Source organism: Magnolia sinica, chromosome 7 (genome assembly GCF_029962835.1).
Source record: "Magnolia sinica isolate HGM2019 chromosome 7, MsV1, whole genome shotgun sequence".
Taxonomy (NCBI): domain Eukaryota; kingdom Viridiplantae; phylum Streptophyta; class Magnoliopsida; order Magnoliales; family Magnoliaceae; genus Magnolia; species Magnolia sinica.
In genome coordinates, this window is record NC_080579.1 from 63,742,090 (window position 1) to 63,863,083 (window position 120,994).

Here is a 120,994-nt window from a genome sequence, read left to right on the forward strand (position 1 = left end):
CATGATTAATTGTCATGTATTCGTGCTAGTTGTATGTGTATCAACTCCTTGGCGAAAGGAATTGTCTAAATGTGTGTTATCACCAACATACGTCATGTATATTGGAATATGTAGTCTAAGTGTTTGTAGAAATGTCTGAATGATCTAGTGTGTAATATATTATCCTACTTACGGGCGTTGAGAAGAGATTCTCAACTATCTTATCGAAGTGTATGATTTCCTACATGCAATTTACATTCTTTGTTGTTTAACTTCAGACACTACTTATGTGTAAATCTATGTTAAGTTGATGTTCATCAAATGCTTACATGCTGTTTGATTAGAATTGTTGATCCATTACTGTTCTGAATTGCGGGTATGTATATCTGTTATACTTGAATGTGTTAGGACTATGAAATAGTCCAGGAAATCGGTAATAGACGTTGAATTCGTGGCTAAGGTTATTTTCACCACGTAGGACATGTTTGATGAACCCCAGTCATATTAGGGTTGACGGCAGTGGTTTGGCCACATGGAGTGTTTGCGCACTCTATGTCGTTCAACTCAACGTGCGCTCATGCTAGTCGAGCTCGTCAGGTAACCCGATTGTCCCGGTGGATGTGCACCACGTATGGACGCTATTGTTTGAATCTAAGGTACCAAACTTACCAATGCAATCCTGTTAACCATTGTACCTCGATCCACTAAGACTCATGAGCCAGGCATGGTGGTATGGGACATCGTGGTCGAGCTGTCGGCCTACACTGGGGTGACGAGCCTCCCCGGAGTAACCAGTGAGCATACCAGACTCGTGAGCTGATTATGGTGGTATGAGACACTATATTCGTGCTGTCGACCTACGTTGATTGTTGATGAGCCCTTTGTAATGACCTCGAGCATACCTTGATACTACATTGAGGCGACGAGTCTTAGGGTAGTAACTAAGGTATGATAGGCATGCATTGATAGGTGATGAGCCCTTTGCAGTGACTTAGAATCATATGATCATATAAGATTGTCTAGGACTGACGACCCTAAAATGGATCACCATTTGGAAATTGATATGAGGAAGGTACCTTAGCTTCCCAATCATATTGTATGAAAAGGACTAATAACAACTTGGTAATCATGTTCATGCACCGCATTGCATGTGCTTTGGCGTCGTGGGCACTACGGGAGGTTGTCATGCGTACCGTAAGATGAAGACGCTGAGGGAGTACAGGCGAGAGCATGCATCATTTCTACATACATCCTTGCATTAACAAGAGTAATTAGGACGTGTTTGATTGTATTGCCTTATCATTACTGCTTGATTGATTTGATAACATGTTAACTTTTACTATATAGTTCCACTGAGTTGATCACTCACTCCCACATTCTGGGACGGTGTTTCAACACCAACCAGACTCTGTCTTAGATGTAGATGATGATGCGGCCCTTGAGGCAGAGCAGGAGTATTAGGATGATGAGGACGTGTTTTCTTTTATGCAGTTCTCAGACAGGTTCATGTGAGTCATGTCCTGATCTATGGGGATTTTGGGTTTTCTTTTGTAATAGATGATTTCATTTTGATACTTATATTTTGAAAAAAAAACTTGTAATTATGACCTGGCAGAGCATACATATCTCAGGGACTTACACACATATACACATATATTTCTTTAAGTCTTCCGCTTGCGTCTTTCACTTATCCCTGGATTATGTTTACAGTTTGGCTTAATCTACTCCATGTTTTATGCACTCATACAGACAACAGACATCCATCATTACATATGTTGCATAAGTGATGTTTTGAAACTCGGGAGCTGAGTTATGCTGGACCCCCGAATTTTAGGGTGCTACAGGGAAGATCGGGGAAAGACAAGGGTGGACTAGGATATGACAAATTTAAAACCAGATCCAAAAATGTAGTAACAATATTTAAGAAATCAATTGCATCAGGGAGTAAAACAAAGACTACTCCGGTTTGTCATTTATGAGGAGATTCTGGCCATTATAAATTTAAATGCATGTCACCTAAGAGGACTCAACTCAATTCTGGTCAAAATCATACCGATAAATATAGACAAACCAGAAGAACAATTGAAAATGTTAGGAATCCACCTAGGAATATGGCTATAAATAATACACATCCATCACCACCCAGAATAGTAAGAAATCCTGTCATGAAATGGGTAATGAAAGAAAAGAAAATTTGCCTTGTTACTCACTCAAATCATATAACAGGCAATGATGCTAAGTGATACTTGGATAGCGGATGCTCAAGACATGTCACAGGTGACAAATCCCTTCTTTCAAATTATTCAGATCTTAATGATGGGATAATCACCTATGGAGACAGAAGTACCGCTAAGGTAATTGGACAGGGAATTATCAAAGGAATAAATTCACTCAAAAATGAGAATGCCTTTTGCATAGAAGGATTGACATATAATCTTCTGAGAATTTCTCAAATATGGGACAATGAGAATGTGGTTACATTCAATGAACAAGAATGCGAAATCCTAAACCTATCAGGTCAATCAATGATGAAGGGTTGTCACACAAATAACCACTGCTACGTCATTAAAAGGCAAAGGAAGGGCTGATCCATATGCCTAGAAATATTGAACATGGAAAAACAAGTCCAGGTTATGCATCTAGATCTGGATAGTTGCTGAAAAGATGTAATTATTGCTGAACTTTTAATGATACATCTGAGGACCCTCACCTTAATATTTTTTTTTATATAAACATCTTAATGTTTATAATTTTGGATTGAACAATATTTGTACAAATTTTTACTGTGTATACTGTTTGATTAAAGATATACTATATTATATATGAAAGTTTGTCGAAGTGCTGAAAAATGAAAAATATTCACCTTCGATATGTCTATCGATAAGTCATGAGGACTCTCGTAAGTCATGAGGACTCTCGATTAAATCGACCAAGAATCAATATCATCGTCGCCTCGTTGGAATGGGAAAAGTCACATTATCGAGAATTTTATCGAAGACATCCTCGATAACATCGAATGAGGTCCATCGATATCATCGAAACAGTACTCGGTGATATTAAAGTGTGCTGCCCGATAAAAGGCGCTTGAGCAGGAAAATGGCTTTTCACTTCTAAAAATCATTTTTCCTTTTTTCCTGCTCGTCCCTCTCAGCTGGTTTGCAAGAATCTTCATCTGGGAGTCCTAGGCATCATTCAATTCCGGTAATACCCCTTATATTTCCTCCTTACATCAAGATTCCATCTTGCTCTTTTTGGGTATTTCTTGATTTTCAAGAGAAATTTTATCTGTTTATATCTCTAGATTCGTCAAAACCTTCTATGTGAGTATCGGCAAATGGGCAAGGACAAAAGGAAATCGTTTGGTCATGGAGAATCTTCGAGATCCTCCAGGTAAAAGGTTCTTGCTCCAAGAGAAAAGGCAAGGGCTCTTAAATATGGGACTCCCACGCACCAGCGAACAAAGTAGACATTGCGTGGCAGGTCCCAATCTGAAGCACCGGGCCCTCCTCCTACCGGGGTGAATTTGGTGTTGGCCAAATACACTGGAAGGAAGTTAGTTCTTGAAAGGAGGGTAGATAGGGAATGTCTAAAACCCTATAATCTGGAACCCCTGTTAGCCAAAATTGGATGGCTACCTCTCCTTGATTTTTGCAGTCTATGTCACTATGAACAGACCTACAACTTCTTTGCTTCCAGGCATTCGCCGATGGCCGATCCTCCATCCATCACGGTTTCTATTGAAGGTGATGATGTAGAAATTACTCCTACAGCCATTACAAACATCCTTGTGCTTACTCTATCACCCGTCGGTTTCCTTGACATGGACCTTGAGAATGTTGAAACCCGGTCCATGGTTACAAAGTTTCTCTATCATGGTCGTGATAACACCTAGTAGCAAGGCAATGCGCTAAATCAAAATTCATGGAACCTTAGTATCATATTTTGCATGGCATGTTTGCCTCCAACATATATCCTAGAAGTACCAATCATTCGGATCTCACCAGGTTCATGGCCATGGTAGTCTACTCCGTAGATACAAGAATCAAAATCTGCCTTCCTACTCTAATTGTGCATCAACTAGTATATGCGATTCATACGTCTTGGGATGTTCATTTGCCCTCTCCTTGGATCATTCACACAATATGCAATGCGATCGGTCTTCCAACAACAAACGGTTCGGAACTTCCCCTTCAACACTTTAACAAGAACAACATTAAAAAGACGGATTTAAAGTTCCACAAATTTCCCGAAGACCTACCAGAGAAAGAAATTCACGAAGAAGGAGAAGGTAGTGAAGGCGAGGCTCTAGCCGAAGGCGCTGGAATGGCTGAGGGTGACCCTCTTGATCCCCAACAAGCTCCGTCCTCATTCGAACCTGGGCACGCAAAAAGGTTCAAGCTCCACCAGGATAGGATTGGAGAATTGATGTGGGAAGTCACCTAACTAAAGGAGACCGTGAATGTACGGTTCACTGTCTTAGAACGATTGGTGAATGGGGTGTAGCAGTTGGTGCAATAATTTGTGGATCTGATCACCTGCAGACGCGACGATATAGCACCGTCCTCCTCTGCACCTCTGCCATAGTATAAACAGTCTATGTGCCATCACATACACCCTACTCTCATCTTAACGTGCGGGCAGGGGTATCTTTTTGAATGCCCTACGATCGCATGAGTGTATGTGATGGCTTACTAACTCGCATGGTCAAACAAGTTTTTTATTTTTTATTTTTTATATTTTATGTACATGCCCATGGATGGGCTAGATACTTGTGTTTGTTTTTGGGTACCCATGGATGAGCTTGATTTATTTTTTTGTTTAGGATGGATAACAGTCGTAGAGGTCTTTAGACCAGTCGAAGACGTAATTTACTCACCTATAAATAGAGCACAAATCTCAGAATAAATTAGGAAATTGAAGCTAATTTAATTCGGCCTTCTGAGAGATAAGTCTGTGCTCCATTTTAAGCTAAGTGTGCATATTTAATATTCTCTTTCTTTAGCTTTTCTTATTTGATTTTGTTCTTGTATACCAATCTTATTTGAAAAGTTGAATTGCTGTATTCCATTTTCTTGGAATCAAATTCAAATAGAGCTACACCCAATTGGTTTAATTTAAAATCTCTTAGAACTTAGATCCATTACAAAGAGAGTATTGGACATTGAAGTTTAACATTCAAATCTCTACTCGGACTTGGTTCTTCTGGGCTCCTACAATGAAGGAGAAATTTAGGTATTTTATGTTTGTGTAATTTACTTTCATTTGGTTTTCTTTTAGGATTTTCCAGAAAAATCTCATTGTATTGATTATCTGAGGAGAGCCAGGAAACTCAGAAGAGGGGTTTTTTAATTGTGTAAGCCCACAGAGAAAAACACAATTGTGAAGGTTTTGGGCGAACCTGGAAAACCTATCTTTGATAGTGAACGCTGATATCCCCTATGTGAGGATATTAGGAGTGGAGTAGCGTTGTGTGGATGTTGTTGAATAATTGGTGTACATACAGGCGAATCACTATAACTCTTTGTCTTGTGATTTGAATGCTTACTTAAGTTTTATATCTCTTTTCATTCAAATTTGTGGAATGTATGTGTGGATGTGAATGTTGTAAAATTTACATTTCAAGCAAAGTGGGAATGTTGTAATAATTTAGTTTTAAATTCCTGCAATTTATTTTAATTCCTTGCTATTTATTTATTCCTCTCCGGTTTGAGTTTTTGATACAAAGGACGTTCTAGAAATAAGGTTGTCTTACCATAAACCTTTGGTTTTTATGGTGTAAGGTTGTCCTTAGAACTGAATTCGTATCAACCTCTCAATACTTATTTAGTGAGGTTTCTTTTTGAAAAGGCCAAGCTATATGTCCTAGAGGGGGTGAATAGGACAGTGCCAAATTAAAACTTATAATGGCGGAATAATAAAGAATATGATAGCCAAAGTAAATCACAATGCAGTAAATTAAAATAACCTCAAAATTCAGATCTTGAGAGGTTGATACAAACGTTGTTCTAAGGACAACCTTACACCAAAAACAGAGTTTATGGTAGGACAACCTTATTTCTAGAAAGATCTTTGTATCAAGTCTCAAATCGAAGAGGAATACAAAAATAAATATAAACTGAATTGAAATAACTTGTAATCAGAAATGTATTGTTCTAGGGACAGCCATACACCATAAAAATGGCAGGGCAACCTTGCTGGAACAACTTTCAAATGAAATTGAAATTCAAGCTGATAAAGGAATAGCTGAAAATAAATTCTACACTATTACAACATTCTCACAAAGCTTGAATTAAATAATTACAACATTCACCACCATACATACATCCCACAAAAGAATAATTAAAAAATAAGAAGTATAAAACAATCAACCACAATACAAGGGTTTATAGTGGTTCGCCTGTGTGTTCACCAACTGTTAAACAACAGCCACACAAAAAGCTACTCCACTCCTAATATCCTCACACAGGGGATATTAACGTTTACTAACAAATAGGTTTTCCCAGGTTCACCCAAAACCCTTACAATTGTGTCTTTATATGTGGGCTTACACAATTAAAAAACCCCACTTCTGAGTTTTCCTGGCTCTCCTCAGATAACCAATATAACAAGATTTTTCTGGCAAATCTTGAAAGAAACCAAAATAATAGAAAGGAATTTACAATATGTAAAATACCTGAATATCTCCTTCGTTGTAGCAGCCCGGTAGAACCAAATCAAAGTAGATGATTGAATGTCCAAGTTCAACGTCCAATACTTGATTACAATGGTTCTAATTCTAATAGATTTTAAATTAAACCAAATAGGGCTTGCCTTAATTGATTTTGATTCCAAAGAAAGGGAATAACAATTCCTCTTATCAAATCAGATTGGAATAGTAGAAACAAAATCAATTAAAATAAAGCTAAGGAAAGAAGAATATTAAATAAGCACACTTAGCTTAGATGGAGCACAGAATTATCTCTCAGAAGTTCGACGAAGATTGGCTTGAATACTTTAATTAATTCGATAATTTCTTCTGAGATTCGTGCACTATTTATAAGTGAGAAGATCGGGTCTTCGACTGGTCTAGAGTGCTCTTCGACTAGTCGAAGCACTAACAGATATTTGAAAAATCCGGTGGGATATGCTTTGACAGTTCTACGACTGGTCGTAGCTCTCCTACGACTGGTCGTAGGTCACCTACGACTGGTCGTAGGTTTCCTTCGACCGGTCGTAGGTCCTGAAAATCTTGGACTTCGAGTCGAAGATTGTGCGACTGGTCGAAGATACGATTGGTCGAACAGATTCCTAGACTAGTCGAAGGCTAACAGATTTTATCCAGAATTTGTAACAAACTCACGACTGGTCGAGGAATTTCTTAGACTGGTCGAAGCAAGTCTAGGACTAGTCGAAGAAGACCTAGGACTAGTCGAAGAACAGACCAATCACATGTAAAATAAACATTCGATTTATGTATCTGAAATGACCTACTTCTAAGGTCAACCTATGGTCAATCAAACCTCAACCATGAAGTAAAGGACATTGAAATATTCGGAACTTGTGACCTTGAAGTATGAGCCTTGAAGTCTTGATGTAGATCAAACCTTGATGTAGCTCAATCTTGAAAGTGTACAAACTGCCTTGAACTCTTCTTGAAGTCTTGCAGCTTGAGTCTTGTCATGTGAGCAGTTCTTTCATTCAAGATCTTGAGTCTTGTACTTGTGAGCTTTGCTTGTTGTGAGCTTAGCTTGTTCATGAATGTTGATCCTTGAGAGAGCTTCACTTAAGCAAGTTATATATAACATAACAGTGATTTTGTCACCACGAATTTGACAACAGACAGGGATATAAACTATAGCACTTACACTTTTATTTTAGCATTGTGATTTGATTTAGTTTATTTGGCTATCTATCTTACTTTATTCCGCTGTTAAAATTTTATTTTGGCATCGTCCTATTCACCCCCCCTCCTCTAGGACGTATAACTAGGCCATTTCAAGTGGTATCAGTGCTTAATAGCTCACTCTTATTGCTTTTTATTTGGATTTAATTCCTGAGCTAATGATCTAAGCTATATATAAGATGTCAAATTTTGATAGCCTATCAGTCACTAGGCCTCCACCCTTTGGTGGCTCCAACTATGCCTATTGGAAAACCAGGATGAGGATCTTCCTTAAATCAATGGATGAGAGTGTGAGGCATGCCACAGTGACTGAATGGAACCCACCTACCACTGAAGTGACTGCTATTGATGGTTCAAAATCAATGAGAGTAACACCATATTTCTCATGGACCACCCTTCAGAAAAATGAGAGTAGTGCTAATGCAAAAGCACTAAATGCAATCACTTGCGCACTATCACTAGATGAGTTCAAAAGAATCATATCCTGTGATACTGCAAAGCAAGCCTATGATATATTAGAAATGACACATGATGATACTACAATTGTCAAAAAATCTAAAGTCCAACTCCTCACAACCAAATTTGAAGAAATTCATATGAAGGAAAATGAAATGTTTATGGACTTTTACACTAGATTAAATGACATTGTAAACTCAATGTAGGGTCTTGGCAATAAAATCCTAGAAAGTAAAGTGTGTGCAAAGATACTACACTCACTTCCTGAACGATTCAACTCTAAGGTAACCGCGATCTAAGAACTTCGTGATACGGACAATATGAGGGTAGAAGAACTAGCCGGCTCTTTACAAACCTATGAGTTAAACTTTAAAGCTCCTAAAAGTAAATCTATCACTCTTAGATCTTCTAAAGAAAACTCTGATTCTGAAGATGATATGGCTCTTTTAGTGAAAAAGTTTTACAAGATTTTCAAGAGTAAAAAGAGGATTAATTTTAAAAAATCAAATGATAAGAAAAGATTAAAACCCAAATCTAAAACTTGGAAGTCTTTGAAAGATAGTCAATGTTACAACTGCCAAGAATATGGGCATTTAGCAAACAAGTGTCCTAAAAAGGACAAACCCAAAAAGAAGGGTATGTTGGCTACTTGGGATGAATCATCTGATTCTGAAGCTTCTTCTGAATCAGAAGACTCTGAAACTGAGTCGGGCAGTGAAGTTAAAGCCCTTATAACTCTAGCCAAATTCACTTTTTCAGATCATGATGATTTAACTAGCGAAGAAAATCTAAATAATGATTATGAAAATGAAGATGTTCTTCAAGATGCTTACAATGCCCTATACAAGGAAAGTTGTAAAATTGCTATCAAACTTAAACTTCAAAAAGAAAAGTTTTTTAAACTCAAAGAATGTTTTTCATCTCTTGTTTTAGAAAAATTCCAAATTTCAGATTGTTTTGAAAACTTAAAATGTGATTTAGAATTCAAAACCTCCCTGATTGAAAATCTGAAATCTGAAAATGAGAGACTTAAAAATGAAGCATCTTCTCTTCTGAGTTTAAAGGATACATGGAGGTATGCCCAAGGAGATCCAAAGTTAGAAAAACTTTTATCTGAATTTAGAAAATGTGGCGATAGATTCGGGTTGGGATATGATAAAAATGTTCCTCCTAAAGAAAAGTATACTTCTCTTAAGTTTGTGAAAGGAGAGTCCTCTAATTCAAAAGGGAAAAATACTAGTCAAGGTTTTTCTAAAAATACAAAAGCTTTTTAAAAATCAAGAGGCAGTTATATCAACTTCAAAAATCAGAACAGAAACCCACTAGCTGAAAAGATAGTGGATTTACTCATGGAGCTCTTAAAATCTAACTCAGTAGGTCATTCTTATAACAACAGTCAGAAGAAGACCAACTATACTCCTAAACCCAAAACAGTTCTGAAATAGGTTCCTAAAGTTGCCTACTTGGTTGCCCACACCACTTTCGAACCAACAAGCCATTCAAAGTGGTGCCTAGATAGTGGATGCTCTAGGCATATGACAGGCGTCAAGGCCTTATTCACCGTTCTTAAAGATATGACTGATGGGTCAGTTACTTTTAGTGATGGAAGCAATTGCAAGATTATGGGCCAAGGTACGGTTCAACTCTATAACCTTCATTTGTTTAAAAATGTTTTGTATGTTGAAAGACTGAAACATAATCTTCTAAGCATATCACAAATTTGTGATAATAACCATAGTGTTCGGTTTTCTAATCAAAGCTGTGAGATTCTAAACAACAAGGGTTCAGTATTACTAACTGGACGTAGAACGTTTGAAAACTGCTATATTATTAGTGAATTCAGCTCATCTGATCAATCGTGTTACATGGTCCATACAGATGAGACTAATTTGTGGCACAAACGTATTGGACATGTACACTACCGAAATCTATATAGATTGAGAAAACGAGAACTTATAAGAGGTCTAACCAAACTACAAAAGTTAGATAAAATATGTGGTGAATGCCAAATTGGAAAATAAATAAAGAACTCACCCAAAAAGGTGAATTCCAATACCACATCAAGACCACTCGAGCTTCTCCATATAGATCTTGTAGGACCTATCAGGACAGAAAGTTGAGGTGGCAAAAGATATATCTTGGTAATAGTAGATGACTTTACCGGATATACATGGGTTTTCTTCTTAAGGGACAAATCAAAAACCTTTGAAGAAGTGAAAAGGGTTCTTAAAAGGATTCAAACAGAAAAAGGTTCTTAAGTCAGTAAGATTCGTAGTGATCATGGATCTGAATTTGAGAATAACGGTTTTGAGAAGTTCTGTAGTGACCAGGGAATATTACATGAATTCTTGGCACCCAAAACTCCACAACAAAATGGAATAGTTGAAAGGAAAAATAGAGTGCTTCAAGAAGTGGCTAATGTCATGTTGAACAGTATAAAGCTCTCTAAGAATCTCTGGGTTGAAGCAGTCAATACAGCTTGCTATATCATTAACCAGGTTTACACTAGTAAAGGTAATAATAAAATGGCTTACGAATTGTGGTTCGATAAAAAGCTGACTATCAAATACCTTCAAGTTTTTGGCAGCAAGTGCTATATTTTGCGAGATTGTGACTATCTGGGAAAGTTTCATACGAAGAGTGATGAAGGAATTTTTTTAGGATACTCTTTAAATAGTCGAGCTTATATGGTTCTGAACAAAAAGACCGGTGTGATTCAAGAGTCTATCAATGTAGTCATTGATGATCACTCAAACACACCAGTCTCAAGTTCAGATAATGATGAAGTCGTAGTAATTGATAAATCTGATACTTCAACTAATAAAACTGATTCTGAACTAAAGATTGTTAAAGATTATCCAACCACATAGATTCTTGGAAACCCTCTCACTAGTGTTCGTACCCATAAACAACTTCAGGATATATGTAATTACATATGTTTTACATCCCAGATAGAACCATCTAACATAAAAGAAGCTCTTGCTGATGAAAACTGGATTGTTGCGATGCAAGAAGAATTTAACCAATTTGTGAGAAATGATGTTTGGTATCTTGTACCTAGACCTAAAGATAAACACATCATTGGAACCAAATGGATTTTCAAGAATCAGTTTGATGAGCTTGGCAATATAATTAGAAATAAGGCTAGATTAGTGGTTCAAGGTTACACTCAAATTGAAGGCATTGATTTTGATGAAACCTTCGCACCAGTAGCACGTCTTGAATCAATTAGACTCTTTATATCCATTGTGTGTGTTAGAAAGTTTAAGATTTACCAAATGGATGTGAAAAGTACTTTTTTAAATGGTGATCTGCATGAGGAAGTCTATGTTAAACAACCGATGGGTTTTGAAGATCCCAAAAATACTGATCATGTGTATCGCCTTAAAAAGGCACTTTACAGTTTAAAACAAGCTCCTATGACATGGTATGAGAATTTAACAAAGTTTTTATTAAGCCATAAATTTCAAATGGGATGTGTTGATAAGACTCTGTTTATCAAAAAACATGATGATCACATTTTAATTGTACAAATTTATGTTGATGATATCATTTATGGATCTACCTACACTGACATGACTATTGAGTTTGCAGATTTGATGAAATCTCAGTTTGAAATGAGCATGGTTAGGGAATTGAATTATTTCCTTGGGTTGTAAGTAAAGAAAAAACCTGACGGAATATTTATTTCTCAATCTAAATATGCTATGAATTTGATTAAGAGATTTGGATTTGAGAATGGTAAGAACTTTGATACTCCTATGAGTACAACTTTGAAACTCTCAAAAGATTTTACAAATAAAAATGTAGATTTGAAATTATATTGTAGTATGATTGGTAGTTTACTATATTTAACTGCTAGTAGACCTGATATTGCTTTAAGTGTTGGTATTTGCACTAGATATCAGTCTAATCCTAAAGAGTCGCACTTGACTGCTGTCAAGCGGATTATGCGATATGTCACAAGTATTATTAATCTCGATCTCTAGTATCCACATGAGACTAGTGTTCAATTAGCTGGGTACTCGGATGCTGACTGGGCTGGTAATATTGATGATAGGAAATCAACCAGTGGTGGTTGTTTCTATATTGGAAGCTGTTTAGTTTTTTGGTTTAGCAAGAAACAAAGTTCTATATCACTTTCAATAGCTGAAGCTGAATATATCGCAGCTGGTAATGTGTGTATACAACTTGTTTTGATGAAACGTATGCTAAGTGACTATAGAATTAAACAAGATTCTATGTTATCATATTGTGATAATTCCAGTGCCATAAATATTTTGAAAAATCAAATTCAGCATTCTCGTACTAAGCACATTGACATTAAATTTCATTATATTCAAGAATTAGTAGAAGAAAAGGTTATATCTTTGGAATATATCCCTACCGAAAATTAACGTGCTGACATTTTCACTAAACCGCTCAACAAAAGCAGGTTTAACAAAATGAAATTTGATCTTGGCATATGCGTTTTAAAGTGATTATTTATGCCTATTTGTATCATAGTGTATATCATTGCTTGATTTGTTTTTAAATTTTTTAATATAATGCTGGAAATCAGTTTTTCTGGCCGACACTCGACCAGTCGTGAATCTACACGACCAGTCATGCTACGACCGGTTGTCTACATCCACGACTAGTCGTGAATCGCGTGAATCTCGTATAATTTGGGGAAATCAGTTGAGAATATGAATGCTAAGATGGAAAACATGTTTGTTGCCCATGATTTACAATTCAAGTATATGCGCAAATATCTTAGGCGCTTGAACAAGGGCTTGCATCAACTTGATCCTTCCATCCCTGCACCTTCATCTGGTTTTGATTAGATCTTTTAAGTTAGCTGGTCTATTATAACTTTATTACTCTTGTGTTAGCTTAACTGGTTTTGAGACTGTAGCTATTTTTGACTTAGCTCTGTATATGAATTATGTGGGCTATTTATGCTGGTTAATCATATCATGTCTTGTTTCCACTCATATATCTCTTTCCTTATTTCTCCTTAGCCATCTATTCTATGCTTCCTTTGTCCTATTATGACAAAAAGGAGGAGAATGGATATGGATGTGATGTGTCTAATGAATGATTATGTTATGAGAGGGAGTAGCATTGTATGTTACTCAGGGGGAGTATGTGCAAAAGTGGACTGTATGTTATGTTGAATATTGATTTACACGTTTGCAGGATTATGTTTGTATGCTGGTTGATAACAACTGGTACATGATATAATGATATAACAACTAGTGCATGATTCTTTAATCAGATATTTTGTGTTATGTAACATATCTTGGAAGTGTGTTTTGTCACTAATTTGACAAAGGGAGAGATTGTAAGTGCTATAGTTTATAGCCCTTTTTGTTATCAAATTTGTGGTGCTAAAGACACTTTTTTGCAGCTTGCATCTGTGAAAAATAATGCTCTACTCAAGATCAACTTTGTTTGACAAGCACCATTCACAAGTCAAGAATCTCAAGAAGCTTTCAAGTTTGAGCTCTAGTAAGACTTCAAGCTTTGCTACTTTTCAAGGTCTCTTATCTCTAAGTTTCAATGTCCTTACTTCACTTTTGAGTTATGACTGACTTTATGTGGACCTTTAGAGTAGGTCATTCTGGATACATAATTCATATGTTTTATATATGTGAGTTTAGGCTGTTCTAAGACTAGTCCTAGACTTTATTCGACTAGTCCTAGCACTGCTTCGACCTGTCTAAGAATTTCTTAGATCAGTCGTAAGTTTGTTGCAAATTTTAGATGTTTTTTATTTGGCTTCGACTAGTCTTAGGGTTTGTTCGACTAGTCGTATGAATAGTGTCGACTGTTTCTTCGACCTATTGTAGAGCTACGAATAAGTGTATAGGCATTGAAGATTGGCTACGTTCGACTAGTCGTGTGAAACCTACGACTAGTCGAAGGGGACATACAACCAGTCGTGAAACTGCCAGATTTTATTGCGCCCGAATTTTCAAATATCTGTTGCTTCTACGACCAGTCGTAGAGGTCTTTAAACCAGTCAAAGATGTGATTTGTTCACCTATAAATAGAGCAGGAATCTCAGAATAAAAAAGGAAATTGAAGCTAATTTAATTCGGCCTTCTAAGAGATAAGTCTGTGCTCCATTTTAAGCTAAGTGTGTATATTTAATATTCTCTTTCTTTAACTTTTCTTATTTAATTTTGTTCCTGTATTCCAATGTTATTTGAAAAGTGGAATTGTTGTATTTCATCTTCTTGGAATCAAAATCAAATAGAGTTATGCCCAATTTGTTTAATTTAAAATCTATTAAAGCTTAGAACCATTACAAAGAGAGTATTGGATATTGAACTTTGAGATTCAAATCTCTACTCCGTCTTGGTTCTTCTAGGTTGCCACAATGAAGGAGAAATTTAGGTATTTTACATTTGTGTAATTTACTTTCATTTGGTTTTCTTTTGGGATTTTCCAGAAAAATCTCATTGTATTAGTTATCTGAGGAGAGCCAGGAAAACTCAGAAGAGGGGTTTTTTAATTGTGTAAGCCCATAGAGAAAAACACAATTGTGAAGATTTTGGGTGAACCTAGAAAACCTACCTTTGACAGTGAACGCTGATATCCCCTATGTGAGGATATTAGGAGTGGAGTAACGCTATGTGGCTATTGTTGAACAGTTGGTGTACACACAGGCGAACCACTGTAACTCTTTGTCTTGTGATTTGAATGTTTGCTTAAGTTTTATATCTCTTTTCATTCAAATTTGTGGAATGTATGTGTGGATTTGAATGTTGTAAAATTTACATTTCAAGCAAAGTGGGAATGTTGTAATAATTTAGTTTTAAATTCCTGCAATTTATTTCAATTCCTTGTTATTTATTTATTCCTCTCCGGTTTGAGTTTTTGATACAAAGGACGTTCTAGAAATAAGGTTGTCCTACCATAAACCTTTGGTTTTTATGGTGTAAGGTTGTCCTTAGAATTGAATTCGTATCAACCTCTCAATACTTGTTTAGTGAGGTTGCGTTTATTTCAGCATTATGATTTGATTTAGTTTATTTGGCTATTTATCTTACTTTATTCCACTGTTAAAATTTTATTTTGGCATCGTCCTATTCACCCTCCCCCTCTAGGACGTATAGCTAGGCCATTTCATCTTCTAAATCAGAATTAGCATTGTTTTCTTTTGGAATAGACTTGGATGACTTAAGGGCTATGGACTTACCTTTAAGAGCTTTGAAATTTAACTCTTATGTTTAGAGTGAACCGACTAACTCCTCAATGTTCATTTGATCAGTGTCCCTAAGTTCCTGAATGGCAGTTACTTTGGATTTAAACCTCTCTAGAAGTGATCGCAGTATCTTAGCGCAAACCTTGCTTTCTAGGATTCAATCACCTAGACCCCACATGGAATTCATGATGTCATTTAATTTCATATAGAAGTTCTTGAAAGTTTCATTTTTCTTCCATACGAATTTCCTCAAACTTTGTAGTGAGGATTTGGACTTTAGATTTCTTGATAATAGTTGTTTCTTCATGTGTCATTTCAAGGATGTCCCAGGCTTACTTAGCTGTATCACATAATATAATTCTTTTGAATTCATTAGGCGATAGAGCACAAGTAATGGCATTTAAGGCTTTGCATTTGTACTGCTCCCATTTTTCTGAGGTGTGGTCCATAAATAAAAAGGTGTTTCTTTAATGGACTTGGTTTCATCATTGTCTAGAACCTCAGACACTGGTGTTTCCATTTAGTCACCATGGCTTGCCACACGCTTTGATCAATGGATTTCAAGAAAATTTGCATTCTGGCTTTCCAATAGGCATAATTTAAGCCATCAAATGGTGGTGGCCTGGTAATAGACAGCCTATCAAAATTTAACATATTAGAAGCTCTGGATCTTTAAACTCTAGGAAATTAATCCAAATAAATGAGCCACTTAGCTCCGATACCACTTGAAAGAGACGAGCTTACAGTCCTAGATTAGGGGGGGGGGGGGGGCTGTGAATAAGACTATGTCAAATACAAATTAAAGTACTAAAAGACTAAATAAATTAAAACTTAATCAGAGATATCAATCATAATAGTATTGAAAATTTGATTCAAACCGTGTTCATATGATAACCTTACACCAAAAACTAAGGTTTTAGGTAGGACAGCCTTTCATGAACTAGTAAGGATTAAGATTGCAAACTAGAACAAGAGAATAAAAATAAATGCAACTATCTATTACAAGCATTCACCACATGTATATAAATATTTACAAACATTCACCACATGTACATCTTAAAAATCATTCACCATATCAACACTAGGAATTATAGAGGTGTGGTGTGTACACCAACTGTCCTTAAACAACCACACGTACTCCACTCCCAATAATCACAACCCACATGATATTAGCATTCATTAAAAATCAAGGTTTTCTCATGTTCACTTTAAACTTATACAATTGTGATTTTAGAAGGGTTATCACAATCAAAACCCCACGTACTAAGATTTTCTGGCTATCTCAGTCAAAACTAATACATGAGATTTTTCTGGATATCTCAAATAAACCAAAAATAAAAAGTAAATACTTATCTTCTTCAGAAGACGTTGAATGATGTAGCCCGTAGAACCACTTCGGTTGATGACGAATGTTCAATGTTCAATGTCCAATAACCAAAATGAAGGGTTCTAGGCTCTAAGTAGATTTTAACTTAATTCAAACCTGGGCTACTTGTTTGAATTTCTTAGATCTCAAAAGGAAGAATAAGAACTCCCTTTAAAACACATGATTCATGAAAAGAGATCTACAAATTACAAAATAATAAGTTATTAAAAAGAATTTAAAATACTGTTCTATAGCTTGAAGAAGATGGAGACTTTTCTCTCTCAAAGTGAAGGCTCTTGGTGGCTCGAATGATGTAATTCAAAGTGAGAAAAGACCTCTATTTATAGGCTAAAAAATTGTTCCTTTGACTTGTCTAATGTCTCCTTCAACTGGTCAAAGAAACAACTAAATTTCAAATTTCAGGCACGATCGGATCAAACCGTCCTTCGACTAGTTGAGTGGCTTGTTCGACTGGTCGAGTGGCCCGCTTGACTGGTTGAGCAGAGCCTTAGACTAGTTGAGGAAGCCCAAAATGCATTGCTGGACTTCAAGTCGAGCCACCTTCGACTGGTCGAGGGTGTGCCTTCGACTGGTCGAGCCCATTTTTGGACTAGTCAAGGAACCAATAAATTTAACTAATTTTCAGTTGAAAGCTTAGACTGGTCAAAGTTTTTCCTAGACTAGTTGAACCAAAGCCTAGACTAGTCAAACTAAGGTTTAGACTAGTCGAACTAAAGCCAATTTAAAGTATAGAAACCTAATTATGTTTGTCATTCGAAAGAACCTAAGTTTAAGGTCTTTTGAGGGTCAAATATACCTGAAAACATTGAGCATTGAAGTGTATACTTTGTAGCTTGTTCTTGAATCTTTAGATACGTTCATTTGATCTTCTACTTGAGGTAATCTTGTAAATGTAGCTTGATCTTGAATTACAAGAGAAGTAGATCTTGAGTACTTTGGACTTTTGAAGTAACCATCCTCGTGTCATGAGCTTGAAGGTGAACTTTCCATCTTTTGAGTCACCGCATCACAAGTTTGTTTGTACAACAAAATTTGACAAATAAATGTGCTTTATATATCACAACACTTACAATTTCCCAACTAATTAGTAACTTACATTTTAAGTTTAAGAGTCAATGGATATCGTAGTAAAGAGATGAAATTCTGAGAGCACCCTTAATTCCTGAGTAACAGATTCTGCATTCTTTTAGTTTCATAGACCGATAGTCTCTTAAACTCCTTCATATAGAACTAAGATGGGTGTGATTATGATACTGAGAGTGCTTCTTAACCTTTTAGGTTACTCTTTCTCATAAATTTACATCGACTTCTTTTCCACCTAGATCTCAACCTGAAACATTGCTCATAATCAGTCCATAACCTACTTAGATCTTTTGCATGTTGAAGGACAAAGAGGTAGGTTATGGTATTATCAACATCATATATCCGTTAAAATTTCCATTGTATATTCAACCATTAAGGGATCACTGAATACATTTAATCCATTTATTATCTAACCATGTATCCATCTATTCACTTGATTATTTGATCATACCCTGTCTAGATCAATGCCCATTGATTTTTTAATACAAGCATCAATAATCTTTTATCGTTAAATTCATCATCTATCTCATCCTTTAATCAACATCTCGCCCATATATCTGATCAATCAAACAAGTATCTAACCAAATCAGAACCAATCCTTCAAATCGCATAATAAATTATCTTAATATCTAGCCATCATCCTTGATATATTATCTAACCCCAAATTATTCTTCTAAATCACCTGATTATATGAGAATCTCCAAATTTGAGCATAGATTAAAGAAGAAAACCTTTATGATAAGTAGTTACCCTTAACCAAGTAAGAGACTTTAAGAACGGTGCCTTTAGTAATGCAAAGACCTATTTCCACTTTATAATATGAGGTTTAATTCTGAATCACAGCGAATTAATTGACGAGTGTAGATGATTGTAGAGTGGATGGTAGTATTCATGGATCAGGGTTATAGTTCTCATAAGCTTTAAGTTCTTTTATCTTATCTTCTTTGGATAGTTTCGTTCTTTAAGGAGTGTTGTATATGAGAAATAAAATTCACCCAAGAAGACTAATTGATCATAAGAGGTTAAATGATTGATTAGGTATCAATGATCCGTAACTAAATGCAAAAAAATGTAAGAATCAAAGTGCGTACTGGAAACATACTAGGCCAGAATTCAAGAAGCTTGAAGAACCAATTTTCGAGAATGAAAAATTATTTTTAAGGGGGCTAGAGTGCAAGAAACCCAAAATTTTGATAGATACTGAAATGGATCGAATATAATTAATAATAAGGAATATAACGCGAGCATGTGTTTTAAATATCGTAAGAAAGCAAGACCTATTTCCTTATGCTCATTAGATCTAATGGTAAAGTATTTTGAACATTCTTATTATGAACCACGTTGTTAGATAGTTGTTGAAAAATATTTAACATGATTAAAGATTTTTGCGAGACATTCCTTGAAGTTAAAATACCTCAATTATTCCACAGAAGAGAGAAAGTGACATGGGAGGGTGAGGATGGAATGAGAGAATAATACCCTCAACTTTCTGGCACCACACCTCAATTAAACTTCATAGATGATGTAGAATGTGTCACGGATACATTCTTAGCATGGTTGGGCTAAAAGAAGATGGACCATAAATTGACCATAACTTTTGATCCAGGTGTCATTACGGGGTGCACAACCTATCAATCTTTACTGAAACGGGCCATCCAAGGTGAACCAACCCACATCGTGGGTAACATCCGTCCATTTCATCAGAAAACACATGCTTTTAGCTCAAAAATGAATATTTATGGGAGAAAAAAATACTATTTTTAGTAATTTCAAAATTTTTAATATTTTTCTATTTCTAGAGTTTAAGAATTTTTTTCCCTTTTTAGAAATAACTTTTAATTGTACTAGGACTCTCCTAAAGAAAGTTTATTTAGAATTTTTATTTTTAGAAATTAGGCTTTAGAAGAGTTTTATTAGAATTAGGATTTTATTAGAGTTAGAATTTTGCTATTTTTGGTAAATTACGAATTTTAGTTTATTTTTTTCTTTATTAATGGTGTAAGGAGACACATTAGACAATTATTAATTATTTATTAATCAATTTTAAATTTATTAAAATTTATTTCTATTTTCTGCTTTCTTTCATCGTGGATTCAAGAAGTCTCTGTGAGGAGTCCAGAGAAGTTCTGTGGATTCGGAATAATTATCCTCTTGAGGAAGACGGTGCTCGATCTCACGTCCTTCCCTACGTCAATTTGGTATCAAAGCGAGGTTTTTGCTCGGATAGTTGGCTTCTAACAATAGGTCGGGCAACAATCCCATGGGCGGTTCTCCAAGGAATTTACCTTTAACAGCAACAACTTTCGAAGCAGCGCAACGAGAGAATCGGCAAGCCATGCAAGGACTGCAGGCTTCCATCGATCACATGGAAGATCGCATAGCAGAGGCCATAGAGCAATTATGTGTTCCTAGTGGTGATCCACTACTAACAATTGTTAACACTCGTAATCAATCTGATCGCAGGATGGTGCGAACAGTGAACCACAGGATCACTCCTGAGAGGGTGGGATCAATAACATGATTCGAAAATATCCTGGACAAGGCAGTGCTCGGATGGATCGAGAATTCAAGATGAGGGTCGATCTTTCTAACTTCAATGGCCAACTTCACATTAAGGATTTTCTTGATTGGCTTTCTGAAGTTAAGCGATTCTTTGAATATATGAAAATCCCTGAAGCAAAGATGGTTAAGCTTGCCAAAATTATTATCAGGATAGTCGATCCGTAAAAGGTTATGCAGAAAAATCCTATTATCGGTCCATGAGAAACGATCTCATCGAAACGGAATCACGACATGCTACAAGATTCATCAGTGACAAATATGTGGCCTCTATAGGAACGAAGAACCAACCCAAGACTTCTAAAGTGGAGGGATAATATCTCATAACTGAACATGCCTTTGTTAAACAATATGAGGAAATGGGAAATATATATCCATTAGTTGAATAGAAAAAATATGTGGAGCCTGTGAATATCCTATAAGATTTAGAACCAGTATCGCAGGAGTTCAAGGGGGTTGTGCTCGATGAACTCCCTAATAAATTATCTCCCATACGAGGTATACAAAATCACATTGATCCCGTCTCAGGGGCAAGTCCACCTAATTACCCATATTATCAGAAAGAATATGAGATCTTGAAGGCAAATGTGAAGGAACTGATTGATATTAGTCAAGGAAAGCATGAATACATGTATTGTGTCAGCTTAAGAGCTTAATGCCAAGTACAAAAAAAAGGGATAATGAACATCGGCGTCAAAAGTTATCTTAGACTCATGTGCCAAGTCTCTTGAGTAACTCGAGGATAAGTTTTTTTCAAGTGGAGGGGTCTGATGTAGAACGTGTCACGGATACGTTCCTAGCATGGTTGGGCCAAAAGAAGGTGGACCGTAAATTGACCATAACTTTTGATCCAGGTAACGTTACGGGGCGCACAACCTATCAATCTTTATTGAAACGGGCCATCCAAGGTGAACTGACCCAAAAAGTGGGTCATATCTGTCCATTTCACTAGAAAACGCGCGTTTTCAGCTCAAAAATGAATATTTAGGGGAAAAAAATGCTATTTTTAGTAATTTCAAATTTTTTAATATTTTTCTATTTTTAGAGTTTTAGATTTTTTTTTTCCTTTTTAGAAATAACTTTTAATTATACTAAGACTCTCCTAGAGAAAGTTTTTTTAGAATTTTTATTTTTAGAAATTAGGCTTTAGAAGTGTTTTATTAGAATTAGGATTTTATTAGAGTTAGAATTTTGCTATTTTTGGTAAATTATGAATTTTAGTTTAATTTTTTCATTACTAATGGTGTAAGGAGACACATTAGACAATTATCAATTATTCATTAATCAATTTTGAATTTATTTCTATTTTCTACTTTCTTCCCTCGTGGATTCGAGAAGTCTCTATGAGCAGTCTAGAGAAGTTCTGTGGATTCAGAATAGTTATCCTCTTGAGGAAGACGGTGCTCGACCTCACGTCCTTCCTTATGTCAATAGATGAAATTTGTTTTTAAGGGGGGTGGATTGCTAATGCATTAGATTTTTTTTAAAGTGGCTTTAGAGCATAGAATTGCATGTTATGTGTGAAATCGTTGATTAACGTGAATTTTAGTTTCGTTAATGAATAAAACTTTATCTATGATGAATTTGATATAAGTTCTTTTGTAAGAATTTCTTTGAATTGTGCCTAAGAGCCCATAGAATCATTAGATTTTATAAATTTTCTGGATCAAAGTTTTTTACATAAATGCCATTAACCTAGACTCTCAATTTGAGATCTTAAGGTTCCCATGATCTGATCAATTTAAAATTTAATGCTATGCCTATCTATTATAATTTAATTGTATATGTCAAATTTCAACCCTTAAATCATAAAGGAAGTGACCCAATTGATAAATCAACCCCTTAACTGTTGATTTTGGTACCCATCGAGTGAAGAAAGTTTGTCTGTAGTCATAGTCAGATATTTTCCTTCATGAGAAAAATTTCCATCACCAAACATATGGATAAAAATTGAGATGTGAGAACCCAACCTTGATAAATATTTCCTTAAGTGCAAAGTTAGTCATTTTAGGTTTATTAACTCTTTCCAAATCTATATCTTTCGATTTACCCACTTTCCACTGTCAATCGTAATTCAAATTTGGAAGACACCTTGGCCTCATATTATTATTAGATTATACAAAATCTGGACCGCGATCTATGATCCTACACCATAGAATGACGACAACTAAAAATTCAGATCATTCATTTTGATCCAACACATAATTTTTTCAATTTAAAACTTTTCCACTATCAATTAAACACCAACATTTTTCCAATTATTTTCCTATAATGGATATACATTTTCCTCAAATTTGTGCATTGATTATCAAGTGTGGACCGTTAATTGAGATCAAGGCCATTTGGCACCTTACATGAGATTTTTCACGATCGACCACTTTAAATTTGGAATCACCAAGAAAGTTATGTATTTTGGCTATATTCAATGACTCTGACATTATGAATGATTTGGATTTGAAGAAGGATCGGATGATAGGTGAGTTTTGAGAAAATGAAAATCAAGTGGGATTTAACATGTGTGTCACACCCCTTTCACACCAACTCCCTTACAACAAGCGACCTTGTGCCCCTTCTCTAACCTTGTGCCCGATACGATACCCAGGCCAAGAGATGTGGGCCCGCATTTATCTTAAAGAAACGCTGTGCATTTACATTCCTAAAAAGAGAATCTCTACAACCTATCAGATCAATCCCATCAATCAATCAAGTACAACACTATATCTCTCTCACTCAAAAGTCAACATAACCATACCTCCCAAGTACACCCATCACACCCATCCTTCTCCCTTACATCACTCCTCTCTCTCTCTCTCTCTCTCATTTCTCACTCCATTCCATGCAATTCCCAAGAGAGAGAATCGTCTAAGCTCTAAGGAGAGCCTTGTGTGGCCCACTTTTTACCCCAAGATCTTTCATCCTAGCCCTTCAATCATCATCATCTTCCATCAAAGAGGGAGCTTAGGAGCTTAACATCCCAAGGAGCCTAAAAGATTTATAATAGGTGGGTGTTCGTAGCTCTAGATCGTGATCTTGACTTAGGGCTCACTTGTGATGGGACCCACTTTGATGTATGTGTTGTGATCTAAGAAGGGCCCATAGTGGCGGGGTTCCTCAACTACACCCTCTCTTTCTCTCTCTCACTCTCTCTCTCTCTCTCTCTTTTCCTTTGTATGGTGATGATGATGACGAGGTGTGTGGCCCACCTGGTGTGTGTGTATGGCTGACCATGATGTGTTTTATCCATGCTTGTGGGGCCCATCTTGTAGGACTGTCTAGCAGACGGACTTGCTGCCCGACCATCTAGACAAGCCCAAATGGAGAGAAAATTTAAATATCAGCTTGATCCAATTCGGTGGCCCACTCATGTGGGACCAACATGATTTATGTATTTTATCCACCCCATCCATGCATGGGACGTGGGGCCCACCCTGATGCACGTGTTACATCCAGCACGTGGGGCCCTCGTAGTGTGGTGCTCATCTGCACCGTCCATCCAGCAGGGAAGGGACCCATATGATATATGTTTTGTATGTACACAGTCCAATTGTCAGGACGGTGGAACCTGCCTGGCACATATGGCATCCTCATCGTCCAGCTACAAGGACAGTGGGACTCACCTTAATGTATCAGTTATATCCTAGCCGTCCATTCTTCTGGATGTGGACCCACCTATCCACACCGTCTGTCCAGTGGATAGATCAGGACGGAGGGAAAATTACAAATATCAGCTTTATTAGAAGCTGGTGGGTCCCACATGTGTGGACCCACCTTAATAGTGTATAGATCTACACCGTCCGTCCATTGGATATGATGATGGGTCCCAGCAGCTTCAGCTACCCATTGACGTCAGCAGGTTTTGTGGTCCATCATGGGATATGTGTTATATCTCATCGTCCATCTAATGGTGAACCCCACATGTTGTGATCCAGACCATCTATCTATGTGGGCCCTAGTGGCTTATAGCTGCTGTATTTTCCCCAGCAGGCTGCGTAGGCCCCTGATGCATGTTTTAATCCATGCCATCCAATGATCTAAACAATGGAAACCACTGTGATGCAAGTGCTTTATCTGCACTGTCTGTCTATGGGCCCCACCTAACGTGTGTTGTGTCCAGCACATGCATGTGGACCCCACCAGATGTATGTGTTATACTTGCACACCGTCCATCCAAGGTGGGAGCCCACCTTAATGTATGTATTCCGTATCCGCACCATCCATTGCTGGATGGTGCTGTGTGAGGCCTACCCATGATGTATGTTTTAACCATGTCGTCCAGTTCATTGGACGTGCTGCCCACTTGATGTATGTGTTGAACATCCATGTGTTCATCTTGTGGGCCCATTTGGAAGGTGCGGGCCAACCTGTCATGAGGCCCATTGATGAGGTCTGATGTGATACATATATGGCCCATATGATGTGGCCTATTAAGATGTATGAAAGGCCCATTTTGCGATGCCCATTGTGATGTTTTGTGGTCTGTGAATGGGGTCCATTGTAATGCACATATGACACGTCTATGGGGCCTATTGTGACGTATTTGAGGCCTATGTGATGAGGCCCGATGTGATGTATATGTGGCCCATGCAATGCAGCCCATTAATGTATATTGAGCCCATGTGATGCAGCCCATGATGATGTATATAAGGTCTATTGTGGTGTTTGAGAGGCCCATTTGATGAGGCCCAGGTGATGTACTTGTGACCTATTTGGTGAGACCCAATATGATGCATTTGGGGCCCATTTAATGAGGCCTGATGTGATATAATATTAGCTCATATGCTAAGGCCCAATATGATGTATTTGTGGCCCATTTGATGAGGCCCAATGTGATGTATATGAGGCCCATGAGTGAGGCCCAATGTGATGCATATGTGGCCCATGAGAGGGGCCCATCGTGATGTCTATTAGGCCCATGGTGATGCGTATTAGGCCCTTGTGTGGGGCCATGGGCCCACTATACGTTTGGCTTTATGTGGGCCAGTCCTTAGGAGCAATGTTGGTTAAATGTCCACACTGATGGGTGACGATGGTTAAATGTCTACATTGTGACCTTCCCTTAGGGCTTTGTTAGGCTCATTCTCATTATTCTGGGTCAACCCAAGTCATTGGGCCCCATTGATGTTGCATGGTCCATCATCGCCGTAGACGGATGGCTCCGTGTTACCAGATTTGGCATATCCATGGCCGAGGGCCAATCTATATATTATAGTTTAAATCGGCTGTTCATCTATAGACCCTGCCTTACATATAGGTTGATTATCAATGCTGATTATCAAGGCCAATTATCAATACTGATTATCGAGGGTGATTATCGATGCCGGTTATCGATACTTATTTTGAGTATGTGACATCATAGCATCATAATACATGCCCATACGCATCATCTGCATGTTTGTTATGAGATGTGGTTGACCATTGCATATGTTGTAAGGTGGATTATTATTATGAGACTCACTGAGAGATGGAGTTGCCTCACGTGAGTGCGCGATACGCACAGGTTTGATACATGACTGGATGGTATGACTCATGCATCTCGCATTTTGTGATATGACCACCGTACATCTTAGTGGTATAAGTGTTGTGGCCTCCACAAGCATGTCATGGATGGCCAGATGAGACATCAGATATGTTTACTTCGAGCATCTAGGCACGTTGGATGTCCGTGGGTAAAAGTCCCTGAACCTCTATAGCTAGGAGACGCTTTAACGTTTAGACTGAGTGGATACATGAGCGCTCGAGTGCCCAATACCAATAGGCCGTGTTTCTCACTGTATCATGGTCGGTTGGAAGGGAGTGTGGCCTTATCCGCCTGAGTAAGGGGGCTATAAGTTAGGCTAAGTTTGTAATGCCCGTATCCTAGACCATACCATTCTTTAGACTCCCGCAGTCTTCCCGGTCAAATTTCGGTGACCCGCGATCTATTATCAGCATTTGCACGTGATCCTGAGTTATATCCCGTATATCAGAGCCGACTCAACTCGAAACTTGTACCCTTGTGACTATGCTATCACCACAGTTCTAACGCTGCTTTTCGCGCGCTAAGGCGATACCCATGCCAGGAGACGTGGGCCCGCGTTCAGTTCGAGAAAATGCCGCGCCTTGTAAAACCCAAAAGAACATCACATCAATCCCATCAATCAAGTACACATCACCTCACATGTCAAGTACAACCCCATCCCCAAGCAACCCCAAAGTCAACTCTCTCTCTTACACCCAAGTACACCCATCACTCACCCATCCCTCACCCATCACTCACCCATCTCTCTCTCTCACAACCTCTCTCTCTCATCTCTCTCTCATTTTTTCTAAGTAACCCAAACGTCCAATATTTTCCATAAGAGAGAGGAGAGCTAGTGTGGCCCACCTTCCTACCTCCCATCTCCACCATCCAAGCTTCATCTCGACTGTTGAAATGCATTCCATGGAGCTCTAGGATGTATCGGTGGGAGAAGTCCAAGAAGATGATCAGTGGGTGATCTTTATTTTACCTTTTTTGTGATTTAAGGGCCCACATATGGTGGGACCCATCTTGATGTATGCATTGTATAGGGAGGGCCCATAGTGGTAGGGTCCCTCCCCTTCTCACCGATCTCTCTCTCTCTCTCTCTCTCTCTCTCTCTCTCTCTTTCTCTCTCACACACACACACACACTCCCTTTGATGTCCTGTGGCCCACCTGATGCATGTGATATATCCATGTCATCCATCACGGTGGAGCCACTTTGATGTATGTGGTGTGTCCACACTGTCCAACAACTTGGACGGTGAGACCCACTGTGACATGTGTGTATCATTCACACCGTCCATCCACGGTGGATACCCATTGTGATGTATGATCTTATCTGCACCATCCATCCATCTAACTAGGATGGGCAGGAGCTTCATGTAGCCACCTTTATGTATTTTATATCCCAGCCATCTAGCAGCAGCTGGACGGTGGGTACCTTCCACGATGTGTGTGATCCACACCATCTACGTTGATGTGGACCCACCATGTTGTATTTATTATATCTGCACCATCCAGTGGAACTGAACGGTGGAGATCCACCCGCCCTAATGTTCGTAACAATGGTTATTGTAGGACGTTAGCAAGTTCTGTGGGCCCATCACGATGTCTGTGCTAGATCCAAATCGTTCGTGCATTTGAACTGGATGTGGGACCACACCTCTGACGAGTTTAATCCCCACCATCCATCTCCGTGGGGCCCACCATGACGTGGTGTTTTATCCAGGTTGTCCAGACCGTCCAGCGTTTGGATGTGAATCACCATGATGTGGGTTTTGCTCCATTCTGTACAGTTGTGGACCCTATCAGAAATATGTGTTTCATCCGCGCTGTCCAGTTGATGGACCTCGGACCCACCTTTCCATATATGTGAATCCACATCATCCACCCGTGACAACAGCACGTGGTGTACATGTTTAATATCTAGGTCGTCCAGGGCCCGGACGTTAGCAGTGAACAGTAGCTGCAATGTTATAAGATAATATTATATATACATATACACATACATATATGTAATATACCATATGTGGTGGGCCCCACATGGGACCCACCTTGATATATGTATTCCATGTCTGCACCGTCCAAATTATAGGATGGTGGGACCCACCTTCGATGGATATGTCCAGGTCATCCATCCAGCAACAAATAACTGCTGGATAGATGTCAACGAGTTCTATGAGTCTGCCAGCTGTCTGACATCAGTAGCTCTTTGGGTCCCACACGCTGTATGTGTTTCAATTATACCATCCAAAAGGTGGAGCCCACCTACTGTGTAAGACGTCAGCAAGTTTTATGGGTCCGCACAATGTATGTGTTTCATCTATACCGTTCATGGGATGATGAGACCCACCTTGATGGTGTGTTGTATATCTGCTCCGTCCACAGGATTGTGGATAGCACCATGATGTATTTATTTCATCCACATCGTCCACATGTCTGGACGGTGCTAGATAATTTTTGGATGGTGCTGTCCAATGTTTGGACAATGCTGATTTACATAGACAATGTTTGGATGGTGCTGATTTACATGGGAAATGTTTAGATGGTTTTCAAGACTTTAAATGTCAGTTAATGATTTATGACTGACTTGATGTAATGACCCGAAAAATTTCGTGCAAAGACCCGAGTACTACCTCAAATTCCTTAGAAGTTAAATGTGGGTTAATTAGCGCTAAACTCAATTGCTTGTGAAATTAGCACCAATCACTTTAAATTTGATCTGCAAGACTCAAAACCTGTAGAATCGTTAGCGCTATGTTACCCTAAAATCTAGGATTCAACGCTAAATCCAGTTGCTCTCGGGAGTACTTAGAAACTTTGTATCGGACCTGGACCGCGCGTCGAAAGTCCGATAGTGATGATCTTAGACAATTATGATCACCTTGTTGGGCTTGACCATCACCTCAAAAATCAAGTCCAGATGATGTCCTGAGTCGATTTGCTTGAGTCCGGAGTAAAGAGGGTGAGAAAGGTGAGAAATTAAATATGAATTTATGAAATCTGAGTCGTGTTGCTTGCGCGACGATTTTAAGTAATCTGACTATTGGATTCTGACCCAAATTTACCCTTGGATTAGGGAAGATGGCCCAGGCATGTCATAGTGTCGGTGGACCTGATCGAGTTTCGGTGACTGTTGAATTGAGATTGGTCTACCACGGCTGATTTGTAAATTTGATCGGTACAAAAACTCAGCCTGACCTAGATACATGGTCAGTGAGCTTAAGTCCGACCGCACGTGGAAAAAGGACCACTAGAAGCGCTCCGTTGGACCGATATAAACCCGATTTGGTTATAACCTAAGTATACCTTAGCCCTGGGGCTATTTTCATCAATTTTAGGCCTATATAAAGACCTTAAAACCCTCACTCTCAATTCCATACGAATTTTCTAACCCTAGCTAGAAGAGAGAGAGAGGAAAAGAGAGAGAAAGTGAGAGAGAAGTTGGTGAATCATCTTGAGATTCTTCCCTGTTACTCTGCATCTCTAAACCATCACTTCTGAATCGTTATTCCAGTGATTCTAAGTTCATTCTTGGGTAAGTCAATCAAACCCTAGTCTGTTTTGGAGCTTAGAATAGTCTAAGTGTTGATGTAGTTCATTTTATTCATGCCTTAGGTTTTCTAGTGCCGTTGACGAAGACTTATCGTTTGAATCAGATCTGTTACATTTTTTCTGGTTTAAGGTGCGGACTATATTCGTATAGTTATGGTTTTCAAGGCTTTCAATGTCGGTTAATGGTTTATTATTGTTGTGGGTGTAATATCTCATGCCAAATGCGATGTTCATTTTATGTTCCTGATATATATGAGCTATATTGAGCTTTCTGTATTCTATGTATATGTAGAAAATATCGTATACGTATGAAATACGAACATGTTTTGCCATGATTAATTGTCATGTATTTGTACTAGTTGTATGTGTGTTAACTCCTTGGCAAAAGGAATTGTCCAAATGTGTGTTATCACCAACATATGTCATGTATGTTGGAATATGTAGTCTAAGTGTTTGTAGAAATGTCTGAATGGCCAAGTGTGTAATATATTATCCTATTTACGGACATTGAGAAGAGATTCTCAACTATCCTATTGGTGTGTATGATTTCCTACATGCAATTTACATTCTTTGTTGTTTAAATTCAAGCACTACTTATGTGTAAATCCATGTTAAGTTGATGTTCATCAAATGCTCAATATGATTAGAATTGTTGATCCATTACTGTTCTAAATTATTAGTATGAATATCTGTTATGATTGAAGGTGTTTGGGACTATGAAATAGTCCAGGGAATCGGTAACAAACCTTGAGTTCGTGGTCGAGGTTGTTTTCGCCACGTAAGACGTGTTTGACGAACCCGATTCATATTAAGGTTGACGGCAGTGGTTTGGCCACACGGAGTGTTTGCGCACTCTATGTCGTTCAACTCAACGTGCACTCGTGCTAGTCGAATTCGTCAAGTAACCTGATTGTCCCGATGGATGTGCACCATGTTTGGACGCTTTTGTTTGAATCTAGGGTACCAAACTTACCAATGCAATCCCTTTAACCATTGTACCTCGATCCGCTAAGACTCATGAGCCGGACATGGTGGTATGGGACACCGTGGTCGACCTGTCGGCCTATGCTGGGGTGACGAACCTCCCCGTAGTGACCAGTGAGCACACCAGACTCGTGAGCCGATTATGGTGGTATATGACACTATATTCATGCTGTTGGCCTACATTGATTGGTCACGAGCCCTTTGTAGTGACCTCGAGCATACCTTGATACTACATTGAGGCGATGAGCCTTAGGGAAGTAACTAAGGTATGATAGGCATGCATTGATTGGTGACAAGCCCTTTGCAGCGACCTAGAAGCATATGCTCGTATGAGATTGTTTAGGACTGACGACCCTAGAATGGATCACTATATGGGAGTTGACATAAGGAAGGTACCTTAGCTTTCCAATCCTGTTGTATGAAAAGGACTAATAATAACTTAGTAATCATGTTCATGCATCGCATTGCATGTGCGTTGGCGTCGTTGGCACTGCAGGAGGTTGTCATATGTACCGTAAGATGAAGACGATGAGGGAGTGCAGGTGAGAGTATGCATCATTTCTACATACATCATTCCATTAACAAGAGTAATTAGGATGTGTTTGATTATATTGCCTTATCATTACTACTTGATTGATTTGATAACATGTTAACTTTTAATGTATAGTTCCACTGAGTTGATCACTCACTCCCACATTCTGGGACGGTGTTTCAACACCAACCAGACTCTGTCTTAGATGCAGATGATGATGCGACCTCTGAGGCAGAGCAGGAGTATGAGGATGACGAGGACGCATTTTCTTTTATGCAGTTCTCAAGCTGGTTCATGTGAGCCGTGTCCTGATTCACGGGGATTCTGGGTTTTCTTTTGTAATAGATAATTTCATTTTGATACTTATATTTTAAAGACAAACACTTGTATTATGACCTGACAGAGCATACATATCATAGGGACTTACTCATATACATATATATTTCTTAAAGTCTTCCGCTTGCATCTTTCACTTATCCCTGGATCATGTTTGCAGTTTGCTTTAATCTACTCCATGTTTTATGCACTCATATAGACAACATACATCCATCATTACATATGTTGCATAAGTGATGTTTTGAAACTCTAGAGCTGAGTTATGCTCGACCCTCGAATTTCAGGGCGTTACAATGTGCCCCATGGAATGCTAGTGTACAGTGATACACATGTTACACCTACAACCATTGAAATGATTTGTGGTGTGGTCCAAGTCTACTTCGAAAGTGCATTGGTTTGTTAATTAGCATGAGCGTTGAGTCAGCAAGACAAAGGAGCCCCTTAGGAAGACTATTCAAGCATTTGCCTCAATAGGATGTGTGCTCGAACTCGCTAAAGGTAAACATTAGCCTCACATCCCATGTTCCAAAACACTAGGTATATAAAAACCCTTAAAATTGCATAGAACATCCTAGGGTTTTTGGTAAGAAAACTAATTACACAATCAGGAAATCCTTAAGTTTTATGTCTTCGTCGATTTATCGACTCTAGGTTCGATGAGATCGAACCCTGTAATTGAGGTCCTTGAAACTCGCTCGATAATATCGAATTAAGGACTTCAGATGTCCAGCAACTATAAAGAACTCTGGATTGAATTATCGATGAATCGATGGACTGTTCGATATCATCGAATTTTGAATCTCGAGTCCATCGAGTTGACTCGATAAAATCGACATCTGATTAGTTGTGTCCAATATACTGCTAAGACAGAACATGTGATTCTCGATATATCGAAGTGATCCTCGATATGCTCAAAATTCAAATCTTAATGATATCGGTAGACTTTCGATGATATCGGATTGGGACACAAATTTTTCCACCACGTTTTCAGGTTAAAACTTTCATGTATTGGGGATCACTCGATAAAATTGATATTCAAATATCGATCATATCGATGTCATCAAAATTGGACATTAACTGTCCAGCAAGCTAATAGGAAAATTTCTTATAATTATCGATGAATCGACACCATCTTCGATATCATCGATATTCAGATTTCGATGATATCGAGTGATGCTCGATCATATCATATACCTGATAAGTTTCAAAGGCATTTGCTCTCTCATTTTCAAATGTCGAGGAATCGAACATCGTGTCGATGAAATCGGAGTTCGAAATCTGATGACATCAAAGCATGTTCAATCCTCTCAACCAGTTGGCAAAAAGTTTCAAAAGCGTTTGACAGTTTGAGTTCGTATCATCAAGCGGTAAGTTGATGCTATCGAAAGTATACACTCGATGATATCGAACCCTACTCGATGATATCGAACTCTGTAAAAAATATAACCGTTTTATATCCGTTAGAACCTTTTGCCTATTTAATGAGAGCTTGCCTTTGGTTGTTTGTAGAGAAAATAGAGAGTGCTTTTGAGTGCTTAAATCTAGATCATATATCCTAAGACTTTTCTCTCATAGAAGTTCATCCTCAAATCCACCCTCATCATTGACATTCAATAGAGTGGATAGGGGAATGAACTTCCGCATTCAAGGATCCTACAACTACCATCTTAATGGTAAATCATTAACCTAAGATGCCTTGAATGTATAGATGATTGGAATCGCTCTGTCTCCTTCATAGTAAAACATTTAATAGAGTAGGATTCCATCATAACCTTGACCCAACACGTTACCTTACATTGGTACATCATCTAAGTTACAGTTTAAGGGAGCTGAAGATTCTTCATCATCAAAGGAGGAGATTTTCATCAAAGTGCTGAATGGGGCTCATCTACGTATCTGTAAGTCATTAAAGTCTAGAGAACCTTTTTGATCATTCCTTTTGTAGGATTGGGTCGAAGGTGCATCTCACCCTTATAAAGTGCTCGACAGGAGTGTATGTGGTGGGTGCTTTGTGTTGACCCTTGCTCTGTAGAGAGCATAAACTGTTAGGTCGTTGTGTAGGTCCTTGACCAAGGTGGTCTAAAAGTTAGGTGCATTTTATTGAAACCTCAGTTAGTGAGATCTGGTACACTCAAGGGTTAAGTGCATCCGCAGAAAGTGGAGTAAACACGTAGTCGAACCACTATAAAAATAACTGTGTTTGAGATTGCCATTTACTTCTACTATTTGTGTGATTTCTCTGATTGTCTTCATATTACATATGCATGTCTTTCTTGAAATAAGTAGAATCACACCTCACACATAGTCACATCCATCATGAACTATGTTATGTATCTTATTTATCTTTTGAATAGTTTTGTGACTGGATCCTCTATTTGCCTTGGAAGCCATTAGAGTTATTTTGAAGAAATCCTGATACTTGCATATTTATTCAGGATGAGGTTGATAGGTTTTAAAATATCATAAAATACTAAAAAGTACTATTCACCTCCCTCTAGGACATCTTGGCATATTCCTACTTCAAACTAAAGCAGTCATTACCGTAATTTCAATTAGTATCAGAGAAAGTCTCTCTTAAGGGCTTCACCACCTAGAGAGTGATCTTAACTGAAGTTGGTAATATGGCTAAAGGAGAGGGCTCATCGGTAACTAAACCTCCAGTATTTGATAGATCAAATTATGCATACTAAGAGGCTAGAATGCACTACTTTCTGAGATCTTTGTATCATGATATTTGGGATATTGTTGAAAGAGGATATGTGCCACTAACTAACCAAATAGTACTTGAAAATGGCACAAGTATCACTAAACCAAAATCCAAAGAAATGTGGACAACATTTGATAAGGAGAAACATACCTCTAAAGCTGAAGTAATTAATGCAATCTACTATGTTGTGTCTCAAGAAGTCTTCAATCAAATCAGTATGTGTGTAATAGCTAAAGAAGCATGAGACTTGTTGGAAACAACTCATGATAGAACCAGCACAGTGAAAAGATCCAAACTGCAACTCCTAACATCACAATTTGAAAGTCTCAGAATGGAAGAGCATGAGACCTTCGTGGACTTTTTCACAAAACTAAACATCATTTATAACTCTATGGGTGGATTAGGAGAAAAAGTTCTGGTTTCAAAATTTTGTAGGAAAATTCTGAGATCCTTACCAGAACGGTTCAATTCTAAAGTCACAACTATTAAAGAATGTAGAAATATAGATGAGATGAAAGGAGAAGAACTTATAGGTTCCCTACAAACATTTGAACTAAACTTCAAGAAAACTCTTAAAACCAAAATATTGTCCTCAAAACTTCTAAGAATACTCTAAATGAGGAAATGAAAGTAAAAGGGAGAATAAAGATGATGAAGTGGCTTTGTTGGATCAACGGTTCAGAAAATTATTTCATAAAAATCATGGCCAACCATCTAAAGGAAGACAGATGGACAACAAACATTTCATAGGTAAATCTGGTAAAAAGTCCAAGGAACCACAATGATATACTTGTCGAAAGTTTGGTCATGTGTCTACTAAATGCCCAAATAGGAAAACCAAAGGAAAGGTAATGGCAACCACATGGGATGATACTGATGAGTCAAAATCAGAATATAGTGACTCAAAGAGTGATGGAGACCAAAAATCCCTAAAAATCCTCATGGTCTCTACAACCTCCATCATTCCTATATAAACTAAGAGAATCTAAGAACCTCAAGCCACTGAGTCATTTCCTTCTGATAATGAGGAAACAAAGAAAGAAGAAGAAGAAAAGGATAAATTGCAGGATGCCTATAATCAACTCTATATCCATAGCATCAATATACTTAAAAGACTTGGAATAAATGAAAACAAAAATAAATTGCTACAAAAAGATCTAGATAAAACATTGAAAATGAATACGCACTTGATAAATGATCTACAACAATACCACTCTGAAAATGATAAGTTGGAAAGGATCAATTGGTCTTTAAAAACTGAATCATCAACACTTACTAAACAGATTGATCTATTGGAAGAAGAAATTGAGCATCTAAAGAATGAAAATCACACACTCAAGTTTGATGTAGAACAATCCAGGAAGTCAGTTGAAATAAGTTACAAATTCTCCCAGAGTAATGAAAAATTAGAAATACTCTTAGGAATGGGAAGACCTAGAAAAGACAAGAGTGGTCTAGGATATGACAAGTACAAAATAAAATTTGGATATGCAGCACCTATGTTTGAAAAATCAGCTGCATCAGGAAGTAAAACAAAAATAACTCATGTCTGTCATTCATGTGGAGATTCTAACCATTATAAATTTGAATGCATGTCTCCTAGGAGGACTCAACTCAATTCTAGTCAAAATCATACTGGTAAACACAGACCAACCAGAAGAGTAATAAAAAATGTCAGGAGTCTACCCAAGAATATGGCTATAAGTAATACACATCCATCACCACCCAGAATGAAGGAGTTATCAAATCAAGTAGCTGAATTAAATCAAAAACCTAATAGATTGGTGAGACAAGGAAACATGATTCATTTATCTAACTTGATTAATGAAGTAAAAACTGCCATAGTAAAAAATCTTGTCACAAAATAGGTAGTGAAAGAAAAGAAAAATTATCTTGTTACTCACTCAAATCATATAACATGCAATGAGGCTAAGTGGTACTTAGATAGCAGATGCTCTAGACATGTCACAGGTGACAAATCTCTCCTCACAAATTATTCAAATCTTGATGATGGGATAGTCACCTATGGAGATGGAAGCACTGCTAAGGTAATAGGATGTGGAACCATAAAAAGAATGGAACTGCTAAAAAATGAGAATGTTTTTTGCATAAAAGGATTGACTCATAATCTTTTAAGTATCTCTCAAATATGTGACAACAAACATGTGGTTACCTTTGACAAACAAAAGTGCAAGATTCTGGATCTATCAGGAAAATTAATTATGGAAGGTCTTCACACTAGTGGTCACTGTTACATCATCAATAACATTGGAAAGGTTGATCCATATGCATAGCAACAATTGAGCCTGAAAAGCATATCCAAATCATGCATCTAGATCTGGATGGTTGTTGAAATGATGCAATTTTGATGATTCTCATGATATATCTGAGGTCTTTGCACCTCAAAAATTTTATTTTTTTTGTATAAACATTCTAATGTTTATAATTTTGGATGATACAACTTTTGTACAAATTTTGATATGTATACTGAAGCTGACATGAAAGTATTTAAAGATATGCATATATGGAAGATTATCGAAGACGGGAGATAACTTGTCCCATCTTTCCCTCGATAAGTGAATCGTTGAATCGAACGAATCGTCGATTCATCGGCATAGAATCGATCCCATCGACGACCTCTCAAGAATCTGAAATGTCGGGTCAATTGGTTTGCCCTCGAACTCATCATTGGTAACATCGATTAGAGTATATCGATATCATCGAAACCATGTTTGATGATATCAAAGTTTACCTCTCAATAAAAGTCGGGCGAGCAGGAAAAGGGTTTCACTTGTCTTCCTTCTCTATCTCATTTTGGCATTTCATCTTCGACATCATTTTTCCTTATCTTGGTTAGTTGTCTATATCTAGAATCTGAGTCTCCTCTCATTCAAAGCAACAATGCCTAAAGACAACGGTTTGGTTCTCTAACAAAGTGACTCAACTGATCGTAAGAAAGGTTAGGAAAATACAAATATCTCATCTTCATTTTCAGACTTAGAAATCATGCCAGAACGAGTTGTTCATAGTAAATGCGTTGAACCCCTTGAGATCATTAATCTCCTAGAAATGATTGAGTGGGGCAATATCATGAATTTTGGAGGGGAATTTCAGTATGATCTTGTACATCAGTTTATGAACTTAATCTACAACATTGAGAATAATCCTCCACTCATGTCAGTCGTTATCATAAATCAGACTGAGCACATCACCCCCAGTCTAATAAGTCATCTGGCAGGGGTAGAAGTCAATGGGATACTTGTAACTGAACGGAATAGGAATGGGCTTGGAGTATGGTGAGAAGTTACTCGAGCATTATGTAATAGTGCTAAAATACCCAGAAATGTGAAGAACATCCTTCATGTTAAGCACCTTGATCCCATCTATAAAATATTTCACAGCATCTTCAGTACAAATGTCTATCCCTGTGAAGTTTCTGACAATAAGCTTTCTCCATAAATTCTCAATATCCTGTATGATGTTCATCAAGGTATTCAAGTTTGTCTACCCACTCTTCTTCTACAACAGTTAATTCTTATGACTACAGAGGAATACATTATTACCCTTCTGTTCCCGTGTCTTATGTCCAAGCTTTCCTGACAGATTGGGTTGCCTCCTGCAAATGATTTCCCACACCCTTGTGCCTGGTTAAACTACGAAGACATTTGTAATTTGAATATCATTGACAACATGTTTCGTGGGTGTCCAACCAATCAAACCTTAGGTAAGGGAAATCTTGTGCACAGCCCGGACTTCGTCAATATCATTAAGGCTTTCACAAAACAAGATAGTGTGCAACATCTTCTAGATGGACAATCTCACATGATGAAACGACTTAACAACTGTGAAGCCTGTCTTGCAGAGATTAACTACATGATGATGGCTCTGCAACATACTACAAAACCCATTCTAGATTCCCTACCTCAGCACTAAGCACACCTAAGCTTTCACAACATATAGTGCTTCTCCTTCCACATCACATACCTCGATTATCCATGACGTGCTTATGGCATAAATATCTTTTTGGATGGCCTAAGTGTGTGTGTGTGTGTGTGTGTGTGTGTGTGCGCGTGTGAGATAAACTGCTGACCTGGTTAAATCGGTATTTTGCGATTGAAACATTTTGGGGTTGTTCATGGACTGGAAGAGGAAAACACTTCATTTTGTTGTGCTCATGTTTTGGACAGACTGGCTTCTTTTTTTTTTAAGGGGGGGATGGATGTTGCAAGACTGCCAAGCTTGGGCAGTTCTTCTTTTGGATATTTCTTTTTTATGGCTGGTTGATGATTCACACACACACACACACATGCACACACATATATATATATTGATGATTCATATATATATATATATATATATAATTGTTGCCATATCTCTCTGCTATCAATGATGTGCCTATGTCTGTGAAATGATGATATCCATTATGATTATCTTCTTATGCATATTCCCTATTACTTGAGAATTGATGTTGTGTTTTATGTCTGTCATACTCTTATTTGTTCCATTCACTATTTTCCCTTGACCTGATATGTATAAATGTTTTCTATGCAAGACATGTTTTGATTCTCTTTTGCTCTACCATCTGATTTTTAGTTCTCCCATATGCTTCAACTTCAGTCAACATCTATTGCTATATTGCCCTTTGCTAATGACTAACAAAAAGGGGAAGAACAAATTCAAACTCGAAGGAAAATTGTGTGTATCTATTTGTTAATAATGGTACAGGTGATAGGGGGAGCAGCTACAAGAAGACAGGGGTAGCAGCCACTAAATGATACAGTCGTATGTGTGTGTGAACTAGATAGCTTTGTAAAATTGTGTAAAGTTCATGTACGCACAATTTAGGGTGTTTGGTCTAAAAGTTGTTCTAGGGTGTTTTGTCATGTAATTGACAAAGGGGGAGATTGAAACTGCCCTAGTTTGTCAATTCGCGTGAGCATTGAGTTAGCAAGACAAAGGAGCCCCATAGGAAGACTGTTCAAGTGTCTGCCTCAACTGGATGCGTGCTCGAACTCGTTAAAAGTAAACCTTAGCCTCACATCCCATTTCCTAAAACACCAAGTATATAAAAACCCTCAAAATTGCATAAAACATCCTAGTGTTTTTGGTAAGAAAACTAATTTACAAAATCAGAAAATCCTTAAGTTTTTCACCTATGTTGATTTATCGACTCTGGGTTCGATGAGATCGATCCCTATAATTGATGTCCTTGACACTCACTTGATAATATCGAATTGAGGACTTCAAATGTCCAGTAACTACAAAGAACTCTGGACTGAATTATCGATGAATCAGTTAACTGTTTGATATCATCGAATTTTGAATCTCGAGTCCATCGAGTCGACTCGATAAAATTAATATCTAGTTAGTTGTGTCCAGTATACTGCTAAGGTGAAACATGTGATTCTTGATATATCGAAGGGATCCTCGATATCCTCGAAATTCAAATCTCGATGATATCGGTAGACCTTTGATGATATCGGATTGGGATACAAATTTATCTAGCAAGTTTTCAGGTTAAAACTTTCATGTATCGGGGATCACTCAATAAAATTAATATTCAAATATTGATCATATCAAGGTGCGGTCGATGTCATCGAAATTGAACATAAACTGTTCAAGAAGCTTATATGAAAATTTCTTGCAATTATCGTTGAATCAACACGATCTTCGATATCATCGATATTCAAAATTTGATGATATCTAGTGGTGCTCGATCATATCATATACTTGATAAGTCTTAAAGGTATCTACTCTCTCATTTTCAAATGTCGAGGAATCGAACATCGTGTTAATGAAATCAGAGTTTGAAATCTAATGACATTAAAGCATGTTCAATCCTCTCCACCAGTTGTTAAAAAGTTTTTAAAATGTTTGACAGTTTGAGTTCGTATCATCGAGCGGTCATTCGATGCTATCGAGAGTATATGCTCGATGATATCGAACCCTGCTCGATGATATCGAACTCTATCAAAACTATAACCATTTTATATCCGTTGCAACCCTTTGTCGATTTAATGAGAGCTTGCCTTTGGTTGTTTGTAGAGAAAATAGAGAGTGCTTTTAAGTGTTTAAATCTATATCATATATTTTAAGCCTTTTCTCTCATAGAAGTTCATCTTCCAATCCACCCTCATCAATGACATTCAGTAGAGTGGATTGGGGAATGAACTTCCACGTTAAAGGATCCTACAGCTATCATCTTAAGGAAAAATCGTTAAGCGGGGATGCCTTGAATGCATAGATGATTAGAAACACTCTGTCTCCTTTATAAGAAAACATTTAATAGAGTAGGATTCCATCATAACCTTGACCCAACCCGTTGCCTTACATTAGTACATCATCTAAGTTGTGGTTCAAGGTTGCTGAAGATTCTTCATCATCAAAAGAGGAGATCTTCATCAACGTGCTGAATGAGGCTCATCTACTTATCTGTAAGTCATTAGAGTCCAGAGAACCCTTGTGATCATTCCTTTTGTAGGATTGGGTCAAAGGTGCGTCTCACCCTTATAAAGGCCTCATAGGAGGCCTTTGACGGGAGTATACGTGGTGGGTGCTTTGTGTTGACCCTTGCTTTATGAAGAGCATAAAATGTTAGGTCCTTGTGTAGGTCCTTGACCTATGTGCTCTAAAACTTGGGTGTTGTGTGTTGACCCTTGCTCATAGGAGCATAAACTGGTAGGTTCCTTGTGTGGATCCTTGGCCTGTGTGGCCTAAAACTTGGGTGCTGTGTGTTGACCCTTGCTCCTGTGTGGGGTATAAACTTGTGTCGTGTAGACACGTTAGAGTCATCCCAGAGTTGGTTGTACCGGTTTGATGTGAACCTGATTTGAAACCTCAGTTAGTGAGATTTGGTACACTCAAGGGTTAAGTGCGTCTGTCGGAAGTGGAGTAGACACGTAGTCGAACCACTAAAAAAATGACTGTGTTTGAGATTGCCATTTACTTTTACTATTAGTGTGATTTCTCTAATTGTCTTCATATTACATATGCACATGTCTTTTTTGAACTAAGTAGAATTACACCTCACACAGTCACATCCATCATGAACTATGTTATGCATCTTGTCATCTTTTTAAAAGTTTTGTTTTTGGATCCTCTATTTGTCTTGGAAGCCAATAAACTTATTTTGAAGAAATCTTAATACTTGCATATTTATTCAGGATAGGGTTGATAGGTTTTAAATTATCATAAACTACTAAAAAGTCCTATTCACCCCCCTCTAGGACATCTTAGCATATTCCTACTTCAAACTAAAGTGGTCATTACTGTAATTTCACACTTAAGGCCAATTGGTGCGGCCCATCCATGAGGCCCATCATGATGTATATTTGAGGCCCATATGATAGGGCCCACCCACCTTGTATTTAAGGCCCATATGATGGGGCCCACCTGCTTGAATCCGAGGCCTATAGACAAGGCCCATTATGATGTATTCGAGGCCCATTGTGATGTATTCGTCGCCTGATGTATTTTTGGCCCATGTGTGTGGCCCACCTATTTGTATTTTTGGTCCATGTTCAGGGCTCACCTGTTTGTATTTTTAGCGCATGCGATGGGGCCCACCTGTTTTGTATTTGAAGCCCATATGATGATGTCTGACTAGATGTACATGAGGCCCATGGTGATGTATATTAGGCCCGTACAAGTGGCCCATTTTGATGTTTTTTTGGGCCATGCGTTGAGGACCATTGTGATGTATTTTCGGCCCATTTGGTTAGGCCCATTGTTGTAAGTCCCATTGCAATGTCTATTAGGCCTTTATTCGAGGCCATGGGCCCACAATACGTTTAGCTCTAAATGAGTCACTCCTTGGGAGCAATGTTGGTTAAATGTCCACATTGACGGGCAATGATGGTTAGATGTCCACATTGTGACCTTCCCTTATGTCCTTGTTAGGCCGATTATCAAGGCTAATTACCATGGCCGATTTTTCAGGCCAATTGTTAAGGTAGGCCGATTGTCGAGGCCGACCGATTATCGAGGCCCATTATCGATGTCGTTTACGAGTAAGTGACAACATAACATCATGATACATGCCCATACGCATCATCTGCATGTTTGATTGTGAGATATGGTTGGTCATTGCATATGGTAGGTTGCTCACGAGACTCCTTGATAGGCGTTGTTGCCCTACATGAGTGCACAGTATGCGTAAGATTGATGCATGATTGGACTGTGTGACTCATGCATCTCGTATTGTGTGATTATGATCACCATATGCCCTAGCGACATCAAGGCTATAGCCTCCATAGGCATATTATGGATGGCCAAACAGGACACCAGAAATCTGTTCTACATGGGGTGTTATAGATATCCCTGGGTGAAATTCTTTAAACCCTCTTGGTTCTCTGACGTCTAGACCGAGTGGATGCATGAGCGCATGAGGGATGTATACCGTTAGGTCGCATCTCTCATTGCATCGTGGTCAGTTGGAATGGGGTGGGACCTTACCTGCCCGAGTGGAGGGGGCAAGCTAGGCTGAGTTTAACTAGCACGAGGAATGGGTCCGCTATCGATGAGCCGAGCCCGATATTACAGGCGGATAGTGAGGTCTCTTCTACTCACCTTTTTACACGCGATGGGGAGGCAATTTGGTTCGGAGTGTACTAGACCCCGTTGATTTTCTAGAGAGGAACCGTACTGGTATGTAGACTTATTAAGTAGGAGTTGCATATTCATTCATTCATTTATTCACTATCCACTCGAGCTGGTGGTGAGCAACTAGTTATTATGTACCTTCGCATGGCCAGGATTTCGGTTGGGTGTGTGACTAACCAGAGATCAGGAGTTTACCACATTAAGTTTGACTATCCAAATTTAAGTATGGTACTAGTTTGGATAGAAGTCCTTTGTGATAGACCCCATAGCTTGCGATACTTCGTACTATCATCCCGACTTCTTCTATTCGCACCACATATTTCATTGCATCCTCGACATCTGATATTGGCTTATTATGTTTTTGCATTGCATAACCTTGATATGGCCATTAGCATTTATGTCTTGCATCGCATAGCCTTGGTACGACTGATGACACTCATGAACTTACCAGTATATTTCCTTTTACTCTGATATCGTATGATTCACGATCTTGTCAGTATTTCCACTTATTCTGATATTGTATGATTTATGACGTTGTATTGCATACTTGACACTTATCTTTTGCACACACTTTCACCACCCTCAAAGCTTTTTATAAGCTTATGCACGATAGATGCGTACAGGTGGCGTTAGGTTGCAGCAACATTGGGTTTGGAGCATGCAGCGGACTTTTGGAGCTTTAGTTTTGACATATGTATTTCCCTTTCAGCATTATATTTAAACATTTATATTAGTGGATATGTGATGATGATATTGTCTCTATGATTTGGGTATACTTATAGTTATGCTTCTTACGGGATAAAGTACGTTGAAAAATCCTCCTTATAGGATCCTAGGAATGAAATCTGGCGTATAAGCGCTGGGAGCCGAGAATGGGGTACTGTGGAGGCTATTGGCACCGGATTCGACAATCAGAAATTTTGTGAGCTCAGTTTTTGAGTTTGGGGCATGGTAAAGATTGACCAGCTTGCAAATGGGTCCGCTATTGACGAGCCTGGTAGGCATTGGTATACTCTTGGAAGGCGAATATTGTGGTCTCTTCCACTCACTACACTGTGCGGCTAGGGAGGTGGCACTTAGTGTGGAGTGTACTAAACTCCGGTGATGATCTCAGAGATGTACAGTACTGATATGTGGACTTATTAAGCAGGAGTTGCATACTTAGCATTTTACTCATTCATTCATTCATTCACTATCCACTCGGGCTGGTGGTGTGCAACTAATTGTTGTGTACCTTCCCAATGGCCAGCATTTTGGTTGGGGTGCATGACTAACCTGAGATTAGGAGTCTGCCACATTGACTCTGACTATCTAAATTTAGGTATGTGACTGGTTTGGATAGAAGTCTCTTATAATGAACCCCATAGCCTGCGATACTACGTACTATCATCCTGACTTCATACTCCAGCATGGTCATTTCATTCACACCGCACATTACATTACATCCGTGGTATATAACATTTTGATTTGCTATGTTTCTACATTTATATGACCTATATGAGGTTGACGGTATTTGTGGACTCGTAAGGATTTGCATATTGCATTCTTTCCTTGGTATATGACACTGGCTTATTATGTTTTTGCATCACATAGTCTGGATAAGGCTGATGGTATTTATGGAAATACCAGCATGTTTCTATATTGCTCTAATATTGCATAGTTGGCACTTACCTTGTGCACACACTTACATCACTTTCTAAGCTTTCTATACGCTTATGCATGATAGATGCGTGTAGGTGGCGCTAGGTCATAGCAGCGTTGTGCTTAGAGCATGCAGTTGTCTTCTGGAGCTTTGATTTTTGATATATGTAATTTCCCTTTCAACACTGTATTCAACTATTTACATTGGTGGATATGTGATGATGATGTTGCCTTTGTGATTTGGGTAAACTTGTGGTTATGCTTCTTACGAGATAAATGTACGTTAGAAAATTCTCATTGTAGGATCCCAGGATCGAAATCTGGCGTATGGGCACTAGGAGCTAAGAATGGGCTACTACAGAGGTTGTCGGCATCAGATTTGGCGATTGGGAATTTTGTGAGCTCAGTTTCTAAGTTTGGGACGTGACATCATCTCTATTCACTACAAGAGAGAGAGAGGACCATCCACCATCTCAAGGATGCTCACCTTCATCTAGCCGTTCATCCAAGTCATCCAATGTGTAGGCAGTTCGTCCATATGTCATGTGGTCTCCCTGTTTCATGTAGATGTTGTCTCCCTCGAAGAAATTCAGATAGGGTTTCGATTTAGACAAATGTGAGAATCCCTTGAAGCTGAGATTCAATACTAGCTTAGTTTTTTATGTTCTTTGTCTAGAAATCTAGGATTGTTTTATGATTGTTTTCTCTTAATTATAATCTCTGAAATTTTCCATTTTTCCTTAAATTATTGCTTTAAATTTTGGTGTGAAATAATAAATTCATGTGGGGTTTTTCAGTTACATCGGCTTATTTGATTTGGTAATTGCTTAATTAGAGAATGAATCAATCTCTATAATTGATTGATCTATTGTATGCCTTTGTTATAGCAAATGCTCGTGATTCTCTGTGAGTGAGATCCATGTGCTTCATGAGAGAATTGGTCAGTTGAATTCATGTTTTATTGGTGTTGAAGATTGTTTAATAGAATAATCTTCTGATTAGATATGATAGAATTTTAATTCTAATTGAGTTACAAGAGTTGAATTAGTAAATTAGATATTGTGATTGTTATAAGTGGATTCTTATATCCTTCATCATTTTCATTATTTGTTTTAAAGCATTTCTACTTCACTGCATTAAAAATGCTGACAACCTAATTAGTTCCAATTGTGTTCTCACTAACTTCCTATGGATTGACATCGGACTCCAAAGTTATTATTGCATTGCAACCTTGCACTTGGGGTTGCCTAACATAACACTAATCTTGTAAAAAATGTTTCTCAACCTTTGGCTCTATTACTAATTGTTGTAGAAAACACACACACGTGATCAATAAAGGCAAAGCCAAAACACAAAAGGAAATGGCCAAACAAAAGGGCAAAAGTGCTAAACTAACACGAGCGACAAGAAGCACAGGGATTTACATAGTTTAGTAAGATGCCTACTCCATGGGGCAATAACACGAAGGTTTTTTCTTCACTAAAAATAAGAGAAATAAAAATATAAGGCTTACCTTTCTCCTACCCATACAAGAAATCCCACACTAAGAAATACCTCAAAGATGAATTAATAGAATATAATACCCTTCTATACGCATGTTTCCCTTATTTATAAAACAAAAGAGGTGAGAGAGCAGGTGGCAAAATCCTAGAGGAGATGTCTCCATGTTTCCACTCCATTGCCACAATAATTGTAACAGTAGATATGTGAGAAAAAATAAGATGCATTAAATTAAATAAGGTTTTATGTTATGAAAAGAGCAATAATCTCAGTTTCGATTCTCATGAATCAGAGATCCATCAAATGTGCTCCATTACTACTTTGAAAGGTCTAATTTGGTATCTCCTCTGGATTTGTTGAAATCTACACAATTTTTAGGTTCTTTGTAAAGCAATGATAGATGACTCTACTATAAAAATTCACCTAACGACTATGGGATTAGAAAGAAACTGATAACCTTTATGATTAGGATGGCCACTAGATATGATCAATGATTTAGATCATATAAAGGGAACCTAATGGATAATCAAATATTCTCTAATTACTCTTAATTTTCTCTCTATGGAGTTTCATGTCTCTAATCAAGGGAGTGCCTACCTTTTTATAAAGAGGCGAATCGAGAGAATTAGGAGAAATTGGTTATGATAAAAATAAGCCCTGTCACATCCGACCTCATCCTTCTCTCCTCTCAATTGATTCCAGTTTCGAGGGAAAAATATTGAAAAGGTGTTATCCAAGGAGAAAGAAAACTACATAGATACTCTCGAGGAAAGTTATGAGGGACCACTTGCGAGTATTTTCCCACAAATAGACCCCATGGGCACATATCCAACATATGGTAAAGCTCATTTAAAGATTTTGGATCATTGAAATATGATCTCATATCTAATGGATGTACTTCTGACATATCATGTAGTAATGCAATGTATGATAATTGTAAAAGTCAAACAAGAAGATTAAGAGGAAGAAGGGGGAGTTGAACCCCACCTCCATATACCTCCATCACCTTTTCATCCTTAGGTAACTGCAATATATTAATTATAATTATATTTCCCATATTGCCATATAATTAATAACTATTATATTTAAAGAGTTACGACATATCATGTAGTTTCGACATATTAACATATGGGCACATATACAACATATGGTAAAGCTCATTTAAGAGTTTGGATCATTGAAACATGATCTCATATCTAACAGTTGTCAGTTTGACATATCATGTAGTAATGCAGTGTATGATAATTGCACAAATGTAATTGCAAGAAATAAAAGAAACATGGTTAGAGTAAAACAAGAAGATCAAGATGAAGAAAGGGAGTTAAACCCCACATCCATAAACCTCCATCATCTTTTCATCCATAGATAACTGCAATGTACTAATTATAATTATATTTCCCATATTGGCATATAATCAATAACTATTATATTTAAAGAGTTCTGACATATCTTATAGTTACAACATATCAACATATGGGCACATATCCAACATATGTAAAGCTCATTTTAAGGGTTTAGATCATTGAAACGTGATCTCGTATATAACAAATATAGGTCCACCATATCATGTAGCAATGCAGTGTATGATAATAGCAAAATTTAAATGTAATTACAGGCAGTAAAGGAAACATAGTTAGAGCAAAACAAGAAGATAAATAGGAAGAAGTGAGAGTTGAACCCCACCTTCAGAAACCTCCATCAATAACTGTTATATTTATTTATACTCAATTGCTAAATTTTAAAAATAAAAGGGAAACGTTAAACATATAACCAGGGTTGGTTAACTATATATAGATTTTATCGCCTTGGACTGTTATAAGTGGTAGATCTATTTGAGGATTTTAAACATTGCTAATAATGATATGTACATATAACAATTAATAAATTCATTTACTTTTCAAGAAACACATTATCAGCATCAAACTGGCACTTTTGGAGCCATTACGGACGAATTGGTATTATTGGAGACTTCACTGATCCACCGCCCGATCCGTTATCACCTGCACTAAGAATCCTCCTTCCTGAAACTTTAAGAGGATAAAAATTAATTAAAATTATACAATATGAAGGAAGAAAAATAGTGTGTTTCATAGTTTAAAGTGGCCTACAAGCCCAGTGTGCTTTTGATGAGACCTGTGTTGTACCTAAAGCCTATGATATGAGCCCCATGAGTTATAAGATCTATAAAAAAATCAAGTACGTCGTAAGTCTCCATATTTTGGATGAGCTTAGAGGTTCACCTTGATATAGGTGCAAAATATTTATTTGTTCATGCCAAGAGTGCATTTTTCGTTCGTAAAGATATGGCCCATGCTTTAATGATGAAATATATTCATATGATGAGCACCACCATGGGTATATTTTTAATTGATTGATTATTACTATTGTATTTCTTTCTTAGCCCTTTAAATTTTCCATGTTTGGTCCATGATGTAGAGCAATTTGTGGACACTTTCATGCACAAGATGGACCACAGAAGGCCCAATCACAGGTGGAAGTGATCAAGACCATCTTAACCTTAAAACAGTCTTATCTCACAAACCAGAATGAATTTTTTGACATATCATATATGATTTTGAGGTAGGAGAATCTACTTTAGCCAACCAACCTGCTATGCTGGGTTGCCCATATCAGATATGTGAGATTTCATCCGATCAATAGTCAATTCATGCGGAATTTCAGCACTATAGTCGCACCCATTACAGATTGCATGAAAAATCCCATTTCAGTGGACTAATGAGGTTGGCAAAAGCTTTGTTGAAATTAGGCATTGATTCCAATTATGATTTTAGGGTAGGAGAAGCTACTTTAGCCAACCAACCCGATATACCAAGTTTCCCACATCAAATTTGTGAGATTCCATCAGATCGACGGTCAATTCATGCCGAATTTCAACACTATAGTCTCACTCATTACAGCTTGCATGAAAAAAATCCCTTTTAAGTGGACCGATGAGATTGATAAGAGCTTTGCTGAAATCAAGCATTGATTGTCCATAACACTGATCTTAGTTATGTTTGTTGTGATTTTTACGATCCTCTTCTCCAACATGAGTAGCGCGCGGGCATGCTAGAATTAGGACTGCGGTTCCAATTCAAACCGAACAACAATGACCCCGAGCACCGAAGTAGGCAGACACTAGGTATGACTAAGTTCTGAGGAGATCGGTCCCCTATTTAGCCACTCGCTCAAAGTATAATTGGATTAAGCGATAGTCAGAGGGTTGGGGTTCATCCTCTGATATTGGGTTTCTTCTTGCCTTTCACTTGAAAGGACTTTCTCAATGTAGATGAAATGGAATAAAGGACAAGAATTAAGATCGACTCCTGCAGATAGTTCTATGCATGACAACAATTATCATCTATAGTACTTACGCTTTGAATTGAGCTAGTACATGTAAGTAGTAAATGTACAAAGTAAAGTAATTACGTTAAGAAAAGAAATTTACTTGATAAATGCAATAATTACACTATGGAATGTAAAGTTGATGAGTTAATTGAAAAATAATTGATTTACTGATTTGTTTGGGTTGGTGTGAGATGAATTATTTTTTTGCAATCTTCTTCTATTTATAAGCTTTAATTCATTCATTCTAGATCCTTTCCACGTTCTGATGGTTATTGTAATCGTTTCTTTCCTCAATCTGTTTCAAAATGCTTCTCATGTTCTTGGTCTCCATATTCTTTAGACAACCGTCCAACGATCATATGAACTTAATGGTTGGTTACTTGCTGTTTAGCCACCCAGAGTCAATTGCACTTTCCTCGACGGCTTTAATGCATTTGATACATTATGGCTCTATTTTCTGATACACAACCGTACATATCCACAGAAAATCCCGCGACTGTTGAACACGCGCACATGCAGTTTACACATGTTCAATCTTGAATAGTCAAAATAGGAATCGGCTAGATAGGGTAAAAACATTGCCCATTCCCTCCCCCCCCCCCTTGTTGTTGTCCTTTCAGAGAAAGTGATAGTGACATTTGGAATTTCATTAATACTCACACAAACCATTTTCAACCACAATAATCTATCTCAGTCGTGCTGATTTGAAATGCTAAGATGAATTTCAAGCTAACATGTGTCCCAAAGAGTTATTCTGCAGAATAGGCATGATTCCTCAATAAATGCATCTGTTCATTCTTGCTTATATACACGTCATCTTCTCATTCACTTTCCTTACGCTTCCAGTCTTCTCTCTTCTTCAATAACTCACCCGAAGATTTTTACTTACCCTTCTACCATTAGCAATGGCTTCTTCATCATCTACTCCTACCTTTTGATTAAAGAGATATGATGGTCATGATGGATATATTCACTGATTACTATACAAAAGAACTCATTTCAAATCTCCTTTGAATGACAAAGCTTTCTGTATCGCTTCAACATTTTCGACTAAGATTCCAGCCGATGAGCTATTACCTTTAGATCCCTTCTTTCCTATTTTCACCAACGACAATGTACTAATTCAATCTGGAACCATACCTAACGCGATCAATGCGTTGAAGACACCAAGGTTATGGCTGAAACCTCCTCCAAATTAGAAAAATTGGTTCACAGGAGTATTAGACTAATACACAGATGTGTGGAAAGAATTGGGCACCTATGAATGCATCAAACTATCTCTCTAGGAATATGCCCCCAATGCATCTCTCCTCCTTTATCTTCATTTTGAAGCACCTCCACCAATGCATTTATGTTCGGATGCAGTCCGATGAGTATCACCATAAAAGACATCTATAATGTGACCAAGTTATTACCTTTCGAAAGAATTTACCATGAAAAGGTTAGAACAGGGCAACACAAGAACTACCCCGGCAAATCCATTAAAGGTTACACTACCTTCATGATGTATCACAGAAAATTTAAAGGACTAGTTGAAGAAGATGAGCACCTTGCCTTCATTCTCCTTTGGATTTGCCGGCATTTTCTATGTGTCAACACTTAACAAATTATAGCCGAATATGTTGCTCTGGCTAAATGTCATATCAAACAACAACGCGTAGCTCTAGTACCTTTCGTCCTCATCCATATATATAGAAGTCTTTACAAAATCAATCACAAAGGATTGTATTTGGCAGGAGGACTAATCTAGCTTGGTTTGTCACATACTTCCACTCTCATCTATTCAAACAACTACATGACAATTGATTGTTTACCTCTCATGGCGACTAACTTCTCCACACGTCCCTGAAGAATAACATGGTTAAAGAATAATCCTTGAATTTTTTTCTCTTGAAAATTCTCGAGATGATCAATTCTTTATGGCAGAAAAGGACTATGAGCATAAAGGCTCATAAGACAATTTTCCTCCGATGACGAACTTTCGAAAGGTTGATTGCATTATACTTGTACTTTCTATGTGATTGGCCATGATTTGGCTTATGACAGTTCAATCGAGAAAGGCAAGAACGCAAAGGCTATTGTCGAACAATACCATTCTTCTTTGTTTACTCATCAACTTAGTTTGGTGCAGTGTATTCCATGTCCCCTTATAAGACATTCAACCAACCTCCTTACGATCGTGTAATAGTGACCAACAAAGCATTGTATACTTCCCTTGAAAACACTTATCCTAAGGACTCGACAGCTTTGTAAATACCAATTTACCCATAATACTCAGGATCTATAAATTATTTTGTATCATGGTGGGAGCGACAATATGCCAAACTTTTGAATGGTTGAAGTACTGAAGAACTTACATCTCAATTCTTCTCACAATTGGGTTTGGTCAACAGTAGAAAAAGAATTACCCCTATGCCATCGGCACCTACTGCGAAGCATACAGTAAGAATGATAACGATAACATCAACAACCCTTCCCGTACCAGCAACCAAAGCTCCTTGCCTAGAAGTCCCACAAATTAGTCAAGAACATTTTGATATTCTTGCAACTGCTCGACCATAAAAGATGGCCCTGAGGAAGATTTTCGATTTGGGAGGTATTAATCCTCCTCTGAAATCTCTTGTCTTTTCTTTCTAGTCAAAAACTCCTTCCAGACTTACTCCATAATAAAACATCGAGCATTGTTGAGACCCAAAAAATCATCTAACACTTCTTCGGTAAAGGCCATGACAACTTTTGAAAAATATTTAAAAATAAATTACCGGCCTAACTTAAGCATGGCATATTATTTCGAACAGATGGTTGAAAGCATAAAACGACATGAAGAGGCTTATTTTAATAAACACTAGAACAAATGGACTAAGGACAAAGAGAGATTGAATGATCTCGACCTTCCATTTAAAAATATCTAAAACCTTATCATCCTCAACCCCCACCATTCCCTACCTCTGCTAAGCCATTAATGACTATAATAAGAAATCCTGAATCAGTCAAGGGTCTACCGATCAGACAAGCGGTTCGATCTAACTCAGGTGGAGATCATTTACTCATGCTTTTGTTGAAATTGACATTCTCACTCACACACCAACCATCTCAGTCTAATTCTTTTCGATGACCTGGGAATTACACAAGACAACAGCGGTGTGCCTTCAAGAACAAGTCACACAGCTAATACTGGCAATCCCTATAACTGCGATTATACCATTGATCTCAGAAATGACAGTCATAATGACAATGACAACAAGTACTCCTATGATATTCAATAATTCTATTCCAGCAACTACAACGGCAGTGCCTTTGTATTTAGAAATGACCAGTGGTACAGAGGACACTCCGTCTGACAGGTCACCTAGAGTTGATAATGCTCTTGTTGATTTGGAACACACATAATAGACTCATTCCTCATCCATGCCAGTCATGTGGCAAAGGATTTTGATCTCTCCTACCTGACCTTTCAAATTAATCATGGCTCCACCGCTTTCTTCATCGCCTACAACAGTCGGAGAGATTATGACTGCAACACAGTCTGCAGCGGTCGATATGATAGTAGTCCTGAAGGATCGGTCGAGACTAACAAGATCTCAACTAAAGAAGAAGTGATTGTTGATACCCTTGAAGAAGTGGTCGACCAAGTTTTGGTTTAAACTTTAGAGTAATCACCAGTTGATGTTGGCGATCGGCTTGAGGTTATTTCGGGCCATACACCTATAGAGCCAACAGAGGTGGAAGTCACTAATGTAGGACCTCTCCCATCTTCTTCTACAACTATTCACGAGAGCACTACTTCGACTTTTACCATTCCTGTTGATGAAGTCATCTCTCTGATCAAGAATCTATAGCAACATCTCCTCTTCATCATGACAATCTCCAGAGCTTACAAGTTGAATTGCACGAACTCCTATAGAAAGGATTAGCTAAGACCTTTGATGCTAGATTGATAACCAAGGTCGGATGATTGGTCGATTTGACATACGTGGTGTTCCAATCAAACCCATCTTTAAGGCCAGAATACCACCTCTCCTAGAGCTTAAGGGAATACTTGACATGTATTGCCAAGTTAAGGCAGTTGTTGCCGATCTTGAGGCGAAGAAACAAATGGCCGATATTGAAAATGCTAATGCATAAGAGGTGGCTTAAGAGCTCACGATCAAGAATGTTGCTGCGAAAGCCACTGAGATGGAAGTCGAGAGTTTAGGATTTAGAATTGGTGCTCTAGAGCCTGACATACTCACACTACAACAACGTATGGTTGAAAAAACATGTAGAACATGTTAAGATCATTGAAGAAATCTAAGGACTAGTTCCTGCAATGTGCGTTCAAGCAGAGGGCGTCGGTTGATTCTCCAGATCAAGCATGAAAGAGGAACATCACTGTGTACTGCCAAGAGATGACAAGAGATAGCCGAAACATTCTTACAAAACTTCTTGTCTTCTTATTTGTAATCTTTCACGCATAAATGAATGGCCATCGATCATCTTTTGCAACCTAACTCCTTTGAATAACTATTGTGAGCATATCTTCTAAAGTTGTTTCGGGGACTTTCGTAGAATGTTGGTTACTCCCAAGTTTCATGCTTTAACTACCCATGTTCCGCATGAATTACGATGTGTATCTGCTCTTCTACCATACTTTCAGTATATAGTGGGCCTCTATATCCCACTATTTAAATGACATCCAACCCATGACTCCATTACTTTTCTGAATTAATTTTGATAAATGGCTATCAAATTACCTTCCATTATTGCAAGTACAGAGTCCTTTCTCAAAGAAATCTTTGACGAAGGGTTGAAATATTTTTCTTTTTCCTTTTTTACCATTTGACATTAGAAGGTTTGTCATTGATGCCTCCTACTCACTCGACTATCACCCTTTGGTCGACCTGAACAATTAGTTAGAAGGACTACTCAAGAAGTTAAAATGGCTAGCCACCATGGCAAATTGTTATGAGAGAGACTTTTACCTCCATGATGTAAATTGATGCTACCTTGAACAACAAGAAATGACTGTAAAAGATTCGTTCGATATCAGTGGTAAATATGAAGTAGCGTGGCATGCCCAGCTACGCCGCACTCAAGCCATCAGTTCAATCGAGCGATGCTCATATTACCATAATCATATCGTTCCAGTATGCTAAATGAACTACGAGAATGAGAGAGCGCTTTCTACACAAAAGAAATGGCCACTCCAACAGACTTGGAATTCTTGAATGAATAGGTTACTTTGAATCAAATCCAATCGATAGTGAATTATACTGTAAAAAGGACGGACGAACTAGAGGCTCCCTCGACCAATGTTCATGTCAATCAATTGCTTCATTTCCTGCCATGCTTCATCGAGGACAGGGACTGATTGGGTCCTGCTAAGGAAAAAGATGAGGCAGAGATGTAAGATCTCTAGGACGAATTCAAAAATCTAAAGGCCTAGTTTAATAAGTCTTAATTACTTTTAAATTTTTGTCTTTCTTTATGTAGTAGTGCGGTCAATGACCAGCAAAGTAATGAATAAACTTTTAAAGCTCTTATTCAACATTCAATCATTGCAATCTTTACATTCCAGCCATGTGTGCATAGGATCAATGACTATTCACGTACCTCACTTGGCCTCAGTAAAATAATACAAAACTTTAGTACTCAACCATCGCAAATTGTAGATGTTGTATCTTCACTTATAGTGACATGTCACGTCAAGAGGAATTAATCACACGGTATTCAACGCCTCGAAAATAGATGTATTTATGTCTTGGAAAACTCATTCGACGCCATTACTTTATGTACATTAATTTCTCTTTTGCTTCGTTTTGTCTATCAAAGGAAAGCCTTAAGCTCCAAACCTCTCACAATCCCGGTAACCTTAGCCATTCCTATAGTGAACTTTCTCCCCTAAGCTCCCAAACCACAGAGGAGAGATCACCATTGGGCTTAGAATCCTTCTCAAATTCCTTCACACCTAATGTTTCCTTCTTCATTCCAAGTGTCCCTGATCTTTCCCTAAAGAATCAATATGCTCAGATGGTCATAGAGACTTCCCTAGCAATTCAACGACTTGAAATGATGATGTAGTGGCTGAACTCAGCTAGTTCATCATTTTCTTCCTTGTCCTCAAATATAGGACTTAGCCAAGAGATGGTTCGGCAAAATGTAACACATGGAACTCATGAACATTACTCTTTTAATGACAAGCCACGGTCGATGGGACTTTCAATTACCATTGGCAGATGGCTTGACTAAAATCCACCTACTTTAACCTAGCTAGATCTAACCGAACATTGGAGGGTTAGCTGCATTGACCAAATCCTCAGCAACTCTTGGGCAGAACTGTTCAAACTCTAATGAGACTGATCATGTATTGACTGAATAGGAGCTTGCGGTCCTAAGATATATAGGGCCTTATCAATCTATCGAGAGATGAGTCAGTAGAACGTAATGTATAGGGTCCCGGATAAAACTACATGTGAGGAAACATCACATGGACACGGAAGCATTCGGCTGAGAGAGGACATAAGATCATAATTTTGATGATATTCTTCATCAACGACTCCCCTCCATCCTCTTATTTCTTAACCCCTCATTATGTAATGCATCGGCCTTGTCCCTTATACGGTCCATACCAATAGAGAAGTTTTCCAATCTTATGTAATTATACAGTTCAAAACCAGCAAAGTCAAATAAAATGTTTGTTATCGATCATAGGCGATATTTTGTATTTTCCTTGCAATTATAAGGGCACAATATTCACAACAAATTCTCTCATACCTTAGCTCGTTTAATGAACAAATTGGTAATTGTCACAATGAACATATCTATCCTAAAGATAAAATAAAGAAACCCACTTGTATTGATTATGTATCTTCATTAAACTCATGTGGTGCATGTTTCGTACTTTTGATCATGGACACAATATTTTGCCATTTTAGAACTTGTGCCATTATTCTTAAATAAGTCTTGCTTATCCTGCTACCTTCCCATGATCTCGAGAATGGCTACTGTTATGGAGAAAATGGACCGACCCACAATGGAAAGGTTAGGTTAGAAACCCAATCAACAAGTGGTTTCAAAACCCGAGGGATGAGATCAATTTTGATGGCCCGGTTATTACAAACTCCGAGGAAGCTTGTTGAGTGCCAAATATTGCATATTTTCCCCTAATTATATCTTAGTTTTATGAACGTGATAATGCTTAAAGGGATATTTTGTGCATGTTTATGTTGCAAGGTGAATCTAAGAGCTTGGATTGAAAAGAATGTTAAAAGCATGAATATGATACTCAAGAAACACTAAGGTAAAGAATGGATCTTTGAAGACCAAGATTGAAGATTTTAAGACCCCGAGATTCAAGAAAACCAAGTGGAGAAGGAAGGAAACCGAAAGAATAAAGTGCTAAAATTCACTTCATTGTTTATGTCATCGACCACAGTTGGATGACATCGAAGCCATTGTTCGATGACATCAAAATTTTTACAGGAAAATCGAGTTGGTCGCCGGACATATTGGGTGCAATTTTCGATTACTCGAAGTCTCTCTCAATGATATCGAAGACAAGCTCAATGACATCGAATCTTGTTCAATGACATCGAAATTTCTAAAGAATTTTGAAGTAACTCGCTGGACTATTTTGGACACATTCTCGATGGATCGAAGACCCTTCGATGCCATCAAAGGACTTCTTGGTGATATTGAATGAAGGTTCGATGACATAAGAACTTACGCAGTGCATAAAGGTGTGACTTCCAGAATTCAACCTCCGCTTGATGCCGCCGAACGCGTTACGGAGAGTTACGCGGATTACATAAATTGAGGTGGTTTTGCGAAACCGACCGGACTAGGCTATAAATATGGGATTCCTACAGACTTTTTAGGATATCTAAGGTTTCAAGGACCAGAGCCAAGGGGTGGAGGAGCCTCCCAAGAGTTTTTCTTCTTTCCTAGTTTGTTTTTAATGTTTTCTTCTAAGGTTTTAGATCCAATCATGTCTATGGTTGGCTAAATCTCTTAGCTAGGGCTAAGAGGTGAAGCTTATAGCATGTTGAAATATTTTTCTTATGTTAATTCTTGTTATTGTTGAACTTCTTTGATTCTAATTTGATATTTAAGGAATACTTTCAGTTTTTAATGGTTTGTTGTGACTCAAATTACAATAGATCTGCAATAGCTTTAAGTATCTTCTTTTTTCTTAATTTAAGATTGTGGGATTGGTAAATCCTATTGTTAGCCATCGTCTCCATAACATGGTTTGGTGATGGAATCCCTTCCAACCCTCACAACTCTCCTTCATTGAGAATTAGGTCAATAAAAGTTTAAATTTGATTTTATTGATATATCTTCCAATTGGATAAGATAGGACTCCAATTCTAATTGTGTTCCTTGAGTTAAACAAGGAAACATCCTGATTACTACAAGTGGATCCTTAGAACCCTAGTTCCCATTTTTATTATTGAAATTGAAATGGCCTAGCTATATGTCCTAGAGGGGGTGAATAGGACTATGCCAATTTTTAAGATAAATACAGTGGAAATATAGAAAGATAGAGCCGAATAAATAAATCAATTCACACTGCTGAATGCTAGGTCAAAATATTGATTGTTCCAAGGACAACCATGCACCATAAAAATGACAGGGCAACCTTACTAGAACAAATACAGAAACTAAAGCTCAACGTAATAAAGAGATAGCAAAAATATAATGCTGAAATGTAAATTTAAATTATTACAACATTCATACTGAGCTTGAAATGTAAAATTTACAACATTCTCATACACACATTCATTCCACAATTCTGAATGATAAAAGATAGGAAATATAAATCACACATCCACAATACAAAGAATTATAGTGGTTCGCCTATGTATTCACCAACTATTAAACAATAGCCACACAAAATGCTAATCCACTCCTAATATCCTCACACAGGGGATACTAGCATTCACTATCAAATAGGTTTTCACAAGTTCACCCAAAACCTTCACAATTGTGTCTTTTTCAAAGGGCTTGCACAATTCAAAATCCCTCACTTCTGAGTTTTCTAGCTCTCCTCAGATAACCAACAACTTTGATATTTTTCTGGCTTAACCTTAAATAAAACCAAACAATGTAAATTACACAAATTGTAAAATACCTGATTTTCTCCTTCGTTGTAGGAGCCCAAAAGAACCAAGTCGGAGTAGAGATTTGAATGTCAAAGTTCAATGTCCAATACTCACTTTATAATGGTTCTAGGTTCTAATAGATTTTAAATCAAAACAAAAGGGCTAGCTCTAATTGATTTTGATTTCAGAAAAAGGAAAACAACAATTCCTCTTTTCAGATTAGATTGGAATGTAAAGAAAAAAACTAATTAACAAAGCTAAAAAAAGAGAATATTAAATATGCACACTTTGCTTAAATGGAGCACTGACTTATCTCTCAAAAGACCGAATTAAATTAACTTGAATTGCTTTATTTATTCAGAGATTCGTGCTCTATTTATATGCGAGCAAATCACGTCTTCGACTGGTCTAAGGATCTCTACGACTGGTCGTAGAACCAACAGATATTTGAAAATTCGGGCGCGATAAGATTTTACAGTTTCACGACTAGTCGTAGGTCTCCTTCGACTAGTCGTAAGATCCCTTCGACTAGTCGTAGGTGGCTGAATTTCAACGTTGTTCTTAGAGTCGTAGGTCTATGACTGGTTGAAGTTGCAGTCGATACTGTTCCTATGACTGGTCGAACAGTCCGCAGGACTAGTCGAAGCCTAACAGTAAATTTTCAATTTTTGTAACAAACTTACAACTGATCTAGGAAATGTTTAGATAGGTCGAAGCAGTGCTAGGACTAGTCGAACAAAGTCCAAGACTAGTCTTAGAACAAACCAAAGTCACTTATATAAAGCATATGAATTATGTAACCAAAATGGCCTACTCTAAAGGTCAACCTAAGGTCAATTATACCTCAGTAGTGAAGTAAGGACATTGAAACATTAGAGATGAGTGACCTTTGAAAGTAATAGAGCTTGAAGTCTTGATGTCGTTTAAACTTGAGAGCTTTTTGAGATCTTGAGATTAAACTTGAAAGCTTCTTAAGATCTTGAGGTTGAACTTCAAAGCTTCTTGAGATTCTTGACTTGTGAACAATGCTTGTCAACCTAAGTTGATCTTGAGTAGAGCATTGTTCTTCACAGATGCAAGCTTCATAACAGTGTCTTTGGCATCACAAATTTGACAACACAAAGGGCTATAAACTATGGCACTTACAATCTCCCCCTTTGTCAAATTAGTAATAAAACACACTTTCAAGATATGTTACATAACACAAAATATCTGATTTATATTTGAACCATAAATCATGGGCAATAGACACGTTTTGCATCTCAACATTTAGATTCTCAACTTTATCTTCCAATGCACTCAGACGTGCATCAAATGAAGAAGGCTCATAATCTGGATCATTTGTAGAATCAGACTCAAGTTCTTTAAAAATATCATCCATGTTAATATCATCAGGAGGAAGATCACCAACTTTTTCCTCATGTTCAGCTTCAGCACTGCCAACACCATCACCTTGGCCAGGAAGGAAATCCAGTTTCAACTTATTGATATTGGAATTGTTAAATATCAAATGATGGATAGGGACCTCTCCAACCGGCATATTGACTGACATATGTAGCCAACACACTCATCAAATATCCAAAAGGAATGTCACTGTGACCAGGATGGAGTCGAAACTGAATGATGAAATGACAAATCAAGGATGGTAAACAAATCTTAACGCCACTGACAACAGAATGAAGAATACGAACCATGAAGGACGTTAATTCAGATTTATTACCCGACCGAGGATACAAATTAGACATAAAGATTTTGTGAAGAATTCTTTATTTGGGTAACAGATATTTTGAAGGAAGTGCATTCCCTTTATGCGTCCATTGTACATCCAAATTGCATAAGTCCTTACTCAGCATATGTTTTTCAGTGACAGAGGGTTTATAAGATAAAGTATGGATAGGAATACCCTCATCATTCACTGAAATATCCATAAGGGCTGAAATCAAGTGACGATCAACTTCAAATGGCCCTTCTCTTGAAGATTTTGGAAGATAGGTTCGACAAGTCGTGTGTCGACTCATTGGAGAGTGAATTTGAAATGAAGAAGAAGATTTCTCCCAAATTTTAAGTGAATCAATGCGATTCATGACTAGTTGTGGATACTCATGACTAGTTGAGTATAGGCCAAAAAATCTGATTTTTGCATATTTTTCAAGATTTGAAAACTAAACTAGCAAATATATACACTATAATACAAATAGGCATAAATACTCACTTTAAAATGCACATGCCAAGATCAAATTTCATTTTGTTAAACCTGCTTTTATCAAGAGGTTTAGTGAAAATATCAGCACGTTGATTCTCGGTAGGGATATATTCCAAAGATATAACTTTTTCTTCAACTAATTCCCGAATATAATGAAATTTAATATCAATGTGCTTAGTACGAAAATGCTGAATTGGATTTTTTGAAATATTTATAGCACTGGAATTATCACAATATAATAACATAGAATCCTGTTTAATTCCATAATCACTAAGTATACGTTTCATCCAAACAAGCTAAGTACATGCATTACCAGCTGCGATATATTCAGCTTCAGCTATCGAAAGTGATATAGAACTTTGTTTCTTGCTAAACCAAGAAACTAAACAGTTTCTGATATAAAAACAAACACCACTGGTTGATCTTCGATCATCAAGATTACCAACCCAGTCAGCATCCGAGTACCCAGCTAATTGAACACTAGTCTCATTTGGATACCAGAGATCGAGATTAACGTACTTGCGACATATCTTATAATCCGCTTGACAGCAGTCAAGTGTGACTCTTTAGGTTCAAACTGATATCTAGCACAAATACTAACACTTAAAGTGATATCAGGTCTACTAGCAGCTAAATATAATAGACTACCAATCATACTCCGATACAATTTTGGATCCACATTTTTACCTGCAGAATCTTTTGAGAGTTTCAAGGTTGTACTCATAGGAGTATCAAAGTTCTTATCATTCTCAAATCCAAATCTCTTAATCAAGTTCATAGAATATTTAGATAGAGAAATGAACACTCTATCAAGTTTTTGTTTTACTTGCAACCCGAGGAAATAATTCAATTCCCTAACCAAGCTCATTTCAAACTGAGATTTCATCATATCTGCAAGCTCAATAGTCATGTCAGTACAGGTAGATCCATAAATGATATCATCAACATAAATTTATACTAATAAGATGTGATCCTTATGTTTTTTAATAAACAGAGTTTTATCAACACATCTCATTTGAAAATTATGGCTTAATAGAAACTTTGTTAGTTTCTTGTACCATGCCTTAGGAGCTTGTTTTTTAAACCGTAGAGTACCTTTTTAAGACGATACGCATGATCAACATTTTTAGGGACTTCAAAACCCATTGGTTGTTCAATATAAACTTCCTCATGCAGATCACCATTTAAAAATACACTTTTTACATCGATTTGGTAAATCTTAAACTTTCTAAAACACGCAATGGATATAAAGAATCTGATTGATTCAAGATATGCTACTAGTGAAAATGTTTCATCATAGCCAATACCTTCAATTTGAGTGTAACCTTATACCACTAGTCTAGCCTTGTTTTTAATTATATTACCCCTGAACATTAGCCAAGCATGCATTGTGGGCATGCTAGTATAGCCTATCCAGCTCCTCGGCTCTCTCTGATGACACCTTAAACTCTTCTACAACTGCGATAGCCTACGATGTGGCCAAGGCCTTAAGTTAGGTCCATAGATTGGTGGCTTGCAAGGCGATCGAGGCTTCAAGTTCAACCCGCTGCTTAGTCAACTCCTCGACAGCTTCACGCTTAGCCACCCCGACTTTATTTGAGAGGGGTACATTGTCTGCCTCCATGTGCTCGAAGAGAGCCTTTAAGCGCACCAACTCAAACTCTGCAGCGTCCGCACAGGTCTGAAGCCCGTTGTCTCGCCTTGAAGCATCAACTCCTTCAACTAGCCCTCCCCTATGAGACCTTTCAGCCTCTCTTGCTCGTTAGTCGAGGGCTTCAGGAGCCCTTCCAATTCGACCTTCTCCTCCTCGTGCCAAGCCATCATCCTCAGCCTATCCTGGACCACAATCCACATCGGTATTGCATAGAATAAAGGGAAATCAGAAAATGACAGGCAATGGTCAAAACCGGTGGGTCACCACGAGGACTTACCATGTAACTGACCGAGGCATAGTTGTTAACAAATGACTTGGGTGTTCAGGAAAGGGTGTTGACGATGGATACCTCGGTTACATGTTTGGCTGCCCACTTGTTTAGCAGCGACATATGATAGTCGGATGAGAACACCTCGGATCCCAGAGGACGTGGATCAACTGATCTCCCCACGCCGCTAGCTTGTGAAGCTTGAGCTCGGCCTCAAGCTCGACGGCATCTCGGACCACGGTGTCCATCTCACCGATCCAGAAATTAACCTCAGTAGAAGTAAAGTTGAGGTGGAGGGGGATAAGTTCGTAAGAGGCCTCCCTACAATGGGAAAGGCCCGCATCGACTGTTTCTTCGACTACCTCCTTCTCAATCCCAAGAGGTTGAGACGAAACAGCTGTTCAAGCCTTGGGGGCTGAGGCCGGGGTTATGGTGGGCTCAGCCACAACAGAGACAACCTCCACGGCGGGAGTAGTCTTTTTCTTTGAGGTCATCATCTTGACCCTCGGCCCAGGAGACATTACCACGTCCATAGGAGGACGTGGCATCACCGACCTCTTTCTTTTAGAGGCCGATGCCTCTGACATACCTGTCCAAGAAGATGTCGGCTCAAATACAACTACGAGAAGATAATTGAGAAAAACTTCATGATGCTTACCCAGAGCAGGGGGGACAGGTCTAAATCTATAGAATCTGGATGACAGAAGGTTCTCTAAGCTGATAATATCGTGTCAGGCGCGTTGGTCTTCCTTGAGTAACCGAGCCCTAACGATCAGGATTCGGAAGAAGAGAATAAGATCAGGACCCTCTTTTGCGATAACTATATATAAAAAAGGTTTAGAACGAAAGAGAAGTCAGAGGCGTAAGATACAGTGCAAATCCAAGATGACCCAACTTGGATTGGAGAATTTGGTGGGAACTCGGACTCGTAGGTTACCGATTTCACCAGCAAGTGCTTCCCACTCCCCCGAGGCTCAGAACCACTTGCCCTTCCAATCTTGGTTGGAAGTAGGAAGTTTGGTTACCGGCCCGAGGTATACTGGTTCTGGACCGAGAAGGAGTACCAAGACGAGTCGACGTTGTCGTGCTTGGCCTGGTACATAGCCAAGAACTTGTCCAAAGTCAAGTGCTGGTTCTTCACCTGGTGTCAGAGGATGAAGGAAGAGACCAGAATCCACTAGGTGTTTGGAACCAACTGGCCCAGAGCCAGCCTCAAACGCATTATCACCAAGCGCATGAATGGATGGATGGGGAATTGAAGCCCGCACTGAAGCGCGTAGACAAATATTGTGATGTCCCCATTGACAGGGACGCCTGGAGTGTTAAAGGGAATAGGAGCTTGGATATGTACCAAGTCTGGAATGTGGTACTCGGCATGGAGTTGAGCCATCTGATACTTGATAAGAACTGAGCCCCTAGGAACTATCGCCTCAGATCTGGCCCCCGAAGGTCTGGCCTTAGCCCTCCCCACTGGATCTAAGGTGCCCTCTTTGGTCCCTTGCCTTGGCTTTTGGCCTTCGGGTCCGTAATCTTCTTAATCAGAGGGTAGAGTAGTACCGCTTCCAAGGGACCTTCGAAGTCGGTGCGCTCTGAGTCTGTGGTCTCCGGTTTGGACTCCTCATTCATCAGTTGGACCTCTTGGTCATCATCCAAGCCGTTTGACATAATGCTCTAAAGAGAAATGGAAAAGGAGTTTGGGAAGAAAAAACTCATAGAGAACGGTCTTCCAGTAGGATCCTCGGTACGCATGCTCTCAAAGAAATCGAAAACATATGAAATGTAAATGAGGATACAGGAGGATGTAAATGAGAGTGAAGGGTGTCTTTTATAGACTCCTTCAACCGATTACAATCATGATAGACAGCTGTCGCCAAAGCTAAAGTGGCTCGGATTCGATCCAAGTCGTGTACGTGGCAGCGAGATATTCGTTCGAGCTAGTATCCTCCGAGCTTCACATTGACACGCTTAGACGATATTCAACACGTAGATGGCTCTTCACTTCTCGATGACCACATGACAGTGTCTTACTCACCTAGCCGATTCAAATCCTCAACCGTCGCCACATGTCAACCATTCAGTGGTTCGTACTATGAAAAGCCTGTCGCTGTGGTACGATGCATTAATGTCAAGAAGCCATGATTACGGCTGCTTGGATCACTATCAATGACTCATCATCATGAGGGGAAAGGCTGTTCATATACCTAGGCACTTACTACGGCTGGTCACTTCGATCTCGCTGACTCGCCATCATGAGGGAAGGGTGGTTCATTTTCCTAGACATTTACCCCCTGAGTCCGAGCTCGAACTCAGAGAGTAGAGGGCTTTTGTTATGGGAAAATATAAACCGAGCGCAATTGAGGCCGAATTGAAAAAATCAATGAGTAGAGCCTCGGTAAAATAACACTATATCCGAGCCAACCACACTTTCAAACTACGGCCCTGGATCGAGTCTGGAACTTCATCTGAAGAACTACGGCCCTGGACTGAGTCTGGAACTCTCATCTAAAGAACTACGGCCCTAGACCAAGTTTGGAACTCTCATCTGAAGAACTATGGCCCTAGATCGTGCGTCTGACCCGTTACCTCCGACTAGAGGCTCGGAGGATTGTGTGCGCGGCAAACCCGAGCCGAGCTTAGTACAGGTCGACGAGCCGAGTAAGGTATCGGACTCAGGACAGTCCAACTGTACTGACCAAGAATCATGAAGGAATCACTACATACCTCACTTGACTCGATCACAGGGTCAGAATGGTTAGAATCGATCAGATTACAGGGTCAGACTATCTAAAGTCGACCCGATCATGGAATTAGACGTCTGTAGAGTACAACTCGGACGAAACATGGGGTCAGACCGTAGGGATCGGCCCGAGCAGAGGAATTTTTGATAGCTACTCACGGGAATCAACCCCGGTATCGTGCGACTAGAGTGATATCCGAAGCACGATCTACCGTTAATAGCTCATATTGATACACCTTCTATCCTTGTTCAACAACCAAGATCGTGCCGCAAGGATCTAGCCAAGATTGACGGATATGGTACCTTCGATCAATAGGTATAAATAGGGGATGAATACATTAGAATAGGTATATAACATTTGGCTCCCAAAACCCCTAACTACTTGACTTAGACCTAGTTTCCTGGCCTAACTTAGGCATCGGAGGGTCCCCTGCTCTAGCCAGGGTCTCCTTTGTCTCTTTCTTGTATAAGTTCACAGGACTTGGAGTCAGCCACCAATACTAGATTGGAGCAGCCAGATTTTTACATCAACAGTTGCCCCCATCAAAACATCAAAACAATGAGGCGAGGTTTCCAGAATCCTAATTAATGCATCTTCATGCTTCCGACTAAATGACCAAACTTAGTAAATTGGGTAAACCTAACAAAGCCCTTTCCTCTTTCACCTGGGATTTCAATGTGAGAATTTCATATGCATGAAAATAAGTTTGTACCTAGTTCAAAAGCATGAAAATTTAATTTGTAACATAGTTCAAAAACCTAAAAAATGCAACTCAACTCAATATTTAATAATTAGACCTAAAAATACTAGGCTTGCCCATATAATTATTAAAAATAATTAAAATTATGTTAATTTAAAAACTAACATCATATCATAAAATTGTTGATTACAACTTGGGTTAAGTGTGCAGAAAATCTCCACCTTTGTAGGTTCGTTGGATTACATCACCCTCATTTGGTTTCTATTATTAATAATGTTGTCTCCCACCAAGTGACTCATATTGGGTTGTGTGGAGTTGACTTGGCATATCTTCCCAAGTAGGGATTTAGTCATACCCGACAACCATGTTGTGTTGTATAATAAATAGGAAAATCTCTTTTAGAAAAAGAAGAAGAAAGAAGAAGAAGCAATCGCACAAAGGAAAAAGGAAAGCAATACTAAAAAATTATTATTATTTTTTTAAAAAAGGGTGAAAAAGAAAGAAATTAAGAATTGTACACAGGACATGCAGTAGAATTGTGCATTACACAATTCGGGTCTGATATTTTCAAGACAGGTTATGATGTAGAGCGGGTCGCGGACAGTTTCATGGCCAAGATGGATCAAAAAAGGCCCGGCTGACGACAGAAGTGATCCGGACTATCGGACCTTAGATCGGGCGTATATCGCAATCTGGAATGAGTTATCTGATGTAAAATATATGATTTTGGGGTAGAACGAGCTACTTTAGCCAACCAACCTAACTATGCCCAGTTACATAACCCATAATTGTGAAAAACCTCTTGATCGACGATCATTTCCCCATTTTAATTTCGTTTTTACTATAAATAATAAGTTTTAGTTTGATTATAACTCTTCATCCGTCGGGCTCTAGGAGTTGCGCCTAATGTGAAAAGAGCTTAGAATAATTAGGAGAACATTTTGGTGAAGCCAAATAGGACACTTACTATTTTTGGCCGAAAACCTTCCGCACTAGTAGACATCACGACCGTCTATAAATAGTAAGTTTACTATTTATAGTAAGTCGCGAATTCTAGGAGTTTTAGTTGTAGTTTGATTCTGATTTCTTTCCTCATGGATTCGAGAAGTCTCTGTGAGGAGTCCAGAGAAGTTCTGTGGATTCAGAATAGTTATCCTCTTGAGGAAGATGGTGCTTGACCTCACGTCCTCCCCTACGTCAGTTTGGTATTAGAGCGGGGTTTCTCCTCGGATCGATGGCTTCTAACGACAGGTCGGGCAACAATCCCATGGGCAGTGCTTCAGGGAATTTACCTTTAACGGCGGTAGCTTTCGAATCGGCCCAGCGAGAGAATCGACAAGCCATGCAAAGGCTGCAGGCTTTCATTGATCGCATGGCAGATCATTTGGCGAAGGCCCAAGGGCAGCTCTGTGTTCATGGTGGTAATCCACAACCAGCAATTGCTGGAATTCGTAATTATACTGATTGTAGGGTGACACTATTAGTGAACCAGAAGATCACTCCTGAGAAGGTGGGATCTAGCGACATGATTTCACAACATCCTAGACGAGGCATTAATCAGATAGATCAGATGGGTTAAGAATTCAAGATGAAAGTCAATCTTCCTAGTTTTAATGGTCAACTCTACTTCAAGATCTTCCTCGACTGGTTGCTTAAAGTTGAATGTTTCTTCAACTATATGAACATCGTAGAAGAAAAGAGTTAAACTCGTGGCCTACAAGTTGACGGGCAAAGCTTCAGATTGGTGGGAACAACTTCAACTTGAGCGGATGAGACAGATGAAGATGCTAATCCACATGTGGTCGCGGATGAAGCAGTTATTATGCATGCAATTTTTCCCGCGAGATTACGATTAGGTATTATTCCCACAAAATCAAAATTATTACCAGGATAGCCGATCAGTAAAAGGTTTGCAGAAAAATCATATTATTTGTCCACGAGAAACCACCTCATTGAAACAGAATCGCGACAAGGCACAAGATTCATCAGTGGAAAACATATGGCCCCTATGGGAACGGAGAACAAACCCAAGACTTATAAAGTGGAGGGACAATATCTCATAACTGAACGTGCCTTTATTAAAAAATCTAAAGAAATGAGAGATATATATCCATTGGTTGAAAAGAAAAAATATGTAGATCCTGTGAGTATCCTAGAAGATTTAGAATCAGTATCCCAGGAGTTCAAGGGGGTTGTACTTGATGAACTACCTAATAAATTACCTCCCATACGAGATATACAAAATCACGTTGACCCCATCTCAGGGGCAAGTCCGCCTAATTGCCCACATTATCAGAAAAAATATGAGATCTTGAAGGCAAATGTGAAGGAACTGATCGATTCTAGTCAAGTCAAGAAAAGTATGAGGACATGTATTATATTATTTAAAGAGCCTAATGCCAGGTACAAGAAAAGAGGTAATAAACATCGACGTCAGAAGTTATCTCAAAATCATGAGCCAAGTCCCTTGTGTAACTCGAGGATGAGTTTTTTCAAGTGGAGGGGTCTGATGTAGAACGTGTCACAGATACGTTCCTAGCATGGTTGGGCCAAAAGAAGATGGACCGTAATTTGACCATAACTTTTGATCTGGTTATCGTTATAGGGTGCACAACCTATCAATCTTTACTGAAATGGGCCATTCGAGGTGAACCAACCCACAAAGTGGGTCGCATCTGTCCATGTCGTCAGAAAACACGCGCTTTTAGCTCAAAAACGAATTTTTAGGAAAATTTTACTATTTTTAGTAATTTCAATTTTTTAGATATTTTTAGAGTTTTAGATTTTCTTTCCTTTTAGAAATAACTTTTAGTTATACTAGGACTTTTCTAGAGAAAGTTTATTTGCAATTTTTATTTTTAGAAATTAGGCCTTATAAGAGTTTTATTAGAATTAGGATTTTTATTAGAGTTAGAATTTTGCTATTTTTAGTAATTACAAATTCTAGTTTATTTTTTCTTTGTTAATGGTGTAAGGAGACGCATTAGAGGATTATCAATGATTCATTAATCAAATTCGAATTTATTAGAATTTCTTTCCATTTCCTGCTTTCTTTCCTCTTGGATTCGAGAAGTCTCTGTGAGGAGTCCAGAGAAGTTCCGTGGATTCGGAATAGTTATCCACTTAAGGAAGACGGTGCTCGACCTCATGTCCTCCCCTGTGTCAGGTTATCTTTCCATGTTCCAGTAGCTTAGGATGTTTGATATGGAGGTAGTCAGAATTGTACACAGGGCATGCATTAACTCAAATGAAATTGATTAAATTGTGGAAGTCATTATCACATGAATCCAAGTCTAAGAATTAGATTATTTCCAAAATAAAGAACTCTTTTGGTGGATACTTGTTTCTTGAATTGTATTTTTTCTTTTCCATCTATCTGATAGGGCTCTTTAAAGTACTTGAATATTTCCTAATTGTTCTGGTGCATTCATTGTTATTGCCTTTATGAACATAGTAGCTAAATAATTCTAACGTGTTACGGAAGGTAGATAATGGATAATTGTTCACTGTGAAATGGGAATTCCCCCTTTTCAATTGAAGTAGGGATGGCCTCCTTCCCCACCATTTCAACATATTATTGATAGGGATTTGACCAATGCTGAAGGTAGCTTGCTTACCCAGCTATCTAGTGTAATATATGGAATACATGACAAAGGTGCAGTGTTGGAATATTTCTATCCATTAGTCAAAGTGGTTTCTAAGATAAAGAAATACAAAAATAAAAAAAAAGGAAAAACGGATTCTCAAAACAGTTCTATTTATTAAAAAAATAATAAAAGAGTTTGCAAAAGTAAATCCAATTTTCTTATTTGAATTGATGAGATTTTGAATTAATAGATTCGGTCAGCAACTCGTGAGTAAAGTAATAGTAATAAGAATCGTGTCGTGTAATTTCTTTTAAAATGAAATTATTTTTGAATAACTATGGAATAAACACCATGAGCACTAGGATGTTGACGTCCATAATTTGAAGTGAAAATTTTAATTTGCCTGTTCCCAGTGGTCATGGGAAAGAAAGGTAGAAATAAGAAAGAAATTATTCACTGAGAGCTTTTCTAATAAAATTGGTTTAATCTACAGCAGCAACTGTTAGTCACAATAAAAGTTTCAACAAAGTTGATTTAACGTATGGATTTACAAAGACTCCATTAAAAGTTTCAACAAAGTTGATTTAACGTATGGATTTACAAAGACTCCATTAATAGGAACTAAACACGAGATATCAAAGTAGTTCGTTTGGGCTCGTAACAAACTAAAAGTTGCTCCTGCTACTCAGCTAAGAGCCTCGAGATAACTGAATGTCCTGAATAATCAACCCGTTTACCAAGTAGAGTCGCATGACATCGGACCTTTCCCCACCAAATTTCTAAAAATGAGGTTCATCATTAGGGAGATATCAAAAGGACAAAAAAAAAAAAAAAAATGTTTTTTCTATTCTTTCCAAATAAAAGTGAGGAATGTACGTTTGGACGTTGTTGTCCGCAGATTCCTAGAAAAAATAGAGTTGCAGAGTGCAAGCATATCTATCTTTTTTTGTTTTGGAAAAAGGCCGAAGCCTTGGAAATTCATTGATCAACTGAATTTACAGACATTCAGGAGGGCCCCACAAAAAGGAAATGCATCCACACCTATCGTATACCTCAAGTAAATCTAAAGTATTTTTTGAATAGTTTAATTTGAATTATTTGCATTCGTCGAGTTTCTATATAATTTTAAGAACGAGCGTTTAATCCATCACTCAGCTGGGATATCGAAGTTTTTCTTTTTCTTTGTACCGGAAGGAGTTGAGACAGAATCCAATTCCACAGGTCTTAAATAATAATAATAAAAAAAAAACAAATAAAAAATAAAAAAAATAAAGAAAAAGAAAAAAAGAAGCAAATCTTCATACTTACAGATTACAGATGATATGGCTTCCCCTGGATTTGCGGCAGTCACCACAGATGAGAAGAGCAGCATGGCCACAACTAAAAGGGTCACCATGAACACAAACACCTTACAGGTAGTCATTTCTCTGTTACACAAAATCAAATGGAGACAACTGAGGGAAGCAAACCCAAAACGAACTCACAGCCCTTTGGCATGCACCTCTTCACTTACGCAGACATAGCACGTTGCACACATATGGAGCATCCGAGCATTTAAAAGTTTTTAAAAGTAAGCCTTCCTTAGCCGAAAGACAGCCTCCACCCACCGGTGGTATGCAATGCATAGAAGAAGATGGATGGCTGAACCAAGTTTTCCTCGCCGTCCATCTGTTTCTTACATTGCAGCCCACCTGATGAATGGGTCAGCTTGATTTCTAGGCTAGGGGACCTATAGGGTCCTGTTCGCCTAATTGACGACTCTGATGTTCCACATGCCACATATAAAACTGTGTCAGGGGCTGCATGATACACGTGTGTGAAGATTAACAAAGCTCCTGAAAATGGTTTCTCGTGGCATATAAACAACGAGTAATGTGTTGTTTTTAAGTCTTAAATCATTGGTAAACATGGCGTGATTTGTTTCCTGTTCTTACTGTGATTCTTCTCTATATATTTGGGTTTAATTGGGATTGGGAGTTAATTCCAAGGGTTTTTAATTCGTCTTGAGGATTTCAAGGGTGTAGCAAGGGTTTATTTGAGGTTATTCGAATAGGGTAAACTCTTTCTTTTGTAATTTTTTACTTTCATAGTGATATTTGTCACTTTGTGTCATGGTCTTTTCCCGAAAGGATCTTTCCACGTAAAATTATGAGTGTTTGCATTGCACTTAATTAGTGTGATTAGATTATCCTACTTGATTCATCTTTGTATGCTTCTATAGTCCCCCAAGAAGTGGTATCAGAGCTATCATTGGGGCGCAAGCGTGAATCTGAAAGTGAGTATTAATGGCTGTCAATCCTAATTTTGATGTTGAGAAATACTTTTGAGAAATACTCTGGAAAAAATAATTTTGAGAAATACTCCGGGAAAAATAAATTTGAATTATGTAAGGTCAATATGGCTAGCACGTTGATTGGATGATGATGAATGGAAGAAACTGAATAAGAAAGCGAAATCGCCAAGCTACTTGTCCTTAACGGATGAGGTTCTCTATAATGTCTTGAGGGAGAAAATCGTAGCAAGTTTGTGGGTGAAGTTAGAGGACATCTATGCTAAGAAGTCCCTTGAAAATCGCATACACTTGAAGCTGAAGCTATTCAACTTCGAGATGGAAGAGGGAGGAGATGTTGAAGTTGACATTAACAATTTTAAAAAGATGATCTGTAAATTGTTGGATGTGGAGGTAACAGTTGATGAAGAAGATCAGGCATGTATCTTGTTGAATTCTCTGTCTGTTTCGTATGAGTCTTTTAAAGACACCTTGTGCACCAGTAACATAACCCTTAGTGTTAATACCATTATCTTAACCCTTCAGGAAAAGTCAATGAGAAAGATAAATGGTAGCATGCGGGCCTCTATCGATGCTTTGTTTTTTCGAGGTAGAAATACTAAGCGACCCGGACACAGGATCCTCTAGATTAATATCTAAATTCAAGGGCAAGGACAGGGGAAAGTTAAAGTCCTGGAATTATGGGATGTTAAGGCATATAAAGAAGGATTATGCAAATCCTAAAGAAAAAAGAGAGAATACAAAGTCTTCTTCTAGGGAGGCCAATACTGCCAAGTTTGATGAAAAGACAAGCGGAGGTGATGTGTCGTTAGTGTCTATAATTGGACACTTATACGATGATCGTAGAGACGAGTGGATTCTTAACATAGGGGATTTATATCACATGACTCCTCATTGGAGTTGGTTAACCAGTTACAAGGAGTGTGATGGTGGACAGGTATTTATGGGCAATGACAATGCTTGTAACGTTGCGGCTATTGCTACTGTCCATATCAAGATGTTTGATGGAATGGATCATACCTTGACTGAGGTGAGGCATGTTCCTAACATGAAAAAGAATTTGACATCTCTTGGTGCACTCAAAGAAATATGGTGCAAGTTCACTAATTTTAATGGGGTCTTTAAAGTTTCAAAAGGGGCGCTTGTAGTCATGATAGCACGGAGGCACGGTAATCTTTACAGGTTGATAGGGAGCACTTCAACAGGTGGAGCTGCAGCTATTGTAGCGGATTCTATGTCTACAAGTATGTGGCATGCATGTCTGGGCCACATGAGCGAGCGGGGCATGAAGTTACTTTCCAATCGTCGTTTAATCCATAGTTTTAAAAGTCTTGATTTAAATATACATGTGAGCATTATATGTATGGTAAACAATCTAGGTTATCTTTTAAATATGAAAAACATGTATGTAAGAGTGTGGTTGACTATGTGCATTCTGATATATGAGGGTTATCACCTGTGGTTTCTGCTTGAGGGTCATCATGGTTTGTCACATTCATTGACGACTACTCCTTGAAAGTTTGGACTTATTTCATGAAACATAAATCTAAGGTTTTCACCTATTTCAAACAATGGAAGGCCATGGTGGAAACACAGTCAAGGCGAAAGGTAAAGATATTAAGGACAGATAATGACAGTGAGTTTACGTTAAGTGAATTTAATCAATTTTGTAAGGATGAAAGAATCAACACAATGCACCACACACCCGAGCAAAACGGTATAGCTAAGCGGATGAATCAGACTCTCTTGGAGAGAGCTCGATGCATGATTAGTAATGCCAGATTGGGCAAAGACTTATGGACTGAGACTGTTAACGCGACATGTTATTTCGTGAATCAGTCTCCGTATACGGCTATTGAATGTAAAATTTCAGAGGAAGTACGGAGTGGCGATAAAGTAGACTACTTAGATTTGCATATTTTTTGTTGAAAAACTTACTCTCATGTACCGTCGGTTGAAAGAGATAAGCTAGACTATAAGCCAAAAAGCACATCTTTGCTGACTATGGTAATGGTGTGAAGGGATATAGGTTGTATGACTGAGTCACACGAAAAATCGTTATTAGTATGGACATCAAATTTGAAGAAGGCTACCGATTCCTCAAGAATGATCAAGAGGAGCAACAAGAACTGGAAAGGTTAGTCATGGATGTTTAAATTGACACAAGTGATACTCAGACTTAGAAAGATGCACAGACAGAGGTACAAGAAGAGGTGGAACAGCCACTTAGGAAAAATATGTCGTAAGATCGCAGGCTCCGACAAGATATAGGGACAACTCTAATATTGCATATACCATCATTATATATGAGCAGGGCCCGTATACTATTCAGGAGGATCTTGATGAGCCTGATGCAGCAAAGTGTAAGACGGCAATGGACGGTGAGATGGACTTGTTGTACAGGAATAACACATGGGAGTTAGTGGAGCTTCCGGTGGGCCGAAAAGTGATCGGATGCAAGTGGATCTTCAATAAGAAATAAGATAGATAGAAAGTAAGGTTTGTAGCAAAGGGTTATGCTCAGAGAGAAGGCATTGACTTCATAGAGATATTCACACCGGTTGTACAATAAGTGTCTATCAGATTCGTGTTGGTACTGGTTGCCCAACACGATCTTGAGCTGGAACAGATGGAAGTGAAGACTGCATTCTTGCATGGGGAATTGGAAGAGAAGATTTATGTGAAACAACTAGAAATCTATGAATTTTAAGGGATAGAGAACAAGGTTTGCAAGTTAATGAGGTCGTTATATGGCCTAAAATAGTGACCTAGGCAGTGGTATAAAAAATTTAATTATTTCATGTTAAGTCAGAAATTTACTAGGAGTGAATACGATCACTGTGTCTACTACAAGACACTGAGTGATGGCGGGTTCATCATCCTAGTATTGTATGTTGATGACATGTTGATCGCTAGTCATTACTTGTCTGAAATCGATGTACTGAAGGCTCAGTTATTAGGGACATTCGAGATGAAAGATCTGGGGGCTGCAAAGAGGGTTCTCGATATAGATATTCAAAGAGAGAGGAAGAGGACAAATAAGCTTTAGTTATCACAGACAAAATACATTGAGAAGGTGTTGATCAAGTATAGGAGGGACAAGAAAAAGCCGTTGAACGTTCCCCATGTGACTCGCTTCAGGCTTTCCTCATAACAATGTCCTAAATCAAATGAGGAAAAAAAGGATACGTCTCGCGTGCCTTATTTGAATGATGTAAGTAGTTTAATGTATGTCATGGTCTTTATGAGACTGGATATTTCACAAGCAGTTGGTGTTTTGAGAAGATGTGTATCAAACCTCGGCAAACAACATCGGGAAGCGGAGAAATGGCTACTTCGATACATTCGAGGTACTAAAGAGTACATCTTATCTTCTGAGAAGACAGTGGCAAAGTTGGTAGGGTATGTGGATTTAGATTATGCAAGCAATGTGGATTCAATAAAGTTGACTTCATGTTACACGTTTGTATTATCAGGTGGAGCAATTAGTTAGATGTTTAAGGGCCGGTTTGATTTTTCATCTCACAGGTTATTACCTTGCAAATGGGTAATAATTACTTACCCAGGTAATTACGGCATCGTTTCTGATATAGATATTGAAAGCTAAACTTTTGAGCGCTATAATCGAGGATGGCTGCTAAATGAATGTAGGGCCCACTGTGATGTATGTGGCTTATCCACACCATTCATCCTATATGTCATCCTCATTTAGGGCATGAGCCCAAAAATGAGGCATATCCAAAGCTCAAGTGGACCACACCACAAGAAACTGTGTAAATCATTCACCCACCATTAAATACTTCTTGAGGCTCCTAGATGCTTTTGATGAGGCTGATATTTTTATTTTCCCAAATAAACTTCGATGTGGGCCTGGTGAAAGAAACTACTTTCAATGGTGGATGTTTTACAGACACTATTACCTTTGGTGCGGGCTAATTAAGTGTTGGATTTGCCTATTTTTTCAGATCACACCCCAAAATGTTCTGCTAAAATGGATTGACGGCATGAATATGTGAAATATATCATAGTGCGGCCCATAAATTTAAGTCAATTTTTCGAGACCATTTTTCAAAGTAGAAATACATCCAGATTATCAAACGGGCTCAATAAGCAATAATTGCCCATTTACCATGTATTTATAGTTATGGTGAAAAATCAAATAGGCCCTAAACTTTAGTTCATGATGGCTCTTTCTATGACTGAAGCAGAGTATATGGCAGTGATGGAAGCATTCAAAGAAGGTATTTGGTTAAAAGGCATGATAAATTAGTTGGGACTTCAGTAGGAGGTCGTATCGATTAATTGTGATAGTGAGAGCGCTATCAATTTGTCTAAAAACTCTATTTATCATTCACATACTAAACACATTGATATTCCTTACCATTTTATCCAACAGGTTCTTGAAGAAGGAGGCATTACTCTAGAGAAGATTCACTCCAGCGTTAATCCGGCGAACATGCTCACCAAGGTGGTTCCTATAGAGAAGTTCAAGTTATGTTCGACTTCTCTGGTCTTGGTGAAGGCGTAAAAAGAGGACAGTGTGCACGAGAAGCGATGGTGGAGCTATGAAGCAAGATAGAAATGACAAGATGACAAAAAGCTACCTTTTGATGATTGAAGACAAGGTGGAGATTGTTGTTTTTAAAGTCTTAAATCATTCAGAAACATGGCGTGATTTATTTCCTATTCTGATTGTGATTCTTCCAAAGTCTATATATTTGGGTGTAATTAGGATTGGGAGGTAATTTCAAGGCTTTCTAACTCGTCTAGAGGATTTCAAGGGTGTAGCAAAGGTTGATCTGAGGTTGTTTGAATCGGGTAAGCTCTCCTTTGTAATTTCTTCTTTCATAGTGATATATGTCACTTTATGCTTTTGTTTTTTTCCCGAAAGGGTTTTTCCACATTAAATTTTGAGTGTTTGGATTGTGCTTTCTTGGTGCGATTGGGTTACCCTACTTGATTCTTCTCAGAGATGAATCAAGTAGGGTAATCCAATTGCACCAAGAAAGCATAATGCAAAGACTCAGAATTTAATGTGGAAAAACCCTTTTGGGAAAAAAACCATGGCACAAAGCAACAAATATCACTATGAAAGCAGAAATTACAAAGGAAAGAGCTTACACGAATCGAACAACCTCGAATCAACCCTTGCTGCACCCTTAAAATCCTCTAGACGAATTAGATCCCTTAGAATTTCTCCCAATCCCAATTACACCCAAATATATAGCCTTTGGAAGAATCACAATCAGAATAGGGAACAAATCACCTAATGTTTGTAAATGATTTAAGACTTCAAAAACAACATAATGCTATAGGATTTACTCGGAAGCAACTCCCAATCAAACTTGGATTGGGTAGCGAGAAGCACTGCCATTGTATTGGTCGGTGCTGTAAAAGCTCTGTGGGCTCATCGTGATGTATATGTTTTATCCACGTCATACACTCATTTCGCCTGCTAACCTTAAGGCATCTCAAAAATGAAAAAGATCCAAATCTTAGGTTAACCACATCACAACCACCGTTAAAAAATTACAAGGGCTGTTGTAAAAGTTTTGCATCAAGCCGATATATTTTTTTTTCCTTTTCATTGATTTCTTTCTATGTGACCTAATCAACAGGTTGGGTGGCAAGTAGCCGATATATGTTTTTTTTTTTTCCTTTTTATTTATTTCTATGTGACCTAATCAAAAGGTTGGATGGCAAATAACTACTATGGTGGGCCCTTGGAAGTTTGTAATGCTTGTCGCGTAATCACCACTTTTTTCTTTAGTGTGGTCTACTTGAGATTTGGATCATGCCCTAAAAGGAGTTAGAAAGATGGATGGATGGCATGGATAAAAGACATATCATAGTGAGACCCACGGAGCTTTTCCATCACTGACTAGTTCTGATGTTGGCTTAGTCTACTACAATACACCATCCGAGTCCCTCCCTGTTTAACAGCAATATGTGTCCTCTCCTCCAAGGGCACAACATCAATAACTTCCATGCCCCGGCCACAATGTACGGTGATTCGAATCCGTCCATTACTTAAGCAAGCCCATTTTCAGAGGTGAGCTCGTCCGAAAGTCATGTTAATCCAAAACTCAAATAGCTAACACCGTAGACGTTGAAATCTTCCTGAAACCCACTGGAATATCTATATGGCATCTAATGCAATCTTAAGTTGAGTACACTGAGGTTAAAGGGAAAAATGAAAACACCATAGACGTTAAAATCTTCCTGAAACTCACTGTAATATTTATATGACATCCAATGCAATCTTAAGCTGAGTAGAACGAGGTTGAAGAGAAAAATCAAATATCTATCTTCATCCAAGAATTTGGTAGGTTCGAGGACAATTTCGACCTTTCTCATCCTATCCCCTATCCCATCGTTCTATGGTGTGGGCTGTTAGGTGTAAAAATAGCTAAGACGGATAGGTCGACTTATGGAATGGACCAACTCTACCAAACTGCATGGGGCCTCAAAATCTGAGCCAATAAGGGCTTTTACGTCTAAGAATAGGTTGACCTTTAAGGAGGTTGACTCAGTTGTAAGGACCCTCAAAGAGAGTGCAATTACAAGATCACTCATATGGCCAGGGGCCGACCAAGCCCATAAGTTTGCAATAGATCTGCCAGAACGTGACCCTGGATCGGCAGCATAGCTTGACTACAGCTTGGTAATAGCTCGGCTATAGCTCGACAAACCAATTGCCCATTACAGTCTATACACGAATCAAGCATTCCAGAAATATCTCCAATGGTCCGAAGATCTCTCCCATGATCTTCGGGAGATAAGATCAAATCCCAAGAGCTTTGAGATTGAGAAAAAAATCTATGTATACATCTACATCCAGGATCTGAATGAATTCCCCTCCAAAATATTAGGAAAAGATTCCTGATGATGCCTACATCCTATCCTTATAAATAGAGGTATCCCCAACCTTTGAAAGGTATGTACATTCACCCTAACATTTGACTGGTGACTCTTTCTAAGAGATCATCCTCCTTTAAAGACCTAGAGGTCTGACTTAAGCATTGGAGGGTCCCCTGCACCAGTCAAGGTCTCCTTTGTTCGTTCCTTTTTTCTTGTGCAAGTCCAAAAGGGTCAACCAGGGACGGTCTACCGGAAAACTGCATCGACATGGGCCACTTAAGTTTTGATGTGCTTGATATCTAGAATCGAGTCTTACAATGATCTGTTGAAAATCATAAATGAGATGATTTTGAGCAAACAATACCATGGGCCACTTAGGTATCTATGTCGCACCCCTACTCCGTCCAACTAAATTGGGAACAAAGGACATGTTTGAGAAAGCTAGGGGAGATTAAGAATTACTTTAAAAAAGGTACCTTGCCTAACTATCTTTTCCACTATTGTGTTCATGATCCCTTAAAAAAATGAGTTTTAGATGCACCAAAATTTCCTTGAATACTCGATTTGGGATGTTCGTATCATATGTGCCCAGATAGGACTTGATTTGATTCCTATAAGTCCAATGATAGTGGGAATTTTCTAATAGGAAATGACGCGCCATGTATGGCCATCGGAATAGGGACTATCAAGGTAAGGATGTTTAATGGAGTCATATAGACTCTAGGTGATATCATGCAACTACCAGATCTAAAGAAGAATTAGATATCCTTGGGGCGTTTTACATACAACAGGTGCACATTCACCACATCTGGTAGTGTAATCAAAGTCAACATAGGTGCAATGGTCTTAATGAAGGGACATAAGATGAAAGATTTGTACAAGTTAGCTGGGAACATAATTATAGGTGAGGCTGCTACCACCTCACATGCAAAATCCAACATAGATGACGCTAATCTGTGGCATATGCGGTTAGGGCATATAAGCGAAGGGAGCATGATGAAACACTATAAATGAAAACTATTGAAGGGAGTTAAGGTGTGCAAGTTGAATTTTTACAAGCATTACATCCATGGGAGGCAGTGCAGGGTAAGGTTTAAGATTGCTACACATACTGACAACGAGGTGCTCGACTACATACATTCTGATGTCTGGAGGCCAGTGAGAGTACAGTCTAAGGGAAGAGCGTGATACTTTATGAGCTTCACAAATGATTACTCAAGGAAAGGTCAGGTATACTTCTTAAAGCATAATTTTGAGTATTCACCTAGTTAAAGGAATGAAATGAGGAAGTAGAAAAATAAACTAGGAAATGGTTAAGTATCTCAGGTCAGATAATGGTAAGGAGAAATTTATGTAATTTTGAAAGGAATATGGCATCAAAAGGCACTTGTCAACTCCAAGAACCCCACAACAGAATAAGGTGGTAGAGAGGATGGACAAAACTCTATTTGAGAGGGCGGGAAGTATGCGGTTATATGTAGGGCTGCCTAAAAGCTTCTAGATAGAAGTAGTAACATGGCATGTTATCTTGTGAATTGGTCACCATCTATAGCACTGGACTCCAATGTTTTAGAGAGGAAGTCTCAACAGGTAAGGACGTTGATTACTCGGGATTGTGGATCTTCAGGTGTCCATCATACACCCACTAGTAGAGAGGACAAAGGAAGAAATTGAATCCAAAATCTAGAAAGTGTATCTTTATCGATTATGAGAAATGTGTTAAGGGTTACCATCATTGGGATATAGTTTCTTAGAAGTTTGCCATTAGCAGAGATGCCATATTTGATGAGGTATTGATGTTGAAGAGTAACAAAGCCACTGTAATGATGCCAAAAACACATGGTGATGTAAAGAGATTGTCAGTGCAGGTGGAGCTAGTTGAGCTAGTTACTGAATCTAAAATTTAACAAGAACAAGAAATTAACTGAAACAATCAACAAGATACCAAGGAAAGTATAACCAAGAACAGGGAGAAAGAATCATTAGAGCTTCATTTTGACATGGTTCGAGGACATGGTTTCTTTCGCATTGTTCACAAGTACTGGAGATCCCTCCACCTTTCAAGAGGCTAAGTCTAGAAAGGACGATGACAAGTGAATGTCGACCATGACGGAGGAGATGGAATCTCTATATAAGAATCAGACATGGGAGTTGGTGAAACTTTTAAAAGGTCAAATGGCTATAGGGTGCAAGTGGGTGTTCAGAAGGAATGAAGCATTAATGGAGAAAGATGGTAAAAAATTCAAGGTACAACTTGTAGCAAAGGGATACTCGCAAAGCGAATGAGCAGACTATAATGTAGTTTTCTCTCTGGTTGTGAAGCATACATCAATCTGGGTGTTACTGGATATTTTAGCAAAATCCAATTTGGAATTAGAGTAGTTTAATGTGAAGATGACATTCCTTCATGGGAATTTGGAGGAAGTTATTTACATGAAGCAGTCAGAAGTATTCGAGGAGCTTAGTAATGAAGACCATGTCTGTAGGGTGAAGAAGTCATTATATGGGTTGAAGTATTATCCAAGGAAGTTGTACAAGCAGTTCAATTCCTATTTGGTGGAAATTTGTTAAAGTAGATGTACGTACAATTTCTGTGTTTGTTAGTAGGTGCTTGAGGACGGGTCCTACATTTATTAATGTCATGTGTTGATGATATGTTGATTATTATGAAGGACAAGAAGGAAGTACTCTTGCCTAAGTCTTTGTTAAGCAAGGAGTTCAACATAAAGGATTTGGTTATTGTAAAGAAAATCCTAGACATTGAGATTCATAGAGACAGAATATGGGAAGTTGTGGCTGTATTAGAGGGGATATGCGCAGAAAGTACTAGATGGGTTCCATATCAAAGATGCTAATCCAGTTAACATGCCTCTAGAATGTCACTTTAAGTTTTCAGCCAGGTCATGTCCAAGCATAGAAGATGAGGTTTTAGATATGTCATGGGTGTTATACACAAGTGTAGTGGGGAGTCTCATATATATGATAGTTTACACGAGGATGGATATCTACAAGCATTTAGTGTGGTCAGCATATATATGGTGAATATGGGAAAAGAGCATTAGAATGCAGTTAAGTGGATTCTCGAATATCTCAACGACACAATCAACATTGGGATCATGTTTAAGGGGCATGAAGCTTGAGGTGGAGTTGTACGTTACATGGATTCGAATTATGCAGGAGATCAGGACAATATGAGGTCCACTATGCGATACTGTAAGTGCTATGGTTTTATGCTCCTTTGGTTGTCAAATCTTGTGGTGCCAAAACATTAACCTTTGTCTGGTGCAATCTATGTCTTGTGTAGCTCATTGGTATATATGATCAAGACATTGTATCACCTCTCTAAACATGTTGCTTCAAGTTAAGAACGAAGATTTACTTCAAACCATTTTAAGAAATGCAAGTACAAGCTACAACGAAAGAAGTGATCTTTTTCAAAGACTCAAGTTAGTGTCCAACTCGAAATGAAGTGTAATTCAAGCTCTAGAAGATCTCATGTTCAATACTACATCAAGTATAAAGATCCTAAGTTTTACAATCTTCAAAGGTCAACTATCTTATGAAGATTCAATGTCCATTCTTCACATTTAAGGTATGAATGACCTTAGATTGACCTTAGGGTAGGTCATTTTGCATACATAATTCAAATTGAATCTTTTTATAAGTGTTTGGACTATACTAAGACTAGTCCTGGACCTTATTTGACTAGTCCTAGAACTGCCTTGACCAGTCCAAGAAATTCCAAGACTAGTCTTAGGTTTGTTACAATTTTTTGAAATTTTTTGGTTGATCTACGACCAGCCCTAGACTCTGCTCTACTGGTCATGTGAACAGTGCATGATTCATTCACGACCAGTCCAGCATCTACGACTCAAACTCCAGCAACCATTCCTGGTTTCTCATGACCAGTCATGGGTATGGCACGACCAGTCGTGGACACCCTATGGCCAGTCGTGGAGCAGTCTGATCCAATCGCGCTCAAAATTTTAAAATGTTGTTGGTTCTACGACCAATCGTAGTGTCCATAGGACTAGTTGTAGATGCGATTTTTGAAACTACAAATAGACGACAAATTTCAGAGTTTCATAACTGAATTCAAGTAAAATCAAGGCATCACTCTGAGATAAATTTGTGTTTATTTTAAGCTTATTCGTGCATATTTAATATTCTCTTTTGTTAGCTTTATTGATTTTATTTTATTTCTATATTCTAATCTGAATTCAAAAGAGGAATTGTGATATTCATTCTTCTTAGAATCAAAATCAAATATAGTTAGCCCAACTGGTTTAATTTAAAATCAATCTAGAACCTAGAACCATTTCTTAAGTGAGTATTGGACATTGAACTTCTATTCAAACTTCTACTCCGATTTGGTTCTTCCGGGCTACAACAAAAGGAGAAATTTACTTTATTGTAAATTTCATTCTTTTGGTTTTATTTCAGATTAAGCCAATAAAATCTCAATCTGTTGGTTATTTGAGGAGAGCCAGAAAACTCAGAAGTGGGGTTTTTTGAATTATGTAAGCCTATTTGAACGACAAAATTGTGAAGGTTTTAGGTGAACCTGAGAAACCTATTTTCATAGTGAACACTAATATCCAATGAGTGAGGATATTAGGAGTGGAGTAGCAAGCTATGTGGCTGTTGTTTAACAATTGGTGAACACACAAGCGAACCACTATAACTCTTTGTGTTTTGTGGATGTGTGATTTATTTTTTATCTTTTATCATTCAAAGTTTATGGGATGTATGTGTGGATGTGAATGTTATAATATTTACATTTCAAGCATTGTGGGAAATGTTGTAATAGTTTAATATTTCTATTCCTTACTATTTATTTAATCCTTTTCAGTTTGAGTTTTTGATTCAAAGAACTTTCTAAAAATAAGGTTGTCCTGCCATAAACCCTTGGTTTTTATGGTGTAAGGTTGTCCTTAAAACAACATTTGCATCAATCTCTCAATACTTGATTATTGAGGTTGCTTGTCATTTCTGCATTGTGAATTGATTTCCTTTATTTAGCTATCATATTCTTTTATTCCGCTATTAAAGCTTAAATTTGGCATAGTCTTATTCACCCCCCCCCCCCCCCCTCTAGAACATATAGCTTGGCCTTTTCAAGTGGTATCAAAGCCTAATAGCTTGTTTTAATTCTTGTTATTTGGATTTATTTCCTGAACTAATCGATCTAAGATATTTACAAGATGTCAAATTTTGATAGCCTTTCAGTCACTAGGCCTCCACCATTTGATGGCACCAATTATGTCTATTGGAAAGCCAGGATGAGGATTTTCCTTAAATCTATGGATGAAAGTGTGTTGCAAGCCACGGTAACTGAATGGACCCCTCCTACCACTGAAGAAACTAGTATCGATGGATCAAAATCAATAAAAGTCTCACCTTATTTTACTTGGACCACACTTTAGAAAAGTGAGAGTAGTGCCAATGCAAAAGCACTAAATGCAATCACTTGTGCACTATCATCGGAAGAATTCAAAAGAATTATATCCTATGATACTGCAAAGCAACCTTGGGATATATTAGAAATGACATACGAGGGTACATCAATTGTCAAGAAATTTAAAGTCCAAATCCTCATAACCAAATTTGAGGAAATACATATAGAAGAAAATGAAATCTTTATGGACTTCTATACTAGATTAAATGACATTGTGAACTCTATGTGGGGTCTTGGTGACAAAATTCCTAAAAGTAAAGTTTGTGCAAAGATACTGCGCTCACTCCCTGAACAGTTCAATTCTAAGGTAATTGCGATCCAGGAACTTCGTGATACGGATATTATGAGGGTAGAAGAATTAGTTGGGTCTTTACAAACCTAAGAGTTAAATTTTAAAGCTTCTAAAGGTAAATCTATTGCCCTTAAGTCTTCTAAGAATGTTTCTCAAGAAAACAATAACAATTCTAATTTAGAAAATATGAAGACGATATGACTATTTTAGCAAAAAAAATTTACAAGATTTTCAAAAGTAAAAGAGGGTAGATTTTCAAAAATCAAATGATAAGAAAAGATCTAAATCTAAATCTAAAACTTGAAAATCTTTGAAAGATAGTCAATTTTACAACTGCCAAGAATATGGGCATTTAACAAACAAGTGTCTTAAAAAGGACAAACCTTAAAAGAAGAGTATGTTGGCTACTTGGGATGAATCTTCTGGCTCTTAAGCCTCTTCTGAATCAGAAGACTCTGAAACCGAGTCAGGCAATGAAGTTAAAGCCCTTATGACTCTAGCAAAGTTCACGTTTTTAGATCACGATGATTTAACAAGTGAAGAAAATCTGAATAGTGATCATGAAAATGAAGAAGATCTTCAATATGCTTACAATGCCCTATCCAAGGAAAGTTGTAAAATTGCCGTAAAACTAAAACTTTAAAAATAAAAGTATTTAAAACTTAAAGAAAAATTTGATTCTCTTGTCTTAGAAAAATCTCATATTTTAGATTGTTTTGAAAAATGCAAATGCGATTTAGAATTCAACAGTTCCCAAATTGAAAATCTTAAATCTGAAAACGATAAACTTAAACTTGAAGTTTCTTCTCTTTTAAGTTTAAAGGATACATGGAGATATGCCCAAGGTGATCCAAAGTTAGAAAAACTTTTATCTGGATTAAGAAAATGTGGTGATCAATCCGGTTTGGGCCACGATAAAAATATTCCTCCTGAACAAAAGAATACTCCTCTCAAGTTTGTAAAAGGATTGACTTCAAACTCAAAAGGGACAAGTACTAATCAAAATTTTTCTAAAAATACTAAAACTTTTCAAAAACCCAAGAACATCTATATCAATTATAAAAATCAGAACCGAAACCCTTTAGATGAAAAAATAGTTGATTTACTTAAGAAGCTCTTAAAATCTAACTCAGTGGGTCACTCTTACAACAACTACAAACAAAAGAAGATCCACTATACTCCTAAACCCAAAGCAGTTATGAAATGGGTTCCTAAGGTTACCTGCTTGGTTGCTTATACTGCTTTTAAAGCTACAAGCCATTCAACATGGTACCTAGACAGTGGATGCTCATGGCATATGACTGGTGATAAAGGTTTATTCACCAATCTCAAAGACATGGCTGATGGGTCAGTCACATTCGGTGATGGCAGTAATTACAAGATTATTGGCCAAGGTACGATTCAACTCTATAACCTCCCTTTGTTTAAAAATATCTTATACGTTGAAGGGTTAAAGTACAATCTGTTAAGCATATCTTAAATATGCGATAACAATCATAGTGTAAAATTTTCTAACCAAGGTTGTGAAATTCTAAATAATAAGGGTTCAGTAATATTAACTGGTCGCAGAACTTCTAAAAACTGCTATATTGTTAGTGAATCCAGCTTATCTAGTCAATCGTGTTACAGGGTCCATACCAATGAGACTGATTTGTGGCATAAACGTCTTGGACATGTACACTACCATAATTTGTATAGAATGAGTAAAAGATAACTAATAAGAGGTCTACTTAAATTACAAAAAATAGACAAAATATGTGGTGAATGCCAGATTGGCAAGCAATCAAGGAGACTCACAAGAAGGTGAACTCTAATGCCACATCAAGACCACTTGAGCTTCTCCATATGGATCTTATAGGACCTAGCAGGACAGAGAGTCGAGGTGGCAAAAAATATATTTTGGTTATTGTAGATGATTTTACCAGATTAACTTGGGTAGTTTTCTTAAGGGATAAATTAGAAACCCTTGATGAAGTAAAAAGAGTTCTCAAACGGATTCAAATAGAAAAATGTTCTCAAGTCTCTAAGATTCGTAGTGATCATGAATCTGAATTTAAGAATAACATTTTTGAGAAATTCTATAGCGATCAGAGAATATCGCATGAATTTTTTGCGCCCAAAACACCATAACAAAATGGAACTATAGAAAGGAAAAATAGAGTGCTTCAAGAAATGGCTAATGTAATGTTGAATAGTATGAAGCTATCTAAAAATCTTTAGGCTGAAGCCATAAATACTACCTGTTATATAATTAACCGGGTTTATATAAGTAAATCTAATAATAAAATGGCATATGAAATGTGTTTCGATAAGAAGCCTACTGTCAAATACTTTCAAGTTTTTTTGTAGCAAGTGCTATATTCTACGTGACTATGAAAATCTGGTAAAGTTTGACACTAAAAGTGATGAAGGGATCTTTTTAGGATATTCTTTAAACAGTCGGGCATATCAAGTACTGAACATAAGTACGGGTGTTATTCAAGAATCTATTAATGTGGTCATAAACGATCACTTGAATACACCTGCCCCAAGTTCAGATAATGATGAAGTTCTTTTAATTGACAAACCAGATACTTCATCAAGTCAAAACAATTCAGAACTGGAGACTATTAAAGATCATCCAACCAATCAGATTCTTGAAAATCCTCTCACTAGTGTAAGCACTCATAGAAAACTAGAAGATATATGTAATTACGTATGTTTTACATCCCAGATTGAACCGAAAAATGTAAAAGAAGCTCTTACTGACGAAAACTGGATTGTTGCGATGAAGGAAGAGCTTAAACAATTTATGAAAAATGATGTTTGGTATCTTCTTCCTAGACCTATAGATAAACATATTATCAGAACAAAGTGGATTTTTAAAAATAAGTTTAATGAACTTGGTAATATAATTCGAAACAAGGCTAGACTGGTTGTACAAGGGTACACTCAAATTGAGGGTATTGATTATGATGAAACTTTTGCCCCAGTAGCTCGTCTTGAGTCAATCAGACGATTTATATCCATTGCTTACTTTAAAAAATTCAAAATTTATGAAATGGATGTGAAGAGTGCCTTTTTAAATGGTGATATGCATGAAGAAGTATATGTTGAACAACCAATGGGTTTTAAAGACCCTAAGAACACTGATCATGTCTATCGCCTTAAAAAGGCTTTCTAAGGATTAAAACAAGCTCCCAGAGCATGGTACGAGAAATTGATTAAGTTTTTACTAAGTCATGATTTTCAAATGGGGAGTGTAGATAAGACTCTCTTTGTTAAGAAACTTAATGATCACATCTTAATAGTGAAGATCTACGTTGATGATATTATTTATGGATCTACCTGTTCTAACATGACTGTTGAGTTTGCAGATTTAATGAAATCTAAGTTTGAAATGAGCATGGTTGGGGAATTGAATTATTTACTAGGATTACAAGAGAAATAACAATCTAATGACATTTTATTTCTCAAACCAAATATGCTCTGAACTTAATCAAAAAGTTCAGATTTGAGAACGATAAGAATTTTGATACTCATATGTGTACAACTTTAAGACTCTCAAAGGACTCTACAGGTAAAAATGTGGATCATAAATTATATCGTAGTATGATTGGCAGTTTACTTTATTTAACTGCAAGTAGACCCGATATTGCTTTAAGTGTTGGTATTTGCACTAGATATCAATCTGATCCTAAACAGTCACATTTAATAGTTGTTAAGAGGATTATGCGATATGTCGCAAGTATTGCTAAATTGGGTCTCTGGTATCTATATGATATTAGTGTTCAACTGGCTGGGTACTCAGATGCTGATTGGGCTGGTAATATTGATGACAAGAAATCAACTAGTGGTGGTTGTTTATATATTGAAAATTGTTTGGTTTCTTAGTTTAGTAAGAAGCAAAGTTCTATATCACTCTCAACTGCTAAGGCTCAATACATCGCAGTAGGAAATGCATGCACTCAGCTTGTTTTGAAACGTATGTTAAGCAATTATGGAATTACACAGGAATCAATAATATTATATTGTGATAATTCTAGTGTTATAAATATTTCAAAAAATCCAATCCAGCATTCACATACCAAGCACATTGACAATAGGTATCATTACATTCGTGAATTAGTTGAAGAAAAGCTGATATCCATGGAATACATTTCTACCGAGACTCAACTTGCTGACATTTTCACTAAACCGCTTGACAAAAATAAGTTTAATAAATAAAAATTTGACTTTGTATGTGCATTTTAAATTTATTATTCATGCATAGTTGTATCATAATGTATATATATTTGATAAATTATTGGTTTAAATTTCAAATTTGTATGAAACATGCATGTTTATGCTGGTACATGACCAGTGGAGGATGTGCTTGACCAATCGTGGTATGACTAATCAAAGACAGCCCAAGACTGGTCGTGTAGCACGCTGGTCTCTTTAATTTGGGAAAACCATCATCTTCCTCATTTCTTCTTTTCTCTCCAACAAGTCGTGGCATGACTAATCGAACCCTACTGTTTGATTCGTCAAGGTAAGTGCATTTTTTCAGTTATTCTTGAAGATTCATGGTCTATTTTCTTCAATTTCTTCATTGGAGTGCTTGATTTCAAGCTTTGTTGAGTTATTTAGGGTTTTCTTATCAAATTTCATTTTTTGAGAAAACCCATTCCTCATTTTTTGCAACTCCTTAGTACATTGAGTTTCTTGTTGCTAATGGATGCTAGAGGAAAAAAGAAAGCTTCTCGTGGTCCATCTTCTTCTAGATCTACTCCAATAGCACAGTGCCATATTCAGTCACTCGTAAATGATCCCTCATATGTATGGGATTTGCGTTTGCGCAATGTTATTATTGAGCGATCTATCGATCTTAAACACATTGGTCCTTTTGGTATTCTCCCACTTCTTCAAGCTGTAGGATGGGATAACATCTTACATTGGGGTGGACCTACATACGAATCTATTACTCAGTCCATGTTTGCATGTATCTCTGATTTTTCGACTGAGAATTTAACGTTTAAAATTGATGCTAGAGAAGGTCCATTTGAATAGACCGCCTTCTGATTTCAGGGCTAATGGACATACCTGTTAATGACGAGGGTATTCCTATTCATACTCTAGTTGAGAAACCCTCAGAATCAGAAAAACGCATACTCACTAGAGATCTATGTAATATGAATGTGCAATGAACTCATAAAGGGAATGCGCTCCTCTCAAAGTACTAATTACCCAGATATAGGGTTCTCCACAGAATCTTTATTTCAAATCTGTATCCACGTTCTAATAATAAAATAGAGCTTACATCCTTTATGGTTTGGGTTTTGCACTCTATCATCTCTGGTACTAAAGTTTGTCTTTCTTCTTTGATATGTCATTCCATTATTCAACTTCGTCTTCATCCAGGTCATAGTGATATTCCGTTTGCCTATCTTATGACTGTTTTAGCTACTCACATGATAGTTGATATGCCTGTTGGAGAGGCTCCTATCTATCATCCTGTTTTTAACAATTTGAATATTAACAAGATGAAATTAGAATTGGTTCCTGGCCAAGTGGATGTGGGTGGTGGTGGAGCTGAAGCAAGGAATGAAGAAGAAGCTGGTGATCTTCTTTCTGATTATATAAATTTGGATGATATTTTAATGAAATTGATTCTGATTCTGCTAATGATCCTGACTATGAGCCATCTGATTTTGATGCTCTCTTCGTGCTCTAGAGGAGAAGGTAGAGAATATGAATGTTGCCCATGATTTACAGTTTAAAGACATGCGCAAGTATCTTAGGTGCTTAAACAAGTGGCTTCATCAACTTAATCCTACCATTCCTGTGCCTTATTTAGGATCTGATTAAGTGCTTTACTCTTTGGCCTGTAATAACTTTAAGTCTACTTGTGTTGGTTTGTGCAATTTATTTGGTTTACTGACTTTTGTTTAAACTAGTTAATGGTATGTGGACTTTAATTTGCTTATATCTTGTCTAGTTAATCCTTTATTACTCCTGTTTCTTATCCTTTTCCATTTTTTCTTCTTCTTCCTTTGTCATATTGTGCCAAAAAGGGGGAGAAATATTTGGATTGATTGCTTATGGCATGGATATGGTTTGTGGGTAGCATATAACATGGATATGCATTGTGGGTAGCATATAATTTTTTTTTGGATATATGTGTGTGCTACTCAGGGGGAGTATGTGAGGAGATGTTTTGCCTATGTTGTGCCTAGTTCATAATGTTATGTGCTAGTTGATGATAACTGGTGCATGATTCTTTAACCAGGTTGTAACTGGTTTTCTCTTATAACTAGTCATATATGATTCTTTAGATGTGTATTAGTGATATTATTATTGAGTATGTTTTGTCACAAATTTGACAAAGGGAGGGATTGCAAGTGCTATGGTTTTATGCTCCTTTGGTTGTCAAATTTTGTGGTGCCAAAACATCAATCTTTGTCTTGTGCAATCTATGTCTTATGTAACTCATTAGTATATATGATCAAGACATTACATCACCTCTCTAAACACGTTGCTTCAAGTCAAGAATGAAGATTTCCTTCAAACCATTTCAAGAAATACAAGTACAAGCTACAACGAAAGAAGTGATCTTATTTAAAGACTCAAGTTAGTGTACAACTCGAAATGAAGTGTAATTCAAGCTCTAGAAGATCTCAAGTTCAATGCTACATCAAGTATAGAGATCTTAAGTTTTACAATCTTAAAAGGTCAACTATCTTATGAAGATTCAATGTCCATTCTTCACATTTAAGGTATGAATGACCTTAAATTGACCTTAGAGTAGGTCATTTTGTATACATAATTCAAATTGATTCTTTTTATAAGTGTTTGAACTATTTTAAGATTAGTCATGGACCTTATTCGACTAGTCCTAAAACTGTCTCAACTAGTCCAAGAAATTTCAAGACCAGTACTAGGTTTATTGCAATTTTTTAGAATTTTTTGTTTGAGCTATGGCCAGTCCTGAACTCTGCTCAACCGGTCGTGTGAACAGTGCACGATTCATTCACGACCAGTCTAGCAACTATAACTCAAACTCCAGTAACCATTCCTGGTTTCTCACGACCAGTCGTGGGCATGTCATGACCAGTTGTAGAGGGCTCACAACCAGTCGTGCAATGGTCTGATCCGATCTCGCTCAAAATTTCAAAATGTTGTTGGTCCTACGACCAGTCGTAGTGTCCATAAGACCATTCATAAATGTGAATTCTGAAACTATAAATAGATGACGAATTTCAGAGCTTCATAACTAAATTCAAGTAAAATCAAGGCATCACTTTTAGATAAGTTTGTGTTCATTTTAAGCTAATTTGTGCATATTTAATATTCTCTTTTATTAGCTTTATTGATTTGATTTTGTTTCTATATTTCAATCTAAATTGAAAAGAGGAATTATGATATTCCTTCTTCTTGGAATCAGAATCAAATATAGTTAGCCCAACTGGTTTAATTTAAAATCAATCTAGAACCTAGAACCATTTCTTAAGTGAGTATTGGACATTGAACGTTTATTCGAACTTCTACTCTGATTTGGTTCTTCCGGGCTACAACAAAAGGAGAAATTCAGGTATTTTACTTTATTATAAATTTTATTCTTTTGGTTTTATTTGAGATTAAGCTAGAAAAATCTCAATCTGTTGGTTATCTGAGGAGAGCCAGAAAACTCAGAAGTGGAGTTTTTTAAATTGTGTAAGCCCATTTGAAAGACACAATTGTGAAGGTTTTAGGTGAACCTGAGAAACCTATTTTCATAGTGAACGCTAATATCCACTGAGTGAGGATATTAGGAGTGGAGTAGCAAGCTGTGTGGATATTGTTTAATAGTTGGTGAACACACAGGCGAACCACTATAACTCTTTATGTTATGTGGATGTGTGATTTATTTTCTATTTTTTATCATTCAAAGTTTGTGGGATGTATGTGTGGATGTGAATGTTGTAATATTTACATTTCAAGCATTGTGGGGAATGTTGTAATAGTTTAATATTTCTATTCCTTGCTATTTATTTATTCCTCTTCAGTTTAAGTTTTTGATACAAAGAACTTTCTAGAAATAAGGTTGTCCTGCCATAAACCCTTGGTTTTAATGGTGTAAGGTTGTCCTTAGAACAACATTTGTATCAATCTCTCAATACTTGATTATTGAGGCTACTTGTTATTTCTGCATTGTGAATTGATTTCCTTTATTTGGCTATCATATTCTTTTATTCCACTGTTAAAGCTTAAATTTGGCATTGTCCTATTCACCCCCCAAGGACATATAACTTGGCCTTTTCAGATACAATTTCACATTAGCAAGCGGACTAATATGTTGGAAATCTACATTACAATCTACTATAGAATTGTCTACAACTAAGGAGGAATACATGACTATAAGATAAGCGTCAAAATGAGGCATTATGGTTAAAGGTTCTAATAGGAGAATTCGGGTTCACATAGGAGGTAATTCAGTTACATTGTGATAGTCAAAGTTTAATCCATTAGTGTTGACTCGGGTGTATCATGCGAGAACCAAACACATCGACATGAGGTTCCACAAGATATCGAAACTCATTACTTCAAGAGATATTCAGTTTGAGAAGATTCATAGGACGAGAATCTCACGGACATGTTGACAAAGCTGGTGACTGCAGACAAGTTCAAGCACTGCTTGGGCCTAATTAATCTCACCAACCATTGATGAGATTGGGTATCCTTGTATAATGGGTGCAAAAGGAGTTATGTTCTATGAGGAGAATGCATGGAGCAATCTGCCTTAAAGTGGAGGTGTGTATGGGAGATCTTTAGGCTGACTTGGCAGAATACAAGTCAATGTGGAGATTATTATGCGGATGCTTTGAATTCTACACAGTTTGGGATAATAAACAATTATTTATCAGTCCGACTGATAGTGTGGAGACTTTTAGATGGGAGACAATAGAAGATCAGGAGACCTGCTAGTCCAGGTCGGTCCAACGGACATTTTTTGTGGCCCGACTGATGGCGTTATGCGGTTTAGTGTAAATAAGGGTATTCAAGACTAATTGCGATTAGGGCTTGATAATACGTGTGTTTTCTCTCTAAGGGCAGGGGTTTTACAATGCGAGAGGATTTTCTTCACTTTTTCATGCTTGGGAAGTGATTTTTTCAAGGGGTTGGGATTTTTCTAGGTGTGCATTGCAAGGAGAGATCGGATGATTTTGTAAACGGAGAAAGTTAGTGTAAACTCTAAGGATTTTGACTATATTGGAGATATCTACACTTTATGTCGTAGTTTGTTCCAGTAGGGGTTTTCCATGTAAAATTAGTGTGTTCTATGTTTGTTTGCTTAATTATTTTGTTAGTTATCTTCGTTGAATGTGTTTTCATAAAGCGCACAAATTAACAGAGGTATTAGATCTAATATTCTAATACCTAGGGTTGATCTGGGTTTATCATAGCTTAGAATTACAATAATTTCCTTGTTGGAATTTGGGAGTTTCTAGATGACTTTCACAAGAGGATTGCTTCTCAAATTATTGGGAAGTATAAGAGAATTTAGATGAGGCTAGAGGTTAACAAGTCTCATTCACTCTCATCCTTATCCAATCTTAATTTAAATTTAAATTTAAAAGTCAACTTCAAACCACCAAGAGAAAACACATATGAGGAAAGGAGGTAATCTCTTAAGGGACCAACCCACTAGTGGTTACTTACAAGTGGGCCGTAGGGGACCATGTCCGACATCTCCCAGTCAATCACATTGTGGGATATGAATAAAGAAGATTGTCCATCTAGCTCTTCTCATAATAACCAAAACCAAATGTTGCGATCAAAAGAATCAGAGGGGTAGGACCCGCTGAGACATCGTTATCTTCTCACATGTGCTTTAGTACTAAGTAATCACCTAACTAGAACTCAATAACCCAATCTTTTCAATGCATGTCCTAGTCCACGTGACCACAATGGATGAAGTTAACATACACTTCTCTAACTTATTGAGTTATTATGAAAGCTCTATTTTTCATAAACATCAATTTGAATCTATTTAAAGTAATACTAATACACACACACACACACATAAACACTTTTGAAAATAAGATCATTTACAATTTTTTTAATCAAAAACTCGATACTATTGGTAGATTAGTCTTCAAGTGCGTATTAATAGTTCTAAAAACTTGGTGTAGCTGTCAAGGTATCTTCCCCATGCAGTTGTGCAATTTGGAATTGATAAAGTCACTTTCCTAACATAACCAAGTATGGCCAACCAAGGGCCTTTGATCATTATGCACTAAAGTTTCTACTCTTAATCTTATCCTCCAGTACACAAGAGGGTAGCTAAGGACATAAAGAGTAAGACCCTCAACTTCGTGAGACCTTCTGTATGCTTCAGCTTCGACACCAACATGTTCCTAGTATACCAGATCAACAAGTTTTGATCGTGAGCTTATTTTAGTATCGCAACACCCTGGGACTTGTACCCTAGTGATTGCATGAGCGCTATGATTGCAACACCATGTGACACCCCCACTTGCACAAATCTCAAGGATGTTTAATCCATAAATCAATCAATCAACCTGTCAATCAACCCATCACCTCTCTCTCCTCATTAGTCAAAGAAGCACATACCTTACTCATGGAACCCATGCCATTTCCCATGCTAAGCCATTCCTCTCTCCTACTCTCTCTCCCCATTCTACCCCTCCACCTCTTCCTAATCCCCTCCTTATCCAAAAACTTCTACCACAAAGCCCTAAATTCCCTCCCATTTCCATCATTTTCCCTCCCATACCTCAAGGTGGACCACACGCTATCCACGCTGGACAGGTGGGTCCCATCTCCATCAAAATGGAAGGATGGCATGGATATCTTACATATATCATGATGGGTCTCATACAGTGGGCCCACTTTAAACAAGAAGGAAAAGAAAATGGGTTGATTGACTCGTTGCACTCACTTTCAATGGTTAGACGATCAGATGTCCTCTTCTTCCCCCAATCTCCTCTCTAACTCTCTCAACCTCTATTCTCTTTCTTCCTAATCTTTATTTCCTTTTCTTTCTTTCTTTCTCTCTTTCTTAGTCTTTCTTTTATTCTCTTTCTCTCTTAATCTTTCTCTATTTTTCTGTCCTTTTTTTATAGCTCAAATGGAGAATGCGTATTAGGCTTTCCGCTTTTGGGGAGGGGTGTAACACCCCGTACTTCCCCATACTGGGGTGCTACCAAGTAACCCAAGTTAGTATAAGTACAAACCTAACTCATTCAAACATCTATGATCATTTTAGTATAATCCACCGTCCATCAGGGTCCGACTTGAAGGCCTATCACCTCATCGTCTCACTTAGACCATTGGGCCACCAACTCAACTATGGATCTTCGTATAGACACACCCTAGAACCCTTAACGCCATTAGTAGGAATCTCCACCCTTAAATCAAGTGATCCAACCGTTGAATTACTTGAACCATCAGGATGTCGCGGATAGGGAATTAGATGATCAATTGGAGTGACCCACTTTTACACTAAGTAATCCTAAACTTAAGGTAAGTAGCATGAAGTGTAGGTCCCACATATTAAAAATATGGATGAGTAGTAATAATACAATAAAAGGTAAATGAATGACAATGTATAGGTGATAATAATAACAATTGAATATTTAATAATGTAAAGTCATGAGATGGAAAGTCCTAACCTACAAAGTGGGACCCATGACATGAATAAAAATGCATGCATGTGTGCAGGAGAATAATAATAATAATAATAACAATAATGATAGTAATAAAGTGGAATAACTAATGGTAACAATATATAGTTTATAACAAAGTAATAATAATCAAATTAGCATTAATATTAGTATTTGGTTAGTAACCCATTTCGAAAGACATACAAACAACCATTATGACCCTTTTTAACCATTGATGTTTAAACTTGGGACGGTTCGACCGTTAGATTGATGAGAATCCACAAGTAGGACTCAAATGAAGTTGGATGGTCCACTTGTGGGTTGGATCTTCCCCTTCTCTAGTTGAGTGACCCAGAAGGACCCAAGAAGCGTCAAGGTCGGAGTGGATCCTTCAAAATTGTCCCTGTGGGCCCCATATCACATCATGTGTGCACCATGGGAGGTGCACTCGCGGTACACTAGACTAAGGAGCCTGGTCAAGCTCTATTGACCTGAGCTTCCTATAAAAAAATCTCTCTCTTTTCTCCCACCCTTAGACGGACGGACAATCTCCGTCTGGCCCCGTTAGGATAATCTAAACCGTTCATCAAATTCAGAGTGTGGCTCCAACTAAAACCAATGGAGTTTCGCACGGCTCAACATGTGTACAAGCACACAATTTCGACGCAAAAAGGGCCTACAAACACCATATTTCCAAAAACAAAAATGGTCTTCATGTGACAGCTTGGCGATCTGCGTGAGGCCGAATCAGTCCATCTCAACTGCCCCTTGGAGGAAAATCTTGGTCGTCAAATGCTAAAAGATTTCCAGCTGTATGAATAAAAGAAAAATCATTAGAGAGCTGGGAGCCCTAGATGGAATCCCAACCATCCTCTCTCAATCCAACGGCTTAGAAATGTTAGGGCAAGCCACATAAGAGAGGTATCCTCGAGCTAGGGCTCTTCCATCCTCACAGCAACTAAAAAATAAATAAAAATAGCCGCAAGCTTCCTCCAGCGAACCTACCGCCCAAACCTTTCCCAAGCTTTGAGAAAGCTTAGCCACAAGCTTCATACGGTCCATTTGGACCATTTGGAAGAAAGAAAATGGAGGAAGAGGCACTGGAAGGGAAAATGCCATTAATGACAGCCCTTCTGCTTCGTTTAGAGCTGCACCGAGTTTTCTCAAGTCGGGGCAGAATCAGGTCTCTAGAACAGTAGAGAAGAAGAAAAGAGAAGAAGAAAGTGGGAGAAGAAGAAAAGGAAAGAGGGAGTGTTTGAGGGAGAAGCGTGCACCACGCTGATAGTGGTGGGTGCCACACCACACTGACCCGACCGAGTTCAGTCTAAGCTGGGTGAGTTAGGGCCGACTCTAGGTCCCATTTGGCCTAGCAGGAAAATAAGAAGAGAAAAAGGGAAAGAAAGTAAGAGAAGAGAGTGGGAAGGAGTGTAGCTTCATGCCACACCAACTCACTATCAAGTCGAGACTGGCTGGCTCGACTCGACTTGGTTTAAGCCGGTCAGGTTGAGTTGGTGGGTTTGGCACTGCTGTTGCTGAGATTCCAGCAAGAGAGTTAGAGGAAGGAAAGAAAAAGAAGGTGAATAAGAGAGAGAGAGAGAGAGAGAGAGAGAGAGAGTAGTGACGATGGTGTGACTGTTGAAGGAGTGTTGAGTTTGATCATTGGACTAGCCTGACTCACTAAGTCGAATAGTTTTGAGGCTTGGCCTATTTGCTCCACTTCTTGCTTTCACAGGTTCTCGCCTCATGAAGTCGAGGAAACCATTTCCAGCAGGCCTCATATCTTTTACACCTTTGATCATGGCTGCTGGCTACCTCCATGGAATTTTGCGCTGTCTAGGAGCATGATTTTGAGATTCAATAGACAATGAGTTTAGTTCTGAAAACTTGTGCTTGTTGAATTCTTGAAGATGGAAATATACGGTATTAATTGTCCTTTGCTTGATCTATGGGTTCTACAACTTCCTTATGGAATGCTGCTTTAACCCCTTTCCTAATACTTGGCTGGACCTCCGGTAGAAAAAAAAAGAGAGAAGAAAGGAGAGAAAGGAAAGAGAAAAGAGGAAGAAGAATAAGAAGGAAAAGAAAAAGGAGAAAGAAAAGGGAGAATGGGGAAGGAGAAGAAGAAGATAGAGAAAGGACCGAGTCAACTCGGTTGGAATCGAGTCAAGTTGGGACCGAGTCCAGCTAGGCTGGAAAATGCTTAGGCCTGGTCCGGGCCTTGCTAAGGTTGAGTTGGGTGAACTCAGTTGAGTCGAGTCAGACTGAGTCGTAGAGCATGTTGATGGTTCAAATGGACGTCGAGTTAAACTACCGAGTCGGCGAAGGTGAGTCCACACTTTCAATTGTCATTGTTACCATTATTAATATTAGCCATTAGTAAGTTACCTATTCTAATAATAGTTATTATAGACAAGAAAATAAAATAATATCATTATTAAATACTAGTGTATTGATTTGTCACTCTAAAATATTATCATAAATAGTAGATCATAATATTAATTATCATCATAACGATTATTATTATTACGTTAGCTAATATAAATCATAATACTAATGCTAATAGTTATCATGTAATTATTAAGTTTATATTGTAATTAATGGCACACCAACTAGAGTTCAAAACCCAAAATCTTAGCCAAAGACTAAACCCTAGGATGAAAATCCTAATCATACATTAAAACCCTAAAGATAAATAATTCAAACCCTAGGCTATGACCTTAAACATAGGTAGTGAATAGAACTTGAATCTAATTGTATAAGTTCATGATTTGTGGTAAGATTCGACTTTAAGGGCACACGCATTCCCTAACAACACTAGTGGTAATTCCATCGTCAGGTGATGATTTCTTCCCCTTAAGCTTTTCATTTCCAAATTAGTTTAAGTAATAGTCTTTACTAGCATCACAACTGTTATCTCATAGTATACGACCTCCTACACTAGTTTTAACCTCTTAAGACATGATTTATAACTGATTTATAGTGATACTTGTAGACCATGCATGCATGTGATGTTACTCACATGATAACCCTTTTTTTAATTGATAGTCCACATCATTACCTATTGTGATTATTATGCTTAACATATGTCTGCCATGCCATAACTATATGCTTTCTCATAGATTGTTGTGAGTTGCTTATGAATCTCTATTCACTACACTTATTAGTTTGTAACTCCCTCTCGTGTACGTGAACCCATACTTAGGATGTAACAAGATGGGTTGTGGGCCCTCAATTTAGTGGTTATATGGGATATGGAACATTAATGTAGGATTTACCATCCATAGGGCATACGACTTGAGTGGCTTATAAATGATCTCTTTTAACCGCATTGATTTAGCCTTGCCTAACCCTTTTGCAATTTTGATTTGATTTTCGTGCACCCTTTTTGCCGTCGCGATTTAACATCTGTCCCATGTTTTGAAATTTACCTGACATGGCTTCGATGGCCTAAACCATGCAATGGTAATCCCTACTTACTGAATTTGAATGGCCACTGGTCGATGGGCATCCATTAAACATCCTAAGATGGAAAAATCTCATGGGCTGGGGATGGTGGTCATGGGATATTATGCCCAACCTGTCGGCCTACGCTTGGTGATGAGCCCCTCGTAGTGACTTTGAAGTTTACTTATATTGACTGGTTGTAATTGGATTAATAATGGTCTAGCTAATTATGCATACATGACATATTGATGATGACGGGTGGATATTTCTAGATGCTGTAGCACGTGCCCTTCGAGTTATTGGGGGTATCGTTTCACTAGCTGTCAGACTATCGATTATCGATTTACGTACATGATGTATGATAGCCCGTCATTATGCTGTACATGATGTACGCACGTGATGTGCTTCGCTAATGGCCAGCCTTTACATGGTGATGAGCCCAACTGCCGAACGGATGAGCATCCACGGGTTGATGATGTATTCACGCATCCATGCATATAATAAGACTACATTTTGGTATATTTTATATGCCTTGATGCTTTTCATGCTATGCTTAAATAAGGCGATGGTGTGTAATCATGAAGGGAATTCACACTGAGTTGGTCACTCATCCATTAATTATATAACCATACAGGTAGCATAGGTGGCTTAAGTGATATTCAGGTTTAGACTGATGAGGAGCCAGGTATAATTGTCAAGGATGCATGGTTGTACCTGTTAAGAGAAGCTATGTGATCTTACAGCCTACGTTTAAATGCATTTTAATATTTCTCATGTATTAAATGATGTAAATCTTGTATTTATTAATATCGAGATATTGGTTTATGGGCAGCTTCTTGTATATTCTAAATGTCAATGTAAATTTCTCTTTATGATTGATTTGTCCATCCTACACTAAACTGCTAGCTCTAAAAGATTTTATATATATATATATATATATATATATATATATATATATATATGGAATTTGGTTCTCTATAAGTTAACACTCGGATTTTTGGGAAATGAGTCATATACTCGGGTCCTGAAAACATGGGAGTTTGCAGTTGGTATTAGAGCATAGTTTGAACAAACTAGGCCTTGGGAAATGAACTTATACAATTCTTAAATATCTCAAGTTAGGATGTTTGAAATTAGAAATTTGAACTTGGGTGAATTTCCCTTAGACTTAGGAAGGTTTTAGAATGTAGAGACCCAAACTTAGGATCCTTTAAGAATTATTAAGTTAGCCACTCAACTCAAACTTTTGTAAAATTCCCTTGGAGTTGGGAGAAATCAAGAATATAAAGATCCAAATTTAGGTCCCCTACAAATTATTTGGATGGCCGTATAACTTGAAAAAATAAAAAAAAAAAAGGAAAGAAAAGTTCTTTTAGGAATTATCAGGATAACCATTCAAATGTACATGAAATTCCCTTAGAATTAAGGAAGGTTGAGAACTTGAGAACTTAAAACCTTAGGCCCTTTGAACATTTTAGGTTTAGTCATGTGAACTTAGAAATTAAACTTAGGTACTGTGGGAGGACAAATTCTCCTTATGATGTATGTAAGACCAAACAAGAATTCGTTAAACTTAGCTCCTAATGAACAAGTTTAAGAAAGTCTAGAATTTCAACTTTTCCATGATTTCTTAATTAGAAATAACATTGTCATAAGGTTCAGTGAATGAAACGTATGTAGGCATCATAGGAAATTCCTTACCCACCAGAATACACATTAGATTGAATGTGGATGCTCTCTAAACTCAAAGAATCACACTAGGAATCATAATTTAAAATTCCTTAATACATCCCCTTAATTAGGGACGACAACTCTCATAAATTTCAGCACCTAAGGTTAACTAAAAAAGAAAAAGAATTTTAGGTGAATTTTTAACCCTATACTAAGCATATTGGAATTAGATTTAAAATCCCAAATAGATTTAGCAAAATTTTGAAACTCAAGTTTCATGTAGAAATCCTGATCTTGAAACTCTAAGTAGCGCTTGGATGATTAAGGTACGCAGTAAAAGTATAATGTGCCATGTAGACTTATAAGATTACATGATACTTCTCAAAAGCCCATAATGATCGAGATCACGAGTTGATGGAACCATATATAAGCGAGGTTGCGCTGTTTGATCCAAATTCCATATCCTAGCAAATTCTAATGATCTCAATGCCCTGATCAGGCAGAAGATCGAGATTTATCAGGGTTAGGGATTGATATAGAAAATCCGCTTTTCACCATAGGCAAAGGATCGAGGTATCAGGCTCAAACCTACTACGACCATCTATTCGTGTTACCCTGAACACTGAAAAATAGAAATTGGTAATATACTTTAGACAGCTGGGAACTATCATTAATAGTTGAAGAAAATAAAGAGGAAGATATAAAATTTTTAGTTGTCACCTAAAGGAAGTTAAAATCCTAGTAAATACCATAGGATGTCGCGATACTATTAGACATTAGAACAAACCCCTAGTTTTCGTAGGTCTTGTTTCTAGCATTTTGCAGAACCTAGGAATGTCATTCGATCCGCTGGGCAAAAGATACAAGGGTTGTTAGAGTTCTAGATATAATCTATCAAAGACCAGGTGGTGCCAACACACCTAGACATGTCGAGAATACGACATGCCACTAGGATAATTCTCCTACATTAATAACTAGGATGAACATTATCAAATCCCGATGGTAAAACCCTCTTTAAGGGGGGTAGATGGAAAGAGCCATGTTCTAGTGATAACTCATGGGCACTTGCACATACAAATCAACCTAGTGGTAAAACTGGCGAATGCACAGGGACACCATCAAATTGATTATCGTTCGCAATCATAGTTGGAGTACTGAATTTCGGAGAAGAACTTCTCTTTAAGGGGGGTAGTTTGTAACACCCCGTACTTCCACGTACTCAGGTGCTACCAAGTAACCCAAGTTAGTATAAGTACAAACCTAACTCATTCGAACATCTGTGATCATTCTAGTCTAAATACATCGTCCATCAGGGTCCGGCTTGAAGGCCTATCACCTTATCATCTCACTTAGACCATTGGGCCACCAACCCAACCATGGATCTTCATATAGACACACCCTAGAACCCTTTGTGCCATCTCTACGAATCTCCACCTTTAAATCAAGTGATCCAACTATTGAATTACTTGAACCATCAGGATGTCGAGGATAGGGAATTAGATGATCAATTGGAGTGACCCACTTTTACGCTCAGTAATCCAAAACTTAAGGTAAGTAGCATGAAGTGTAGGTCCCACATATTGAAAATATGGATGAGTAGTAATAATACAATAAAAGGTAAATGAATGACAATGTATAGGTAATAATAATAATAATTGAATATTTAATAATGTAAAGTCATGAGATGGAAAGTCCTAATCTACAAAGTGGGACCCATGACATGAATAAAAATGCATGCATGTGTGAAGGAGAAAATAATAATAATAACAATAAAAATAATAATAGTAATAGAGTGAAATAACTAATTATGACAATATATAGTTTATAATAAAGTAATAACAATCAAATTAGCACTAATATTAGTATTTGTATAGTAACCCATTTCGAAAGACATATAAACAGCCATTAGGACCCTTTTAACCATTGATGCTTAAATTCGAGATGGTCTGAACGTCAGATTGACGAGAATCCACAAGCAGGACTCAAATCAAGTTGTATGGCCCACTTGTGGGTTGGATCTTCCCCTTCTCCAGTTGAGTGACCCAGAAGGGCCCATGGAGTGTCAAGGTCAGAGTGGATCCTTCAAAATCATCCTTGTAGGCCCCACAGCACATCATATGTGCACCATGGGAGTGCACTCGTGGTACACTGGACCAAGGGGCTTGGTCAAGCTCCAATGACACGAGCATCTTATAAAAAGAGAATTTCTCTCTTTTCTGCCGCACTCAGACGGATAGACAGTGACTGTCTGTTTTGATCGGAGGCCCACCGTCTGGCCCCTTTAGGATGATCCAAACCATCCATCAAATTCAGAGCGTGGCTTTGACCAAAACCAAGGGAGTTTCGCATGGTTCAACATGTGCACAGGCATATGATTTCAATGCAAACAGGGCCTACAAACACAATATTTCCAAAATTGAAAACTGTCTCCATGTGACAACTTAGCGATCTACGTGAGGCCGAATCCGTCCATCTCAACCGCCCCTTGGCAAGCCACATACGAGAGGTATCCTCGACCTAGGGCTCTTCCGTCCCCATAGCAACTCGAAAAAAAAAAGCCGTAAGCTTCCTCCAGTGAACCCACTGCCCAAACCTTTCCCAAGCTTTGAGAAAGCTTAGCCATAAGCTTCATACGGTCCATTTGGACCATCTAGAAGAAAGAAAATGGAGGAAGAGGCACTGGAAGGGAAAATGCCATTAATGACAGCCCTTATTCCTCGTTTGGAGCTGCACCAAGTCATCTCTAGTCGGGGCAAAATCAGGTCTCTAGAACAGTAGAGAAGCAGAAAAGAGAGGAAGAATGTGGGAGAAGAAGAAAAGGAAAGAGATTGTTCGAGGGAGAAGTGTGTACCACGTTGATAGTGGTGGGTGCCGCACCACACTAACCCGACCGAGTTCGGTCTAAGATGGGCGAGTCAGGGCCGAGTCTAGGTCCCGTTTAGCCTAGCAGGAAAGTGAGAAGAGAAAAAGGGAGAGAAAGTAAGAGAAGATAGTGGGAAGGAGTGTAGCTTCATGCCGCATCGACTCACTGTCGAGTCGGGACTTATTGGCTCGACTCAACTTGGTTTAAGCCGGCCGGGTTGAGTCAGTGGGTTTGGTCTTACTGTTGCTGAGATTTTAGTAAGAGAGTGAGAGGAAGGAAAGAAAAAGAAGGAGAATGAGAGAGAGAGAGAGAGAGAGTAGTGGCGATGGTGTGACTGTTGCAGGAGTGTTGAGTTGGGTCGTTGGACTGGCCTGACTCACTGAGTCGAACAGTTTTGGGGGCTTGGCCTATCTGCTGCACTTCTTGCTGTCACGGGTTGTCACCTCATGAAGTCGAGGAAACCATTTCCAGCAGGCCTCATATCTTTTACACCTTTGATCATGGCTGCTGGCTTCCTCCATGGAATTTTGCATAGTTTGGGAGCATGATTTTGACATTCAAGAGACAATGAGTTTAGTTCAGAAAACTTGTGCTTGCTGGATTTTTGAAGATGGAAATATCCAGTATTAATTGTCCTTTTCTTGACCTATGGGTTCTACAACTTCCTTATGGAATGCTACTTTAACCCCTTTCCTAATACCTTGTTGAAAGAAAGGAGAGAAAGGAAAGATAGAAGAGGAAGAAAAAAAAAGAAGGAAAAGAAAAGAGAGAAAGAAAAGGGAGAATGGGGAAGGAGAAGAAGAAGATAGAGAAAGGACCAAGTCAACTCGGCTAGAACTGAGTCAACTTAGTTGGGACCGAGTCTAGCTAGACCAGAAAATGCTTGGGCCTAGTCTAGGCCTTGCTAAGGTCCAGTTGGGTGAAATCAGTTGAGTTGAGCCGGGCTGAGTTGTGGAGTGGGTTGATGGTTCGACTGGAGTTCGAGTTGAACTACCAAGTCGGCTAAGGTGAGTCCACACTTTCTCTCCAGACCGAAGTTCTTTCAATTTCGATTGTCATTGTTACCATTATTATCATTATTAATATTAGTCATTAGTAAGTTACCTATTCTAATAATAGTTTTTATAGATAAGGAAATAAAATAATATCATTATTAAATACTAGTGTATTGATTTGTCACTCTTAAATATTATCATAAATAGTAAATCATAATATTAATTATCATCATAATGAATATTATTAATATGTTAGCTCATATAAATCATAACACTAGCGCTAATAGTTATCTTTTAATTATTAAGTTTATATTGTAATTAATGGTTCACCAATTAGAGTTCAAATCCCAAAATCTAAGCCTAGGACTAAACCCTAGGATGAAAATCCTATCATACATTAAAACCCTAAAGATAAATAATTCAAATCCTAGGCTATGACCTTAAACATAGGTAGTGCATAGAACTTGGATCTAGTTGTATTAGTTTATGATTTGTGATAGGATTCGACTTTAAGGGCACACACATTCCCTAGCAACACTAGTGGCGATTCCATCATCAGGTGATGATTTCTTCCCCTTAAGCTTTCCATTTCTAAATTAGTTTAAGTAATAGTCTTTACTAGCATCACAACTATTATCTTATAGCATGCGACCTCTTACACTAGATTTGAACGCTCAAGACATGATTTATAACTGATTTATAGTGATAGTTGTGAACCATACTTGCAAGCAATAGTTACTCACATGATAACCCTCTTTTTAATTGATAGTTCACATCATGACCTATTGTGATTATTATGCTTAACATATATCTACCATGCCATAACTATATGCTTTCTCATAGGTTGTTGTGAGTCGCTTATAAATCTCTATTCACTACACTTATTAGTGGGTAACTCCCTCTTGCGTATGTGAACCCATACTCAGGATGTAACAAGATGGGTTGTGGGCCCTCGATTTAGATGTTATATGGGATATGGAACATTAATGTGGGATTCACCATCCATTGGGCATACGGCTTGAGTGACTTATAAATGATCTCTTTTAACCACACTGATTTAGCCTTGCCTGACCCTTTTACCATTTTGATTTGATGTCCATGCACCCTTTTTGCCGTTGCGATATGACATCCGTCCCATGTTTTAAAGTTTTCTCGACGTGGCTTTGATGTCCTAAACCATGCGATGGTAATCCCTACTTACCGAATTTGAAAGGCCACTGGTCGAGAGGCATCCATTAAACATCCTAAGATGAGAAAATCTCATGGGCTGGGGATGGTGGTCATGGGACACGATGCCCGACCTGTCGGCCTACGCTAGGTGACGAGCCCTCCGTAGTGACCTTTAAGTTTTCTTAAATTAGCTGGTTGTAATTGGATTAATAATGGTCTGGCTAATCATGCATACATAGCATATTGATGATGATGGATGGATATTCTGGATACTGTAGCACGTGCCTTTCGGGTTAATAGGGGTATCGTTTTGCTACTTGCCAAACTATCAGCTATCAATTTGCGTACGTGATGTACAATAGGCCATAATTATGTGGTATGTGATGTACGCACGTGATGTGCTTCGCTAATAGCTAGCCTTTGCATGGGTCACGAGCCCAACTACCGAACGGATGAGCATCCCCAGGTTGATAATGCATTTACACATCCATGCATATAATAAAACTGCATTTTGGTATGTTTTGTATGCCTTATTGCTTTTCATGCTATGCTTAGCTAAGGCGGCGGTGTGTAATTTTGAGGAGAATTCACACTGAGTTGGTCATTCATCCATCAAATATATAACTGTACAAGTAGTATAGGTGGTTTAAGTGATATTCAGGTTCAGACTGATGAAAATCTGGGTATAATTGTCAAGGATGTATGGTTGTACCTGTCAAGAGAAGTTGCGCGATCTTGCAGCTTACGTTTAAATGCATTTTAATATTTCTCATGTATTAAATTATGTAAATCTTGTATTTATTAATATCGAGACGTTGGTTTGTATAAGTCATTATGGGCAACCTCTTATATATTATAAATATGAATAAAAAATTTCCTTTATGATTGATTTGTCCATCCTATGTTAAATCTGCCACCTAAAGATATATATATATATATATATATATATATATATATATATATATATATATATATATATATATATGAAATTTGGTTCTCTATAAGTTAACACTTGGGTTTTGGGGAAACGAGTCATATACTTAGGTCTTGAAAACATGGGGCATTATAGGGGGGGTTTATAGAATGAAATGGAATAGATATGGAGTAGAGGAAAGAGTGAGGGACAGAATGCTGAGAGTTAAAGAGAAGGGAGATGGGTAACATGTGAGTGGGTATGGAGTTGTATGGGAGAGGTGATGGAAGGAATGGCTTTGCTTGACTCATGGGATGAGAGGGGATGGGTAGTAGGGGTATTTTGTGAAGTTTATGTGGTAGGTGGGGGTAAAGTAGAGATATTTGATGTCATTTGAATGGGGGTGGGTGTGGTGGTTGAAAAAGATTCAAGGGTAGTTTAGGGATTTTCAGAAATTTCCTTTATGAGATTCTCTCTAAGATTCCATGGAATTGGGCCCACTCGTCACGCGTATGTGCATCGTAATGCATCCCACCTTGATTCTTTTCATAAACACCTATATCACTAACCCAGTATTGCAACGGGGCATGCCATCTAGCGTTGAAATCACAGTGTCAGTACGGTCGCTTGGGTATAGGTCTCGGGTTATTGTGGTACTAAAATAGGGTGTATGATCGGTGCTCACCAATTTGGTCTATCCCAGGTGCGGTGGCACCATGAATTAAGCATACAAAATGTCTTATAGGGACACGAGTCTTACAACGGGCATGGAGTAAATTCAAATGGTATGTGAATTTTAGGATGTTTTCCAAGAGATAGTTGGATTACGACATAAAAGAACGGTAGAATTTGGAAATGAATTTGTACTTGGGATAACACCTATATCAATGCCTCCATATCGGATGACACGTGTAGAGTAGAAGTAATCAAAGGACCAGATACAAGAACTATTGAATTAAGGCTTTATTTGGTATAGTACATTGCCATGGGGAGTCCTGGTGTTGTTCGTGAAGAAGAAGGATGAATAGTTAAGATTATGTATTGATTACAAGAAATTAATAAAGTTAATAGAAAAAAAAAAAAACAAGTACCCATTGCCCAAAATAGACAATCTGCTGGATCAGTTGAAGCAAGCTAGACATTTTTCTATGATATACTTAAAGCCAATTTCTCACTAGCTGCAAATCGAATAAGAAGCCATCCTAAAAATAACATTTCATACGAGATATGGGCACTATGAGTTGATGCCTTTTGGTTTGACTAATGCACCTGTAATGAATAGGGTGTTTAAACTGTACTTGGACCATTTGTGGTAGTGTTCATTGATGATGTCCTTATCTACTCCAATATGAAGAGAAACATGAGCAACAATTTCATATAGTACTTTACACCTTAAGAGAGCACACGCTTTATGCAAAGGCAAGTGCGGATTTTGGCAGGAAGAGGTGAAATTCTTAGGTCATGTCATTTCTAAAGATGGGGTTACAATGCTCCCATCGAAAGTGGAAGTTGTCAAAATGGGGAAGACCCTCTAATGTATTAGAAATCCACAACTTCATGGCATTAGCAAAATATTATTGGAGGTTCATAGAAGGATTCTCTCGGATTGTTGTACCATTGACACACTTGATAAGGGAGGATGTGAAATTTGTTTGGAGCAAGGACTGCGAAAATCTTTCATAGAGTTGATGAAGAGGATGATGTCGGCACCCAATCTTACCATAACTTCTTGTGCCAAAGGATTCATAATTTACAACTACGCTTCTCACAGAGGGTTAGGTTGTGTACTCATGCAATAGGGAAATGTTATAGCTTATTCATCCAACAACAAAAGGTGCACTAGCAAAACTCCCCTACTCATGATTTGGTGTTAGCATTTGTTGTTTTTGGGCTTAAGATATGAATGCATTATCTTTATGGAAAGTGATTCGATCTTTTCTTAGTTTACAAGAGTTTGAAGTATCTCTTTTCTCAAAAGGAGCTGAATATTAGGAACAGATAGTGGATTTTAAAATACTATGATTTTCAGTTGTAGTACCACCCTGAGAAAGTGCATGTGGTGGCATATGCACTAAGGCAAATGCTATAAGAAGTAGCAGCGCAGATGAAGAATTAATTTTGGAAGGTTCTTAATGAACTAAAAGATTTCAATATTCGAGATAAACCATAAGGAATGAATGAATGTTTAGCCAGTATTATGGTACAACTGACCTCGGTGAGTAAAGTTGTAAAAGCTTAGTGGTAGGATCCATGGATCCAAGAACTAGTAGGTAAAGCTTTGAAGGAGGAAAAGTCAAAATGGCCAATTGGTGTAGATAAATCACTAAGATTTCAAAGACGTTTATATGTCCCAACCATCGCCGAAGTGAAGAATGAAATTATGGATGAAGTTCATTGGACAAGTATGTAGTGTATATTAGAGGAAATAAGATGTACTAGGATATGCGGAGGCAATATTGGTCTCCAAACATCGAAAGAGAAATTACAGAATATATGTCTCGATGTCTCATGTGCCAACGAATCAAAGCCGAGCATCAAAGACCCGTAGGAGAGTTATAATCCTTGTAAATTCCAAAGTGGAAATGGGAATGCATTACAATGGATTTTATTATAAGATTGCCTCCAATAGGCAAAGGTCATGATGTCGTTTCGATAATCATTGACCGATGACCAAGTCCACATATTTCCTTTCTAAACATGCTACTTCTACATTGCTAAATCATTTGTCAATCAGATAGTGAAGTTAAACGGAGTACCCGTATCCACTATATATGATCGAGATTACAAGTTCACATCGTAGTTTTCGCAGAGTTTTCAAAAAGCTATGGGAGTCGTATTGGATTACAATACCACTTTTCATCCTTAGACGGACAGACATACTGATAGGGTTAATCAAATATTGGAAGACATGCTTTTTTTACTTATGTGTTAGATTTTAAAGTAAGTTGAGATCGTTCCTTGTAACTTATTGAATTCACTTATAATAGCAGTTATCAGGAGAGCATTGGAATAACTCCTTAAGAAGCATTGTATGGTAAGCCATGTAGACCATTGACTTGTTGGACAAAAGGGTCTTGAATTAGTGCGGGAGTTGTTAGAAAAAGTGACTGCTATCAGAAACAAAATGCATGCAACACATATTAAGCAGAAGAGTTACATCGATATTCACATGAAGTTGGAATTTGAAAATTGAGATCATGTGTTTCTAAAAGTTTCTCCGATGAAGAGACAATGAGAAATGGGAAGAAGGAAAAATTAACACCTAGACCCTTTAAGATTCAGGATCGAGTTGGACCTGTAGCATACAAACTAGCTCTACTGCCTCAGTTATCATCCATACATAATGTGTTCTCTGTATCTATTCTAACAAAGTAGAAGAGGGATGTGTCTCACGTCATTGGTTGGAAGGCCTCTGGAGATTCATGCGGACACCTCATACATTGAGAAGAAGAAGCATCCGAGGATCGTTATGAAGAAATGAGAGAGAAATACCATCGCCCATTTTCAAATTAGGTAAGTGAAATTTTGAGCATGAAAATTTTATTACGATGGTAGAATATAATATGATAGAAAATATGATTTTTTTTTTTTTTCAGAAAGCTGCTATGTTTGGCAACCTGTTACCTTTCGAACTCGCCAATTTCTAGCTAGAAGGTTTTCATCTCAGAAAAACAAAATTTATATTTCTCATAAGTTCGAAACTTGAGACCTTCACTTACCTTTTTGAACATATGGGGCACACGATCATGCACCTTGGAAAATGATCACAAATCATTACTTTTTCATTCCACGTATGACAAGCATGACATCTTTGGTAAAACCCTAGTGAAAATCACCTATTAGAAGTGAACTCGTCAATTTGCTTCTCAAATTGACTGTGGACCATTCATACCTGATTCTGAGGCCTCACCTCACGAGCTATCAAGATTGAGATCTTATACATATTTGCCCGTAGCTCATAAACAGTAAGGGTATGAAATAATCCTGCTGAGATTATCACCCTCCAAGAGCTAAGACGGGGAATTAAAAGAGTTTTTTCTTTTTTTTTTTTTTTTTTTTTTTACTTAAGGCCTCAACAAAAGAAATACATACAATGTAAAGAAGAACTCGAATTTAGAATGAATCTACGCACCAGTCGCCTTGTCTAGCCCCCTTCAGGAAGATTGAGAGCTGAAGGAAATGATATGGAAGAGCAGAGGAACGCTGGCTACTTTTCTTGGCACATGCGCTTATTTCCATGCTTAATACTGCCACGTTTCTTTGAATTCCTTGAGTTGGAAATTTCGTTTCTTGACCCAAGGTCATACAGCCTATACAAGTGCAGCCCATGACTCAGTAATCATGACCATTTGTTTGTTTAGACCAAACATAGATGGATTGTGCCTAGAAATTTCCTTAAGATTATTTTAACTTATTCAAATGTTGTCCGAGAAGAGACTTTTAGGAAGAGAAATACAATCATGGTCGAGAAAGAAAAGGGCTGAAGATTGGTAACCAGGCTCTTCCAATCAGGTAGGTTTTTGGGGCATGTTCGATCTCGGTGGAGCCCAACAGATGATGGTACAGATCACTGTACCATGGGTCTCACTTGTACAGATTGAAAACTCAACGTTCACATGGTTACTCTTACGTAGCTTAAGCACTGGATCTAATCGTGTGGACGAAGTTGACCTGTGTCAGCGAAGTCGGTGGGAGCCGGTCTCAGTGGTGCATTGATGTTTAAAATTCTTACGCGTGACGGACGCGGATTGCGTTTGTCACACGGCACCGACTTTGGTGGTGGTGCGTTGATGTTGCAAAGTTCTGTGGGCCCACGATGATGTATTTATCATATCCACACCGTCCATCCACTTTGCCAGATTATTCTAAGGGCGTGAGCCGAAAAATGAGGCAGATTCAAAGCTCAAGTTGACCACGCCACACAAAGCAGAGCAATCAGTTATTTGTGTTTTCCATTCATCTAAATTTGTGTGATCTTATGGACAAGAGGTTGGATAGCAAATAAATATCACAGTGGGTTCTAAGATTATTTCAACGGTGCGCTTCATTGTTCCGCTGCTCTCTTTGGTGTGGTTCATTTGAGCTTTATATGTGTCTCGTTTTTGGGCTCATGCCCTAAAATGACCTCAAAAAAATTTATGGACAGTGTATATATCACATACATCATGGTGCGGCTACAGAACTTTTATAAGGGAAGGCCATTGTAACGAATTTTGGGACCCACGAAAACTCTCTTGAATTTCTTAGCGGCTTTGCTTTAGAGAAAATTATCACTGTAGACGTTACCTTTAATCCAGCTTCTTTTTTGAAAAGTCCAAAGCTTATTAGACATTGCACGTACGGACAGAGCATTTGAGGTTGAAAATACTCCTGCTTTTCACTACCGTTGCTTTCACTCCCTCAAACGAAAAACCCACGCCCGCCTTCTCAAAATGCCTACCTTTCACTCCCTTGCAACAAAAAACCCACGCACTCACATTTTTATTTTCATTTTCCTTACTAAAATCTCCATTTATCATCTACATATTATCATTCGACATTTGTTATTTTTCATCTTGACTAGGGTTACGTAAAATCCTCCAAACAGGTTGCATTTGCAATCCTTGAAAATGTTCACAATATTCCCTCACTCCAAAGCACCCTTCTTCAACTTGCATTTGACTAGTACTATGGTTGTTGGAGTTACTGATGTTTAAAAAAACACTAGGCTCGTACAATTTCATTAGATGTGAAGTTCAGTCAATTCTATGTTAGGATCAGTGAATTTCATGTCAGGCTCATACAATTTCATGTGTTAGGCTTAGTCAAATGTTGAGGCATAAAAATCGATCAGAAGAAGAAAGGGAATTCCTGAAGAAGACAAAATTCTACACCATTTAGTTGTGTGGCGCACAACAGAAGATAATTAAAGAATAGTGTTGTGCGGTGCAAAACAGAAGTTGCCACAAAGGTATCATTGTGCAACACATAATAGAAGATAATTGAAGATAGCATTGTACGACGCACAAAAGGTATATCTGCACAATGAAGATGTGCGCACAATGGGTCTCTTGTGATGGGTTCACATGTGCAAAAGGTTATATATACCCCCCACTATCCTCTATATTTCATTCATTCGAACAACACCAGAGTAGTAGAGAAGAATCCAGACTTCAGGACGGCCCAGGTATTGGAGGTACATGTTGTGTGGCGCACAATGAGTGGACCGCACAACGAAGTGAGGGCGCACAACGAGTGGCCCGCACAACAGAGATGGGGTGCACAGTGAGGGTCCACACAATTTGGTTGTGTGGCGCACAAAAGACCCATTCGCACAATGGGTCCGCTGTATAGATAGTCAATTCAAATGAAGATTATTGATCTTGAGGGATCAAAGACACCCCTAATCTGGGTTGAGGAATGAAAGTATCTCAAGAGCATGGAATCAATCAGGATAAATACTATCCTAGCGTAATGAAATTTTCATATTGAAGATCACGATACAATTTGAAATACTTTAGAAATTAACAATTGGAATATTTGATATTTGTATTGCATTACCTAAATATTTTATTTGGAATCAAAGGAGAGAAAGGATGTAAACAAATTTAGAAAAAATAAAATATAGTGATTGTTCTCTTCATTATTCCTTTGTTATTATCGAGTAAAATAATTCTCCAAAATAAAATGGTGACTCTACTAGGGAACTTCTATTTTACTTGATGTTAACTTAAGGACAATACAGAGAATTTTCACCACTGTTTGGCATCATTTAGGCGCCAAAATGGTGACTCTCAATGGGAACATCCTCCTTTTCATCTCCAAAGTAAAGTATGTTCTTATTTAAATACTGACCTACATTGTTTTTTCAATAACGTAGGAAAGGAAAAACTACAATCAACTAATGACAATCACCACAAACGAGAAGGTTTTTTATTTTATATCGACTAGGTTTGTTATAGAATATGTCGGCAAACAAACATTGCACCGCAAGGAAGAGTTTACGCCAGCTAGACGCAAGGAATCTTAAGCAACTGTTGTAGTCGTAACCGCCTCACTGTTAGCACAAGAGGATGAGAACGATTGGGTTGTCGTATCACACCGAAGATCAAGAGCTCAAAACATCCCGATTGCTAGGACGAGCCCATCGGCGTAAAAAATCAGGGGGCCAGTGACACAAAATGCAGATAGAAAGAACCCCGAACTCACTCCTCCGGCAATATACCTCGGGAAATCCATTCCTTCGCTGACATCACATGATTTCCTAGCTTTGCCTGCTGTTGGAACTTAATGGACAGAGAGACAAAAAGGTAAGTCACTACTGATAAACCCGCCGGTCCCCGCATCACCTCAACCTATATCACAATCAACCCATTGCTATGGAAGTATGATGTAGAGCAGGTCGCAGACTGTTTCATGGCCAAGATGGATCAGAAAAGGCCCGATCAACGACAGAAGTGATCCGGACCGTCGGACCTTAGATCAGGCATATCTCACAATCCAGAATGAGTTATCGGGTATAAAATATATGATTTTGGGGTAGATCGAGCTACTTTAGCCAACCAACCCTGCTATGCCGGGTTGCACAAGACAGATTGGCAAAATATCCCTGGATCGACGGTCATTTCCTTATTTTAATTTTGTTTTTACTATAAATAGTAAGTTTTAGTTTGATTATAACTCTTCATCCGTTGGGCTTTAGGAGTTGTGTCCAACATGAAAATGACTTAGAATAATTAGGAGAACAACTTGGTGCAACCAAATAAGACACTTACTATTTTTGGCCAAAAACCTTGCACACTAGTAGGCATCACAACTATCTATGAATAGTAAGTTTATTATTTATAGTAAGTTGCCAATTCTAGGAGTTTTAGTTGTAGTTTGCTTCTGATTTCTCTCCCATTGCTTGCTACCCCTATTTAAAGGGTTGTGAACTTGTTTATTTCATACATTAATCAATTCTGAATTTTATAGAATTTCTTTTCTAATTTGCTTGCTTTCTTTCTCATGGATTCGAGAAGCCTCTGTGAGCAGTCTAGAGAAGTTCCGTGGATTCGGAATAATTATCCTTGAGGAAGACAGTGCTTGACCTCATCACGTTCATCCTTGTGTCAAAGTACAAGAAAATTGAATGAAACTCCCCTCAATTTATTCCCATTCCACTCTAACAGCAGCTTCATCGGGGAATAGAGAGACTGTCGTATGATGGCCGGAACAAGTCAAGGCCAGCAGCCTATTACAAAGGATCGTATGATCAAGATGGCACAAGCACAGAGAAAACTGTTGGAGGAAGTAGGAATTCTGGGAAGCCTTAGCTACTCTCATGCACAATGTAGCTCAGATGATAGCTCCTTCGATGATGGGCACCATGAATTGACGAGAACAACAACTTGAAGGCTCCCAACCATCGAGAGTAGGATCACTCAGGTCTGCTCCTGCAGCAAGGGCAATAATTCAAGAGGAAGTATGATAGGTAGTTGATGAAGCCGTCAAAACAGAAAGAGAGTGCGAGAATACCGAAAGATTTAGATATCGAACGTCGTACCCGAGAGAGGTAGAAGATATTCCTTTTCCAGCCAATTTCAAGCATCCCGACTTTCAAAAATTCAATGGAGACAGATCACCAGAGGAGCATCTTATGCACTTCATTACCACCATGGAAAATTTCTCTACAATGCCGTAATATTTCCTTCAGCTATTTGGTTCTTCTTTGACAGGTAAGGCATTTCGATGGTACTCCGGTTTATCACCAGGATCGATGTGGACTTGAGAGCTGATGCAAGATGCCTTCATATCAAACTTCTTTTAGTCAGAGCGTGATGTTAGCATCACAGAATTGGCCTCGGTACGACAAAGAGAAGGAGAGCCCGTAGAGAAATTCATAGACAGGTGGAAAACATTGGGAGCTTCTTGTAGATAGTTGCCGGAGGAGAAAGAACAGGCAAAAATGTGTTTGAACTCTATGGAGATAGGAATTGCATTTGGTCTCACCAGCGTCGATATAAAAACTTTCCTTGATCTAGCTATAAAGCTCACACTTTAAAGCTGATCACTAAGAAAATACCAGCATTTCACTATAAAACAACCAAAAAGGGATCTAATAGGCTGATTACAAACTTAGTTAATCATGAAAAGAAAAATAATGGCACGAGGGAAATAAGAGGAAAGAAGACAAAAAGGAAAGAAAAATCAAGTCATCCTAGGGGCAGATTCAATTATAAAAGACCGAGGTCACTTAATTCCCATAAAGAGTTTGCGTTTGAAAAAGAAGATGTAGTCCCTATGATGAATCAATTGCTAAAGGCTGGCACAATAGAACTACCTCCTTACAAACGTCCTGAAGAAGTAGCAAAAACAAGAGAAAGAAACTTCTGTCGCTATCATCGTCTGATTGGTCATTGAATAAAAAATTGCTTCACACTAAAATGCATAATACAAAGAATGATAAACAGAGGCGAGATAATAATCGAAAAAGAAAATGAGAGAAATGGAATAACAGCGGTGAATGTATTAACTGCTCGGGAAGATAATTATGGAAGAATAGGGAAAGAATATAACAAAATGACGGGTAAAGCCGCAATGATCACGTTACGATCAGGAAAAACGGTAACGAGTCCCCCGAAACAGAAGGCTGAAACAGCAAAAGGAGAAGTAACCAAGAATCATCTCGGCAGTGATAAGAGAGAAGAAAATAATGAAACAGAGAAAGTGACTTATGATGTGATAAGTTGTCTAAAAGGTATACCGGCTCATGTTTAAAACCCCAAGTGTAGGGTCGCAATGTAGCAATAATCTCAGTGAGATCGATGTCGAATCCACATGGACTAATCTTGTGTGTATTCTTAAAGTAACTAGAATTGAAACTTAAAAAAGATATGAATCGAAATCTGAATTAATTGAGAGAGTAATTGTGATTAAAGTGATTAAAACTAATAAATTCAAAGGTGGTAACTAGGGTTTCCATGGATCCACTTATAGAGATCAGGGATATATATGCTTGATTCAAGGACACAACTGGAATTAGAGTCCCATCTTATCCAATTGGAAGATATCTTAGTAAAACCAAATCTAAACTTCCTTTGACCTAATTATTAATGGATGAGAAGTGTGAGAACTTGAAGTGATTCCATCACAAAACCATGCCCAAGAGACAGGCAAACAATTGGATTTACTAATCCCACAACCAATCATAAGAGAATTGAGAAGATCAAGCAGGATTCCAGCACCTAACCATGCCCATGGGATGATGGTGAACAACAACATTTTCTAATTTTACGATCTTAATACATGAAAGGAACATACTCAAAGCTATCACAAATCTATTATAATTTAAGTCACAACAAACCATTAAAAACTGGAAGTATTTATTAAATATAAAACTAGAATCAAAGATAGTTCAACTTAAACATGAATCAAAGTAAAAGAAACATCCCACCACGCTATAAGCTTCACCTCTTAGCCCTAGCGAAGAGGTTTATCCAACCATAGACATGATTAAACTAAAATCTCTTAAGAAAAGCATAAAAATAAATAAGGAAAAGGAAGAAAAACTCTTGGCGACGACTTCTCCACACTTTTGCTTCACTCCTCAAACCTTAAAATATGTCTAGGAACACCCTAAGGATTCCTATTTATAGTTTTGCAACTCCAAGTTTTGCACTGAGTTGGAAAAATCCAAAAACTGCCTCAAATTTACGCAGTATGTGCGCTGTCCGCGTAACCTTAGACGAGTAGGAAATCCTTCAACTGGTCGAGAGCACCTTTGACTGGTCAAGGGTTTCCTTCGATTGGTCAAGGATGCCAAATTTTTGAGGGTTTTGTTGCTAGAGTTCGAGTCAAGGAATCTTCAACTAGTCAAGGGACTAGTCGAAGGAGGTAGATTTTTAGGGTTCCTTTTCTTTACTTTAAGTCTTCAATGTTCTTCATTCCTCACTTGGTTTTCTTGGATCTTTGACATGTGAGTTCTTCATTCTTGGTCTCATAAGATCCATCCTTGGCTTTGGTAATTCATGAGCGTTAAATCCATACTTTTAGCATCCTTTTCAATCCATGCTCTTAATTTCACCTTGTAACACAAACATGATTAAAATAGGATATTAAGCATTATCATGTTCATAAAACCAAGTAATAAATGGGGTCTAATATGCAATATTTGACCTTCAACACAATCCCCAACCAGCATTTTGCTAGTCTTGAGCAAAGTACGCGAAAAATGAACTTTAATGCGTAATGTTTAAACCTTTTTAAGAAAACAATATTTTGTGTAATCAAGTATTAATGAGTAGACTCAAGATGAGAAAGTGAGATTTTGAAAACCTAGAGCCAAATCACATAAGCAATCAATTAAATAAGTTCTTTATCTATTAAGTTAGAGCAAAGTTCCCATATCAAGTTTTTCAACGTGCTCAATGAAAATCAACTTACTTCTCATAATAATACTATCTTTTCATAATGTTAGCCATGCTCATCATTTCAAGATTGGTTGAAAACTTAAGTATTGATTCTGAACTTATCCCATTTTCCTTCTTTTTTCAGTTTTTTATTTTATATCAACGGTCATTTGTATTCATTCAGTCTTTTCAATCTTTTCTCTTTACTTTCGTATTTTTCATTTTTTTTCAAACTTTTTCAGTCTTTTCACCATACATGACCTTTTTGTCGATCTCCTATTTTTTTAACTAGTCATTTTCTTCTTCTAAGGTGGATAAAATTCTCCAGACTCGATTCTTAATTTTTTCAATAATCATCATACTAACAATCAGAAGATCTAATACTATTCTATAGAAGAGAAATTGAATGTGTTTGTGATTTAACAAGATATTCAAACTTTCTTTTAATCACACTACCAAAAAACAGGGCAATGCCGACGGCTAAAAGCCGTCGGCAATGACCTTCCCCGACGGTTTTTAGCCGTCGCATGGTCCGTTGGTAAAGGGTGTGTCAGCAATGCTCGCCGACGGATAAAAACCATTGGCGTTTTCGGTAGCTAAAATCCGTCGACGTTGTCGGCGGCTAGAATCCGTCGGCGTTATCGACAGCTAGAATCCGTCGGTGTTATCGACAGCTAAAATCCGTCGATGATTCTCATTAATTTAAAAAAATAAAATTTTTGGATGATATATATGATTTTGATTTCTTCTTTTGTGTAGACTTTTCCTACTCAAATAAGTTAGTTCATTGCTTTGGAGAAATTGGCATATCTAGTTATGGATGTGTATTAATCAACACACACATCCAAAACTAAATATACCCATTTCTCCAAAGCTCTGAACGAACCAACCTATTGGAGAAGGCAAGTCTACACAATAATAGAAAAGGAAGAAATCAAAATCAAATATATCATCCAAATTCCAAATATTTGGATTGGATATATGCTTTAAAAAAAAGAAACCACATATCATTTAAGTCTTTATTTTTTTTGCTACCTCACCTGTGGGGGTTTTCTTGAAGTCTTTGGCTTTAAATCTAGAAATGCAGTCCACATTCAACTGATGGGCCCTAACATGGATGCCACAAAAAACTCACATACGCTTCAATTCTGATACAAAGAGTACAAGTGGGGGGCCCATAATTTTAGGGACGTGCAGTTGATCTGATGGACCCACCATGCATACTACAAGAACCTTCCAGGCACTTCAACTCTGATGATCTATGCAAGTGGGACAGATGGTTAAGTGATCTGGAGCATTGATATGATGACCACATGGACATCACAAAAACCTTAGGGACAATTAGGCTGTGATGTGTCACAATACATGCATTTTCATTTCTTAAATATTTCTACTAAACTTCGACAACCTCATGGACACTTTGATTCTGATAACCCACATATTTGTTTCTTTTCATATTTCTCATATTTCTATATTTCCACAAAATGTCTCCAGAATAATGCGTATATATTATAAAGCATCAAAAACTTATGGACACTTCATCCATTGAGATTTTTTATACCTGTGTCAATATGCATACTTTCTATTTTATCATTCCACTCATCGTGCAAATGACGTGTATGTTGTATCCATGTGGGATGTACCATGTTCTAAATTTGAGGGCAGTTTCCTCGCTGTGAGTACTAAATGAAATATTCACAATTCAATTTGCACGTGCATCGAAATGCAGGGTAAGCTAATAAATATAATGAGTATTGAAAGCTTGAGTAGGAATTAGTATCAACAAAAATTACCGTCATGTCCATTTGTGCTGACTGCTTCTGGAATTCTTGCATCACTTTGGCCTGCTTTGTTGGTGCCATTCGCTGAAAACACCAATGTATTTGGAAGGTCATAAGAGAATGTATAAGAAACATTCTACTACCCTAGGAGAAACAGTATTCTTCACTACTTAGAGAGGAAAAGGCAAGGTAAATGATCATGCAATAAACACAGATGACATGCATTGGTAAGCTTGGGAAGCTGTACACCTGAACTCTACATTTGATTTTTGGACATTGACAATAAAAGTTAAATCACATCTAATGGTCCGTTACATGTAAGCAAAAGTACATACTTTATTCATAGTTGCCATTGCTTTGCTTGCACCTTTCATTCCTTTACGATAAGTACTAACATACATGGCCTGAAAAGATAAAATAAAAATAAAATCAAATGCTGTTTATAGAAGTAGATAAATGAAAGCCAATTACAGAGAATTAACCATGCTGTGTTGTTGTTAGAAATTCAGACCTGTGTATGAGTTGCTACCCCTCTGATCTGTGCACGACTCCCTTGCAAGTTGGTGATTTGCTGCCTCAGACGGACGAGTTGACGGGCCAAGATTCTAGTGGCAGCCTGGTGGATGCAATATGATCACATAATGGCGTGAAAAGCTAAAAATGCAGGCCATACGTGTTCCCTTCAATAGCCAAAACCATACATCTCGTACTTCTGAGTTGGAAAGGCAAGAAATAGAAGCATGCTTTATGTGGTTCAGTTTCCACACCGCCCCAAATGCA

At 37.9% G+C, this 120,994-nt stretch overlaps 1 long non-coding RNA gene across 1 annotated transcript; it reads right to left on the minus strand.

Moving 5' to 3' along the window:
• Positions 1–47,514: 47,514 nt before the first annotated feature.
• On the minus strand, positions 47,515–111,486 carry LOC131252100 (uncharacterized). The gene is made up of 3 exons (XR_009174180.1): positions 111,197–111,486; positions 70,789–70,907; positions 47,515–47,926 (listed from the first exon to the last, which is right to left on the minus strand). It is a non-coding gene; the product is annotated as an uncharacterized LOC131252100 (long non-coding RNA).
• Positions 111,487–120,994: the final 9,508 nt, after the last annotated feature.